At 43.1% G+C, this 144,179-nt stretch overlaps 5 protein-coding genes across 10 annotated transcripts in view; 2 read left to right on the top strand and 3 right to left on the bottom strand.

The window, feature by feature from the left end:
• smarcd3b (SWI/SNF related BAF chromatin remodeling complex subunit D3b) overlaps positions 1-4,488 on the bottom strand; it is a 41,556-nt gene extending 37,068 nt beyond the window's left edge. For all 3 annotated transcript variants that reach the window (XM_085762779.1, XM_085762782.1, XM_085762783.1), the window contains exon 1: positions 4,241-4,488. In XM_085762779.1, the coding sequence (XP_085618905.1) occupies positions 4,241-4,252 (12 nt within the window). In that variant the 5' untranslated portion in view covers positions 4,253-4,488. The remainder of the gene's footprint in view (positions 1-4,240) is intronic.
• A 1,579-nt stretch (positions 4,489-6,067) lies between these two features.
• nfx1 (nuclear transcription factor, X-box binding 1) lies at positions 6,068-23,190 on the bottom strand. The gene is made up of 23 exons (XM_085762775.1): positions 22,944-23,190; positions 19,906-20,844; positions 18,044-18,205; positions 17,687-17,764; positions 17,389-17,494; positions 17,141-17,212; positions 16,886-17,025; positions 15,467-15,566; positions 15,148-15,365; positions 14,494-14,591; positions 13,593-13,623; positions 13,427-13,509; positions 12,729-12,837; positions 12,378-12,497; positions 12,226-12,305; positions 11,083-11,313; positions 10,465-10,538; positions 10,272-10,373; positions 9,831-9,968; positions 9,622-9,688; positions 7,597-7,742; positions 7,390-7,494; positions 6,068-6,542 (listed from the first exon to the last, which is right to left on the bottom strand). The coding sequence occupies exons 1-23, from the start codon at positions 22,960-22,962 to the stop codon at positions 6,467-6,469; spliced, it is 3,294 nt and encodes a 1,097-aa protein (XP_085618901.1). The 5' UTR covers positions 22,963-23,190; the 3' UTR covers positions 6,068-6,466.
• Positions 23,191-28,373: 5,183 nt separating this feature from the next.
• Positions 28,374-90,369, top strand: asap1b (ArfGAP with SH3 domain, ankyrin repeat and PH domain 1b). 4 transcript variants are annotated; one of them, XM_085763340.1, is made up of 29 exons: positions 28,374-29,149; positions 48,872-48,944; positions 51,083-51,228; positions 54,244-54,318; positions 54,779-54,828; positions 55,065-55,194; positions 60,636-60,721; positions 62,530-62,605; positions 63,441-63,527; positions 65,376-65,476; positions 66,166-66,235; positions 68,954-69,041; positions 69,286-69,334; positions 71,947-72,113; positions 76,047-76,180; positions 76,445-76,536; positions 76,628-76,814; positions 78,861-78,946; positions 79,840-79,955; positions 80,051-80,118; positions 80,856-80,963; positions 82,245-82,473; positions 84,607-84,675; positions 85,333-85,494; positions 87,133-87,211; positions 87,337-87,401; positions 87,487-88,037; positions 88,771-88,893; positions 89,025-89,570. In XM_085763340.1, exons 1-29 carry the CDS (start codon positions 29,024-29,026, stop codon positions 89,097-89,099), a joined length of 3,468 nt encoding a protein of 1,155 aa, XP_085619466.1. In that variant the 5' UTR covers positions 28,374-29,023; the 3' UTR covers positions 89,100-89,570. The 4 variants fall into 4 exon arrangements, with proteins under 4 accessions (XP_085619466.1, XP_085619463.1, XP_085619464.1 ...); XM_085763337.1 differs by lacking the exon at positions 84,607-84,675 and having other exon boundaries at positions 89,025-90,369; XM_085763338.1 differs by lacking the exon at positions 85,333-85,494 and having other exon boundaries at positions 89,025-90,369.
• A 545-nt stretch (positions 90,370-90,914) lies between these two features.
• eef1a1l3 (eukaryotic translation elongation factor 1 alpha 1, like 3) lies at positions 90,915-93,104 on the bottom strand. The gene is made up of 7 exons (XM_085763341.1): positions 92,855-93,104; positions 92,590-92,769; positions 92,218-92,514; positions 91,991-92,141; positions 91,635-91,891; positions 91,322-91,556; positions 90,915-91,230 (listed from the first exon to the last, which is right to left on the bottom strand). Exons 1-7 carry the CDS (start codon positions 92,996-92,998, stop codon positions 91,121-91,123), a joined length of 1,374 nt encoding a protein of 457 aa, XP_085619467.1. The 5' UTR covers positions 92,999-93,104; the 3' UTR covers positions 90,915-91,120.
• A 1,282-nt stretch (positions 93,105-94,386) lies between these two features.
• On the top strand, positions 94,387-134,969 carry cyribb (CYFIP related Rac1 interactor Bb). Its single transcript, XM_085762685.1, has 12 exons — positions 94,387-94,475; positions 104,423-104,514; positions 117,653-117,735; positions 118,886-119,007; positions 120,619-120,724; positions 124,238-124,377; positions 126,944-127,021; positions 132,261-132,377; positions 132,474-132,553; positions 132,642-132,768; positions 132,848-132,918; positions 134,177-134,969. Exons 3-12 carry the CDS (start codon positions 117,663-117,665, stop codon positions 134,238-134,240), a joined length of 978 nt encoding a protein of 325 aa, XP_085618811.1. The 5' UTR covers positions 94,387-94,475; positions 104,423-104,514; positions 117,653-117,662; the 3' UTR covers positions 134,241-134,969.
• Positions 134,970-144,179: the final 9,210 nt, after the last annotated feature.

Below are 144,179 nucleotides of genomic sequence, written 5' to 3'. Positions count from 1 at the left end.
TGTTTAATTGGGTGGCCTGCTATTGAAGAAACATGGCCAGTGTGTAGGGCCTCTGTCTGTCCGTCTGTCTGTCTGTCCAGTCAGTCTCACGTATGAAATATAAAGTTTGACATACTTATGAGAAACTCTGCAGCTGAAATTGTACACTCAGTGAAACATTGATTGCCCTTGATAAGTCTTCTAAAGTACATTTCAAACATGACTGAACACAGTGACTAGAGTGTGTGTGTGTGTGTGTGTGTGTGTGTGTGTGTGTGTGTGTGTGTGTGTGTGTGTGTGAAGGGGAGGGGATCCTGTATGGCTTTCCTTAAAAAGCCAGGTCAAGCATTCAGCAGACTGTAAAAGGAGCTGATCCTCTGATCCTCTATCAGACCTCAGGAGCTGTGACGGCACCTTGCATACTAATGGGACTGTGCTCCTTTTGTGCCAGCAGCTGGGTCAGGGAAGACTGGTGTTTGAAATTTTGCTATTTTAGTCCTATTTTTTCCATAGAGAGCGAGCGAGTCCGTATCACTGACAGGAATCAACCACTTACAAAGCAAAACCTAAGGTGAAAAAGCACTTGAATTTAAAGGAAATGAACATAAGTGTTCAGAGCAGCTCACAAGCTTCCTATTCATGCAAAGCAAGACCGAACAGAGAGGAAAATGCAAAAGTGGTTGCGCTTCATTGCGCCATTGTGTGGGAATTTAATGTATATCCTATAGGAAAAGTCTTTGCATGTGGAAAAATGGACGGAAACACTCCGGAGAGACCAAACCCATGGAAAAACAACACACAAGTAGCAATTTTTCTGCAATACGCCAGTTTATGCAATCTTCTTTGTTGACTAATTGAGCCTAAATGCCTATGTATGGGTTTCTTCGTTCCATATAAATCATTAAACTGAAGTTCATCATGGAGTTCTATGAAAATCAGCAAGCAGCTGAGTCACCTGGTCTACCATAACTCAACAGTTTTGTGCATTAAACCAAAACAGGAAAGAGCTAGACGTGATCTGAGAAGCCTGTAAAATGTGCAGTGAATTCAGTGGTGGCACATTTACAGTGAGGCTATTATATGAAGATGAATGCTTTATCCCCCCAAAAAACTATAAGTTTCAAGGCTTTGGTTCAACAGTTCTGCTCTGTCTTCAATACACAGAAGCAAGAATATGAAAATGGGATCAGCAAAAAAATAATAAGATGTACTTTTCTTTATGTACCATAATAAAAACATAAAGATATGAAGAGCAACTTGCAGGACTGCAAGACCTTGAAAGGCAGAATGATATTCAGACTTTACAATGTAAAATAATAAAATAAGTGCAGACACCCTGCATAATTCATGAACACAAGGTCAACAACAAACTCTTAATGGCTATTTTTCAAGGAATAGTTTGATATCATAATAAATCTGCTTTTTGCACACAATATGTTCATACCAACCTCTCTAAAACTGATGTCGTATCATGCTTTTTCCAATTCCAAATTCCAAATTCATCACATTGGTTTTATGAAGTAGTTTATGAACTATAGTCTTTCTTGGTCACCAGTGAGACCAGCTTCTCCCCCTTTAATGCTAAACTATGGTAAACATTAGCAGAGCAGTAAGCATACAGAAATGAGAATGACTTGCCACTCTATTAAAATATTTTTAAAATATATTTATATAGAGCCTTAAAGCACCACTATTACCACTACAACTCTAAATAAAAACAGGTAGACATTTGGGGAAACACACTTCTTGCTCTCTTGCTGCAGGTCAGCAAGAGGGGGGAAGCCCAGCTAGTATAATAACTTAGGTAAGGTTAGTATTTAAAGAAATAGAGTAAAAAACACCCGTCTGCTGGCTGTCGCTACACATTTAGCACATGGAAAGGACATAGTTTTGTTTTTTTTAGCACGCTAGATAAATTGAAAAACTCTAAGTACCATGGCATGAGCTGGTCGGGTGCTACTCCCACAATGGACCAACACATCAACCCTTCATCAATGAGTTGTGTTTTTCACCTAAAATTTTGTCCTGATAAAACAAATGAGATCATTTGAGATTTTAAACTTTATGGTCAGATTAATAATCCCTTCCATCTCTCTTCTAAACTAAATTTACTGGCTGCTGACTATAGTTTAAGAATGTGAACAATTATCTCAACAGTTCATAGCACTGACTCATAGTACAGTCACAAGAATGACCTGCTTTTAAAATATATTTTTCTAGAGCCATAATGCTACTATTGCCAGTACAACACAGAAACAAAACAGTAATAGCTACAATTTGGAAAATACTCTTTTTAGCTCTATTGCTGGCTAGTAGCTAAAATGTTAATATGAAGAAACAGGGTAGAAAGCTGGCCTGTCTGCTGGCTGTAGCTACACATTAAGGACGATAGAGTCATGAAACTGATATCAGAGCTGTAGCCTGTTAGCTTGGTTGAAAAAACTAGGAGCTCAGTGGAAACCGACCTGGTCAGGTGCTATTCACAGGATGGTACAACATGGTCACTTCATCACATAACGAGTTGTTATGTTTTTTTTATGTTATTTTAAAGGGGAACTATGCAGGACTTTTACCTTTTACCTATGCTACATTTTTACCCTAATTAAACATCTTTGGAATAACTCTGATGGTTAAATAAATGACATGAGACTTGTTACAGGGAGAACTGAGGCCTTACCGAGCATCTCTTGGCCAAAAACCAACCTAGCAAGATCAGCGCTGCCGACCCGGTTTCCCAGCTCTCGTCTCTACAGCACCGTATCAAACGCGCCCCGTAAGCCATAATGTTTTGTTTATGACAGATAAAACTACACAAATATACACATTGTTACATCACATATAATGATATAAAAGGTTATCCATTGCTCCACTGTCTCGCCGGGTTCATTAAAAACAAATGCACATCGCTGGGAGGAGGATTAGCAAAACAGCGGTAAAGCGACTAGACTTGGATAGTTCACCTTTAAATTTTGTCCTGATGAAACTAAAAAGTGGGATAACTTTAAGCTTATAACCAGACTATAAATCCCTTCTAGTCTTTATGCTAAGCTAAGCTATCTGGCAGCATGTAGGCTACTGTAACAAAACGTTAACCTGGCAGACTGTAGCCTATATATAACACAGTCTATAGGGGCTTTTATATCCTCTATAAAGGGTCAAATGGCACGTATAGCTCAGACTGAAGTGAATATGTTGCAGGCTACAACTGGAATATACAAATTAGATTTTCCTCTGGATCAGCAAAAGTAGATCTGGCTTCAAGTGTGTGTATACACCCCCCAAAAAATTCCTGTCCTGCTGCTCGGAGCACCCACGGCCTGCCAGCAGATTAACACAGTGAAACTGAAACTTTTCCTGCAAGATCCAAAACACACTATACAAGACACACATGGGGGCAGGAGGGGCCCCTACAAAACATGAAGCACCGGTACATTATTGTGTGTGTGTGTGTGTGTGTGTGTGTGTGTGTGTGTGTGTGTGTGTGTGTGTGTGTGTGTGTGTGTGCCCTGAATCAAAGCCAGGAGGGAGGGAGAGGAGGGGAGGGGAGGAGAGGGGAGGGGGTGAGGAGAAATAAATTAAAGGCATGCGTAAAGAGAAGCAAAGAGGATGGTCCGCACTCTCGACAGGGCTTCACCACCGTGCATCCCCCCCTCCACCACCACCACCACCTCTCCTCCTCCTCTTGTGTCGCTCCTCAAGTGTCTGTTTCCCACACCAGTCAAGGTTAACAAGCCGCGCTGGTGTCTGCGTCGGCTGGAAAACGGGGAGGGGTGGGAGGTGGAGGTGGCGGGGTGAGGTGCTGCAACTATACTGTGTGTGCTGTGTGATGATGCAGACAGACTGAGAGAGAGAGAGAGGGAGAGAGGGAGAGAGAGAGGGAGCTACAGTAGCCTACAGTCCCCTTAAATATTCCCAACCACATCCCCTCTCTCCCTCAATATGCTCCAATACGTTGTGCACCATGCCACTGTGCCTCAGCCTAAATACAACACGAGGTGGAAATGAATCATAGCTGATCCTTTTTTTTTTTTTTACACAGATGCACAATAAATTTCAGCTGGATGAGAAATAATAGAGAGAAAAAAAAAAACTCCGGCGCGCACTAATCCGGCTGGCTACGCGCCTACAGGATGAAGAAAATATATAAAGAATAGTTTTAATGGTGGATGCGGATACTGAGCGGCGCAGACTCAGCGAGGCAAAGTGGTGTGGAATAAAACAAATGTGCTAATGTATCACAAGGTAGCATAAGCATCCATACCTTTCTCTCCATCACTATGCGCTTTTTTTTTGTAGGCTCTACTCAACAACAGCAACTGTAGGATGTGTCTCTCTCTGGAGCTGTCCGGTCCGGCGCGGCGCGGAGCTTCCCTTCACTCCTCAACTTCCTCACGGCTTTTCAGACAAGCAGCGTCTCCCTATCACTTCCCCATTACTGGACAGCTAGGCGACTTATTAGCGCTGGCCTGTGGGACGCCGAGCCGGGGATGGAGCCAGAGCCAGGATTGGTGAAGCCTTGTTCGGAAGGGAGCAGGAGCGCAGGCGCGGTCTCTGCTGGAGAGTCGATATAATGAAAAATTACCAGAGGCAGGGAGTGTCATCAAATTATCCTCATGAGCGGATTTTTTTGGGGGGGAGGAAAGGGGGGTGGGGGGTTGCTGTCCGATGTTAGATTTGAAATGTTAAATACAGGCTTATGTGCCTCCAGCAAAGACTGTTTATTATGAGCAGATATATTTTTTTGGAGGACATTATACCACAATGGTGCAGAGAATAAAGCCTGTTTACTGTGAGCTGCCTCACAAAGAATAGTCTACCATGTTTTCATGGTGCACTCTTCAAAAAGGGATTTAAGTTTGGACTGTAAATCTGTTTATTAATCATTTACTGATGCTTCCGTGGAGAAGTTATAGGCCATTAAATAAGGCTGATGTAAGGTTGCCAGAATGTAAAAATGTATGTTGGTTGTTTGGCCCATATAAAAGGGCTTGCATTAAAATCCAACTTAGCCTACTTTACATTTATAATTATATCATATCGATGTGTAGTTTGTCCTTCACCCAGCTTTATATTCAAATAGGTTGACCTAAGGCTTTCACTACCAGCCATTTTCATTTGTGAGCAGTCTGCCTATTAGTTTCTGGCTAGATCCAGTCTGATAATAGTGTTAAAAGGCCTGTTTAACTTTCAGCAGAACCTACTTTTTTTTTTTTTTTTTTAACAAAAATGTTTAGTTTATATTTTGTATAAATTGTACAAATCTCTATTTGGATTAAAGAATTAGTAAATTTATAAAGACTAAATCAAAAGTTGCTAATTTATTAATATTTTTTTATCACTGCAGCTCTTAATGTGTGTATTTCTGTAAAGATGCCCTCATCTTTCTTCACATAAAGATATTAAAAATCCATCTAGTTCAAAATTCTTATGAATGATGCATAAAGTGAATAAAAGTAAAAAGGAACCGACTCTGCTGCTGCAACATTTTCAGGACTGTTGCTAATGACTTTGTAAAAAGTGAAATAAAAGAGTAAAACTGTGTCATGTGAATAAAATATGCTGTTTCTATGCTGCACAGTTTGGTGACTCAACTCAGTTTGCATCTAAACTCCACCAACCTGTCTTTAAGGCTCCATCAGCTCGAGACAAACTGTCAGACGTGTCAAGCTGCCCAACGTCCTCCGTTCTCCAAGTGTCCTTGAGAAAGACATGAACCTATCTATCTGCTGAGCCTGACCTCAAAACTCCTTGTTTGACTAAAGGAAGAATTTTCAGAAAAATGCAGCACCACATCTGGGTCATCGCTGCGTTTCAAACAAAGCTTTCTTTCCGCAGTGCAGCCCACTCCTACCTACCCACAAACTCTATCAGCAGAGGTTTACTACTGAAGTCTTGGCTCAACACCAACCGAGAAAGAATGAAATAAAAAAATACCCCCATGACTGAAAAATGACTTGGCCGACTGTTGGAGAATCTCAAACAAGGGAGCTGAAATGGCATCGAGCCTCCATTGTTGAGATATGATCTATTTTTATGAGGAGTGATTTGATTCTGAGGCTGACGCATTAAATGGATATCAACAACTGTGTCCTTTAAAGAAGGAACAATTCACTTTTTATTAAATTGGCTTCAGTGAGTGAACGTAGCGGCTGCAGCCAGGGGAGGAAAAGAAAACACAAATGTTCCATCTTCAGAAATGGAGCAACTTTAAACTGACTTTAATATCTCAATTCAGGAAGAAGACTTCACTCAGCACCCATTCAATCACTTCTCCCTCATTTAACCAAGTGCGGGGTTTCCTGGGAGGCAACGACTTCTGAGGGATACTCGCCAACAAAACTTTATTTGATGATGAAGCCAGAGGAATTCTTTGATTGATTGTTGATGAGCACAAAATGAGAAAAGGTTATGGGAGGCTTTTTTTGGCAGATGGACAGTGATGATGCTTTCGGAGCAAATCCTGAGGTTTCCTCTCTTTTATGTCATATCAGTCCTGGACATCAAAATAATCTATCACGGGTTCTTCTTTAACCATCTTGGACCAGGTGCTCCCAGTGGCAGCCCTAGTGGAGAATCAAGAAGAAAACAGGGAAAGAATATTAAACACTAGGCAAGACGTAAAAGAGTGAAGATGTAATGACTGACTGCTGCATGAGTTATTCATTCATCTTAATCCAGAGCAACTTTAAATGATGGAGGAGGCAGTGCGAGTCTTAAAGGGATAGTTCAACATTTTGGCAAATTGGCCCATTGCCATAATCCCTATAGTTTTAGCAGTAGGTTTGTTATCTTTAAATGTCAGTCCAAGCTATTTTTAGAACGGCGGAGCAGAGCCGTGAGCTGCTCAGAGCTACGCTACGGAGGCTCATGGGATTTCTTGGTTTCCCTCATCAAACTCATCAAATACACAATCCAACAACTCCAAAACGCTCTGGTGGACAAGTTGTGACCTGCACATTCACCACGCTATGAGATAATAACAGAACGTTACTAGACAGAGTTGTTTTAGAGGTAAATTCATGCAAAACCGCTGATGCACGTTCCCATCAGGGGAAATTTTTCATCAAGCAGTCTCTGCATTTACCTCGAAAACAACTCAGTCTAATAATGTTCTGTTATTATCTCATGGTCTGGTGGACAAGTTGTGACCTGCACTTTCACCACGCTGTTTTGGAGTTGTTGGATTGTGTATTTGATGAGTTTGATGAGGGAAACCAAGAAATCCCACTAGCCTCCATAGCATAGCTCTGAGCAGCTCTCGGCTCAGCTCTGCCCTTCCAAAAATAGCTTGCATTGACAATTAAAGGTAACGAACCTGCTCCTAAAACTATAGGGATTATGGCAATGGGCCAATGTGCCAATCTGCCAAGGACACTACTCTGCTGTCTCCAACCACAGAGGAAGACTCACTTGCTACTGTGCTGTTTGATATGGGCGATGGGAGGCGGGGCTCTGGCGGCCGTCTCCCTCTCTATCAGTGATGTCAGGGTTGAGTTTGGACAAGCCGACTTCCCCCTGGACGTTATCAAGAGACACACAGACACATCCTCAAATCCACATTCAACACTTTTCTGCCACGGTGCAGATATTGCCCGTATTTGGTTAAACGGCTCTCACTTGTAGGCCGTGATGACCACGTTGCGTTTGGGCTCGCTGTCGTAGCTCACGCTCTCCACGGCGTAGACCTCGGCCAGCTCGTGGATGATCTTCCTGTGTTCTCGGTTCATGGGCGGGAAACAGTGGCTTCTCTTTGGCTGCTTTCCCTGCAGACATCAGGAACACATGTCCGTTAGAGATTGAAACATTTAGCGGAGGAGTTTCGGCATGTGTGCAATTCCAATGGCAAACGTCAGCTTTCATGTTGCCAGAAACTGACCTACTAAACTGTCAGATGTCATAAATTGCTTATAATTTGATATTTTACTATCACTGAACAACAAAAAAGCTTGATTCATTTTAGTAGACTTTCATTGACTCTTGTCTTTTCTTGGGAATTAAATTATTTTCTTTTTTTGTCCTCTAAAAAGCATTCAAACGAATAAATACATGTTTGAAGACATGAAAACAGTAACTAGACATTAGATCCACTGGTCTGCTCTGCTGTTTACTGTGCAGCTTCCCTCGAGGTTACATATCAGCAAACATACAGTTAATGTTTGTCACTCCAGGCTGTTTCATTGATGTTTTGCTTCTTCCCTGTGCACACACCACTGTGCATTAAAGTCTGGTTTAAGCTGAAAGCCTCATCTCCTACTAGGGGAAATCTTAATCCAACAGACTGGGACATTGCAGACTACAGCATGCTTCCATTTTTGTGGCAGCAACAGTTTGGAGAAAGCCCCTTCTACACTATAAAAAAATGTTGGTTTTTGAAGAAGCTTCCTGCCCTGTGACCTCCACCCCATCCTACACCTTCAGGATGAAGCCGAGCAGACGGCCGTGTGCTTGCTGGGTCTCACTCTCATCCCCCAACATCAGTCTCCAACCTCAGTAATGTTCCTGTGGTTGAACGGGAGCCGATTCCTTCATCCAAGTTCCAAAATCTTGCGGACAGCCTTTCCATGAGTGTGGATGCCTGCGGAGTGTTTTTGGGGTATGTAGTGTATGTGTGGCCTAATTTCTGTAGAAAGGGTCACTGAGCATGTTTGACCTGAGTTTTTTTATAGTAGCATGCTAACAAAAGGAAAAAGTTGGAAAACTACAACTGGCATGAAAAACGGTCCGTGGTCTTTGCCAGAAGCTTGTTAGTATTACAGCAACATTTCGATGGAGATTTAATAACCTCATTTTTGGAGAATGTAACAACCCTCAGAAAAAAAAAAAGAAAAGAAAATTAAATCGGTAAAGGCAGCAGAGTTTGCAGCAAATTCAAGTTGTGAGAAAATAAGATAAGACCTTTCAGAGGCAGGAGCCAAGGCGCTAAAGCTTTGCACCCATGATTCAATGCTGCACACAGAGATCCAGGCGGTGATAAACAATCTTTTATATTTGGCAAAGAAGCCAAAGCTACAGTGACCTTGGCAGCCTCGCTCCTGATTGCCTCCATGCATCGAACAAAGCTGAATAAAGAACACGCAGACTATTTTTCTAGCTGCCCCATGAGGTACCTACTAATTTAGCCTGGCTTAGAAACGGTTACTAAACAGGCTTCACTGGACTGTCAGAAATCTGCAGGCGACCACAGCCGCTTCCATGTCGGAGGTCCGCTGGAGAATTGACCGTGCTCAGAAATAGCTAAATATACAACAACTGGGTCAGAAAATAATATGATGCTGAGGTAAGTCGTGGGTTTAAAAACATGTATTAATGTCAGTAGTAAGAAAGGAAGCGATCCATTCAAGTAAAATGAGAGCTCAGACGGGCTTCTTTCAACTGATTGGGCTTACAAATCTTCAAAGCCATTTAGTGCTGGTGAAGTTTACTGCAACATCTCTGTGAAAGCGGCTGTGTTACAACTTCAGTGTTACACTTCTGTTTTATTGTATGTGACCTTGGCCTTAACCGAATATATATGATGTAAACATGTATTGTAAAGAAGTTTTTCCTCAGTTGCCCAATGAGAGTGGAGTCTCAACGCAGCCACCAGAGGGAGCATCACATCACACCGCACCGCACCATACAGGATTCGCACCATCATCTCACCTTATTAACCAGCTCCACAAGATTCTTGATCTCCTCTTCTACCTCTGTGACAAACTTCAGATCTTTTCTGAAAGAGGAAAAGGAAAAAAAGGAGCGGAGTGGAGAGTTTCAATCAAGATGGGCTTCATCTGCATTTGTTGGTTGTGACAAAGAAGATAAGTTGACAACAACAACCCCTTTTTTGAATTCACAAAGTGTCACACACAGACCTGGCGTCGTCTTTGAGGCTGTCGCTGTACACCGAGGTGGAGCGGACGTTGAAGGGGTCGGAGGACGAGTCTATCTGCAGCGCCTCGGCCAGGCGCCTGTTTCTCTCCAAAGTAGCGCACTCTTGGTCACATTCAAGCCTAAGAAATATTCAAACAAACACATACTCAGCGTCTGCGCTGTAACAATAGGACATACGGCTAACACCTGATTTGTTAGAATAAATAACTAGAAGAAAACCAGATCGTCTTGACTGGATGAGTCAAGCCTGGAGCTGATGTAATCCATTTACTGCAAACCTCTGATCAAACGATTTAAATATTAATGTGGAAATAACAGGTCTTTGGTCACGGTGAACAGGAAATCCATTTCTATGGATGGCCTGTAATGACATGTTGCACGGCTCATTTGAGTGTAGCTCTTGAAATTCACACACACATTACCTGGTTTGTTTCAGCTCCTTCTTCGTGAGGAACGGGCCGATGTCCATGGAGTCGCCGAGCTGCATGTCCGACAGTTTGCTGGCCATGGCGATGGCTGCATACCTGCAGCACAGACAGCGACAGGACGTCTCAGCCGCTAACGTATTCAAACATTCAATTCAAAACAGCCCAATACAGAAACGGTGGAGCTGACCTCTGGTACGAGCTGGCTGCCTCTGTGCAGATGACCGTTTCCTTCCTACGACCACAGTCACACTGCAGAGCTACCTGCGAAGAGAATGAACAATTAGACTGGACCGGAAGTATCAACGACACGAGGGGATTCGGCTTCAGTCTGGTGCAAATGGTTTTTCTAAGCAGACGCACATGTTGTTGTTGTTTTTTTAAAGTTTGACATTGCTCATGTGAAGAGCTGCTGCAGCTGTGAAAGGTCTCATTGTTTGTTGAGCTCTTGAATCTGGAGGACTGCCACCGACATGTTTTTATTTCATCCAAGTTAAATGTTTATGGCAGTTACACACTATTACAGCGGCTGTCATCATCTGCTAGTAGCCTCCATGTAGCTCAAAAGGAACAGAGCGAATCCACAGCTGGACTGTTGAACATAACCTTCAAATCATTAAGGAGATGTGACACGTTTATAAAAGTGGATTTATTCACAAAAAAAAGAGGTTATGTTATTATACTGAGGAGAAACGTTTGATGGTGGGAAAATATGCCTCAGCTCCTGGCCTGGACGTAACAAAGACCATCTGCGCAAACTTTGCGGCCCAGTGGAAGTCCAGCTGTTCTCTGTGGCGGCGTTTTGTACCTTGGCAGTGCAGGTGGTGCGTGGGCAGCTGCTGCCTTTATGACAGGGGACCAGGCACGGGTGGCCGCAGTCTGGCCGCGGCAGGGCGCAGGGCTGCTGGCAGCTGCCTTCTGCCAAGCAGTCGGCCCGGTGGCAGATCCGTTTGCAGCGGTGCATCTCGCACGGCAGCAATTTGTTACACGCCAGGCCGCAAGAAATGTCTTGCAGATGACATGGGATGTTGCTGCGTTGCTGTGGGTCGAAGGAGACGAAGAGTGGATAAGAAACACAAAACATGTATGGAAACATGGGATGTAGAATAGTGTTGAGAGGCTAGAAATCGCCTATCCCATGTAGTGTAAGGGAATGGACAGAACTGATGAAAAGGATGGCTTCATTTGAGCGAGTTGCATGAAGGGAAGATGCATTTCAACAAGTACGGGATGCATTTCTGCCCTTAGTAGATGGTAAAACCTGATTAAATTTGTATTGACAAGTGTAATGAATTTCACTATGTGTTGGTAAAATCAGATGTATCTGGTAAGGCACATGTAATTTTTTAATTTAAAGCTATAGTGCGTAACTTCTACGTGTCTGTAAATATCTGTTTCACCCAAGCCACTATAAGAGGAGATGATGCAACGCTGATTAAGCCGTTCGGTATTTTTTCTTTTTGTATTTGGTGTCTTTGGCAACAATCCCGCGCTGGCGCACAGGAAATAATGCGTTCTACTCGGTTTTACCTGACAACGAGAAGGGAGAGCGCTGCTAGAAGCAACATGACGGAGAACCCGAAGAAGCGACCAAGAGGTTCAGAAGTGGATCCTACTAAAAATAAAAAGCCTTCCCGTTCGGCAGAAGGTCTGTTGGCGAAGAAAGAGAGTGACAAGCGGTAGCGGTGGGGAGGGGAGGGGCGGGTTACACTGGGCCATACGCCATATTGAGGTGCCGGTCCGGCCGTATCATTGTAATAACGCAGAAATCCTCTAGGGAGCGATATAAGTTACGCACTATAGCTTTAATTAATTAATTTAATCAAATTATTTTATTCTTTTGGTCTATGTTTGTTCTTGTTTTGTCTTTCTTTGTATATATGTATATATGTAAAAAAAGAAAAAAAAAGAAAAGACAAACAGAAAACAAGGAATATAAATTGTCAGTTACCTCGTGCTTCCCCATGCACCACTTCTGAGTCAGGTAGGTGCAGGGCGGACACTTCTCCTCACTGTGGCAGTTGTGAAACACTAAACCAGAGGCAAATGTTAAGATCTGATCTCAGCGTGCGACAGCGTTGAGCGAGAGTTGTTACATCTTACCTGGGTGGTCGCACTCGTGTCGTCTCGTACACAGGTTTTTGCACTCCGGGGGCTTAGTGCCGCAGGGGATGGGCGGGTACAGCACGGTGAGCCCGCAGTGACACGTCAGCTCATCAAAACCTACAAACAGAGGGGATCATGGGACGCTGGATGTCAGCTGCGGCCGCTACATCATGAAGTATTAATCCCAAACATAAAACCCACAGAGGAGGAAAAGAAAAACCAAACAAAGGATGATGTAAAAACCCCAAACGAGGTTGTTTTCGAATGACAGAATAAACTCTGTGGTACTTCTGAGACTGGGCTCATAAATGGATGTGGTTAGAAAATGGCTGGACTGCATGGACTCACTGGACTGCCAGCAGGGTTCACAGTTTCCACGGTGACAGGGATCCTGGCAGCGGTGGAGGCCACAGTTGAGCTTGTAGCCGCAGATCAGGGAGCACTTGTGCTCCACAACCTGGACGGACACAGACACAAAACAAGTGACAACAGCTCATATGGTTTTGTGCCGTCCTAAAAATAATCAAATGATTTGCACAGACTGTAAAATCCTGAACACGCTGCATGAGAACGTTCAACTCCATCATTAGACGTGTACATCAAGCTGAAATCTAATTTCGCTGTCACCTACAGTTGGAACAAACTTGTGTAAAATGAAACAAAGTGGAGTTAGTTTTTAAACTCCATCTCTTCAGACAGAGAAAACAGGAAAAGACTGCTGTATTCATAAGGAAGAAAATCCTACAACAACCAGAATGTATTCCATAAAACTTTCACATAAAAATTATGGAGCTCTGGATACTCCTACTAAAAATGACAGAACTAGTTTCACTCATGTCAAATTAACGAGGCTATGGTGCTTTTAGCAGAAATACAGCACAGATGTTGCTTCGGGACAGTTTTTCTCTGCTGCATATTCAATCAGCAGTAAAGAAAGCCTGAGTTAATCGTCATTAAACCACTCATGAGTTCTTTACTTTTATCAGTTTCATATCCAGTTTAATCAGCACCCATGAGCTGTGCCTGAGTACAAACTATATCCTCACCACACAGCAGAGCTCGCCACATTTGTGTCGGCCGCAGGAGCGTTTCTTGTTGCAGCGCCTCTCGCAGGTGAAAATGAGCTCCTCTGGAACGGAGAACGTTAAAACCAAATGAAAACATGTTGGGCCAATCTAAATTTGATTTCATTTTAATATGTTTACAGCTCACCCTCTCTCTGGATTGTTACACATGGGACCTCCTAAAAAGAGAAAGACAAAAGAATGGGCATCAGTGAGGTAAACAACTTATCTGCATCTTACTCTTTCCTCAGCTTCCATCTCTTTAGCTGTGTTTATTCAGTGTGTCAGTGTATGAGTGTTCATTTTGGCAGCTATTTTTTATATTAAGTCTTAGTCCTGTGTCAAATAACCTTCTTAGTTTTTATCATATTTAGTCTACCTCATCCTGTTTTTCAAGTCAAGTTTTAGTTGACTAAAAGTCTTATCTTAGTCAAAGAGAACATTAACTATTTTAGTCTAGTTTTAGTCAATGAAAACATCTGATATAACACCCAGACATGGAAAATGTTGATTTGCAAATTTATTTTTTCAACCACTGCACTGACTGATTAAAATACACATCTCAACATGGTGTGCTGTTCACAACAACACAGGATACCGTCGTGTACACACACACCAATTGCAATGTGCTTGCATTTAAAATTTTTCTTAGATTACGAAAATGGGCCCAAATATGGCCTCATTTTTTTAATTTTTGATAACTGTTAGTTACTGTTGATGACGTCTGTGTCATTTCGTCATCATCTTGTCTTAGTAAAAGGTTGTTGACAAATATATTTCATCATAGTTTCACTAACAAAATTAACACTACAGTATTGTGGTCCTCTTCATAAGATTTCCTTATGATTGCCTCCTTGGTCACTGGCTGCTAATAGATATTCATCCTCGTGTTGTATATTCTTGCATTACATCACTTAGATATAGCGCCACACAAGTCCTGTGTAATTTATAGTTGAACATCTCCGTCGGCTGTTTCCATACCACATGAAGAGTCGCATACAAAGCAAAACAAGTGTCGGTTACAACAACACGGTGAACCTCAGTCCCACCTTAGTCTTGGAGCCACATCTGCATCTGATAGTCGAGGTCAGCGAGCAGGGACCACAGCTGCCCTCGTGGCACATTTTCTCACACAGATGGATGGCGTCTGGAAAAACACAAGTTCATTAACTCACAAAAAAACTGTAAGAGCATGACCCGTCAGCTCCAGATAATTCATGACCTGTTTGCACTCGAAGAACACTTACAGGAAACGATGGAGAATAAAAGGGGTTGTTAAATGTGGAAATAAAACCTCGGTGAGGTTTGATGGTTTCTCTTTGAATTCTCTGTCTTTCATCATCATTTCAAATGCTCAAAGGATTTTTTTTTTTTTGGAGACAAACTATCAAACCGTCAACGCCCTATTTACAATTACATAGTGACTTAGAAGTGAGGCAGCTTGGGGTTCAGTGTCTCGGCATGTGGACAGGGGGAGCCAGGGATCGAATCACCAACCATGTAATAAGTGGACAGCCTGCCCACCTGAGCCACAGCCACACAAGGCCGCTCTGAAATGTAGAGTTGAATTCTGAACATGTTGCAGTGAACTTTTCTCTTTTCATATGCAGAGCTTTTATTCTGACTTGACTGTACCAGACAGTAGCCATTTGTTCAACAATAGAAAACTTTGTATTTGGACACATTTTGTCCCTTTGTCTTACCACTGGAGCCACAGGCCAGGGGTTTGTTGCACGTCTTTCCACAGGAAGGGATGGGATCAGAGCAGCTTTGTCTTTCGGAGTAGCCCAGTTCCAGGAGTTTGGCGAGTGGCGTCTGACCACAGGGACAGGTCTTCACCAGGGAGGGGGAGCGTGGGCACGGCTGGCATGGGCCGCGATGGCACACCTCCTGGCACCGGTGGGCTTCACAGCCCAACATCCTGGACAGAGGAAGAGTAACACAAGTCCACTGTGACGAGCTGTGAATGTAACTGACAAATAAAAGAAATGAGAGATTTGGTATCATAAGACGAGAGCTCACTTTCCACATGTTTTCTGACAGGAGAAATGTCCCGAACCGTCAAATCCTTCTTTATCAGTTCCACACAGAACTTGACGAGTTGTTACTCCACAGTAGCAAACTGCAGGAAAAATTAAAATCGGGAAAATGATGTTGATTTCAACCCTGAGTTGTAGCTGTGTATTTTGACAACACTTGTAAGTTGCTAAGACAGAGAGGGCGCCGCGCCGAATAGAAAAGAATTAATTAGAATTAGAATAAAATTAACTTCATTCATCTCCGAAGGGAAATTCAATTGTCAAATAGCTCATATTAACTCATTGAGTGCCGCGCTCCTTTCCAAAGTTTTAGTCAAGTGTACCGGCAAATTAGACCATATTTGACTTTTTATTTTAGAGCCATAGTGTATTCTATATTATTGCCACCAACACATACTGTAGCTCATTTGAAAGGTTTAACTTTATCCTTCAAATGGCCACAAACCGTTTGTTTCTACGTGCCTCCGTTCCTGAGAAAAGTCAAGCTAAACATGGCTGGGTTTCACCAAAATCCCTCCTTTTTTTCTAGAAAAGGAGATAGAGCGTCTTTTATGAAAGGTGCTCTGTTTGTGTCTGTCGCTCTTCAGACACTCGCATTTCTGGATCAAAGGGCTCGTATAAGATAAATATACACAACAATTGTTGTTCTATTCACAAAACCACCATCGGGGGCGGGGGGGGCGCCACTAAACAGCAATAACACAGACGCACCGTGCCGTGTCACAGCCTCTCGCCGCGGAACGTGAGGCTCTGCCGGCCACAGCGGCTCGCGAACACCGGTCCCGCCGGTGGTCGCGGTCCGTCTGTGGTACGGGTCGGTGGTGCCGGTCTGCTTTGGTCCAGAGACTATCAGATTTTACCGCGGGAGGACTTTGGGGAGGACACGGTGTTGCTCCAGATGAAGACCGGGCGGGACAGTGGGCTGAGAGCTTCCTGGTTCAGCTCCCAGCTGCTGCAGCCTCGCGGGTGAGAGCAGAGCAGCTGCGGCGCAGCTGCGCTGCATCTGCATGCAGAACTCCGTTTGCAGAAGCTGAGTTATGATAAAAACTTCCAGATCATGAGCTGTCATGTGACTTTGATCGTCATCTATTTCAGTTCTCCTCGTCGTAGAGTCCCCAAATTTACATATAATGTGTATTAAAGTGTCTATTTTCATAATTTAAAAAAAAAGCAAAAAACGAAAAATTTCGTTTTTGGCACTCAACGCATGGGAACGAAAAACGAGAAATTACGTGGTTGGCACTCAATGAGTTAAAAAGAAAAAAAACAACAACCAAACTTCCATTCATCCACAACGGCACAAATCCAACACAAAATAAAAGTAGAGCTTAAAACGAATATTAAAATCCCCACAGTCTATTTCCATTCTCACACAAGGCGGTTCTGACAAAGTGAGACTCACCCTGCTGAAGCTGCAGCTGGCAGGGCTGACACGACCCACTGTGGCACACCTGTGTGCAGGTGTGTTCAGCACAGTTGAGAACAGCACCGCACACTTTATCACACTGGAGCACTGCAGCCTGGCCGCAGCGCATCGGCTGGCTGGAAAAACATGGATAAATGAATATTAAGGTGTCAACTAAGGATTAAACTCCAGGTGCAACTTTATAAAAACAGAGTATGAAGATATAAAAGGTGGTTTAAAACAGATGAGTACCTCGTCTTCTTACATATGCAGGATTTTGTGACAAAGGCAGGACATTGGGGACAAGGTCCAGGGTGACACAAGCTGAAGAATAATAAAGAAAGAATTGATTAAAAACAAATATTATTCTCCTGTAAACCCATGTTTTGGTTGATGGCACATAAAGTTACAGTGACTTCTACTCCTTTATGGAGCAGCAGATGAACATAAAGCCAAGACATTGTCTGAAAAACTATATTCTTGTGGTTTTTCAGACTCACATGTTACACGGGTGGTTGCAATCCACTCCACTTCTTTTCTTGCCACACATGTCGCCACAGCTGTGAGGAATCTCCGTGCGCTGCCACTCCGGGTTTGTCACTTTACCTGTCAATCAAATGTGGAACAAAATGAAGCGCGACCTCGTTTCACCTGGAGACGGCGACGGGAATCTTACAGGAAAGATTCAGTACAACAGACACTACGTGGTTACATTTTGACTTGAGTGATCGATCTTGACAAAGAGTTTTCTATTTCAAGTAAGATGTAATTAACTGCATGAATGAAACTGTCACTCACCACAGAAGCAGGTGTAGGAAGTGGGCTGTTTCTGTACAACATGCTGGCAGGCCGGACATCGCCAGCCTTCAGATGATTCTGGAAAACAGCAGCACTTTAAGTATAATGTTTATATAAAACTTCAAATTGAGTGTAATGTTATGCAGCACAAATACGCTGTTTAGGCAGCAGGAATGCTGATGCAATGTTTTGATAACAGAGCCGCAACAGCCGCCTTTGTACAATGTTGTCTACAAAGCGTTACAGTGCATGATGCTATGCAGACCCATTGTTTCGCAGCCCTCCAGAGAGGTCAGCACTGACCACGCTCTGGGTAGGTGCTGCGTAAAGCGATGAGTTGCTGTTTGAAGGCCGTACCGTCCGCCTGAGACGCCGGAGATCGAGCCCACTTCTTGATGCAGTTCAGGTGGAAGACGTGGAAGCAGCTGTGGCAGCTCCACACCGGAGCCATGAGCCGGATCACGTCGCAGCACACCATGCACTCGTACTTCTCCTCAGACAGCTGCTCGATCAGACACCCTGCGGACACCCAATTAATTCATTTAACCTTAAGGACCGTTTCTGGCAGCTCCATCAGAGGAAGATCATGTTCTGATTAAGCCTGTTCATGCCCATCGACCTTTATCTGGTGTTTCTAAAAATACCAAATATATTATGTCATGTTACAGGGGGGTGTATGGAGGGATGCACGAGCCGCGTGCAGATTTATTATAATGAAGCTGCACGTTTTACCTGAGGAAACAGAGCTGGAAAAAGTATATACGTAGTGTGTGTCCAAACAAATTTCCGTCAGTACAATAAATAGTAATGTTGTGACAGATTTTATAAATTATATTCAACCTTTATTCCCACACTGTACAGCCTATTCATGAGTCATGACACAATACATAGGTTTAGCTAATTAATTTCTTCCATATGTAATTATTTTCAATGAAATATTATGTATTCTTCTATGTTAAAGCAGATAACAGCGGCACGGCCGTTTCGGCTAATGCTGTGTTCAAGGCAGGCTTTTGAAACCGTAAATTACAGCTTCAAGTCACAACTACGACTTTGTAGCGTTCCAGGTAACCCGTAGCTCGTGTTTTTACCGTCCTGTTGTCTGTGAAAGTTCCCTATAACGGCCACTCGTAACTTCTGACCCGTGAACTCGTACCAGATCGAACTGGTATGACTTCACAGGAAGGAAAAACACAAAGTACAAGTTTCCTTGAACGCACCATGAGTTAGCAGCCCCCGCCCTTGTCAGGCATCAATTGGTCCTCGTGCTACGTCACCACATTCACGCGCATCCCTTGGCTGCACACACAGCCCTTCATGCCGTTTTCTCCCCTCATTGGATAACACTTGTATCCCACAAGGAAAATTTTCTCCTCGGGTTACAGCAGAGCAGAGTGACGGAGAGACTCGTGTTTAGGCTGAAATACTTCATGTAAGTGATTGCTGACGGAAAATAGGACTATTTAGGACTTATATTAACAAAAACATTCCACTGATATCTGCTTTAATACATACCAACAGAAATTTGCTTGGACAGATTTTAAAGGGATAGTTGAACATTTTGGCAAATTGGCTCATTGCCATAATCCCTATAGTCATAGCAGTAGGTTTACCTTTAATTGTCGGTGCAAGCTGTTTTTAGAACGGCGGAGCCGAGACGCGAGCTGCTCAGAGCTACGCTACGGGACACTAATGGGATTTCTTGGTTTCCCTCATCAAACTCATCAAATACAGGAATACGGAGTTGTTTTCGGGGAAAATTGATGCAAAACCGCTGATGCGATTGATGCGTCCCCGTCGGGGGCAGTTTTTCGGCAAGCAGTCTCTGCATTTGCCTCGAAAACAACTCCATTTCGTAACGTTCTGTTATTATCTCATAGCGTGGTGAATGTGCAGGTCACAACTTGTCCACGAGAGTGTTTTGGAGTTGTTGGATTGTGTATTTGATGCTCCGCTCCGCCGTTCTAAAAATAGCTTTCACCGACAATCAAAGGTAATGAGCCTACTGCTATGACTATAGGGATTATGGCAATGGGCCAATTTGCCAAAATGTTGAACTATCCCTTTAACTGAACAGATAATTATGTCAGCACTGATTTATGTTAAACTGAAGCTATTCAATGAGAACATTAAGGCTGGAGGTTCGAGTGATGAGATAGATGGGTACATATAATACATTACCATGACATCCTGTGTTCATACAGAGGGAGGGGTCTGACCTGTCTGTGTCTCCTTGTTCTCTGGCATCTTGTCCCAGTTCCTTGGACCAGGTCTGTGGTTTTGATAGTGTGGTCTTCTCCCCCCTCTGCCTTGACCCTGTGTCCGTCCTGAACCCCCTCCAGCTCTACTGGGTGGATCCTGAGTCGGCCTGCTGTGGTTGGAGTGATCTTGGCCGCTGGCCCCTCTCTCTGAGCCCGGCTCCTCCGCGGATGGAGGTCTGGCTGGTTTTATTGGTCCTTGTCGTCGCTTCACGTCAGCGTGTTGTTTCCTCTGATGGTTATCACGCTGAGGGTCTGGACCTGCCCTGCTCCTCTGGCTTCTCTCTCTGTTTTCTGAAGAGTGGTTTTCTCCTTTGGTTTCATCCGACCTCTGATGCTCCGCTGACGTGTTGTCCTCCTTTACGTGACTTTCCTTCTTGTTGTGTTCTCTTCTCCTGTGCTCCTGACTAAACTTCCTGGGTTTTTTCGCCCGGGCGTCCTGGTCTTCACTGCTTTGTTCAAAATTTCTACTCAAATCATCTCTTCGCCAGTTTGGCCTCTCGGGTCCGTCCATGGGATGTGCACCTGGGTGGTAACCGCCCATACCCCTGTTGCTGCCACTGTGCGGCCCATATTCACTTCCAGGTCTCTGCCACCGGGAGTTGGAGCCTCCAAAACTCCCATTTACACCTCTGTTCCCGTCTCTCCTTCCTCTACCTCGGCCTCCCCTCCTGGCTCCATCCTCTCCTTGATATGAAGGATGTTGATGCTCTACATAATTTGAATTGTTGTGGCTAAACGGTGGGTTAGAGCCCTGATTAAAGTGTCCGTATTGTTGAGAAGGATCATAACTGTTACTACTCAGGTTTCTGTCATTGTTGTGTCTGGACCGACCTCGTCTGGATTTGTGCTGATGTGGTTTTTCATGGGACGTCCCATTAGGATTGAGGTCAGGTGGGTCTGCAAACAGAAATAGTGACAGTGTTAAAAAGCCTGAAGCAGAGAAACAGAGCTGCACTAAATATAGTTAAGTGTAGGATGATAAAGATTTTCATATCACTGTGACCAAGCCTGAAAAATAATTGTTAGAGTTATTTGAAGGGTGATGTCAAAATTGGTGTCTAAATTGATTTCATTTACAAAATATCATCAATTTATTTCCTTGATAGAGCATTAAAGCAGAAGTAAGTGATATATTTGTGTTAATATAAGTCTTAAATAGTTATATCTTCCGACAGCAATCACTTACATAGAGTGTTTGGACTGAAACACGGGTCTGTCAGTCACTCTGCTCTGCTCTGAGCCGAAGAGAAAACATTTATCGTATCCTACAGTTTTTATCCAATGAGGAGAGAGAACGGCATGCAGGGCTGTGTGTGCAGCCAAGGGACGCCGTGAATGTGACTGTTATGGTGCGTTCAAGGAAACTCGTATTTTTCCGACCGTGAAGTGGTACCAGTTCGATCTGGTACGAGTTCACGGGTCGGAAGTTACGAGTGGCCGTTATAGTGTAGCCTGACTCTCGCCAGACCCTTGTAGTTCCGCAAAGCTACTCTGAGCTCCACACAAGGGTCTGGGACTGCTCCATAGGCGATTCATTTCAGAAGGCGGGGCCTTGTAAAAAAAATCTTGTATGTGATTGGATAAACCACTTGTCCGTTATCTTGAATGACGTGCTACTTCAGCCACTCACTGCGAGCCGCCATTGTTGTTTGACTCAAACAGTCGCTTCAGCGCTACGTCACACCTCAGAAAGTCCCGCCCGGCGATCCTGATTGGTTCATTATTTTTTGCTCCGGGGAAGAAGTTTGCATTGGCCTCGAGTCCAGACCCTTGTGTGAAGCTGAGCGTAGCGCCTCTGGTGGAGCTTTGCGGAACTACAAGGGTCTGGCGAGAGCCAGGCTAGTTATAGTGACTTTCACAGGTAAAACAGGTCGGAAAAACACGAGTGGGTTGCCTGAAACGCTACAAAGTCGTAAGTTGTGATTTGAAGCTGTAATTTACGATTTCAAAAGCCTGCCTGGAACGCAGCATTAGCGAAAACGACCGGACCACTTACTTCTGCTTTAATGTAAATAACATTTTTTATTAGGGTTTGGTTTCCCTGAATTTTTTCTCTCTTTCCTGGGCATCACACTACTGAAAAATAAACTTCAAATAATCACTCATCTCTGGCAGACAAACCTAAGTGTAAAGATTACCTATTCATCTGTTGTTTCAGATCATATAGCTTTGTAATTTATCACAAGGGGAAAATGTGTGTGGTAGACAAAAATAAGTATATATACAAAAGAAAACTCAAGCTAAATAGATTAGTTTATAACACAAAAGCACAGATTTGCAAAATTGTCATAATGTATTGGCGGGTATGGGAAAAACAGTATGAATAAACACTGGCTTACTAGAATTATTAAAATTATTAATTTAATGCAAAATAAGTCTACCAGGTAAAAGACAACAACAAACTTAAGTAACCAGAGCTGAGAGGAATATCTGGAATAATCTTTGACCACCATAAAAAAATATAATAGTATCAATGAATAATGATTGACTATAGAAAGGTGTGGCAGACATGAGCAGAAAACCCAACTGTTCACAGTGCTTATAATTTCAACAAAATGTATAATGCAGCAGCTGTTGAGGAATAACCATCAATACACACACATATACACACAAAATATAATGAAACAAATCCTGGTTCTGCTGTGGCTGAACTGCCTGGTTACTGGTTACACAACTCCTGGCTTTCTAAGTTCACTGTCACATGTCATCACATCAGCTCCGGATAGCATGATCACGCTGCGACGCTGCGCTAACGTTAGCCACCGAGAGCTAAACGTGAGTCGCAGTTCATGTTAGCCGGGGTTAGCTCACTAGTTCATTGAAGCTAACCTTAGCTGTGAACTTACCACAGAAACAAAATGTCTAAAATGTTGGTGAACAAGCTGAAGTGGGCTTTCAAACGAATTCACTTCAGTCTTAATATCTTTAAGACACGTCGGTTGTTAAAGTGTTCACTGTCTGTAAACACACACATATTTACAGAGCATGTTGTTTACCTGAGGAGCCCTCAGCCATTCAGTTTGAGCTGCGTTGTTGCTTCTTTCACGCCACAAGTTGGTGGACAACAGGCTGATTTCTGAGAAATGACACGAGTGTCCAGGTACTCAGAAACGATGTCCACCTGTTCACCCGGGTCCTGAGTGTTAGAAATGAGACGGACTCTTATAAAAGCAGCAACAATCCCCAACTATCTCTTCAGCTCACCTCAGCTGTAGCAGCAGCTAGCGAGAGGCTAGCACTAACGGTAAACCTACTAGCGCGAACCAAAACCGGAAATCCCGTTGTGATTTTCAAAATAAACCACGTACTGTCTGTCACATTATATCTCTCCCCTTCGTTAACCCTTATCTGACCATACATTTTAGACGGTTTTGTTGAAGACAGACAAAAAAAATAGAGTAGGGCGTATAGTTAAATCTTTCATTACATTATGGGTTGAAAAAAGATACCTAAATAAAAATAAAAAACCTCTTGATAAAATAAAATAAAATTCCAATGGCCACAAGGTGGCGCTTCATGCTTGAGTTTGTACAACAGAAAATACATAGGGGGAAAAACAATGCTATTTGTAATGTTTTTGTAATACCTTTACATCCCTGTGTTTAGTGTGCACATTAAATTAATGATTTAAAGCGCATTATAACTTAGTTGAACATTTGTAAGTTACTGATATCAGTACAGTATTACTCAGTAATATCATATAGCTAATGTGTGTTATTACAGCTTTGTTTTATTGCCATTATCTTTTGGCACAGTGGACTCACAACTTGCTTACAAGCAACAGCTGTATTTGGTATTTTATCTGATGATTTATGACCTCTGCTTTGAGAATAAAGCTCTTATCTTTAAGAGTTTTGTAAAAGAAAAAAAATCCTGATTTATCTAATTTGATTTTATTCCAATTTGTTCTAAATGGCAGTTCCTATGTAGCTGTATCAGATTTTATGGTTAAGTGTCTGACATTGAGGGAGGGGAGAGCACGGTTCATTCCCCCTACAGATCTTTCTTCCAGGGAGCTTTGTGCTGAAAGGTGAAACATCACCCAGGTCTCATGTTGCATACGCTCCAGAGCAGCTTTTCTTCAAGGACCTGACTGTATTGGCTCACTTTAACCTTCCTTCAGCTCTCCCTGCATGTCCTCCCACTCAGGCACCTCCCTGCTGACTCGGTTTGGTTGGATGTCCAACTCCAGGATGCATCCTGGTGGTTCCAACCTTTTTATATTTCTCAGATATGGAGGCCACTGAGCTCCACGCAAAGCAAAATGGTTGTATACCCTTGTCCTGGTCCAGCCCTCACCACAGCATCACCACAGAGGTCTATTTGAGTTCCTTGGACTTCAGGTCTTGGTTTTGTGATGACATACAGTATGAAATGTAAGACCTTGTATACACAGGTGTGTGCCTTAACTATGTGTCCAATCAGTTTAATTTGACACAGGTGGACCCCATATAGTCTGGCTGTAGCTATAGAAACAACTCATGGAGTAGAAGCACAACGCCAGGTGTGAAAACGTTTGATTAATGATGAGGAGAAAAGAAATGTAACAAAGCTGAGATAAAAAGAACATCAGGTGTACTTTACATCATACACACATATGAAGTAATGCATCACATATTATATTAAACCTGTTTCCCTATAGGAGGGGAATAAACTAAAAAAGACATTTCAGATGTCAAATACAGTAGCTTTAACATATATACTGTAATTATAATATAAAGTAATATATAGGCTAATATATATAATATATAAAAGTAATAAAGCAAAAACAATACAGTGAAACAAAAAACAATATGATAAACTATGGTAAAAGCAAAGAGTCAAAACATTTATATTGTTTTCACATTTTCACATTATTCCATAGTCATATATTTGTGTATTTATTGTCTTATTCTTTTACTGTCTTTTTATGGCTCTCCTATGACTCCATGTTTCAGAGCCCCAAAACCTCAATTATTTTCAGTCTGTTGACAAAGCCAGACTTTGTTTCTTTGGACGACTGTATGACATCAATATGTTACCACACCCTCAACATCAATGACAACACATGTATTCAGAGGGTCAGCGACAATCAATGCTCTTCTGATATGATTATATGGTCTAAATGCAGTTTGTAGCATGGCCAATGTGATTATATGACCATGGAGACCAAATGTGAATAGCAGGTCCAGATCTTGCCACACCAAGAAACTGTATGGGGGAATTATTGGAAATAAAATGAAAGACTGATTAATGAGTGTTTTCCCCTGTGTTCATTCTGCTTCACTGCTCTGTTTGTGATTTGGCTTACAGCGCGATAAAAGGAGCAAAAATATTACAATGATTTGTTCCAAATGTTTGTGGATGCTGCTTATTTTGAAAAATAAAGTGAACATAAGAAAGTCAGCTTCACTTTCCCATCAGAACATGTGGGCCAAAACTTATTTATTTCAATTTTGTAAGGACTCCTTTTTCTAGCCTTCTCCAGTTGATAATATTGCTTGGTGTCATGGTTAGGGCTGAATATATGACTGTAATGAGATCACATTCATCCAAAGATGACCCCACTATGACAACATCAGTGGGGCCGGGGAGGAGGAGAGATCGGCTCAGTTGAAACTCTTCTTACCCAAGACCAAAACTGCCAGCTAAATGTTTGACACTGGTATCCCTTATCCAAAATGAGCCAGTGAGGTGAAGTAACATCCATTCTTCTTTACTGAACCTCCTGAAACAGGAATCTCGATTTGCTCCTGAGCTGGACAACAAGGACACCAGCTATACTTTGAAAGTATAGGTGCCAACAAAGACACATTACAAACCAGAGACGTGTCTGACACTTTCTACCTTTATAACAGGCTATCGTCTTTCATTATTCAAATATTATTTGATATTTAAATATGCAGCTAGACCAGTGATTGTCACATTGCTCATGGAGTGACATGAGTGGGAAATTCAGTCAGAATAAATACACTGTCCACATTTTTCAATGACAGTTGTTGATGTGTCCTCTACAGTCCAGTCAGACCGGTCCTCTGAATGCAGCTCCAGCACATCCAGATACACAGATGATGAATCCAGGGACCATGAAAGATCCAGTGATTACCATGAGCTGCCTGCAGAGGTGCTGCACTTCTGTTACGCTGCCTTCCACTTGAGAGAGAGAGGCTACAGTTTTTAGCAGCTTCTATAGAACTGAATCTACTTATCACATTGAATATAAAAAGTCACAACAGCTGACTGATGACGACACTGAAGTGAATTCCTCGGGAAAAACACTCAGGTCCTTGATGAGCATTAAGATTCAGTCCATGCACATTGCAATAGTTGTGTAGATCTTTACTCAGGTAACAACAACCATGTCACATGAGACCTGCACCTATTGTCTTTTTACCTACAGGTGCACGGCAGCTCAGAGCCCCTGTCCCCCTACACACTAGGAGGAGGACGAGATCAGAGATGAGGACAAAGTCCCCAAGGACCCAGAGGAACCTGAACACCCAGAGTAAGGAAGGTACCCAGAGTACTTCAAGGGCCGAAAGGATTCAGAGGACTGTAGGAACCCAAAGACTCAGAGGACAGTAACCACCCAGAATACCCCAAGACCCAAAGGGCCAAAAAGGACCCAGAGGACTGTACAAGGCCCCAATAGCCTATAAGTGATTTGTAATTGCACCATCATTTAGATGTAGATTTATACACCTAATATTGTGCATGATTACATAATTTAATAGAAAGTAGGCCTACAGTTTGTTATATCTTATTTGTATATTGTAAAATAAAAAGGTACCAAGGTCTTAATGAATGGACAACGGGTCATAGGTGTTGATAACAGGCAGGGAAAAAACACAATAAATGACTTTAATGTGAAACAATAAATCCCCAAACTTTGCTAAAGTATGACAGCCCTTAGCTGCCATCTCCAGTTAACTGTTGTTGGTTAAACAAAGTTTCGTTCTCTTGAGATCAAGAGACAATTAACTCATTAAGTTGGGAAATTGAATTTTTTTTAGTGAGGTGAGCAATTTGGTAGTGACTGGTTGTTCTACTTACAACTATCTGTCATGCCATGAATTGTCATTATATGTAACTCGGGGGACGAAGGAGAGACTTTGGTTCTTTAGTGTGCTTACTTACATCCTAATGCTAAACTAAGAACATGAATGTGGTTAACACAGCCTACCACAAACAGTGCACCATGACTCATAGCTGTTGGTGTTAGGCTAAGTGTTATAACTTAGAAGTGCATGGAATTGAGAAATTCTTGGCTAAATTGTTTGTTAACAGTGATTATCAAAGCTTGACAAGGTCAATGGACAACTTTCAGCTGTAAGTAGTGATGTTCTGTCTAATGCAGTAGCTTTTCAGGACAAATGACTGCTCCAAACACAAAGTGTTTGTGTGGGTGTGCAGTCTCCAAATGATACTCCAAACTTTAAATATCCCACAAAATGTAGCTTAAAGTGAAACAAATGACACACTAGCGTTGTATTTTCCTCTAAATCGTTGTTTCTGTATCAGGCCCACATTTAAGTCCCTCTCTCTGCAGTCACAGATACCACATCACGCGTGCGCAGAGGGGCTCCTCGTTCCCGTCACCCAGGCGAGGTGGGTGGGAGAAGCTGCATCAAGTTACCATCAACAAATATGAAGTAGCGGAAAATGGCTAATTTTATTTTCAAAATAAAATTGTGCAACTCTATTGTGACAAAGAGTTCTGTTGTTTTTGTTGCAAAAAAGATGTCCCTACATATTGATGATAATCTGATACAAAATAACCAAATCCTTTATTCAGCCTTCTTATTTTTAAATCATCCATAAAATCTTATAATAAACAATGAATTTTTGCTATACAATATAATGATAACAATTAATTTATGAATTATAAATGTAATCAGCTATTCCTAGTAATAGAAATGGGCCCTTTCATCTTCCAACATACACAGGTAGCATAAAATGGTGTCTATAATATCTGGTCCCAATGGTAAGGAGACACCTACTACAGTTATTTAGCGTAGCTACCCAACCCATGATTTTATACTACATCCACTTCACAAATGTTACATTATAGTACACTATAATTATAATCTTTGTCACTGTGCAGAATATAACTTAAGCGCATTAAAATAATACAATAAATAAATTATGAATGTGTATCAGCTTTTTTTTTTTACCTAGCCTATATTGTGATTTTAAAATACTTTTGTTAGAATAAGGATCCCGGGTGGGGAACCAAAAATATGTGGGTTTTTTTTGTTTGTTTTTTTTCATTTTCTTGCATTACATTGTGGGGCACCATTTGTACATTAACACACAAACCACCTTTCCACATTTGCAACTTCTTTGGTAGTTTGCGTGCAGTCATGGTTTGGGATTTTATGTTGAAAATCTTTCCCGGAAGTTGCGTCTCCGCCAGCAGTGAGCTTGACGGTGCCTCGGAGGAGCCTGAGCGCGGCCGAGCAGGAGAGAGTGGCAGTGAATGTGTCTGCGGCAGCGTTTAGCGTTAAAAAACATCAACTACGGCTGAAGAAGAGAGGACCAAACCCCGCTGCAGTTCGAGACGACCTCGGCACCCCGCGGACTATGATAAATTTCACCCAGAGGCTGGTAACGGCGGGCTGTTTTGACGACAAGCGGTTTATTGAACATCTGTAGAGCATAATGAGGGCATCCGCTATTCTTTACGGTGGTTTTTCCTCCGAGGTTTAGTTAGACGCAGAGTGACAGTATTTATAAATGCGTCGCTTTTAGACGTCCTCTCACGGAGTAGACACACCGAGGGGACACAGCCTGCAGATATTTAGTTAATTCCCTCCTCCCATGGCCCCTGGGGAACATTGAAGTCATTTGAGAAGTCACCGGAGAAGAAGACACGTCTTAATCATCTCGATAGTTTTTTTTTTTTTTTTTTTTTTTACACAGTTTTTGCGAGGAAAAAAAAAATCGGCTCTGCTCTGTCCTCCACCAGGCTCCCCCCTCTGCTTTCTTTTTTTTCCTCCTATTTTTTTTTTAAAATCTTACATGGTTTTGTCTTTCTGAGCTTTCATCGCCAATCACCCTCCAGTGGGCATTTCCACCCCCCTCCTCCCGTTAAAGGATGCCGGATCAAATATCGGTGTCCGAGTTTCTCTCGGAGACAACAGAGGATTACAATTCCCCGACAACATCCAGCTTCACCACCCGACTGCAGAGCTGCAGGAACACAGTGAATGTGCTGGAGGAGGTAAGGCCACGGTGTCAGCCTGCCTGTGATGGATGGATGGATGGATGGATGGATGGATGGATGACTAATGGATGGATGAATGATTGAAGGCTAAACAACAAAAACCAAATCCACCATGTCACTTGAGCAGTATATTTAAATGATGTTAAAAAACACACAGACCGTGTTTAATGGAGGGGTGACGTTTAAACACATTCAAGGTTACATGCAGCCAGCCCCTTCATTCAGCTGCTGATGTTTGACAGCACACAGGCCCGGATGCATTACAACTATTAGTATTATTATATGCTGCATATCCATCTCCTAACTGCACCTGTTGAGCTGTGTTTTCTATTTCTGTGCATTTCTGATGTTGCACACCTATTCTAGTTCTCCATCAGATGCAATAATGGACATTTCCCCCCACCCCAGGGGAGGGAAGAAGAGGAGGAGGGGGGGGGGCGGCTATATGCAGAGCACACAGTGTGTGGTAGGGGGAGAACTAACTCTCATCTCGTGTGTTTGCTGCTGCTCTTTCTTGTCAGATATGTAGAGTAATATAATAGAAGTGGGGGGGTTGGATGGTTTTCTTTAGTGCAGGGAATAGGGAGATGTGCACTCAGGCCTGCAGCTCTCTGTGTTCACTATTACATAACTCACAGCTTCAGAACATGCTGCCAGGCTGTAGCAGTGTGCGTGCCGTGCATGTGTGCGCGTATGTGTGACACACACAGAGAAAAACCTCTTCTGGTCCCTGGCAGTCAGATCTGGATTGAACTGTTTGCAGATTATAGAGATTCCCTCCTCACACATACACACACACACACACAGGCATAAAAACATATAGGTTTCTCCTCAAAGCAGTGAAATATCGCGAATGAACACACCCAGAGTCGCACTCCGTGATGATGCTGTGTCACCTTTGATTATGTAGGAGGCTACTAATCAGGTCAGGCAGGTGGGCTGTGATGTGTGTGTGTGTGTGATTCCCACTTCCCCTCACCCTCCCTTGGCATCCTTCCTGCCGTGATTGGATAGAGCATCAAACTGGGTGAGCACACACCTTCGCTGTGTGTGTGTGTGTGTGTCAGTGCCGAAGCATGACCTCATTTCCTGCTTTAAAACACATTTAGCTCCAGACTCGTAGTATTAGGAGGAGTAATGTGTCATTTGAAGCAGAAGCATTGTCCAACTTTTCATTAATGCTCCTTCTAAAGAGATTAATGGAGTTTATTTGTAGCCAAATAACAGAGCAGCTTCCATGCAAATATTATCACAAGCAGGACAGTAACTGCTGAGGGTTTGTTTAAAGGGAGAAAAACATATGTTTAATCCGTTTCTTCAATGCACCAACAGCCACCAGTCTCGCTCTATCCATCACTTCTAACTTCGGTTTCTTTTTTTTTGTTGTTGCAAGTTTATTATATTGTAGCGATAGAAAATCTCCCCAAAAACAGAGCCAGGGCCGTGTTTACTGTGAACTCGGGGCACACTTTGCGTCTGCTGACTGTAACAAGGAAAAAGGGCTCACATCGTGAATCACCTCTCTGGCTCCGTGCCTCCGAGCCCAGAGAGAGGGAGAGAGAGAGAGAGAGAGAGAGGGAGACTGCAGCAGCACAAACGAAAAACATCTGTTAGAGAGAAGGGCCGCCATGTGCGCTGAGGGCTTCAGTAGCCGCTCTGGAATTTTTGCACAGAGATCACATGACAAGGAAGACCATTATACTGGCACCGGAGAGCGAGCATCATGCTCTTCGGTGTTTAGACAAAAAGCCAAGATGCCCCCCACCCACACACACACACACACACACACACACACACATAGAAACATCTCATCAGTTAGAGCAGCTCACAGTTGGGATACACCCATCAGACGCCGCCTGAAATCATGAATGCTGTTAGATTAGAGCGTGTTGTATAAAATTCACCTCCCTGTTTGATCCCTGCGTAGAGACCCAGAGAGCCTCTTCCGAGATGCAAAACTGCCTTTGGCATCACTTTGCCTGGAGAGGAGTTTGTTTAAAATGCCCTGGATTTCTGCTGAGCTGCCGAGTTCCTGTCCTCAAACTCGGAGCATTCACCCCCCCTTCACCCTCCTCCCTCCCTTTTTTTTCTCCAAGTCATTTCCTTGGTATGTTGACAAGGTAAATTATGCAAAAGTACGGCAGTGAATATTTAATGCTGTAACCTGAGGGGGAGAGTTGACTCCGCAGGAGAGTTGTCATTCTCTGTGTGCTTCCACTGACTCATCTAGAGTTGCAAAGAAAGGAGGAAAAAAAAAAGAAAGAAGTCCTTGCAGCATCATGTTGTCTTAATTCAGCGCCACACATCAAATACTGATCAACGCATAATGACACAAAACTATTCATGACTCACCACCAGCCTCCATCCTTGGAGCTCTTCTCCCCCCGGAGCAGCAGCAGCAGCAGCAGCAGCAGCAGCAGCAGCAGCAGCAGCAGCAGCAGCAGCAGCAGCAGCAGCAGCAGCAGCAGCAGCAGCAGCAGCAGCAGCGGTGGAGGAGCTCTCAAAGATGTTTACTGTTTATACTTGTATCAGCGCAGAAATATGGAAAACAATGAGCAGCGAGATGAGGAGATAAAGCCCTAAAAATAACCTCTTCTCTTTCTCTGGCCCCGCTGTCTTGATTGCTTGAGACACAGGAGACGGGGGCATTGTGTGTTCTTTGCGTGGGGGTGGCAGACTGGAAGCTGGTTGACGTGTCTGGGTTTTATTTTGGTGACATCTTTGGTGTAAGTCAGTCATTGTTGTGATGTTCTGTCGTTTTTCCACTGCATTTCCCAGAACAACTATGTTGGATTTTCTGTGGAAGTGTTATAGGCGATTGTTTTTTTTGTTTTTTTTGGTTCATCCAGCTGCAGGAAAGTATTGCTGCAACTCACTAAACATCAGAGTTATTAATTAATTTCAAAGATAACAGTAAATGCCCTCCTCCTCCTTGTTCCAGGGAAACAAAGTCTTAGAATTGGTCGTTCACAGTTTTCATTTACGCTGATGTGGAGCAGAGAAAAGCCATAAAATCGACTCAGTAACCCCAGAAATATTTGCTTTTTTTTAATCTGCACCATATTGAACACATTTTAATTTGTTAATTTGTTCTCTTAGTATTGGATTTCTCAGAACCTTTTGGACAGATTGCCATGAAATTTGCCAACCAGATTCATACCACCGAGGGGCTTTTGATTTTTATGCTCCGTGACCTTCAAGTCAGGTTCACATTTTTTTTGCCTCGACTTCAGGTAAAACATCTAAAATAGGACTTTTTCAGAGAATAATGAACATTTTCTATCAGGAAATGGAATTGACAGCTTAAACAGCGTTTAACAGTTAAGTGATTAAATTATAATTGATCATTTTCCAGCACTTACATCTATTACGCTCTGAACATACATCGGTGTTTGTATTACCTTCCGTGAACCTAAGAAGCACCACAGGCTATGTAATGTAGTAATCAACCCTGAGTTGCCAGTTTATTCCTTACAAGCAGCTAAAGCTAAAGCAGTCTAATGCAACAGTCACAATGGTTATAATGCTCAGTCTTAAGAAGCTAATGACTTTTGTGATGTTATTTTCATCAGAGCTGCACTGGTAACCTGATATTTAATCAATTCATTGATTGATTGCAACTATCAAGTTATTATTCAAGGAAAACCACAAACCACTGTCGACTTACATGAGGATTTGCTGGTTATCTTTGTTTTAATCATTGTAAACTGAATATATTTGAGTAATGGAGAAGACATTTGAAGATATCATATTAAGATACAAAAATATCAGTGCATCTTTAATTTCTTCCACACATGCATCACAAAGAAGAGCAAACACTACCTGTAAAAAACAAAAAAAACATAGAACGACCTTGCGGGTTATGTGTGTTGTTCAGCAGCAGGAGTCTGACATTTGCTTATAGGAAAATGTCACAGGTTATTTACTGTAATCCTGCTTTCTCCCATTTTCTCCAATGCGAGTTATAATTAGCAGCAGGCACTTGTTATTCCCCTGTGGGGCATGTATTGTCGCTCGCTCCCTACCCCACAGATGGCACTTTGCGTCACTGGGTTTGCTTTCCTAAACCACACAGAGCCACAGCAGCGATACAAGGGAAACCCTCACTGCATTGGCATTCCTTTGAGCATGCCTCTCACACCACATCACATGGGCCGGACCAGAAAAATGTTGACTTTTCACAGTCATTCTATTCAAGCATGGCTGGGCTTGACCTAATAGGCAGAGGTCTTTTATATGTTTTACTTTTATATAACAAGCCTTTTCAGACCCCGGCTTTTTTAGCTGGAGACGCTGCAGAAGGTTTGATGTTATCCCGCCATTTGAAGAAAGAAAACAGCTGAGTGAGGAGTTTTATTCCAAACCACTGCGTTTTTATATTGGAATGAAAATCATCGCCTTAAGTCGTCATTCTTCGTCTAGTTTGTAGGTTCAAGGAGTGGACTTAACATTCCTGTCATTCTTTTTAAAAGCTCTGCTGTTTATTTACTGTATGTCGCTCTGACTCCTATCAAACGTTGGATCTCTCGCTGTTGAACACACGCTCCTCTGTAATCAGCTCTGTGAAGATTTTAACCACTTGTGATGGTGCAAAGAAAAGGCATTTGTGTTGATTGATGCTGGGTAATGCATATTAAAGCTGCTGGTGTCGATGATGGTGCAATAGGAAGTGAAACAGAAACGTGGCGTTTGAGAGTTCGGCGTTAGCTTTGGTGGTCAAATCAGCAGTCAGTGTCATATTTAATTTTTCTTTGCAATTCTGGTCATTAACTCTTTCATTCACTCTCTATGACTCCTTACATTTAATTCTCATAACCTGACACAATAAAAGGTCAGAGTAGTGAAAACCTCCCATCACCATTTCCCATTAACCACAGAGATGTCTTACAGTAAGTTGCCTCCACTGTGTTCACATAGCCTACTCATAATACTGCCGATTAAGACAATGGAAGGGAACATTCAGATATGAGAAGCTAGGAAGAGGAAATAAATCATTGAAGCTCTTAAAGACCACATTTAGGAGCCATGTATTGAATAAAGGGCATTTGGTTTCCACAATGTAATCCTCAATGGAATCAATCTGCATCAAAGCAGCAAACGCCATTATTCAATCACTGAAAGGTTAGATGATGTCTAAATATGTCTGCCAAAAATAAAACTGTTTTGAACATTAATGAGAACAAATGAGAAACATAAAGTACTAAAGAGAAGAATATCTCTGAAGAGAAGGCTGTATCCAGGCCACAGCTCCTCCACCAGACATTAAAACTAGTAGCTAGATAAGAAAACTGTATGCTAGTGTATTTTTTCCCTATCATAAACAGCCATTCTGGTATTTTTACAAGATATCCGCTCCACATTTGTGTTGATTCACAGAAGCGTCGTTGTTTGACCTTGAGTTGAGATTCAGAGCGGAGAGTAAAACATACACTATTTGTTAATTATCATAGCTGCAAGTTGTTTTTCTGAAAAAGTGCCTGAGGCTTTAACCTTCATGACATGTAGTCATGTGACCCTGTCTCATGTCATGTCCACCAGTAAGGACTGGAGAGAAAACAGATAACCCTTCTTCTATAATCTCAGAGGACAAGGTTGCACTGGAAAATACCTGAATCTCCAATGAAATAAAAAAAACACTTGACTATCCAGTGAGATGAGTAATTCATGTAAAGGAAGTTTCATTTTCACTTTTTTTTTGTCACAGCTGCATGGAGCCTGTATTCTGTCACATACTTAATTAACACTGAATACATTTGTGTGCCATGTGGCAAATGTTGCGTAATGTTGAAAATAATGAATATCATTCATCATTCATTATTTTGTCTGTGAAACAAGCAGCCTTTGCTTGATAAGTTTGATATTTTGGATCACCTTTAGTATCTCCATCACCACAACTGAGGCAAAAACAATGAATAATTCACAAGGATGAGATGGTTTTTCTTTTTAATCATACGTGACTTTACATAACAAAACTGAGTGGTGGCTATTTAAGGCTTCATTCTGCAACATTTGCGACTGAGGAGCGCAGCTGCATGTGTCACGATTAAATTATTAATGAAGTTATGGCCTTTTATTCATCATTTGTCCGTCATGTCACCAAACCCAGTGAATCATACTGTGTGAGTGAATGGGAGCATTTTTTGTCCCCTGGCACCACAGCACATGACGTCTTGCTCCAGTTAAAACAGCACTGTAAAAAGAAAGCAGCTTAAATGGTCATTTCCAAGATTCTTGGTCTCAGTGTTGATATTTTAGGTGCCAAGTAAGCAGGTGTCAACATTGTGTAAGCAATCTGTCATAGACCTGCTTTTCCAATTTAGTACTTAACCAGCTGTAATTACACTGACGCACAGTATTGGTTTTATAATGCTGAGTTGGGCTGAAAATATAAGAGACAGGAAGTTGAAGTGGCAGAAATTATAAAAGTTTTGGGAGACTTTAATTTTGATAATGCCCCCACTGCTCCTACCTACTTTAGCTATTTATCTGTGCTAACAAGTGCAGCTAGTTCAAACCTATATAGAGCTTTATTTAGCTGTGGGAAAACCTGCTAGCTTAGCTGCTACTAGCTTTATGCACTACATAGCTTTATGCTGCTATAGCTTAGCTGCTACATAGCGTCATACTGCTACATAGCTTAGCTGCTACATAGCTTTACTTCTACCAGAGAATTTGATATTGTCGTAGACTGGCTCTGCTTATAGTTTAGCTGCTACATAGCGTCATACTGCTACATAGCTTAGCTGCTAGCCTACATAGCTTACTTCTACCTAGCTTAGCTGCTACATAGCTACTTCTACATCGATAATATAATACATCCATCCTACATAGTTTAGCTACATAGCTTTATACTTCTACATAGCTTTATGCTGCTGTTTTTTGATGTGATGATTGACTCTCTCTGTGTTGGAACAATATTAGCCTTGTTGCAACACCACATACCGACTTTCTGTCTTGTCGTCTATTTAGGCCATTATGGACTTGCACTAATATAGTGCTTTTATTTGCATTTATTACTGGTTGAATTTTGCTAACAGGTGTTTCTGCTATTTAGATATTAAAGGGTGGAAAAATAGTGCTATAATTTAGTAGTTTTAGTAGCTTAAGCAGCTAACTGCTAACTACATCCCCCAAAGTGATTTTAGATTTGAATAGATTTTAGATTTATTTGTAGGACTGTTGTGCTAAGCTGCATCGGTTTTAGCTTGGTGTTACAAAACGGCAAATGGATGTAGTTGAAAAGAATGAAACTCTTGAGTTATTATGGAAAGTATGTGGAGCACAGTTACAACAGATCATCATAGAAATCACTCCAGGAATGCAACGATTTTTACAGAATGATGATACATCAAATAAAAGAGCAGCCAAAGGATGAGAATCTAACTCTTAAATCCACCACCACCACCACTACCCCCCGAAAAAATACTAACAAACCTTGGAGCCATTTTCTAATTTGTCCTCTGCCTTTCACAGCAGGAGGTGAGACTGTGTTGTGTTGCTTGTTTGTCGGCTTGTTTGCCGTCTGTGGCTGAAATCTGATAATCGGTCTGTGGGCCACAGCTGTTGGCCTACCTTCCTGCCACAGCTGCACTGCGTATATCATCAAGGGCTATTAGCCGGCAGCGGATTAGCCCCGGACCCAGACTCTGCTCCGGCACTCTGATCCCCCCTGCTCTTCGCCCAGAATTAGGTGAGGAAGAGTGGGTCAGTGTTCACATCTGTCTGCTGCCGTTCTCACACGGATGGATGGCGTTAAAGTCTCCCCTCCTCATCGACAGCCATTTTAATCTGGGATGGGGCGCAGCATGCTGTCAGTGACATTGGGATGCATTACATGAGGATTTTAGTTGCAAATAATATCAGCTTTCAAGTGATGTTTTCTAACTATTCATTCAGTAGGCCTATTTTTTATTTCCAATATTACTAGGCTACAATATCTATTTTTGTTTCAGGGTTGAGCCTATTTATTGTTGGGCCTAGACTAGAAATATCCCAACAACAATAGAAAAGACTGGATTTGACACAGTGTTAAATGACTGTAGTTCAGCCATAACAAGCAACCACAGATCGTCTTCATCCTCCTTCATTCGCCTTTTGTGTTTGTTTGTCTTTTGTGATTATATCAGCGCAGTGGTAACATTGTTGTTCTCAAGGATGGCCCTGCAGAGCCAGGAGACAGCGTTGTCCTGTGACGGCTGGCTGTCTTGTTGTGTCCTAAGGGGTAAACAGTGCATCTCTGTCTGTGCTTGCTTTCTCTGTGTTAGCCCCTGGACTGTCTCTATGTGTGTGTGTGTGTGTGCGTATACCAAAGCCGAACAACATGGTGCAGCCTTTCAATGTCGAATCTGAATGCTACCTTTCTCAGAACAGCCCAGGGCCTGCTGAGATCATTCAAGCTTGCATGAAAGGCCTTGATGGTCCTTCAAGACGAGTTGTTTACACCTTGTCCCAGTGCCATTTAATGTCATTGAAAAGTGTTAGCTCACCTTTTCTACACCATGACAGTAGCTGTCAGAACAGCTATCACGCTGAAAACGGGTAAATCCAAGTGTAAATGGGCAGTTCCACGAGTGGTAAAAAGCTTTTGTTAGTTGTCGCAGTAAAGGCTGTGTTTGTGTTCCTCTCTATGTCCAGTTGCTCAAATGTCTGAACATCCAAATGGCCTGTGGGAGTGGATACACCTGTGGTTTTGGAATAGCTGCTCTCTCACCCAGCACAGTCCCATAAAGTGTGAAATCTGAGACTCCTCTGCAGAAAAACTTCAAGGAATGCCATAAAGCGCTCTGCAGAGTCCTCGCCTGTGACTTTGGCTGAGGACTCATGGCTGGTTCAGGAACGTTACTCAGCCTAGAAAAAAAGAAAAATAATGTTACTTCTCCTTGTACATGTGTATCAAGGGAGCACATTCCTTGGCGGCGTGCCCTAAAGATTTACAATGCGGGCGGCCTGTTGGTAGGAAGTGTAGCTGGCAGACTTATCAACTGATCAATGATAAGCGAAAGATTAGTGATAAAAGCTTGAAGTAGTTTATTTTAGTTTTGCCTCGATCGACCTACACAACGCTACTCTGTTACAAAAAAGACAAGTCTTGCTCTTTTGCCAAGTCATCTGGTGTAGCAATTCTCCTCTATTATGTAATGACTGATCAAACACCAGCACTCGACATGCTCGGTTTTGATATAATGAGTTTATCATTGTTTGACCTCTACTGTAGTGGTTTCAACTTCAAAAACAATGAGAGAAGATAAGTCACTCATACTGTAGTTCAGGGCCATAAATACCATTATTGCTGTCATTGATGAATGATTACAATTTTTTCTAAGTTGAAATGAATTGTCTGCTGCTATTAGTAAATCGTGCCTTTTATCCCAGCGTAGACAAGTAATCATTGAGTAAGTCAAAAAGAGGAAATTTAAATGCCAACAGTTCCATGATGAAGAAGGAAGGAAGGAAGATCGTGTTACTGTATGTGACCAAAGCTCCTGAACATCTACTTCTGTTTTTTGCTTTTTTAATCCAAGGTGAAGAATCCATCACTATCTCAGTCTCAACACCAGTTTGTCATGTCTTGATTCTGTATCAGATAATGACACAAACTTCCACATGTCGTCATATTTGACGGTTTCCCTCAGGTGGTTTCACATGTTTGAGGTTTGTGGGTTATGAAAACTCACTTAACTTCTTTTTGAACTGGTAGTTCAAAAGATGCCTCTGAGTGATCAAATCAATGTAACTGTGTTTCCAAAGAAACTGCTTGCTTGTCTGAAGTTTTTATTTTTTTTAATTTTTTTTTAGTAAAATGAATGTTTTTGTTTGTTGATTGTTGTTAGTTGATTAATTCTGTTTTTTATGATGGAGGAACATTAGTTTGTAGCTGTTCTTACATTTCTAGCTTCAGTTTACCACATGTGACACATCTGATGTTGTAGTAAACTGAATATTTGGGGAGTTTGGCCTATTCACCTGGCAAAACAATTGAGTTTCAGATGCCACCATTGACATTTTTCACTATTTTCTGTCTTTTTTATAGATCAAACAGATTAGGAAAACGAGAGAAAGAGAAGAGAAAGTGGTTATGGCAGTTTTTGTGGTTCAGATTTCAAACAGACAGTTTTCTTCACCGAGGAGGATGCTTGCTGTCGTTTATTAATCATCAGCGCAGTGAGTTCCTCCCACTACTCTCCTGTTGACGGTTGTTAATAATCAGAATAATCCAGCAGCTGCTGCATGTGAATAATTGCTTCCTGAAGGGTAAACATAATACACATAAAGGTATGCTGCTTGTTTGATGTTCGGGGAGTATATAGTCCGTTGCAGCTCGTGTGTGGGCGTAATGCTGAAAACATGCACGATGCATCACAACAAGTGGTGGGCTGAGCGAGAGCAAAGCGTCGCAGAGGAAAGCTGTCAAGTCATGTGTGAACGCACGGTTTGACTCTTCACCCCGGCGGCTCACGTGCACCTCAGTTGCTGCTGCTGCTGTTGCACAGTCTCTCCGGAGATGAGCTGCAAAGATTGGGGATCCTCGCAGCTCAGAGAGTTGGCTCCATCCACAGTGTGGCCTCTGCAAACCCACCGCAGACGAGCACACAGCTGAGCAGCTCATTTTTCTCTCTGGGAGGCCGGAGCTGGAAGCTAATGGCCTCAATATATAATGGAGTAATCTCTGACTTGTATTGACTTCTCTTTGTGGTCAATGACATTAGCAGGTCAAGATTTGTCTAACAGATACAGGCCTGTATCGGACTCTATGTCAGAGGAGCATACCGGAGATTTTAAATGTTTTACAAACCCATAAACAGCTTATTCTTGCATTTAACAAAACATTGCACAGGATTTTTTAGCAGCCACTCCTACGAGTTCATCTCAGCTGAAATGAAACTCACACTTTTATTTTTGTGAAACTAACATTATCACCAGATGACAGTGCAGTCGAGAGAAGTGAAGGCTGAATGTCTCTGTGGTCTGAACTTCCTTGTGGGGCATTCGAAAGCTAATGGGCGGGTTGCCACAAATGGGAATTGAGAGTCGGCAGCACAAAGGTAACACACTGCGAGGAAATCTTATCTGGGGAGATTAGAGGGGTCTGTGCATCGCAGGTAAAAGAATCATATCATGGTGTTTGTGTTAATTTTCAAGCTAAAATTATGTTTGGACCTGGACGTTTAGTTCAGTTCTCTGTAGGTCAGGGGTAATGATGGTTGATGACACATGTGGGCAACCACTGGTAAAAGCTGTGGAGACTGGTGAGTGTGAAAGAAAGACATTGGCTGCATTGAGGTGGTTTAATATGTGATTATCATAGAAATATTGTTGCATATTATAATTGTCTGTCGTTATTATTTATTATTTTGACATGTTCTTGCAGAGAGTTAGATATGCTGGCTAATTTAGATTAGCATTAGACTTTAGACATTTATTGTCCCTCTAGGGAAATTCTTTTTCACATGACCATTTACATTTCGTTTCACCAGACACATACAAACACGCACAGATTACAACACATTGCCACACATTTTTACACTCTGGCCAGGTTATCTTGGCCTCTGAGCGAAGAATGGTCTGTGCTGTCGCAGCGGAGCATACGCCATAGACCAGTCCATTAGACCATTAAGACGGGGAGTGGGGGAAACAACTAACCTTGCTCCATCCATCAGTTACAAAATCTGCCAACCAACACATTTGAACCTCATTAAAACCCATCATACCTCATTTGTTTAAGCCCTATTATGGCAAAAGTGTTAGGATGATTATACAACAAATTTGTAAAATGTCAAAGTTTTTTTTAAAGGTATTCAGAAAAGAAAATTGATTTTGAGCCGACTATGGGTCTTAATTAGTGTAATAGGCTAACTCTTCTATCAGACGATGTAGCCCAAACTTTGTGCAAAAATCTATTTTCGAGTAAATCCGGGGTGAAAGTGGGGTAGTTTTTTTCGCATTGGATAATGCAGGCGCACAAATTATGCGTCAATCATCCGTCAATCAAACGTCTCGAGAAAAGCGAGGAGACCCGTCTACCACCACCGACACAAACTCCGTCCCTACTCCACTCAGAGTCCATCACTTAGCCTAGCTAGCTAAGTTAGCAAGCTATAATGTAGCAAGCCTACTAGCTAACAGTTAGCTACGTTAGCTAAACTCGCACACACACACATACACACACCGAGCTCAGTCCTGCCCCAAACATTGAATATCCCACTCACTCGATAACGACCAATCAAATTCGTTTTCCTCACTCGGGTAAACTGGTGCGGCAACTCATGGAAACTCGTGGAAGGAGGCGCGACAAACAGGACAAACGGCCATTTCTGAACACCTTTAAGATTTTATGTTGAGCAAAGCTTGGTGCTGAAAGTTAGGGAACACAAATTCTTTATCTCTTCCTCAGCATGCAGTATTATGACTATCAAACTTTTGAGTTATCATCAACATACCTCACATCGCAATGTCGAGGCCCGGCCTAAAACAACAGACAGATGTTAGTGGTGTGAAGAGGAAAATGTCAGCTAAGAAAAACGCTTGAAATCCGACTGCACTACTGATCCACGTTCATTTAGATCACCTACAGTATATCGAGCAAGTTTCAGGTCTCACTTTTCAGACAAACTAGGCTGCAGCCTGGAAAGTGCAGTGTTAACTACACACACAGTAGCATGTATGGTCAGCAGCAGTAATGCACAGTATGGATTATTTAAAAAGAAAAAGGAGGATGTAGTACAGTAGGTGGATGGACACAATGTACAGACTTAAGTGAACTATCAGCATGTTTCTGTGGATCAATAACTCTCTGCAACATTGTGTTTGAGTCTGAGGAGCTAAAAAGCTTGGATGGTTGAGTCCATTCAGAAAAACAGTGCGTCATGTTGATCGATGTTCTGGATCTTATTAACTCCAACACTCCGAAAAAAAGACGTCTCCTCACTTAATCCTTGTTATTTCAGTTGCCATGTTAGATACAGTACAACAGTCATGTGGTCGTACTGATACACCTCCTAACCAAAACCAAAACCACTGGCAGTCGATCACTCTCTTTCAGTACTGTTTGTGAGTGAGAGAAAGAGAGGGAGAGAGACAAATAGGCCATCTGACCTCAGCTGCTTTTGGAAATGTTACATCCTCTCATTTTTCCCATTCCGCAGGCCCAGAGAAAGGGATGTGCATTTGTTTCCTGCCAATGAAAACGGCTCCCCACCCTTCCTGCTTGAATCATGCCACATAGACTTGACAGAAAAAAAAAAACCTCTTGACAGACAGACTTATCTTTTTTTGTCATGTTTTAATCTGACTTTGCTGTATTACACTTTTAGAAACGATTGTGTATAGTAGTTATTGTGTAATTGTGAGTCAGAGAGGAAATGAGATTGTGATATGTGCACGCTGGTCAGTGCTTCCAAAAATGCCACTGCAGATGGTTTTGAGCCCAGTGTTTTGGCTCTAGGGAAGCCCTTTGATAACTGAACCCCTTCCTGTTTTCTTCTTCTAGGAAGTCATTTGCATATTAGCAATTCTGGGAGCTTTAGTGGCCGTCTTTGTTGCGTTAGGGAGTAAAATTTGCCACAGTGGCACAGCTGAGTCCCAGAGAGCCGCTGACAAACAGGGAGCTGGCCGGTTAGTCAGAGCAGCTTCCCGCAATCTCCACGGTGAAGAATGTTGAGCCGACGCGTGAGATGGCCAGATCACATCTCCTTGGTAACCGCAGCAGTCGCCGGGGCCGGTGTGTGTGTGTGTGTGTGTGTGTGTGATGCCAATTTGCCGGGCGGCGGGCGGACGGGAGGAGCAGAGCGGAGCTGGGAAAGATGAGTCGAGGCGGAGGAAATGAGAAAGACGACTCGACTCGACTCGACGTGCCATGGAAGTGACAGAGCAGGAATCTGGAGAGAGTGGATCAAGACAAACACCTCGCAGACAGCCAGAAGAGACAGCATGTTGTTGTTATTCCTCAGCTGTCAGCGGAGAGCAGTTGGTGTCATTAGACGGAGCGCTGCCGACCCAGGACGGAACACTGTCAAGCCTGGCCGCTTCCTGCTTCCTGTCAAAGGACGGCTGCAGGGGAAACGGCAGGGCTGCTGCGGGAGGATAAGGCCTCGGGCAGGAAGCGTGAAGCTGAGACGACCTCCAGTCAGTCATGCCCACTCGCTGCAGCCACCAGCTTCCTCCCCCCGATGGGTCGCGCTTGTTTGAGGAGCCAGAACATCAGCTTCATTATCTTCATGGGTCACATGAGTCCCACATGACTCCTTCATATGTTTTAAATAATCTCTTAGTCAGAATAGTGAGTGAATAATATCTTCATCGTTGTGGCGTCACAAAAATAGATGGAGACATATGAAGGTGTCATCTCGGGTTTGACCTATTTATAACACAAAATACTGAAGAAAACAGTTCATTTATCAAAAATATATTTGGCAGATTAATTGATAATTAAAAGTATCTTTAGTCTGTAGTGTATTTGTTGTTTTTTTATTCTTACATTATAGTAAATTTAATGTTTTTAACTGTTAGGGAAAAACAAGAGGTTATAAGTAAAGACAGCATTCACAAAGAGGAGCGTTCATGTGCCCAGAACATGATCAACATGATCAAATGACACAGATCCATAGTTTTTCATTGATTGATTGTAATATTGATACTCAAAACAAGTATCAGAATCTGTTACATCCGGTATAAATGCACTCTACCGTCAGAAAGTCTCTCAAATATCTCATCTTTGGCCAGGACTGGTGTGTGTGACGTGTTCTCTACCTCCTCATATTTAATACGAGACGTTTCAAGGACAAGTCGCTCGTCTTGACAAAACCTCTTCATAATGAGGCGCCGTGCACGGCTGCCACCCTTCAACTCCCTTAACTTGACCTTTCACCTCTTTTGGCTCCGTCACTGACAGACTTGGACTTAAAAGCATTCTGACACTGCTGTGCGGACTTTCACAGCACAAATGGCTCCTCGGGGTAGATGTCTCTCAGCGGAATAGCACACGGCCATGAAAACCTACTTCATCCTTTTGCTTCATTTTCTCAGCAGCACTAAATAAATTATCCGTATGCATCACTTGCCGTCGGGGCGGAGAGACGAGCGACCGCAGATGTTTTGGCATTGTCACTCTCGCTAATCCCCCTGGGTTGAGTGGGAGCTTGCAATTGGTTGCTGGCAGATAAAAACAATCCTTTGACTATATTCAATAGTTGTCAGCCTTTTGGAAAGCAGAGTTTGGATGCATTCTTGCCTGTTGCCAAGGGCTTGCAAAGACTCCGTGCCAAGACGGCGCGATTTCATTAATTTTTTTTTTTTTCACCCTGAAAAGCTGAGAGAAAACAGCTTTAACAAAACATCTCTCCAAGTTACTTATCCCCGGCCAACAAGAAGTATATTCATCATGTATCTTCTGTAATGGCTTAAGTGAATGAGCTCAGTCTTTGTATCTGGCCCGCAGCAGTCATTAAATCAGATTTAAATGTATGGATGTGTGACATCACGGCTGAATATTTAATTAAGAGCACAGAAAGGGTGAATTATGGGTGACCCTTGGGTGACGGCGTCAGCTGCTCTCAGCATGAGCACAACAGAGGTCAGTCTGCCTGCTCAGCCTGTGTGTCGTGTGCTCTTCATCCCTAATCGGCACCCAAGACCGCAACCTCCAAATAACCACTGATTTATTTCGGAGGCATTTCTCTGCAGACTGCCTGGTGCTGAGTGACGAGGGCGGGCGGTTTTGAGGCGACTTGAAAGAAAACACAGCTTGTCTGGTGAATGTGCTGTTTATTAAGAAGATCTAATGTGTGACTGTTGCGGTGTAACACAACATGTCTGTTCATTAAACTCGGAGGCACTCAGAAGAAAGAATATCTTAATTCTCTCTCTCTCTCAGTTTGTAGGAGACGATCAGAGTTAACAGATATCTCCATTATCAATTAATTTGCCGATTGTTTTCTTGATAAGCTTTTATTTATGTCATTAAAGTGATGAAAAATATCTTCAATATCTTGTGTCGACCTAAACCGAAAGATGTTTAGTTTATAATGTTAAAGAAAAACAGCAAATCGCGACATTTAAAGGGGAACTAGGCAATTTTTTTTAACCTTAATTAAACAGCTTCAGATTAATTGTGATGGTTAAATGACTTGTTACGACGAGAATGGAGACTCTCTGACTTCTACCTAGCGTGTCTTGGCCAAAAATCAACCTGATCCCAGATCTCGTCCTGCGAGTAACTTTACGGCAATATAACGCAAACACGCCGGGTAATCCGTAATCTCTCGTTAACGTTGCTCACCTCGGTAGACATCGCTCCCCAGGTTGCCTTCCCACCAGCTTCGTTGAAAACAAATGCACATGACCATGACATGACCATTTTTAACAACTGTGAAAATATGCACTCCGAAACTGTAGGGGGAGCTCCGTAGAGAAAAAAAGTGACCAAAACAGCAACAGACTTGCATAGTTCCCCTTTAAGTAGCTGAAAACCTAAGATGGCTCTATGAAAATAGAGTAAAACAATCATTATGTATTATCAAATTATCATATTATTGGCAGTTAATTTTCTTTTGATCTTGTTCCTCCGCTACATTTCTGAAAAACCTGATTCTAACCACATTATGCTTACGTCAAAGACAAAGTACTGGAAAATACACAGATACAGACACAGATATGATACTAAGTGACGAACAAGAAAGGAGATGAGATAGTTTTGAAGTTTCATGAGACAGAAATTAGTAAAACTTCTAAATATAGACAGATTGTGGGTGGTTTTCTCAAACTGCCCGAGTCTTAGCACCGACTAAATGTAAAGTTAGAGCCAACACACACTCTCAAATCCTGCCAAGCCTCCAGTAAAACTTGTATATTCAGTAGCAACAGTCTTGAAGCTGCTCCCCTGACACTGCTAAGTAATGCTAATGTGTTGTGAATATGGTTTGTTGTGACACATTGTACATTTACAGCTGCAGAAAGTTGCCTATATTGCACTCGCCCATATTGCAATTTCAATCAATTGTTGGCGTCATCAGTCAGGGGAGAGGCAGAAGGTATTCGAGAGGAGCGGGAAGAGGAAATTGCATTGTGTCAACTGGTGCACTGGAATGATGATATGATAATGATATAGAGACTTGTGAGGATAATAGTGAAGGAGCGTTCCCATAGGGAGACATTAAGTCATGATAACAGAGAAGAGGAGCTGCAAGTAACCTCAGGTTTCAAGTGGAGCTGTTTGATCCTCTATAGAAAGTTTACATACACATTTTCATTATAGTCATTATGAAAATAATGTGTATATATAGACAGAGGTAATATTGGGTCTGATGATAGTGCTATGAAATGTTCATTTTGGGCAATTATTTTTGGTAAATGGACACAGGGTGAAGCGGCGAGGCATGTGTAGGAGGATCAAAGGGCCCGGCCTGGCAGAGAGGGCCCTGCGGGGACAAACTGCTGCTGCCATAATTGGGGAAGAGCCATGTAAAAGTGTCCAGGGGAGGCCAAGGACAGCTTAATTATGTTGTGAAATTTAATTAGCTCACTGTTGTGTGTGTGTACTGTGTGTGTGTGTGTGTGTCTCTGCTCTTAACCGGCTGACCTTGGTGTAATGGTGTTTCTGCTGGTGTTTATCATCTATTATGAGCAAACACGGCAGAGTTATGGTTCCATTCCCTGTGGCTGAACCAGGCCGGATCTGAAATGTCAGAATAAATGTATTGTGAATTCAGCAGCAGCAGCAGCAGCAGCAGAGGCTCGGATTTGAAATCATTTAGCCGACACAGGTAACGCCGGCGCTGCTCGGGTTCATTATTCCTGAACGCATCACGGTCTCAGTCTTCCCCTGCAGTAAATGAAATGATAATAGATGTCGCACAGACGGATGGTTCATAGTGTGACAGCTTAGAAACATGCCCGGTATCACAAACCAGATCAGAGTCCTGCAGCACTGAGCTCAGGTGAACAAATAAACATCCTCCTTTCATTTCATCTCTGTGTCGATGCCGATAACAATCGTGGAAATACAGCTCGAAACATAATTAGTTCATTAATTGCTGTTGTATTAGTCAAGGGTTGTTTCTCTGGATCATGTATATTTTGGATAGATAACAATGATGGTCAAACTAAAAGGGGTTTTATATTGATAGCAGCATGATATGCATGCGAGTAAGAATTCATTGATCAGTATTCGCTGTATTTATTGGCTGTGGGATCAGTGTGGGGCATGGACACTGTTATATTTCTGGTTAGCTCCATGATCATTTCCAGTAAGTGTTGCAGCCAGGACAAAATCTTCTTTTCCCTCTGATTGCTGCTGTAGTGGGAAAAAAAGACACCAGAAACATTAGAAGAAGACATTTTAGCCAATTTAGCTTTTGCATAATTTGGATATTTTCTTTAATCCAAGGAAAAACCAACATCATGTAAACAACCACCGCCTCTTAGAGGCTTTTAAAGCACTGTTTAGAGAAGGTTTATATCTGCAGATAGCAAAGTTCTTCTCTTGTTATTCCCATGTGCTCTTATAAAAGAATCAACATCATTATTTACTGCAAATTGTACTGACTAAGAAAAACTTTAAAAGGATAAAACAACAAAGAATGGAAAAGAAAAGTGGCACAAGCAGTGCTCAGAGGCTGTGACATTGATGTACTCTGTTAAAAGAGCCATCATGAGATATTTAAAAGGAATGATATTTAAAAGTAATGAGGAGAAAACAGTGCTGGGATGAAAGTGAAAACTAACAAAACAAGATGATAACAAGAAAAGTTTTTAAAGAAAAAAAAAAGGCCATAAAATCTGAAGGAATGTAATTTTTTTTTTTGTAATTCAGAGATCATTAAAATAAGACGTTTCACTTAATTTAGTGTATCAGCAAATCTCCCAGATGTATTTAGACTCAGTGAGGCCATAAATCAGCCACAGGCCCCAGTTCCACTCACCACGCTCAGAGGTGAGGGGACTGAAGTGTCGGCCATCGCTGTGATCTGTATCTGATGTGGATGTGAATGATGAGGTGAGCCTGAATGAGCTGTAACTTGAGATGCTGATGTTCTGTGGCAAGGGTGAGCTGAGCTCCTCTTGTATTTTGGATGATGCCTGTGAAGATGACGGTGGAGGGGGTTAGGGTTAGGGTCACACTCTAAATTCTCTAAATATAGAAATGCATTGTCGTTAAATGAGCTGCTACTACGACCGGTGCCATGATCTATAGCGTCTGTGAGGTCTCGTTCTATTTCATGCGGGTCATTATTTAGCCACTTTGGCGTCTAAACTCCGAGTATTAATCTCTGAAAGCGCAAAGGAAGTGAGACAGATAACTCACTCCAACAATAGGTCAGTAGCTGTGTTTATTTTTCTGGCATTTAAATGTTTCATTGTGAATAATTGTCATAATAAATAGCCTAAGCAGGATAAAATTGGATACACTGCCTATTTATTTTGCCTATTAGGGAGCACAAAGGGTTTTCTTCAGCAGCCAGCAGTGTTGAAATAATGATTTATGCCACATTCAGGTCAAGCACTGCATTGTGAGCGCTCCGTCTACATTAGCTTTATGGAATATGCTTTGAATCACTGAGCAAACACGAGCTCTTGTTTTGCGATACCGTTGAAACAAAGGGCTTGAACCTCGAAAAAACTATCTTTGATGTCTTTCGATGTGATTGTTCTGAAAGGAGAAAGCACTTTAAAGGTCTTAAAAGCATCCTCTCCTCTCCCCTCCTCCTCCTCCTCCTCTTTTCTCAGGCGTTGGACCAGGATCGAACCTCCCTGCAGAAGGTGAAGAAATCAGTGAAGGCCATCTACAATTCAGGACAAGGTGAGACACTCTGTTTCTAAATTAATCAAGCCTGGGTGTGCTTTAGCTGACAGTTGGGTGCTTGTTCGCAGCTCTGTCCAAAAGAAATCCCCAGAGGAAAGCCCAGCATTTCTTAAATATCTTCTATAAGAATGAGGCTTGCTTTTTTCTCTTTTTTTTCTTTTTCTTGTCTGGACCGTTGCCTTTTTGTGGGACAGATGGTGTTTTTGTGTGTGTGTATCCAGGCCGTCCCAGAAACCAACACCTGAGTTTGTTTTGCTCGTTGCTGTGACATGGATCCTCAGTAATTTTCCACTGAATACTTTAGAGAGCGGCCTCCTCCCTGTAAATTGACAGTTTCAGATGCTTGTGCCGCAAAAACAAAAAAAAAAGTTTGTTTGTTCTCCACAGAAAAGACGCTTCACTTTGCTTTTATTGTGATCTGTAGGATGAGGAACTGCAACAGCTCAAAACAACTGGAACAACTCTTCCCCGAAATCAAAACAACCCACTGGTGAAAATCGCAAAAAATAACAAAAGAAGACTTAGCTTCCGTTGTATGTTTGTGACAAATGGTCAAGGTCGGTACAAACCCTGGTGACAAATTCTTTAGTTCTTAGTGTGACAGCTTCACAATAAAAGCCACACCATAAGAGGTCAGCATCTTACTTTTCATGTGATAACAGCAGCAGCAGCAGCAGCAGCAGCAGCAGCAGCAGCAGCAGCAGCAGGAAATGTTAAGTTTCCATTACAGTAACTTGATACAGCTCTGATAATCTTGAGGAGAGTGGGCAGTGGATGTCAGTGAGATAATATTAAAAACAGGAGAACTGGATTACATGCACTTTACCTGTGAATCCCTCATGTATTGGTAGATGATTTAAATCCAGTGTGGGAAAGGCCCCACCACTACTGATGAAAACAATATCCAGAGAGGTAACAACTGAACATAAATACATTGAATGCCTATATAAATGCCAATCAAATGATTGAATTAATCAACATTCAAAGGATTATAATAGTTCCAGGTTTCTTCTATTCCTCCCAGAAGATCATAATATGCAATTGAGAAATATTGCAGCCTGTGTTCAGGAAAGTTTTTTGTTGACACATAAAATAAACTTAAAATTCAGAGAAAGACAGAATTCAAAGAGGAAGAAATTAATTAATAAATAAACAGAGGATGTGACCCTGTTTGCACTGTATTTGAGTTTCCAGAGTGGCAGAAATCCAAAATGGCCGCCACAGGAAGATGCTCTATGGTGCTGGTCATCTGACCTCCCTCTCTGGACTCTTCTCCACATTTGGCAGCAGACTTCTAAACTCGTCTCCCTCTCCATCTCTGACTTAACGACCAGGACAGACGGATGCTGCTGTTGGAGTCTCACCCACATGTGTTGTTATGCTGACATTTACTGTGTCTAATCACGACTTACCGCTTCAAGTTTTATTTTATTCAATCTTGGGTTAAAATCATGGGTTAAGGTCATGGGTTAAGGTCACGTGTGTGTGTGTGTGTGTGTGTGGTGTCGTGTTGCCTCTGTTGCTGCACTTTGTTGGAGAACTTCAACCACATCTGTATTGTTGTGTGAACATCCTGAGGATTTAAAGCTGTTGGTTCCAGGTGTTTGACTCTGTGCTGCTGTTGGGAACAAAAGAGTCTCACTGCTGTGTTTCCTTCCCTCATTTCACAGCAGGCTGCTGAGCTCATGTTGTTGTGTCACCAAATGAAAAAGACACACAATAATAATTAAACGACTTTATTCACAGAAATGAAATCACTTGAAAACAATAATCAACCTAATCTTCGAAGAGATCAGATTGTAAAACGTAACTTTGTTGTTAATTTGAGGATTTTTATGAATGGATAAAGTTGTAAAATCATTTTTATGGGGCTAATGTATATATTTTTTCACTTAACATCAGAAACTAAAGCTAAAATAATCTAAAAATGGTCAATTATTATTTGAAACAGAAAATGTGAGATTAATAGTGAGTGGAGCAGATGACCAATCTGATAACTTTTGACATTTGACAGTTCTGTTCAGGGTCAAATGTGTCATATTATCTACGTATGGTATGTATTGATCACTGCAGTGAGAGTTCAGTAGCTCAGATATATTGATCCCTGGTTGACCTCCTCTTTCTTTCCAACTCAGACCACGTTCAGAATGAAGAGAACTACGCCCAGGCTCTGGACAAATTTGGCAGCAACTTCATCAGCCGGGACAACCCCGACCTGGGGACGGCCTTCGTCAAGTTCTCCTCCCTCACCAAGGAGCTGTCCGCCCTGCTGAAGAACCTGGTGAGTCCAACATGTCCACACTCACTTCGTCATTGAGATGAACGTCTTAGAGAGAGCACTGTCCCGCCGAGCGCTCCCGTCTCCGTGGGTGTTCCTGTCCTCACGTGGGATAGAAAGAGGAAAAGTCTCCATATAGAGAGTTTATTTTTCCTGTCTTCCCTCGGATAAGTAGTTTAGGATTCTGTCTTAAGGTTAAGATTAGGATTAGGTTAACACGAGGCGAAGAGTGTAAGGGATCAGCTGAGAGTCGAGACAACTCCACTACTAATAGTAGAGTTGGATCAGTTTGCCTGCAGGTCCAGTGTTGATGAGTCTCTACAACTGTCTGAAAGTCACACACACACGGTCCAAAAGTGTCATCACAGCCGGTCAGTATAGCTGACTGTGGCTAAATCTACCTCCGAGCCTTGTATTTCTTTTTCCAGTGGAGGCTCTTATCTGCCTGCTGTGGATTTCCCCTGACGTTTCCTTTGAATATTGTGTCCTGTTTGAATCCTCTGTGAGTGATTGTTGTTGGAAGAAGAGCCAGTCTCCGTTCTCACCCTCTCTTCCTGTGTGGCTGACAGCGAGATTAGGCTCCATAAATACACTTGGCAGCACCAGGAACAACTGTGTGTGCGTCGTACGTCTGTGTGTGTGTGTGTGTCCATTTGGAAACCTTCTTAAATCACCCAACTGTCGGGGCTACCTGCATAATGCAGGAAAGTGAAACTATCTCCGTGCATTCCTCTCCTCTTTTATCTCTCCCCCTTCCTATTTTGAGTATTTTATCGAGTGAGTTTTGAGACTTCAATAACTTTTTGCCCCGAGGCTGCTGCTGAGTGCATGCACAACAAATGAGTATTGATGAATAGTGCTTGTCCCAGATTGTCCTACATGTGTTATCGGCATAAGTGTAAGGACTTTATTAACAAATCTGGGCAGGTTGTTGCCACATATATATAGTATATTTTTTTCATGCTGCTTTCTCTGTAGCTATTTCCTCTCTGAATACCTGTAGTAAGAGAAAGCAGAAGAGACAGTGAGGGTTTCCAGGACGGGCTGTTAGAGCACACAGGCAGTCGGCCAGTGGAAGATTGATTCTGACATCGGCCATATGCAAGACAGGCACTTAAGAAGCACATTAGCAGCCATTAAGCGTTGTTTACTTCCTTGACCGCTGCTGCTGTGTGTCTGTGTGCACTTGGATAACGGCAACAGGGACTTAAATGCTTAGTACTGTTGTGAATGACCTTGCTGATCCTTATGGTTAGAGCTGCTGAGCATACTGTAGCTGTGGCAACCTGAGCTGCCGGCAACGTCCAGCTTTTGCTAATTTGTCAATAGGCGAACTCGCACTGTCTTGCGCCGTTTCTGGCACGGGGGTTTTCCGCCATTATGTTTGCTGATTGTTTCCGTCAGCAGCGGGAGTGTGTTAATGCATCACTCTGTAGGGTTTGAATGATTGAGGCCACATCCAACACGGCGCTCATCCTTCTTCTTGTTCTTGGCCCCACTCAAGATGTAAATGTTTAAAGCTGCACCAATCAATATTTTTAATAGATCAATAGGTCAAATGGCTACATGCAGGATGGAAGGAGTGGCTCAGTCAGATAAACCCACAAGAGAATCATCACATAGCTTTTGTGTCTTTCAGCCGTTTGTTTTGGTTTTGCTCTGCAACTTTACTTTTACCTTTCCACCACCAGCGTTATTAGCCTTATTCACAGCGTCACCATCTTTGCTTAGTATTTTTTTAACCTATGTCTAGGTTAAATAGTTGTAGCGTATAGGTGAAATACTTATAGCGTATATTCTATTGTTTTCGACATTGTAGGATACATTTTATCACATTTTATCACATACTTCCCCTTTGTATCCTATTTATCTCCATTGCACATTCCCCCTTTGGAGCATCCTGGCAGAAGAATTTCCTTCGGGATGAATAAAGTTCTATCTATCTATCTATCTATCTATCTATCTATCTATCTATCTATCTATCTATCTATCTATCTATCTATCTATCTATCTATCTATCTATCTATCTATCTATCTATCTATCTATCTATCTATCTATCTATCTATCTATCTATCTATCTATCTATCGTCGTTAACGTTAGCAGTTGCAGCTAATGCCGGCTAACTTACTTCAAATCAGTTTAACACAAATGTCGTTTTACTTTGAAATATGGCCCAATGTCCCTTCTGACGTTAACAACCCATGCCTTCCATCCTTATCAACTGGAAAGCGATGACAGAAAAGCAGTTTATCAGACTCCTGACGATTGTACGGCTTGCAGCCAGGGACGCAGCAGTTGTAATGTTACGGTTTGTTGTGAACTGACTCTTGTGAACAGAACGGAGCAAATCACGGAGCTAAGAAGGAGAGTGAATATCACATTTACATTCAGAGTGGTCAGAAATAAGGCTCCCATTATTGCTAATGGCGCTCTCTGCCCACTGGATGTGCAAATACGCCTGTTTACACATCCAGTACTGTTTGCTAACGTGTTTGCCATAACAATTTTACGAGGTGATAATGTCACATTTTGTGTTTACAGCTTGTTCCGCCGGCCCCAAAAGGCTAAAAGTAATTCAGCTAATGCATCTTTAAAAAGGGGTCGTGAATACACATTGTCATCTCATACAGCAGCCCAACATTTGTAGTAGGTTTAAAATACTGTTTATCAAACAGGGACTATTTCCAGCTGTGGATTAACATATTGGTTGCTGTAGGTGGTGCCCTGAGGAAACCTGTCACCCGGTGCAGCTGGAATTTCATTTTCTTTTGTTTCTCTTTGCTGTAGAAGAGTGAGTTATTTCAGTGTTTGGCTACACAGAGCTTTTTGTCTGTCCGTGGCTTTTTTTGTTGTTGACGATAACAATCATATCCCAGAAATGTTTGCCTCACTCACACCCACTCGGTGTTGGTACTGTAATATGTTACCTATGTTTGCTTGTGACAAGAGCCACATTATAACGGCCTGTGTTCACCCTCCTCCTCCTCCTCCTCCTCCTCTCTGTGTCCTCTTTCAGCTCCAGAGCCTCAGCCACAATGTGATCTTCACCCTGGACTCTCTGCTGAAGGGCGACCTGAAGGGCGTGAAAGGGGTAAGATTTACTGTACAACTCTTTCTCTTCCTGTCTCAATGCACTCACTCTTCCACCGCCAACGCCCAGCCGCCCTCCCTCCCTCCCTCCCTCCACGATACAGTATGTCTCGGCAAGCGAAACAGGGGAAACAGACATATCGTCAGCACATCTCTGTATTCATCTCTACATTTCTGTTCTAGTTCTTTTGTTTTAAAGACTACGCTATAAATCTCTCAGAAGTAAACACTGCCTCTGTGTTGTGTTTGAGGGGAAAGGACAGTAACCAGGTCATGAACCTTTCATATTTGGGGTGAAAGAAAGGGCGTGGCCACTCGCTGGGCGTCCGGGACGTAAATCGTGAGCGGAGCGAGGCATTTGCTGCGTCTCTGGTGGCGATCCAACTCCGCAAATAACTCCCCACGTCCCCACGGTGACCTCTTTGTAAGTTTGCTGATGCTTGTCCTCCTTGTTCCTGCAGGACATAAAGAAGCCCTTTGACAAAGCATGGAAAGACTACGAGGCCAAGTTGTAAGTGGATAATTAAAGTGTGCTTGTTGTAATACTGCATGTTTGCATCATCTCGCTCATTATAGTGCACTGAATAATGGATCAAACGCTGCCGGTAACTGTTTGGCTCCTCCAGCAGCGTTTTGTAGAAGTTACCGCGCACAGAGCACGTTGTAAAACACAAAACCAAAGTCAAAAAACAGGTGAAAAAGAGAAGTGCATCCGTGTTGTGACTCTGCCCTCTCCCTCTGTATCAGTACAAAGATAGAGAAGGAGAAGCGAGAGCACGCCAAGCAGCATGGGATGATCCGCACCGAGATCACCGGGGCGGAAATTGCCGAGGAGATGGAGAAGGAGCGGCGGCTCTTTCAGCTCCAGATGTGTGAGGTGGGTCGTAAAACCAGTCTGTTCACTCATTTACAGCTGCCATTAACACAACACTGTTTATCTGGATATCCGATCTGGATATGGACAAATGGCCAGACCACACAGAGGGACAAAGTAATGAACTCCTCCTCTTTACCGATGCCGGTCTCGCAGCAGTTGAAACAAAGTTATCTGGAGGTGGACTGGTCTTGTATTGTGATCAGATCGCAGATGTAAATTCAGTCTGTAAGAAAAAAAACAGCCACCCAGCTTGTTGAAAGCTCTGTTTGTCAGATTTAAAGGTATCAGTAGAGGGCGAGCCTAGTTGAGCCATAACAGGCCGTGCAGTAGTTGACTTGCAATGCTCCACGTATGTTGTCTTATTTGCATACTGATCACAATACAAGCAGAATCGGGATAATGAGGAAGATTATTAATACCAATAACGAAAGGCCCGTGCACCAGATGGCCGGCAGTGTTATCAGTGTTTAATATAAAATGTAAATGAAGCCCAGAGGACGACTTGTACGGCGGTCGGACGGTAATTAGCCAGAGCCTGGGAATGTGACGCAGCTTTTCTGTGCACGGTGCAGGTTTTCCATCCATGAGTCACCGAAGCTGCCGTCTCATTGTGAATCACCGCGATATCAGTAATACTTTCACGTCGTTGTTGTGTTAGGTCATGCTCAGACCAGCGCTGCATCTAAAATTGCAGCCCCCTCATTTATTTAGTAGCTCCGGACAGAAAAAGACTCAGCAGTCTGGATCAACTTTTGCTGCAGCCTAAAACAACATCATCTGCTACTGCGCTACCGCACAGGCAAAATATACATTCCTGGTAGATTAATTGTTATTGCTTGATCCCTGAAGCAGATAATAAAATAATTTTGCCGCAGTAACTTTTTTTCCTGAATTGTAAAATCCGTCCTCTCAATCTTAAAGACTATCTGCTCCCTCATAAAACCATCACACTCTTGGATCTATCATTCAAACCAACCCTCTTGGATCATGTTTCATCTTTTTATTGGTACCTATGGCAACAAGCCCCCGCCAACGCAGTGCTACTTTTGGCCTGAACGCCCACTCATTAAAATCCTATGGTGTATATAAAAGATTTTAAGCTTGAGTTTTTCACTCAGATGATTTGAATAATTTAAAGGTTATCTGTTTCACTCCTGTTGGGATTAAAGCTTCTTCAAAAGATACAGCTGTACTGTACCTAAATTTATCCATGAGGATGGTATGTGCTTTACTAGTCGTTCGCTATCATCCTAAAGACTGGACCAAAGCTGGTTGTTGGATTTAGAAAATCCAACACTAGAAGTCTCATGACACGTGATGAGTGTAAGTCAGATATTTGATCTCCAACTCACTAATAAACACTCAATCTGTTCCTCCTTTAAGTATTTTCAGATGTTCCATTGTTTCTGTGAACTTGTCTGCCTTTGAGCATGTGGCAAAGCAGTTTGAATCACGTTATAGTTTTAATTCTCAACGACTGTGCTTTGAGTAAAGTGACAGCTAGAAATAAGTGCAAAACAAATGTGAGCTCTTTATGTGCCCAAGAGAATCAGAACAAACTGTTAGAGCTCACTCTGCTCTGCCAAAAACCTCTCTGGTGGTGGGTGGTGACGCCTACGCCTCGTTCACTCTTTTATCCTGTTAGGATTTTTTACTCAAATTACATAATGGACCAATGGCTGTTCTACTGCTGTTGGTGGTGTGAATTATTCACTACAGGACTCCTCGCTGCAGTCCTTATGTGCCCTGCCATGCTGCTCCTCTCCCCCTCTCAGGGTGACTCAGAGGTGTTTCCTTATATCCACGTCTCCCACCTGTGTTCAAACGTCCTCCTGTTACAGGTCGGGCACATATTCAAGTCAGGTTTACTTACCAGTCACGTTCTGCAGGACGCACAAACGTGGAAACAAGTGGAACAGATCAGGACACAGCAGATGTAAACAGGACTGCAGCCATACTAGGCTACATCAGTATGCTAACATTACAGTTTTAACTGCGCAGCTATAACAGGGTATCCGTGGGGTCTTGAAAAGCATTAAAAGGTGATAAATCAATTTTGTGAAAATGAAGACCCTTAAAAAGTATTAAAAAGTCTTTTCACAACTTTAAAGTCTTAAATTTTAAATAAAAAAGTTTTTTCTGAATTAGCTGTCCAAGAGTTTGAGTCCTAAAAACATTGTAAAAGTGTGTTAATTTATTCATTTCATTAAAAAACAAAGATGAACCGGTACATTAAAAAAACAAAAGAAGATTTTTTTGCCTTTGATTTATTATCCTAGCCTATTTTGAATTCTGTTGTATCATGGTCCAGTCTTTATCACAAACTAAAACTGTTGCGTTAAAAGTGTCACTGATGTAAATGGGTACAGGCTAACCCCTTGCCTTTACATCACTGGCATGGATAAAAAGCAAATTCTTCAACGTTAACAAGAGTTGTGGGAGTATTAATCTGCCCCAAACTGAAGCAGATGCCCTCATTTGAAGTTTTTCGCCCTCCCAGTGATAGTTCTTAGTGTTCACATATTCAGCAGTAATGGATGTTTCTGTTTCTCACTTACATTTTGCTCTGAGTTTGGTCTCTATCCACCAACTCTTAAGGGACTAATCTGGCCCATTATCTGATCCACTTTGTCCCCCAGCTAGTTGCTAACTTTTTCTGAGCTATGGTCGGTAGCAATGGGAGTAAGATGAAGTAAAGCTGGGCAAACGTTAAGCTGAAATGCATTATGAAGCAGCTGTAAAGCGAGCTGCACAACCAGGTGATAATTCATCACTATAAATGACCACATTGTCACATTGTTTTCACATTTGTAATTTCATACACATTTCTGATAAAATATGGACTGTTGCTGTTTTAGGTTTGAACCTGAATGTGAAACAGAGGCCATACACCAGCTTTCCTCCAATTACCACAGGATGCCAGAAAAGAGTTGTAGCTCCCACATTACATTAGCAATGGCTTCCCTTTGTCGGCTGCCTCAAGCCCAGATTTGATTTAAAATTTCTAATCATCTGCAGAGCTTTGCTTCATGTCCATGCTCTGCTCTGCAGTATGATACTGATTTGTTGTATCCTCGTAGCACTGTGGGAATCCTCTGAGCAGGGCCTGTTGGCTGTTTCTGGGTAAGAACTTGAAACAAAAGGCCTCTGTGGTTTTGGCCACTTGTTACTGAACCAGCCTCACTGTAAATGATAGTTAGACGACCATGTGGTTTGAAGAATTTTCCCAAAAAAGCATGAAAAGGGCTGCATTATGAGAGCATAATTCACTTGTTTCTGTGCATATTTTGTACAGTATGATGTGCTGGCTCCAGGTCAAATGCAGTTCAGTGTACAGGCCAAAAATAATGACTTTTGAAGGCTAGATATCTCACCAGCTACTGGTGTATAGAGAGAGTCATACAGAGATTTACACTGTGAAACGGGACAAATGAGTATTCCAGGGTAGTCGCCCATTTATATCTCTGGCAGTATGAAGCTGCTGTAATCATCAATGAGAAGGTCTGCTTTATGGAAATGCTGTATTTTTAGCTCTCAACATCCATGTTATTGGGCAGATTTCAGCAGGTTTTTACATTCTTGGTTCCCAGAGAATAAATCATTCTGATCTTGGTGATTTCTTGACTTTTCTTCTATTAGACTAAATTATTAGTTTGGTTTTTGACTTAATACTGGCAGAACTAGTGAGTTGTTGGGACATGTGTTCAGTTTTCAGCCTGTTAGCAAATGTGATCTTAGCATTATCATACAAGCTGCTAGCATGGCTCTCAGTAGTTTTGTTGTAATATTTTTGCATTAATGTGACAGTGTGCCCTGATTGGTCAGATATTTGACCATCTGGATTTACACAAGTCAGACATTTCTCAGTTGATTTTATATCAATATCTTTAATAAATTGTATCATTTTTCAGCCTCTCCTTGGCAGGTGAAATTAAGTGCAATACATATTTTCACTATTCTCCCATAGACAGAATTATTACTCAATTATTCAATAAAGTAATGTTAGTGGCAAGCAGCACTGATGCTGTGATATATAATTACATAGACTATAGGAATACTTCTAAATCTCTGTTGTATCTATTGTACCTTCAGTATCAACCTTTTATCTGATACATTTATTTAAACTGACCGTTGTTTTATGTATTAAACATGTTTTTGTGATTCATTTATATTTCTGAAGCATGTTGTGTGTGTGTAGAAGGCGCTCTAGCAATAAATAGAGGAGACGAATAATCACAAACATGAGAGATTTCCTAAATCAACAATCATCCTGGCTGGAAATACCAGTGGGGCTGTTGTTGTGTGTGGGGGACAGTTGCTGCAGTCAGTGATACAATCTGTTCATCCCACTTAACCTCATTTTTCTCCGTTGCGTGCGCTTTCTCGCTCTCACGCTCACTCCCCCTCTCCCTCTCTCTCACTCTCTCGCGCTCCCTCCATGTTACTCAATCACCAGATTACAGGATGCTCTCACTCTCTCACCCCGTTCATCCTACGCTGTCAGCGAAGGAGTGTGGAAAGGCAGGGATCAGCGGGCTGCATTATATTCTGCCCAGACGCGGCAGCAGTTGGAGCGTCGCTGCTCATTCACACAAAAGAGTTCAAACACGCACATGCGGCAGCGCTCTCCAAAACACTGAACCCACACAAGGCTCAGACAAAATGTGGATAATCTCCCATCCAGCGAGCACTGTCGGGCAGACAAAGGGGCGAGGCATGCATGCGTACACACACATAGATGCACACACACATGCCCCCCCCCACCCCCTCCGGTGCATCCACACACATGACATTAGGAGCAAATTGAAACTGTATGTTGCCATCCGAAGCTCCACAAAGCTTCTGTGTAATAGATTAAATGTTACTGTGGAGCTGAAAGTGGTCTTTAGCTGTGACTCTTTGTAAATCTCCGCAGATTGGCACTCCGCGGGATTAGCTCAGATCAAGATTATCTTTTATTCGTTTGTTTGGCGGGAGCGCCGGCCGTCTGAAGACATTTGTTTTGAATCCTCAGACACCCAGACTGAGCACACGGCCTACAAAGCACATTCCCTCTGGAGGCTCTTCTCTCTTTTTTTATGATGCTAATGTAAAGTATTTTTCATCACCCCTTTTGAAACTTTATTTAGATCAAGGGAGAGGGATGAGATTCTCTTGTACTACAAGGCATTTTCTTCTGTGTTTACCAGTCTAGTCCCCCACTCCCACAGTGTCAAGGCAGTCTTGGCTCGTACATCAAAGGCTTCGTAAGGCATATGTGCACTCAGATGCGATTATCATAATGCAGTGTTCATACTCTGAGTGTCTGCCGCAAAGCATGAGTCTTTTCTCTCCGTGTAGCGGTGCGGCCTCATTCTACCTCATTAAACCCCCCGAAAAAACATTCAAACACCCTGAATATCAACTCCTGGCTGAACTCTGCACCTCTCTTTGCTTTGCAGTACCTGATCAAAGTAAATGAGATCAAGACCAAGAAAGGAGTGGACCTCCTCCAGAACCTGATTAAGTATTACCACGCACAGTGCAAGTAAGTACCACATTAATCCCCCTAACCTGAAAGTGTGAGGCTCCCCATGTTGTCTGTATCACACCCTCACACACATGTATGTATGTATGTATGGCTCCTCTATGATTCACAGCTCTTGAGGGTGCAAGATTGTGTATGTATGTGTGTGTGTGTGTGTGTGTGTATATTTGGCTCTCATAAATATGCACAGATCATCATATAGATACGTTCTGACAGCTGCGGGGTTCGGTGGGTAAATAAGTGGACGCTTTCCGTGCCAGAACCGCAGCTCACAACGGCCTGTCACAGAATGACAAATTTTCTCTCCGCGTTGCTAGGTCCTGTCATAACACTGGGACAAAACAATATACTTCGCCGTTTAATCTGTTCAACCTGGGCCCTTGATGGATAGAAAGGCTGCGCTAGTGATTGATCAGACGCATAAAAGCGCTGGAAGGAGAGTGACGGGAAGTGTGTGATTGTTTAAAGCCCAGAAAAGACAGAAACTATGAAAAAGTTTGTCCATTTTTTACCATTTTGGCTCTTGGTTATGATAATATTGTAGTTGCCAAAACACAAAAATCCATGGAACTGTTATAGTGAACTACTCAACAATTATTGAACAATTAGCCCAAATTAGAGTAGTAGATAAAAACTGCACAATTTGGACTTTTATTTAATTTTCTTTGGCAAACAAAATGGAATCATTTATCAAGCAGGTAAATTCATTCATTTTCCCTGAGGCTTAAAATCCATTAATAAAGCAACTAGTGACTGAGTAAACATGGTGGTACAAACTTATAGGATAACCCAACAATACACAAATACACAATTGTGAAGTAAATGTTCTCACATTTTTGTGAACTAAAATCATCTGAATTAAAAAATCTGACTTTCATTTTGGAGGCCATGACCTTCATGTTCCTGGTCATGCAGGATTTATAGTATGTACTTTCTTAACAGTCACAAAGTTTTGAAACTGTTTTCTGTCAGTGGAGCAAAGTTCTTGCTCTTCTCAAACTTTCAGACACGACCTGTCTTTTCGTATTTGTTATTACTTCTCAGACGGAAGCTAAATCAAAGTGAACCACACAGTCTCCCTCTGAGATGAAAGGGCAGCGCTGAGGCAGGTAAATCAGCTGCAGGGACTCTCAGGGGACCACTTCCTGTCTTTGCTTTCAGGCTCCCACTAATGGCGGCTCCAGCTCCTCGCCCTGAAATGACACCGGCTGCTCTAGTCCAAACTGATGAATCTGCATTTCCCAAATCTCTGTAACATAGTCTGGAAGTGCGATCATGACCCAAAGTCAAAATAAAACTCAAGTGCGAAAGCCAACAGTACTCGACATGTCGAGGTGGAGGAGAGATGTGGGACCGTCGATACGCAGTGAAAGGAAACAAGCAGGAAAGGTGTGAAAGTAATGAAAAGAGGAGGGGAGATGTGCTCCAAGAATAAGAGAGTGGTAGAGAGAAAGAGAGAGAGAGAGGTCATTAGTGGTGATTTGCGGCCGTGGCGCTGCATCGAGGTCTGTACCGCTGACAGGTCTGTAATGGATTTCAGGATGTGCTAAGCACCTCTGCAAATCAGCTACGGACTCGGCCAGAGGCAATTTCTGTGCCAAGAGGTGAAAGGCGCCAGAACGAGCCGGGCCATACATTAAACATAAACTGCACCAATTTCTCCCTGCGTGACCTTCAGAGAGGCCAGAAGGAGCGTTTTCATGGCACCACTTGAAAAGCAGTTCCCCATAAATGACTGATCCGTGTCTCATATTTATTCCAGTGGATGTTAATGTCAGTGACACCTTTTTTTTTTTTACCCCCTCCAGTTTCTTTCAAGATGGCTTGAAGACGGCAGATAAGCTGAAGCAGTACATCGAGAAGCTGGCAGCTGATCTCTACAATGTAAATACCCGCATCTTCACCTTTTCACCTCCTTCTTTCTTCGTTGCTCAATTTTTCCTGCTTCCAACAGCAGCGGATGAGGTTTGCTCTGACTAATGTGGTTAAAAAGCTCTGGAAAAAAAAGGACCTTGAATGATGATCCCACTGGTATTTGCATGAACCCCCCACTGAGATGACCAGATAATGTGTCGTGCTTACATGCATCATAATAAGTTATAGGTCCTGTCATAGCTCAGTAAAGCAAACATAGCCGTACAGTGAGTCTCATTTACAGTCCTGCAGTGCTTATTTCTCCTGAAGCAGCACTTTTATCAGAATATGATGCTCGTGTCGTTGTTCTGAGGGAAGTGGCTCTTTTACAGCGACTGTCATGATTCAGGATTTACTGGAAACAAGCGAAGTCTCATTTTTGTGATGACAGTAACGCCTGGGACATTAGAAGTCAGACCAAAGCCCCTCGCGCTGCACTGATTGCCCCCAATGAATCTAATTTAATGGCACAACTTTTTGATTTAACGTTCCCTGAAGCTCTGTTTAGTAAAATTTATTGGGAGCTATCAGTGAAGTTAACGTCTTTTTTTTTTTAGTTTTGTGCTCGTCCACTTTGCCTCTGGAGGTGACACAGCTCAGTATGTGGACAGCGGAGTGAGGGATGGCTCGTAAACAGAGTAATGAGAGGGGGGCATTTGTGAAGTGACTGAAATTAACTTTTGGAGTGCATGTCTTTATTTCAGTGCAGGTATTTATACGGGGCGTTTTTTATTAGTGCAATAAACGGCTCTCTGTAAACACAGCTCTCAGTTGTCGTGGTGCACCTCTCCTTTCTTCTCCGCAGATCAAACAAACTCAGGATGAGGAGAAGAAGCAGCTGACCGCCCTGCGAGATCTGATCAAGTCCTCCCTCCAGCTGGACCAGAAGGAGGTAGGCAGGTCACACACACACGCACACAGACACACACATACACACACACACACACCAGGCCAACCTGCAGACAGGTGAAACGCTTAAAGGGATACGCCAACTTTTTTTTTTGTGTGTGTCTTGCTTCACTCCGAGTCCATGACAAGCAGATAGACACCATCCTTTCGACTGTCCGTGCAATAACAAGGGAGATAGAGCCGTATTGCCCGTAATTAGCTTAGCTCAAACGCTGGAAGTGTATAGGTAGTGTCAGCCGAAATCAGCAGTCAGAAGCTGATTTCATTTTAGCTCTAAACTCTGTAAATATATCACTTTACCGACATTTAAAACATTTTTAGGCGAGAAATAGATCAAGTGTTGTTAATTTGTCTAAATACCAGCTGTTTACAATTTTGTTTGGACAAATTCGGCGCTACTCAAGCTAGCCATTGTGACCAACGCACTTCCGGTTACTTTCACAAAATAAAACACCCGTTGCCCTTTACATACAGAAAACCATGACGATAGAATTAGTGCTTTTACTTTGAAATAGGAAGCTAACCTACCCTCGATGTAGCTAGCATGAACCAAAATAAACCGTCTTTGCTTGAACCCTCCGTTTTGACCGATCTCGTCCCGTTACCGCTCAAGATGCCTTAGAGAGTTTTGTCAGCTCTGAGACGAAGATCGGCCCGCCGGTTTCCTTTTACAGTTGCTGAAGAGTTTCTCTGATGACTTTAGGTGGAGGCAGGCTAACACTACCTATGCACTTCCAGCGTTTGAGCTAAGCTAATTAGCGGTGCGCCAGCTCTGCCCGTATCTCCCTTGTTACTGCACGCACAGTCGAAAGGATGGTGTCTATCTGCTTGTCATGGACTCGGGAGTGAGGCAAGACACGAAAAAAAAAATGTTGGCGTATCCCTAACCCTAACCAGCCTCAAATAGAAACATACAGGGCTGAACAGAGGCCGGGGGTTAACCCTGAGTTAGTCACACTGAAGCCCCGCCCCCTGTCTTTATTTTAACACACACTAACACACACACACACACACACACACACACACACCCTCTCACTCTGGCCACTACCAGGTTTGGAGCTTGTCTCCTGCAGCACAGAGCGAGTGCCCAGTGCTGTACCATGCTGGTAGCCAGTGTGTGGTAGGCTTTGCTGGTGACCAGTGTTGTGCCTCACTGGCTGCTCAGTGGAGAGCCAACCACTGCCTGACTTGACACCACACACACACATTTAAGACATAGCCTGGATTTATTTACATCTACACAGGCTGACGTACCTGTGTGGCGATTTTCACATCATCACGGTTCCCACGTTCACACACTCAGTCCACTTTTCTGCATGAAACACTTACACACAGTCATTCACATTTCTGTAGCATCTCTTGTTATTAGCACCAATGCTAATCACTTACTTTTAGAAAGTGAACACTTGGGCAGAAAAGACACACACACTCTTTCACACCCACCGCTTGCACTTGAGCTGGATCTTTCACACCTCTCCCCTCTATCTCCCCTCCCCCCTTCTGCCTTCTGCTTGTCTGGAATCAAGTCTAGAAGAGTAAGTGCTGGTGCATGTTTAGCATGCTGGCATCCGTCTATTATGCTTGACAGTAGAGGTGTTTGGCCCCTTTAGAGGTGTTTGGAGAGCATGCCCTGTAGATGTGATTCCTCTCAACGTCGGTTTTTGGAAACAGAGCCCCTGCACTATGACGACAGAGATTCAGTTTGTTTGTGTGTCTGTCTGTGTTGTGTGTTGTGTGTTGTGTGTTGTGTCGTGCATGTGTTCTTACAGCGGCACTGTGCGTTCTATGTGTTTAACTTTGTGTGTTTGTGTTATGGTGTGGGCTTGCACAGGACTCCCAGAGTAAGCAGGGTGGATACAGTATGCACCAGCTGCAGGGGAACAAGGAGTTTGGCAGTGAGAAGAAAGGCTACCTGCTGAAGAAGAGTGATGGGTGAGTTGTTGTCATTAGAAAAAAAAAACCCGCTGTGGTGCACCATTCATGTTGCGTCAAGAATTAAAGGGATAGTTCAACATTTTGGCAAATTGGCCCATTGCCTTAATTGCTATAGTCATAGCAGTAGGTTCGTTACCTTTAATTGTCGGTGTAAGCTATTTTTAGAACGGCGGAGCAGAGCCGTGAGCTGCTCAGAGCTACACTACAGAAGCTCATGGGATTTCTCGGTTTCTGTCATCAAACTCATCAAATACACAATCCAACAACTCCAAAACGCTGCTCCGTTTCGTAACGTTCCATTATTATCTCATAGCGTGGTGAATGTGCAGGTCACAACTTGTCCACGACAGCGGAATTGTTGGATTGTGTATTTGATGAGTTTGATGAGAAAACTCCTGGTGGTCCTGGAGGTCCTGGGAAACCAAGAAATCCCATGACCCTCTGTAGCGTAGCTCTGAGCAGCTCACGGCTCTGCTCCGCCGTTCTAAAAATAGCTTGCACCGACAATTAAAGGTGACAAACCTACTGCTATGAATATAGGGATTATGGCAATGGGCCAATTTGCCGAAATGTTGAACTATCCCTTTAAGGAGGAAAGACACGACAACCCCTTCAACTCATGTCTGCACCTCCCCACCACCCAACCTCACCCCAACCCTCTCCTCTCCTCTCCTCTCCTCTCACAGGCTGAGGAAGGTGTGGCAGAGGAGGCAGTGCTCAGTGAAGGGGGGCATGCTCACCATCTCTCATGCCACAGTGAGTACAAGATGCACGCACACGCACACGCATACACACACACACACACACACACACACACACGCACACGCACACACACACGTGAACTCCCTGACCCCTCACAAGTAACTGCGCAAATCAAAGGGAGGCGCATCACGCGGCAGGAGGTTGTGTTGGGCTCTCTCAATCTGGGAAGCTGGGAGAGCAGAGCTGACATAGATGGGTTGTCATGGCAACAGTGCCACCCCAACACCCCCTTCCCCCCTCGCCACAACCGCCGAGCCCCCACCACCACCACCACCACCCCTCCCCCCTCCTCTTGCACTGCTGCTGCTGCTGCGCCTCGGTGAGTCATCTCAGAGCGAGTGCGAGCGTACTGTATACGCTGGCACGTCTGCGCCGTCGTCTCCTCCCTTGTGCGGCAGCGGCGGCTGCAGCTCACAGCTCACAGCGATGTTCTCTTTCCTTTGCAGACTGCAGGAATCCAAAGCCGGATTCAGATCCGAGTTCATTCTGTGACACCTCGTCGCTCGATGGCTTCCCACCGAGCTTCAAACAATTAGAGGCTTAGGCACAATCAGAGCATTTAGCTAATTGTGGCAGAGCCGTGGCAGGTGTCTCATCGCGCTCACACCATCAGAAAAATCCACACTGATGGAAAAACAGGAAACGTCGCATTCAGCTGGAAGAATCAACAAGGGTTTTTCAAAATAAGATACCATGCATTTTAGCTGTGCTCCACTGCTCTAATAATCATCAAATTATATCTATGCTGTTGTTTTGAGAGTGATGTCCTCCCAAGATGCCCCTCTGCTATCTTGTGTACATTTTGGGGGGAAACCCACATTGGAAACAAGCCGTCATAGAATAAATAATTAAGGAGGAAATCCCACATTGTCAGAAGCTTGGAAAATAAAGTCTTTATTTATCAAACAGATTAAGGGAGCTTCCTCAGACCTACATACAACATAACATAGCCGTATCATCACCATCAGACAAAGATGACTTGTCCATATCATATTAGAAATAAGAGAATAAAAAGCAAACAGAGAATTTGTCATATGTACATAATTGCTTTTATTTTACTTATTCATTTATTTATCAGCAGGCCAAGTCGCTTATGTGAATGAACAGGCCACCAAACAATACATTTGGATTAATGCAGAACATTGCAGATTTAAAACAACCCATGTATATATATTTTTAACAATTATGTGACTTCTCTGCAGTTTCATGTCATTTCTTTACATCGAATACAATGAGACACAACCTAAGAAGATTATACATCAAACCCGTCAATCTCCCAGGGATTTATTTGCCTGTACTGGTTATCAATCACATGACCTTCTCTATAAAAGGTATTAACTATTTGATTTTTGCGGCTTTGAGAAAGAAAATGTCATCTGCTTAATACAATAAAATAAAATGCCCTGGTTTGTGGCCTCATGCTGTTTGCAGGAGCTTCTCTGAGATATTTGTACTGTGAGTGAAATGAAAAAAGTGCCTGCAACATAGATTAGAAGAACCCACAGTGCAAACACATGAATAATTCAGCAGGAGTTTGAGTTACAGATGGAAAAAACAGCATTTTGTGTACATCTCAAATGATCGTCATTTAAAATATTTCTATGCTTTGGTATCTCATGTAAACATAACAGATTAGGACACTTAGGCCTAGTATTCAGCCACACCAATAGTATTGTTCTGAGGAAACAAGTGTCAGGCCACAGCTGAGCTAGCATGGCGAGCATGGTAAACAATAGACTGCAGCTTTTTGCATAAATATTTTATCTCATATCCACAGATATATGTATTTGAATTTGAGCTTGGTACTAACTTTCACTGCTGGTCCTCAGCAGTGACTCAGCTTGTTGGTTTAGCCACCGAGCTCGTCCTTCTGGAGGCTTGTTTACCAACACACACAGTTGTTCCAGCTGAAAAGCAGCAGGGAGGATCAGCTCTGGCGGTGCGTAATGATCATGACCGATGAGATCGCGGGGCGTGTGCATTTTTATTGTCCTCATTTGCTGTTTTTATAGCGTTGGGATGTGAGCGCGATACGAGCCTCCACACTGCGGCCGGCTCAAACACGATACGGTCACTGTGCGCTAGAGAAGGGGAAGTGGTTGCCTCAGATATGATATGAAAGGTTTCCCCCCTCCAGTCTGCTCTATTGAAGGACTTAATCTTTCCCCTTTCTGTGTGATCTGGCCTGCGTGGTAGACCTTATAATCACATCTCTCTGTCTGGGGGCAGTTTACCACCCTGCAAGTGTGTTTTTTTTCCCCCAGCCCTTGTAGCAGCTGAACTCTAGGTGACTCTCGTTGACATGGCGGGACGCCAGTGGGCCGGCCAAGCTCTGAGGCTCATCATCGCCTGTTAGCATTTCATTAGCACGTGCACCGGCCCCGCCTCTGCCCGGCCCCACTGGCAGGAGACAATGCTCAGTGTGCATGTGCCAACTGGGTCCATTATTACAGTACACAGCCCAGCCAGCACTGTCTCGTTCCTCAGTGGGAACTAGAGAAGCCTTGTTCGGCTTTGTTGTCGGACTGGGTGACTTTTCACAGGAGAAGTGTCGAATAACAAATACATATCTTGTTTAAAAAACGATACATGATACTTTGCATCGTACATAATAGACTTTGAGACTTTGGTGTGTTATATTGTGCGTGTAACCTGAAGAGCTGACTCATTTTTTGTTTTTTTTAATGAAGCTGTATGTGTTTCTGTTTCCAGTCCAACAGGCAGCCGGTCAAACTCAACCTGCTCACCTGCCAGGTCAAACCCAGCTCAGAGGACAGGAAGTGCTTTGATCTCATTTCTCGTAAGTCCAGCACACACATGCTGTACGTTTCACTACTATAACTGTCAGAGCGGGTCAGTTTTATAGATGTAAGCCTGCTTAAAAGAGGGAGAATTCCTGCTTAATCAAGAAAACATGAAGGGAAAAGAACTTGTACAACAGCTATAACATGACTATGATATATTTGAATAGTTTACTGTATGCCGGCTGCTTCTTGTTAAAATGCAAGATCATTTGCTTATTCAACATCCTGGTTTTCCCACAGATAACCGGACATATCATTTCCAAGCTGAGGATGAACAAGAGTTTGTTATGTGAGTACTTCAGAGTCACTGTGCCCAGAAAAACGCATACTAATGTTCTGCTCGTCAAAGTTTTATCCTTATTTCCTAACATTTGTAAGTTTTGCTACATAAAGAGACGTTTTCTTCATCTCTTTCACTTTCTGTCCGACATTTCACCTAATTTAATTATTTCACCGTCATTCTTACAAACAGGATGTGTTTTGGTTTGTGGCAGTTGAGTGTGGGTGGCAGTGGGGAGTGTGTTCTGCACTCATTCAGGTCATTGCACCCTCAAACGGTTGGTTCCCATGCAGTCCCACACATGGACCTTTTAATGAGCAGAAACACACACAGTCACGCTGGGATAGTAGTAATTAATCTAATGCTTTATAATGTTATCACACAGTCAGTTAGTTTTGTGGATTTCTTCAGTAGTTGTGCTAGTGCTAATTGTTAAGGGACATTTTTTCCACATTTGTCACACGTAACAAAGTTTATTCAGTTTTTCAGTAAAGTATAAGTAGTAATGTGTGTTTGTGACTACTGCAGATTAATAAATTAATGCAGATTAATAAGTAGTTAGTCAGTCAGCTAGCTTAGTTAGCTCCAATTAGGAGGTCCTTGGTTTTTGCAGTCAGCTAAAAGAGCTAATTGATGGAGCTAATATCTGTGTTTACTGTTGCAGGAAACAAGTGAAACATGTGTTTGAGATGGTTTATGCAAATGAAATCCCCTAAAGGACAAGATAATGACTTCAGTGTGATTATTTTGTCAAATTAAACCAAAAAAAAATATTCACAGAAAAGAACAAAATCCTCAGAATCCTTTTTAACAATTGTAATGAATCATTATCATCATAATAGTTTGTGATAAATCTTCGCTCAATTGATTTCAGCTCCATGCTAATTACACTCTCAGGCTTCATGAATGTAGATGGATGATCTTTCTCATGAGGGATTTATTTGCCTCAAAATTTGGGGAATATCCTGACAGGTCAACTTTGTGTTGCTTGTAGAAGGGGAAACACCTGATTCATTAAAAAAGGGAAATGAATTCAGTCTTACCGAGTCGTCGCGAGTCGTCTAGACTAAAAAACTCTCTTGAAACACTCTTTGATTTCTGACACTTTTGTTCTGGGCTGCCGTGTTCTTCCTCTGATGCCGGGAGCTTTCTTCTCTTCCACGCTGCGGTTTTTGCGCGGCTCGTTTCAGTGCTGCTTGAACACTCTGTGCCTCCATGCACACGCAGTCCTCTGGGATGCAGCTCGGTGCTCCTCTCTGCCGGTTCTGTCACGCACCTCCAACTGCTGCGGCAGCGTCTTCACGGGATTTTCCATGAAATATTTAGTATTCCATAGGGCTCCTGCGCCGCTCCGTGCAATCACGCTCACCCCCCTCAATTAAGCTGGGAGCATATTATAATGCATATTATAAGTAAACACAGAAGTGCTTTGGCTCGGCAGCTGCACACCTACGCATCTCTGGATTAAAATATCTTGTTTTTTTCACACAAGCGGATAAACAGACAATCTAACGCGTCGCGGTTTGCGTGCCCACTCCCTGTCTTGTCTGGCCTGCGTCTCAACAGGCAGCTTTGATTGACACTGACATAGGAAGTGCTGACGTCAGCCTCATAAAGCCCACTTTGTGTGTCTGTGTAGGTGTGAGTGTGAGTGTGGGCCAGTTGAGTGGGCAGAGCGTGGGAGCGGATTGTGTTTGATAGTCAGCTGCAGTATTTCCTGTGTGCACAACTCACACACAACCACCACAGACTTGGTTAAAGATCTATTGATAAATGTGTATAATGAAAAATGTCACATTCATGAGAACGGATTTACAAGTACAACAAACTTTTCTGAGATTTCTTTTTTATTTTATTTTGCAAATATTTATAAATCAAAAAGATGCTGAAAAACGAATACGTGCCTTCATCTCAAGCAGACTCAACTACTGCAATGTTGCCTTTTACTGGCCGCCCTAAAAGCACCACAGAAAGACTTCAGCTCATTCAAAACTCTGCCACTCGGTTGGTAACCAGAACCAGGAAGAGAGAGTAACTGCATTGGCTTCCTGTAGCATCTAGAATTGACTTCATGATCCTGCTCCTTGTATACAAGGCACTTCATGGGCTAAATTACATCGCCAGCTCCCTTATTAACTACAGTATCAGCCTCCAACAACACTTGGATCATCTACTGGTGGTGATAGCTTTTGTTACCTACGCCCCTAAACTCTGGAACACACTCCCTTTAGATATCAGGGAAGCCAACTCAATGAATATCTTTAAAAGTAAGCTAAAACGTATCTGTTCACCCTAGCCTTTGATTAGCCTCTAACTAGCCAGGGACAAAAAATCCTAGCCGAAATCTCAGAGTACACTGGAAGGCAAGATAATATTTTCTTTCTTTTATTGTTGTTTTTATCTCTTTTCTTTTCTTGTCATGTTTTTTTTAAATGTTCTTATGTTCTTTAATGTTCCTTCTTTTATTGTGAAGTACTTTGTGCTACAATAATTGTATGAAATGTGCTATACAAATAAGTGATTATTATTATAACACCATTTGAAATATTACTATGATAACACTATTATATTTTATATTATCATCATATTATAACACCATTTGAATTGTGTTCCCTCCACAGCTGGATCTCGGTGCTGACCAACAGTAAGGAGGAGGCGTTGAACATGGCGTTCCGCGGCGAGCAGAGCAGCGGAGGCGAGGACGGTTTAGAGGACCTCACCAAAGCCATCATAGAAGACGTGCTGCGCATGCCGGGCAACGAAATCTGCTGCGACTGCGGAGCCACAGGTGTGTACCTCTGCTCTGCTCTTTGTGTGTGTGTGTGTCCGGAGAGGCCTCCTTGTGCAGTACACACATCCTCTTCCTGTTTTATGCTTAGTCAACCCTCACCTTGTTCCAGGAAAAGACGAAACAGCTCCACTTCAGCATTTTTCAGATTCAGCCGTTAGCAAATGTTTTATTTACATCCAAGCAGCAGTCTTGATTTCATTGCGGTGTCACGGCTACCTTGAACTCCCCGTCCTTGAGTTAGACGGCATCTGAACAAACTGACAAACTGCACTGCAAAATCCCCCAGCAGTCTTCAGCGAACAAGTGTGTGTGTGTGTGTGTGTGTGTGTGTGTGTGTGCTTGACACAACCCGATCCCGGTCCTCCCCCACAGTAGGAAGCAAAGACTCAGCACTCAGGAGTGGTGGTGTAGACATTCAGGCCCTCTGACACTTACCACACACACACACACACACACACACACACACACTCATGCACACACACACGCGCGCGCGCACGTTCTCCTCTGTCAACACAAACACACGCAGCAGCTCGGACCGACGGGAGGACTTTATGCTCCGAGGGGGAAAAAAAACATTTCTTCGCTTTGAGAAACAACATCATTACATCACGTTGTTACATAAGTCACACACGCTCCGACGACCCCTGAAATCTGCAGAGGAGGGGAGGTCGTTTGTCACGTCCAGACTCTGGCTGCTGCAGCGCACACGCTCGCCGTAGTAACACCACCAACATGTGAGCTCCTCTTTTCACTCGGGCGAAATCACAATCGATTTTTCAGCGGCCGACACCCGGCCCGGCGCTGATGTGCGTCTCTTTACCTCCGCGCCTAAAATTAACTTCACGGTTTGAAAGGTCGTTACGGTGACTTTGAAAAGGTCGTCTCCTAGAAAGAGGACGACTCCATCTTCTTTGACTTCCTCCCACGGTCCCTCTCTCTCTCTCCCTCTCTGTAACGTACAGCTCTGCAGCATTAGTGTTCAACAGCTATAGAGGTCACCGCGCATCCACTCATCATGCTTAACATGCACATGGTGACCTATCACCAGCTCGCATCGGTTCATTGTGCTGCGTAAATATGTGCAAGTGCCTGCTTGTGATCTGTGTTCTGTGTGTGACTCACTCGTTTTTTGGGGACTGCCTCCGACTGTTGGAGCTTCAAAAAAAAATCACTACCGTGTATCATTCAGACCGATTAAAATATGTAAACACTGAATGTTTTTTTTTTTTTTTTTTTTAAATATTTTTTAATATTTTTTAATATTTTTTTTTATTTGATAGCCATGGTAGAGATAGACAGGAAAGGGGGAGGCAGAGAGAGGGGGAATGACATGCAGGAAAGGTCTGCCCGACGTGGGACTCGAACCGGGGACGCCTGCGTTGAGGACTGTAGCCTCTACATGGGGCGCCCGCCTTAACCACTGTGCCACGCACCGCCCCCTTTTTGGCCTTTTTACCTTTATTGGATAGTACACAGTGAGATAGACAGGAAAGAGGGAGGCAGATAGAGGGGGAATGACATGCAGGAAAGGTCTGCCCGACGCGGGATTCGAACCTCTCCATGGGGCGGCCGCTTTAACCACTGCGCCACGCACCGCCCCAACACTGAATGGTTATAAGGAAGATTAACAAAGCCGACATAAAAAGACGAGGAGGAAAGGCAAAGATCCATTACGGAGCAACCAGAAGATTCTTTGTACATACTTAAAGCAGAAGTAAGTGGTCCGGTCGTTTTCGCTAATGCTGCGTTCCAGGCAGGCTTTTGAAATCGTAAATTACAGCTTCAAGTCACAACTTACGACTTTGTAGCGTTTCAGGCAACCCACTCGTGTTTTTCCGACCTGTTTTACCGGTGAAAGTCACTATAACGGCCACTCGTAACTTCTGACCGGTGAACTAGTACCAGATCGAACTGGTACCACTTCACGGTCGGAAAAATACGAGTTTCCTTGAACGCACCATAACAGTCCTCGTCCCTACGTCGCCACATTCACGGCGTCCCTTGGCTGCACACACAGCCCTGCATGCCGTCCTCTCTCCTCATTGGATAAAAACTGTAGGATACGATAAATGTTTTCTCCTGGGCTCAGAGCAGAGCAGAGTGACTGACAGACCCGTGTTTCAGACCAAACACTCTATGTAAGTGATCGCTGTCAGAAGATATAACTATTTAAGACTTATATTAACACAAATATATCACTTACTTCTGCTTTAACGTCTAAACGCTACAACAAATCTCTAATTCAAAATAAAAGCACAATATTTTATTGTGTAACTTACTAACTTACTTACTTAGCATCAAAGAAATATTTACAACACCGACCCAACAGTGGGAACATGTCAGCAGGGTTCCTACGCAAGTATGGAAAAGTATGGAAAATGGAAACTATTGTATGGCAATATATTTATTTTAATACTTATCTGTGTTTGGTCTTATCTGAAGTTATTTGGGTTAATTATTCTGCATGCACTATTGTATCTACAATCTCCTGGAAATTACTTGGGGACATAATGGCATGCAAATTCAGAATAATGAAAATCAATAAATAAAATAAATTGCATAGTTTATTTACATGATACACATCTAATTACTCAAATCACACAAATTCACGTTCAAGTCACAAATTATTTGAATTTTTTTTACCGAGAAGTCTGGAAAATAGGGTCTGGAAAAATGTATGAAAAACCGTGTGTCGGGCTGAGACAGATCGACATCCCTCCCTCTCCTCACCACGCCGTCACCGAGCTCACAGCCGACATGGCCGAGCTTTACGTTTAAGCTTAAATCTCCCAGATTGCATCACAGCATCAGGCGGCGGCGGCGGTCATCCACAGCGCTGCAGAGGGCGCCGCGTGAAGTCCCCGCTGGTACATCTCAAGCACAGCGCTTGTGCCTTTTTAGATTGATCTGTCGGTTATGCAACGGACTTTATCTGCCTCCCGCTGTGTGACGAGACCGCAGTCACCGCCGTGCCGCCCACAGCTCTCTGCTTGAAATGTGTGTTGCTGATTTGCATATAAAAATAAATGTTATCAAGTCAATAAATTAGCTTTGTTTGAAGCATCACATGTAAGCACAAATACAGATTTATCAAATATTTGATGTGATGCAATGTCACAGGATTAATAAATGGAGCTGCATTAAAGAAACCACTTAGATCTTTCTTGTTAAAATTAAATTCTCGTGGGATTTATGAAGTTCTCTGTCTGCAGGAAGTGGCAAATATAATGTTTTAATTTTTAAAAAAGCACAAAATGACCTGTCAAATAAAAACGGCTACCGATGATAACGCTTTTTTTCATTTCTGTTCGTGTGCTAAATGTGTTTCTCTTGTTCACACAGAAAAGCACCAGAATGTACACAATGTTAAGTCGCATAAGAGACTCCCTGTGCAGTTATAAAGGAGTTTTGAAGCAAAAAAAAAGAGCTTCATCTGCTGTTAAACATTGATGTCTGTGGTTTTGATGTAGGTCCCTCACACTTCAAACGTAATAGCTTCTATCAAGGCTAACTATTTTTCTCCCAGGTTCAACAATCACACAGGAATGAATCAATTGTAGAGACAGAGAGAAACCATTTTCTCTACCAGGCGGCCTTAAAGAGCCAGAATACAATGTAGCCACACAAAATCTATTTTCACTGAGGGTCATGACACGTCGGTTTTATTGCTGAACAATCTCTTTTATTCTGTTAATATGATTTTTATTACATTTGTTGCCGTAAAGATTTTAATTCACACAGTTTCTGGTGGCACTAGAGGAGCAGCATCTTGATTTACCAGCTTTCAGTGCTCATTGAGTCATGTGGTTTTTAGGCTTAAATCTGAGACGTTTCTAAATAGTTTTACAGGGCCTGCATTAGGCAGTAACTGTAGAAACTGTATACGATTAAATGACTAACATGTGTTTTTTATGTTGTCTGTGTTTGTAGACCCTAAGTGGCTTTCCACCAACCTGGGGATTCTCACCTGCATCGAGTGCTCTGGCATCCACCGAGAGATGGGGGTCCACATCTCCCGCATCCAGTCCATGGAGCTCGACAAGCTGGGAACCTCAGAACTCTTGGTGAGTCAGAGAAATGGTCTGCAGAGAGAATAAATAGTCGTTTTTTTTTGGGGGAGAAGCAGCAGTCCACACCCTCTACTATTTTCATCTCTAGTGAAATATTAGAAATAATGAAAGAGTAGTGGAAACAGAGAATAGTGCAGACTCTGATCCCTAAAGCAGCAGGGTTTCGTACTCACTGTGTCTCTGAACACAAGCAAACGCTGCTCTGGCTTTTCACATTGCTGTGATTCGATGACTGACTTTTCCCTCTTTCTCCCCCAGCTGGCCAAGAATGTAGGGAACAGTAGTTTCAATGAGATCATGGAGGGAAACCTCCCTTCCCCTTCACCAAAGCCCACTCCCTCCAGTGACATGTAAGTCCTCTTTGAGTTTTATAACCAGCTGAATTCCTTTTCATTCAAAACCTCTCTTCTTTTTTTTTAATGTGTGATGTTTTGCCCACAGGACGGTGAGGAAGGAGTTCATCAACGCTAAGTATGTGGACCACAAGTATGCTAGGAAGACGTGCTCGTCTGCGGCAGCTAAAATGATCGAGCTGTTTGAGGCGGTCCAGTCCAGGGACCTGCTGTCCCTCATCCAGGTCTATGCAGAGGGGGTGGAGCTTATGGAGCCACTCCCAGAGGCGGGGCCGGTGAGTCTGACCTCTAAAGGCGCCGGACGAGACCTATTGACCCTCTGCATATTTTTTTCATCACTTCACCACATCCTGTTTAGGCTCCTATGCAGTTTCTGAGCACTTCAGATTTACGTTGTAATATCTAAATGTTTCACTTTAAAGGGATAGTTCAACATTTTGGCAAATTGGCCCATTGCCATAATCCCTATAGTCATAGCAGTAGGTTCGTTACCTTTAATTGTCGGTGCAAGCTATTTTTTAGAACGGCGGAGCAGAGCCGCAAGCTGCTCAGAGCTACGCTACGGAGGCTAATGGGATTTCTTGGTTTCCCTCATCAAACTCATCAAATACACAATCCAACAACTCCAAAACGCTCTGGTGGACAAGTTGTGACCTGCACATTCACCACGCTATGAGATAATAACACAACGTTACGAGACAGAGTTGTTTTCGAGGCAGAGACTGCTTGCCAGGAACGCATATCAGCGGTTTTGCATGAATTTACCTCGAAAACAACTTCATGATCCCCTGCAGTGAGGTATAAGATTTTGGGATTCAACTTAATAGTTTCTCAAATCAAAACTGTTGCAGTTTTCATTGGAATTACTTTCTACCAAAGAAATGAATGAAATTGACAGGAAGATCTGTGGATTTACAGGTTATTCACATTTCTTTTTGTAAATACACATTAGCAATAGCACTTCAGCAAAAATAACCCAAAGTATCTGTGTGCTGTGGAGGTACAGTATGTGTTTTTTCGGTTTTGTTATCTGGGTGAACCGGCCCTTGAAGATTTCTCAGAAGACCATGACCAAGATACAACATTACATATCATGTAACATTGACGATCTTGGTCACTATGTCGCCAGGAACCTCGGCTTCATGTCAGCCTCTTTCCATAACCTCCACCGTATATTTCTGTGACACTCAGTGACCCCATACTAAACTACAAAGCCAGGAAACCACCACCTCCTCCTCCTCCTCCTCCTCCTCCTCCTCTCACACATGCTGCTGCAGTGGTTCATCCTCATGTGAGGTTTGTTCCCATCCACCAACGCTGACACATCTCTGCCAGTCGGTGAATTATTTGGTGGGCAGAAATGGGGCGTAACCGCTGGAAAATTTTGAGTCATCCGGATAGCTTCACCAGCAGGTGGTGACATGCAGTAACCTCCACCACGTTTGTAGGACACCATCTCTGCTGAGTCCATATTTACTTAAATGACGGCATCTGGGGTGGCTCAATTCATGTGTCTGTTTTTTATTTTTTTACTCTGCGGTTCAGCCTGTTTTCTCTTTGTTTCCTCGTAGCTGTTGCACCGCTGCTTCAGGCATAAATGGAAGTTAAATAACAGGCAGTAGATGGTGAAGATACCGAAGCGTAAACAACCTGGGTGGTCAGAGTTAATCTGACATAAATGGGTCGATGGTTTTATAACGCAGACATGGTTCTTCTCTAATGAAAAATTAAGAGTACAATGCTGCAGCAGAATAAAAGAGGATGTCGTTTGGTGACAGAGGGAGCTGCTGCTGCTGCTGCTGCTGCTGCTGCTGCTGCTGCTGCTGCTGCTCCTGTCTGCGCTATGAAGTCTGACTCACCGATATCTAATCTGCTGCTGTCAGTACATCTGAATGGCTGCAGACAGCACAGTGACATCCCACATCCCCCCCCCCCTTCTAAACCTAGACACAGATAGCCTGACAGGAATGCACGACTAAATGCAGCTCATGCTTTTACTCTACAGTCGCCACCAGATCCACAACGCATGCACGCAACCGCTGCTTCCTCCATAAATGTAATCTTTCATCTCCATCTCAAATGTCGCATCCAAAAGGAATAAAAATCCACATCCGGTTTTAAAACATCAAAATCACATGAAAATAACACCAAAATGGGCAAATCTGAGTTTTGTGCATGTAGAAATGTTATTTTTAGGAGCCATTTTGTTTACTGCAGCTTGTTTAAATGCTGAAAGAGACACAGAGAGGGAGAGAATACAGAATGGATGCTGCCCAAGATTGTCTCACCGTGTCTTTGCTGTGTTTGATGGCCCCCTGCAGGAAGTCGGAGAGACAGCACTGCACTACTCTGTACGGACTGCTGACCAGACCTCACTGCACTTGGTGGACTTCCTTGTGCAGAACAGGTACTTTTTTTTTTTTTTTAAAGAGCCTTTTGCATGAGTAAGTCAGGATAGTATTGTATAATTACATAAGCACGTGGACCGGCTTCGGCTTTTCCTGCGAGTTAAACAGCTGTCAGAATGTCTTTAAACGCATCAGTGGTTTACGGCTGAATTATGTAGTAAACAACACTTTAACGGGGGAAAAAAAACGTCGCTCTGAATACGTTCTGTCTGTCTGCAGTGAGTTCCTTCTTGTTCTGCACCCCGGTCTGTGATAAAGCAGTGGAAGTGCAGGGGAAAGCTTAGTGCTGCACAGCTCAGCTCAGATTCCCACAAGGCAAACAGAAATGGGTCAAGCACTTGTTCTCTGCCTTAATTTATTCCTCTCTTTTCAATTGTTTACCCACCACTGCTCCTGCTGCACCCACCCTCCACACGGAGGAAGAAGAAGAAGAAGAAGAAGCGGGACCCTCTCATTAATTAATAGCTGTGCTTATATGATGTCATGCTTTGCCCTCATTATTTAAAGCATTTCTCTGGGAGATGCAGGAGACCTAAAAGGGAATATTTACCCGCTGTAACCGAGTAGCATGAAGTTGAGTTTTGCACAGCTAATGCAGGGTCGGCTTGTCTGTCTGTCGTTATTTTTTAATATAGTTATTTGTTTTGTTTTTTTAAATCTCATTACCTACAGTAGATCCTGATTTACTGTTTTAAAGACTTTTTTGGGTTTTCTTTCTGGAGATTTTTAAAGGAAAAGAAAGATCTGTGTTGTTTCCAGCCATTTTACCTCATGCTAAAACACAGAATCCTGGGTAATAACACATTAACCTGAAGCCTGGAAAACACCCTCAGGCTTGTGACCTGTGTCCTGACCGTGTGTGTGTGTGTGTGTTTGTGTGTGTCTCTCTCAGCGGTAACCTGGATAAGCAGACGGAATGGGGGAACACCGCCCTGCATTACTGCTGCATGTACGAGAAGCCCGAGTGCCTCAAGTTACTCCTGAGGGGCAAACCGGCCACTGACATCAGTGAGTCACATGTCGGCGTTCATCCTCTCTTTAATGTCCTCTCTGTGCGCACGCATCAGACCCCTAACTGTTGATTATCCCTCTGCTCCCTCCAGCCAATCAGAATGGAGAGACGGCGCTGGATGTTGCCAGGCGACTGAGGAACAGTCAGTGTGAGGAGGCAGTAAGTACAGGACCGCTTCAGGACATCACAGCACAGAATTGAATGGTCTTTTTTTTATACATATACATATATATATGAATATGTAGAAAACAGTGAAGATTAAATTCACATTAAACACAGGGCTTTACATTTGTTGATTGCGGTTATTGTGCAGATTATTCACAACACTAGATGGCAGTCAAAGGTCTGTGTCCTGCCTCAGGCAACAGTGACAGCAGAGTGGAAATAATTGTTGATGTATGTTGGTTATTAACGCTATTATGAACGTGCAGACAAAAAAAGCAGCTTTAAATGCAGCGTCGGATCTCTTATGAATAATGTACCAACAAATTTATTTTGCAATATACCTCTGTATATTGTGCAATTGCTCATTTCTACTGAAGAATACCTAGAGGTGAAGGTCCATGTCAGGTTTTATGTTGTAATTCTAAGCGTTATTTCATTTTCATTTCTAGTTTTTGCTGTATCGCCTATCACTCGTTTATAGTGTTTTGTGGTAAAGAATTATTTTTAAATATCCAGCATCTACAGATGTTAGTAAACTGAATATCTTTTAAACATGGCTTTTAAAGACATGACCTTGGACACTGTCTCATTTGCATGAGTTTAACCGATGAATGTTTTGTGTCCCTCTGTGTGTGTGTGTGTGTGTGTGTGTGTGTGTGTGTGTGTGTGTGTGTGTGTGTGTGTGTGTGTGTGTGTGTGTGTGTGTGTGTGTGTGTGTGTGTGTGTATCAGCTTGTGCAGGCTGCAGAAGGGAAGTTCAACCCTCACATCCATGTAGAGTACGAGTGGAGCCTCAGACTGGAGGAGATGGACGAGAGTGATGACGACCTTGATGACAAGGTTCGAGAACAGATCCTCACTTGACTGTGCACTGACACTACAGTACTGTGGATGTGAATGAGTTGGAGACTCTGTATGTTTTTCAGGTCCCTTTTTGTGTTTTTGTGGCACATTTTCCTTTATTTTTATGGATAATCCTCCAAATTCATTTGATAGAGTAAGATGTCTGCAGCAAATATAAAACAGCACAGGAATACAGATACATTTCCAATAATTTACAGCATCAACAAGTCAGGGTTTGATGTAATATCCTGCATTAGAACAAAGGCTTCTTTCTAGATTGATCAGTTTGCACTTGATTGACTTAATGTATGTGGAGGCAGAGATCAATAATGAAGGCAGTCCGATATTTCTCTTTCTCAGAGTAGCTTCAATTAAGCATAGCGTAACACAGCCAGGACACATAGTGCTTAAAGAATCAGATGGAGCAGGTAGGGGGGAAATAATGGAAAAAAGTCAAAAGACATCTGCATTATACAAAACGCTTGAACAGCACACTGACACACAGGGAAAGAGCATCCTAGGATGTATTTCCCAAGGTTGCGGAGGTTGGATTTCAATTGATTCAGCTGCAAATGGATTTTCATCACTTTAAAGCATCATCATGTCACCTTCCTCTGTCAGTTCTGCAGAGTCAAAGATCAAGGGCCTCTCTCTCGATTCCCAGCTTTGCACTGCCAGAACTTCATTTATGTAGAAGCAGAAGTCCATGGTTAAAGTGAATATGCCAATTTCATATACAGTAGTAGTTGAGAACATCTTAGTGCAGTGCAGCCAGTGATGTGGTACAAAGTGAGCCAAATTTATTTGATTTCAGTGGTTATATCTCAGAAGACCCTGATTCTAACTGCATATTGAATAACCCATTGAAATTATGGTGAAACCATGGTTACATGTGACCCAGATGTCTAACAACTGTCCAATTTCAGGCAAATTCAACCAAATTTGAATCTAAATGCATTTCAACCTGAAATCCATCAAATCCACAGGTGATTGGTTTGTGACACACAAAGTGCAGGAACATTGGAGGGTAGATTTTCCTTTAGCACTAGCAATGCGATAAGAAGCAGGTCCCATCTGCAGATTCACAATCACTGAAATGCTGTAGGAAACTGTGGGTGTACTACGTGGAGGTTAGATAAGCGCTATTGATTTAATTGCTGATAGATTTTCCACATTTTAAATCATCAACATGTCAGCTCTGTAGAATTACAGCAAGTGAATTTTCACAAACTGATTTCGGCTCAGTCTCATCATCTGTCGCGTTGTCTCCCTCTCCAGCCCAGTCCCATCAAGAAGGACCGCTCCCCGAGGCCTCAGAGCTTCTGCCACTCCTCCAGCCTCTCCCCCCACGACAAGCTCTCCCTGCCGGGCTTCATCAGCCAAAGGGACAAGCAGCAGCGTTTGTCCTACAGCGCCTTCACCAACCAGATGTACAGCGCATCCACAGACCTCACCTCCTCCCCCGTGGCCGACGGGCCGCCGCTGCCGCCGCGGAACCAGGGCAAAGGTCAGAACTGCCTGCTCCGAGCGCCTCCAAACCCGCACCCACGTTCAGACGGCACCCGGTTTTATCAGCCTATAAACTTGACAGTCAGTTAATCCAGGAGATCGTGTTCTACTATCTCTTTTGCAAATGTCAGCCTGTAATGCAAATGGTCTAAAGGTTGTGTGTATACTGCACTGTGTCTGATGACTGTAGAGAGAAGACAGCCTGTGAAATTGACTTCATTATGTCTGTTAATGTTTGATTATATCCAGGGCAGGATTAGCTACAGAGGAATGCTTCGTAATCACTTTTCTGGAAAGTTTCTTTGTGCTGTCAGTCAGTCAACACACACACACACACACACACACACACACACACACACACACACACCCACCCAACAGTGGTATGCAATTTGTCAACACACAGATCAGAGGGCGGGAAGCAGGTGTCATTAAGATTGCTTACACAGTAAACCTTCAGGAAAACATGGCTGCAGGAGAGGGCAGGGTGGCAATGGGTAGTCAGGCGTGTGAAAAGGAAGCTGGATACGCACCTCATGATTAGCCTCAACACAATATATACACACACACACATGATTGTATATACTGTGGGCGTGCTGTCTCTGCAGTATTAGAATTAAAAATAACACTCCTCCCCTGTTGGGAGGGAATTAAAACACTGACAGTCACCGCTTTAGTCAGTGGTTTTAAACATCGCAAGAGCTTAAACTGCCCAACCTTCATCCTAACAAGTCATTTAATCCGGTATTCTGCATTCAAATCTTATTTTTCTTAAAACAAAAGGAGTGAACTCTCACTTGTTTCCAATGCAAATGAACGTGTTTCATTTGATCCTTCATGAAGGAGTTTCTGCCAATGTCAGGATTTCCCTTCTTAGCATGCAGTACACTGTTTCAAGTGACAGTGGCAGATTTACCACTGGAAACTTAATGGTGGTTTTAAAGGCAATTGTTTTTCAATTTCACACATAAGTAAACACAAGTAGCCTTTGAAGAGAACTCGTCAGCAATTTTTGGTAGCTGTTGCTAACCAGTTCATTATCGCAGACTCATTCTCCGAATTACTTTTAATGTTTCTAGCTTATTTGCTTTAAAGGGCCTGTAACAAGTAAAGCTCTGACATAACCCCTCCCTGGAGTCTCATTATTGAAAAACTGAACAAACTGCAGTTACTATACAGTAAATGTCCCTAAGCCAAATGACGACCTGAGCACAGCTGCTAACCTAACTCTAATAGCATGTTGCTATGCATAATTGTTTGTTTTTTTTAATTTAATGTAACACGCCTTGGTCAAATAACAGCAGGCTAACACTGCAGGTAGAAAGCTAGTTAGCTAACATGCTAACTATAGCAGCTTTAAGTGCAGACAGACACACCTCTATTTATTTACAGTTTTGTTGTGTTTTTAGCTCTGGTAAAGCTAAAAAAGACACCGCCCCTACACAATCTACTGATAGAGCTGATACCAAGGCTACAGTACGTCCACACCGCTGTGGTTTGTGGAGAAATGCAAAGTTTCATTGACCTGACACTTGGTTTTTCCACTGCAGCAACCCTTGTAGGAGCTCTAAATTGAGTCACTGTTTTTATTTCCACGAGCATCTTTGATCCTTGGGCTTGAAAAGAAGCTACTAATGATTATGGAAAGCCCCGGGAAGGTTCAAAGTTTTATGTTGCTTTGCTTCAAAGTTTTATGTCGTTTTGCTTCAGGTGTAGGTGAAGATTGAAATAGCATTGGAAACAAGTGAAGTTTTTCAGTTTGATTTCTGCAAAAATAAGATGAAAAGCCTGAATAAGAGGCTAAATGGCAAACATATACATGTAGATGAACATGCTAACTCCTCTGATGCCCATGGTTAGCAGCCCAGCTCTCTCTCTCTCTCTCTCTCTCTCTCTCTCTCTCTCTCTCTCTCTCTCTCTCTCTCTCTCAGTAGGTGCTGAAGAGCTCGCCCCCGGGGCCAGCTTCGCGCCGTTTCTCCTCTTTTTTGCTTTGCTTGCCACTGATAAGATTTCATCTTGTTATTTTATAGTGTGTGGGAGCAGTTCTTTTTAAGACTGACATACTGTAGATTCTCTCCCACACTCCTCATCTCGCTCTCTTTTCTTTCTCTTTTTTGTTTCTCTATTCTTTCAGCTCCACACTTGGCATTCCTTGGCTCTCATTCGCACTACGCCACTCTGGCTGGCACTCGACCATACATCAGTGAATATCCTGTTTTTACGTTCTCCCCCTTACTCGGCTGTGTGCCCCATATACAGTTATCACTAAGATGTCTCTTCCTTTACAGCTCATATTTTAAGGGTGGTGGCGGTTTTGTTAAGCAAACAAAGGGACCATGTAGGCAAGCTGTTAAGTGTTTGACGCCTACATGATTTTGTTTATCTCTCTACAATCACGTCCCTCCATCCTTGAGCTGTAAACTCTTTACCACAGCTGATTCCTCTCTGGCTGAGCTCTCTATTAGCTGCTCTCACTTTCTCACTCTCACCCTCTCTATATATAGTGACCAGTGAGCGCTTTGGTGTCCCAATAGAGACAGAAATACATCTTCATAGACACACCAAAGAACACGCCCACACCCTAAATCAAACCATCCCTTTTTATTATTTTGCATTCCCATCCAGACATTTATGTTGTTTTTTCCGACAGTACTTGGTTTGTTTGTTTTGCGTTATTATCGTACATCCTCATTTTGTCCCGACAGCGAACACAACCTCTTCCAGTTTACAGCTCCTCCTCTCCTGTCCACGTTTCGTCATCCTCTTCCTCTCCTTTACCTTCTCTGGGTTTTGGGGGTTAAACAGGCTGATTTTTTGGGGGGCCTCATCACCTCATGTGTTTTGTGTATCGCTCCTCCAGCTCCTCCCCCATCTGGCCCTCCCTCTACACTCACACCAGGAGGCAGCTCCACCCTGTCCAAGAAGAGGCCTCCGCCCCCACCTCCTGGACACAAACGCACCCTGTCTGACCCACCCAGCCCGCTCTCTCACAGTCCACACAGTAAAGGGGGCTTGACTGGGGGTGAGACGCCACCACTCGTAACAGTAGGGCTGGCTCCAGCCTGAGGCCAGAGTATCGTCATTCTTCAGAGCTGCAGCAGGATTTTAATAGTCCTGCTCTGAAAAATAAACATGCTCAGAGAGTTTGATAAAATAATCTTCACTCAAGGTCCACATGCTGGGTTTTTTCCAGAGCTTTCACCTGTTTATCACCTGGTGTACAACCAGTCGTCATGTGATCACAATTAACCAACTCCATTACAGCTGAACCAAGTGAAGGAAACTTGAGATACTCTTGAAAGCTCCAGAAAAAGCCAAATGTTGGGTGGACTTTGAGTCATATACTAAAGCTGGTGTTATTCTATATTTTCACACTGCCAACAAAACCCACAAAAAGACCAAACCAAGCAATATTGGCATTTTTTTATGCCTCACAAATAGAGTTCCTAAGAAAAACCCAGTGTCCTTAATAAACATGTTTTTAACTTTGCACAAATAGGGATAAATAGTGCACTTGTAAGCGGCTATTAGCAGGCACATATTAATGCACCATGGGCACGTTAATGAGTATTAATGAGGACTGTTTATGTAAACTCCAGTACCAGTGTTCATGGTAATGAAGGAACATGTCATCGAGTGCAGCGATCTGGCTCGACTGTGTATTTTTAATGGATGAGACAGCATGGCAACATGAGAAATATAACATCAAGCCTTTAATGCCTACACATATAATTCACATACAATTAATTTTTATTTCTGGTTTTAGTCTTTGATCTCTGGGTTTGTTGACAGTAGCTAATTGCAGAATTTCACCAACCTTGTTCTTAAAGATTATTTTGTCAAAGATTAAACTCTCAATGAATTTTAATGCTCTATAGTGTTTACAGATGTTTAGATTCTTATTGGTTAAGTGGGGGTTTACCCTGACCTGCACAGATCATGAGTGTTTTTATACAGTTTGAAGGGTTGTTCAATGGTGATGTGAGCCTTGCTTAAAAGTAAAAAAAAAAACAAAAAAAAAACAGCCCCTCCCAAATAACAACATATTTTATTCTGTATATAAAGTTTCACAGCCACAGCTGTTGGGTGGCAAGTTTAGAAATATCTCAGTTAGATATAACAGGGAGGGGTTAGTATTTCCTTTGTATCGTGTTATGGTTTTTTTATTGCAATTACTTGTATGCATAAATGAAACAAATCCTGCCATTTAACAGACCTTTAACTGTTTGTAGAGACATTCATGAGTTGTCTTACTCAGGGTTCATTAGGAAAACATTGAGATCCCCCCAAAAAGTGAAGCATCAGGGAACAAAATCAAATGCACCTCAGTCAGTAAACCTTTATCTCATATGTGTACAATGGGGAGATTTTAACTGTTGTTCCACTTGTAATTGTTTGTCCTCTGTGGTGTTTGTGTCACACATACTGTAACACCAAACCCACTAGTTAAGCAATGACACTTTGGCATTGCACAACCTCAGTTTCCAAACACCACGGGCTCATGGAAAGCTCAGCCAGATGACGCCTCCCTCATTGATTTTTTTTTAACCATCACAGCATGTTAATTTATTCCCACATTTATATCAATTTAATCCCTTCTGTTAATGCTCCATTACGGTGTTGAGTAATCTGTTTGTCGTCATTAATATTGATATTTCAGGAAGCGACTCCACTCCGCCTCCAGTCAGCAAGATGTCTCCTGTGTCTAACAAGTTTGAAGGCATTCCTCAACAGCAAAGGTACCAAAAACACAGAGCACATTGAAATCCAAAGCCACTATAATAAAATGTATTCCAGCCGATGAGGTTCGAGCTACTTGTTAGTTTTTTTTCCCCTTTAACATCATCTGAAAATATCTTCCCAGCACTACGTCAAGCAACACAAAGTCTACACTTGGTCCAAGGGTTCTTCCCAAACTACCTCAAAAAGGTACCGTCCTCGTCCAGTTTACGTCTTCTCATACGCTGTTCAAATGAAGTGTGTGGTTGAGTGATGGTTCTGCTGTTCTCTTCAGTGGCATTGCGGAAGATTGACACCATACACCACCCGTCTATGGATAAGCCCAGCCTTCCTCCAGAGGTCTTCCAGAAGTCCCCGCCGGCCAGCGACACCCCGCAGAAGGCTCCTCTGGCGGAAAGACCTCAACTGTCGGACCTGCCCCCGAAACCACAGCCGTCTGAACTCCCCCCGAAACCCGGAGAACTTCCTCCGAAGCCGCAGCTCTCCGACCTCCCTCCTAAACCTCAGCTGGGAGACCTACCGCCCAAACCCCAGCTCAAAGACCTCCCTCCCAAGCCTCATCTCGCAGACATCCCCCCCAAGCCTGGAACGGTGGAGTCTGCTCCCAGGCCGCCTCCCGGAGAGACGACGAGGCCTCAAACGCAACCTCCGCCTCCACCTCAAACTCAACCTCAGCCTCAGCCTCAGCCGCAGCCTCAAGATTCACCATCACCTAATCAGCAGGCGAACATAGCGACCCCCTCCCACCAACCTGCTGAAGACACCAATGGGACTCCAGCAGGAACTGCAGAGACACCTGTGCCGCTGCCGAGGAAGATCAACACGGTACGACGACCGCCATCTCTAAAACCTGAGTGTTATTTACTGCAGAGCTTGAGTCTTACTTCTGTCTGTCAGTTCTGACACGACTAATGAGATCAGAGTGTGTGGCCACGTTATGTAAACACATCCTTCAGCAGATCACACACATCAGACTGTCAGCCCAAGGGACAACCTAATAAAACTATAAATGTAACACATCCAATCGCATTCGCTATCAGCTGTTTAACATTGTGCTACTGGCGCCAAGGTTTGTTTAGACGTCTCTTGTGGATGACTCAAGTCCTCAACTGCTCTATATTTCATCTCTCTGCTATGCATGTGCCAAAATGTACTATCCCCTCAGGCCGTGTAGTCGTATATACAAGATACTACTGTACTGTACACCAGAAGCAGTTACCTGGTTAGAGATTCTTGGAAATCACCTAAGAGGAACTCTATGAACATGAGATCTGCCCCTTAATTTAGATTTTACAGGTATTTCCTGAGCTTTCAAGGGGATTTCTTGTCCTGACTTTTGTTCATTTCTGCCGCTTCAGCTGCTGCTCACACAGGGAGCAGAAAACTTCCACCTTGGTTTAAGAGGATTATGTTGCTTGTTTTGTTGCCCACAGTGTTATCGCATTTGAAAAAGAAATATTTCTGGTCACAGTGAGTTAACACATCAAATCAAAGTGAAGCCAAAACAGAAGAAGTCTTTGTTTGCAACTCTTAACAGTGTTCTTATCTCCATATCCAGGGGAAGAGCAAGGCGCGCCGTGTGAAGACGATTTATGACTGCCAGGCTGACAACGATGACGAACTGACTTTTGTGGAAGGAGAGGTGATCATAGTTACAGGAGAGGAGGACCAGGAGTGGTGGGTGAGTACAGCCTCTCTGTTTACACTCTCTATTTCCACTTTTTTTTACCTGCAGCACTCTTCAGCACTCCCACATGCCACATTTTATACACATTTCCTTACATGCTCTCTTTACCGTTTTCCCCCCTCCAGATTGGGCACATTGAAGGAGATCCGGAAAGAAAAGGGGTGTTCCCCATGTCTTTTGTGCACATCCTGAGTGACTGACAGCCAGAAAGACTTGCACTACGCCTCTCCTGAAACTGGGAGCTCCTGTAAATAGCTATTGTAACACCTCTTGTCACACGACAAGTGTCCTAAAGAAAAAAAAAAAGAAGAAACCCAAGAAGGATCATCTAGCCATGGATGCCTCATCCATGCTGTACAAAGAATGTGTGTATTCTTCCTCTACCAGTATTATCTTAACCCTATAGCACGGCTGTGACGAAGCCACTCTCAGAACCCTAGCACTTACCTAAAAGTCTATGTTTATGCTGTTACTGTGTATATATGTATGTAAATATATATATTTGTGTGTGAGTGTATATACATGTTTTATTGTACAAAACATGTACCATTACTCTCTACCTGTCAGATTAAGCATCAGGGCGGTAGAGTTTGAATTTTATCTGTATTAATTTTACTGGCCCTCAAGTAATTATCAGCTTATATTTCTGGAAAAAGGACAAATAAGAAAAAGGAATGTGAAATAGGTCATGTCACTATTTGTGTCTTGCATCCCTGTTTACCACCATATTTGACTGAAGAGGCAGGAGTCTCCCACTGATCTTCCCGAGATGAAAACAGTTTCATTAAATGTACTCCTTGTTCTTGCTTGCTTTGTGTGTACACGTATTATGGTTGTTTTACAGTATAGAAAACCTGCTGCTACTGTGTGGTGGAATATCAAAGCCTGTGGTTCACTGTAGGTCACTAATTTACTCCTTGTTACACTGTTCACTGTGTGTATGCTCTGTGTGTGAACTCGACGCCATCTCCACAGTCCTTTGACCTTCTCTGTGCATGGTGTAACAATGACTGGAATTGAGTGGAGTGCTGCGTTCAACGACGCTCACCTCAGGGTTTGAAGAGCCACTATTAATTAAGCAGGACTACACAAATGGTATCCTGTTGTTGAAGCCACTATAAATGACAAGTACGGGAAACTCAAGAGGACATCTTAGCAATAACTTGATTTTCTGACAGGCTATAAGTTTCACAACAACCTGTGTTCACAATTCAGTGTCTTGTAAAACCTCATGAGCTTGAATTTTTTTTTTTTTTTTTAGTTTGAGTCATGTAATATCATTCCATGTTACTGGATTCAGTACATTTCCAGGTTTGCCTGTGAAGTAGAGATGTCTTTTAGATGAAGGGTGGACTTTGTAAAAGGCTGGAGAGCCGATGTATTTTCACCCACCTCACTGACTTGCAGTTCTTCCCATGTTAAGGAACAAACCCATCAACCCATTGTATCATTAAAAGTGCTGTACTTCAACCCCCCAGCCTGCTCTTTTTCTTAGTTGCCATTGTACCATGTGATTTCAAGATCTGTTTGTGCCTCCCATTGGAATTTCAAAAACTCTTGGCATTAGCAGGAAAAGATTTTTCCTTCTAAGCAGCTTAAAGTAGTTGGACTCAAGATAAACAACCAGGGAAACTGATTTACACTGAAGTTGTATCTCAAGTAAAAGCAAAACCAGGCAGTGGTGGATTGTAACTTGTCAAGTACTATACCGTTTTTGATAACCAGGATTTTAAACAAAGTGCAAAGCTTAGAGTTGTCCAATTGTGGCATTTTGATCTTCAAATGATCCAATAAAGACCTTAATCACTCCTGCCAAGTTAGATTATGTAAAATAAAAATAGGGTTTTACTACCACCACCACTGATATTTAACCCAAACTGTTGTATAGGCAACCATTAAACAAGTTTCACACCAAGTTCAACATATCTTGCAGCAGTTTAACCAACACAGTTAAAGTATTTCTAACCATGTGTTGCATTAACCCAAGTCAACATGAAAGACAAAAGTCTGAAAAGTTCCTCTTCAAATAATTCTTTATTTTGTTAAATCAAACCAAAACACATCATCCAACTCTCCTTTTGGATTTGATATTAACACAGGAGTGCTATACACTTCAAATACAAAATAAATACTTTGTGTCAAAACACAAAAATACCATCTTACAAAATAAAAAGGTTCACATAAAGCAGTACTACCAGAATGCTGGTAAACAAAAACAGACTTATTTACACACTTGGGCTTTGTGTGAAGGTTTTGGCCCCTGGTCCTTCACCACCGCCTTGATGACGCCCACGGCCACCGTCTGTTTCAGGTCTCTGGCTGCAAAACGACCTGTGGAGCACAACAAAGATCACTTAACTTAAACTCAAATCAACTTGGAGATTTCCCTTTACATTCAAGTTCAAATGGTATGTGACTGTACCTAGTGGAGGGTATGTGAAGAAGCTCTCCACACACATTGGCTTGATGGGAACCAGTTTGACTGTGGCAGCATCTCCAGAAACCAGCACCTGCGGCTTGTCCTCGATTTTCTTGCCGCTGCGACGGTCGAGCTTCTCCTTCAGCTCAGCAAAACGACAGGTCACGTGGGTGGTGTGGCAGTCCAGCACAGGGGAGTAGCCGGCTTTGACCTTCCCTGGATGGTTCAGGATGATCACCTAAGAGACAGGGAATGACGGTTCAGTGGACAAGCAGAAATTTGAGCTAAAAAAAAAAAAAATCTGCATTGAACTAACCTGAGCTTCAAAGCTGCTGACATCTGACGGAGGATCCTGCTGGGCATTGCCAGCTACGTCCCCACGCCGCAGGTTCTTGACGGCCACGTTTTTGATGTTGAAGCCGACGTTGTGACCAGGCAGGGCGGTCTGCAGCCCCTTGTGGTGCATCTCAATCGATTTGACCTCTGCAGTGAGCTTGGCAGGGGAGAACATCAGGGTCATACCTGGTTTGAGGACACCAGTTTCAATCTTGCCCACTGGTACAGTGCCAACTCCTGAAAGCATCAACAATGAACAAATCAATTGAAAGGCTGGAAATCAAGGAATAGAACTTGAATTAAGACACAGATTACATCAAGTTGACTTTCCCTGACCTCCAATTTTGTAGACGTCCTGCAAAGGTAATCGTAGTGGCTTGTTGATGGTGCGCACAGGAGGGTGGATGGAGTCCAGAACTTCAAGCAGAGTTCTTCCACTTGAGCTCCCCTCCCGTCGTCTGACTTTCCAGCCTTGGAACCAGGGCATCTGCAACAGAGATGTTACCATTAACACATTTCCTCTCAGTTCTGGGAGATTTTAAGCCTTTAAAAAGTCTCCTTACCTTCTGAGTTGCAGTGATCATGTTCTCCCCGGTCCAGCCAGAGATGGGAACAAAAGGCACAGTCACAGGGTCAAAGCCAATCTTCTTGAGGAAGCCGCTCACACCTCGCACCACCTCGTCAAAACGTTTCTGGCTGTACGGGGGCTCAGTCAGATCCATTTTGTTCACACAGACGATGATTTGCTTGACACCCAGAGTGTAGGCCAGCAAGGCGTGCTCTCTGGTCTGACCACTTCTTGATACACCGGACTCGTACTCTCCTTTGGCTGCAGAGACCACCAGGAGGGCGACATCAGCCTGAAATCACATTTGGTACAGTTAAACAAAAGGTAAGGCAAACAGAAAATGAGTTTGTGCTTCTTCTTTTTTTACCTGTGATGTCCCTGTTATCATGTTTTTGATGAAGTCACGGTGACCTGGGGCATCAATAATAGTCATGGTGTACTTCTGTGTGCTAAACTTAAGCAGTGAAATATCAATGGTGATTCCACGCTCCCTCTCGGCTTTCAGCCTGTCCAACACCCAGGCAAATTTGAAAGAACTCTTCCCCATCTGTAAAAAGAAAAAAAAAGACAAAAAGTTAGTTAATACTACATTTTGATTTTCAGCTTTGTAACCTAAGAGTTTTCATCCTCACCTGTGCAGCAGCTTTCTCAAACTTCTCCAGTCTTCTCTGTTCAACGCCACCACATTTGTAGACGAGGTGTCCAGTAGTGGTGGACTTGCCACTGTCAACGTGGCCAATAATCACTACGTTAACATGAGTCTTCTCTTTTACCATGTTTGAAAGCAGAGTTTCTTTCTTTCCTAAGCAAACAAATTAACTGCTGGCTTTCTCAGCGATGAAGCAACTCTCTTGACGGTTCCTAATTCTTCTATCAAATGGATCTGAAATGCTGCTTTGCACCAACTTTATAGGCTCCCAGGGGCCTCGCTGCTCAGTTGATTGAAGACAGGTGTGCTGCTTATTGAAGTTTAATTAGCCCCACTCTGATGAAAGTGCTCTGCTCTACAGCAGAGGAGTTTGGGAAGGAGGATAAAATGCAGAAAAGCTTCAGGAATTCTTCATTTTTGCAACCTCTGATTGAAAACAACAATGAGCGGAAAGACATGTTTCAGCTTTTTGCTTTCATCAGTGCACTTACAGAAAGATTGTCCTTTAAAGTCTACCACCATGCATCACCTCATCATCTCAAATTACAGCCAGGTGTGTCCTCTCGGGTTGCACTCTTTGAAGAGGCCTCAACAAGTAGCCTCTGTCAATATATCAAGCACAACAAAGACTTACAAGAAAAACAGCTGACATGCAACAAACATGTGTTTATATAAATATAAAAAAATACAGCTTGAAATGTATTTGAGAAAAGCCGTTAAAAACAGTTCTGTTGGTTTTAAGAATAAGACAAACCAAGTGTTACAATATTATGACATTTACAAGGTTGGTTAACTTTTCCACTCTGTATCTGTGCACTGAAATTCTCACAACTGTGATGATCATAAGTGAAATGTTCATTTTCCTATCACCACTTTGCACACTCATATCACCTGCTACTGAAATGCTAACCTGCTTACAGGCTGCACATAACATGTGATTACATTTTCTGACATCACAAGCCTAAATCTATTAGTGTTTCTACCCTAAACCCTCTGGTAAATGTCTCTTTTAGTCTCTTCTGACAACCAAAAATTATAAACATTTGGTCAGCAGGCGTGCACAAGTGTTTATTGATGACAATGCATATTTAGCATATTTTACTGATGACATAAGGATGCTGAGGTCACTGAGGAGGGTCGGCAACACAGCAGCGCCCCCTGCAGCTGTAACCGGATTAGCTTCTTGCTCAAGGACACTTCGGTAGAGAGACTGAACTGTGAGGGGGCATTTGGCTCGAGAACGGTGTTTTTTAACCGGTTTCTAACGGTCACGAGACCTAATTAAAGCAGCGGTGAGACATATTAATAGGCCGGGTCAGTAGTAATCCGGTTCAAGTTGCCGTTGGAGCACCTCACCGGGGCTTCGCTGGGCGGGCGGGGCTAGAACGAGCTGCTAACGGAAGGTGTGACGTCTCCCCACCCTCGCGCACAACCGTTACACAAATCGAACTCCCCTCCCGTTTTGACGGCCACAATGACGCTGGATAACTAACCCGGAAACAGCGACCGCAAATCGCTTTTCTTCTCCTCTCTCAGCCCGTACCGCTGGCTCCTAGCGTGGTTTCCAGCTCCGTCGACTCCCCTGTTTCTCCACGAGCATCAAGGTAAAAAAAAAGAGAGAAAAATAACCACTTTATTTATCCTCTTTCTTCCTCCTCAACATGCCGCCTTTACTGTCCACCGGTTGCCATTCACCGAAGCTTGTTTTATTGAGTTTTTTCTTTTTTACATTTTGGTCCTCGGGAGGCAGTGAAAAAAAATGAATGATGAATCATAAACGTGTCTGCCGAAATCAAACCCAGTAACTTGTCGTGAAGTTACAGTAAAAATTCAAACAATGAGAAGTATCTGAATTGTTTTGGTCTCATCATCGATGCACCGTTAACTTCCTCTTTTCAGATCAGCGGTAGGTTTCTCAGGGCAGATTTTTTTTCTTCTTCCTTTATTTGGCCACGGGCATTGAATGTTACATGTTTGACCCATATATGACCAAAAGCCACGTTATCAGCTGTGTTTTGCCTCGTGCCATACCGTGCTATGAAGTGTGCGAGATTATCTCCCCAGTTTTAAACTAAACCTTATGGCTCGGATCATGACTGCTCGCTTACAGGCAGTATGTGATGCATCATTAAAGATGCATTAAAGGAAATGCACACGCTGACAGCTGCTGGGACGTGGTTAGAGCCTGTTGTTGCCTCTCATGATTTTTCATTCTCATCAATGCATGATAAAAGATTTGTCTTGAGGTTTCCACACTGTGATCCTGGGACTAATTGAGATCATCTATGCACTTTATGCTAAAGTAAAAGTGAAGTTTTCACAGTTGAGTAGCTGCAAACAACAGGACAATCTCAAAAAGTCTTATTCATTCATCAAAATAGATGCCAGCTAATATTCTGCTGAATTATAACTAGACTAAAGTGCAATATATCCTCCTACAATAGTTTAAAGTAGCATAATATTGAAATAAACATGGGCATTTACCTTAAAATTGCACTATAGTGCAGTACCAGAGTAAATGCACCTACAGTAGTTATATTTAACCACTGGGCCCTGCACATAGAGTCCACTAATATACCTGTCTTTAGCTCAGACAGCAGATGGCTAGTATTGACTGGAGTTGATTGTTGCATGTTTTGTGTTTTGCATGTAACACTATATCCTGTCTGTCTACCAAGTCCCTGCACAGGCTCTTGAAGTGGAAGTGAAAACGCCTAGAAAGCAGGATTTGATGCTATGTTGGCCGAGTGCGACTCGGTTGCGGCTGTGATGTAATATCTCCATGTAATTTGTCTCAAACTTGTCACGGATTCTGCCTATGCAAATTAGGCCAGTTCTGCTACACACACACGCACTGTGGCTGATCGGACATGTTATGAAGAGCGGCGAGGCTGTGGAATAATCCCCCTGACAGAGGAATGTTCAGGTGTAAGTGAGGCTTAAACCTTGACACATTGCGACTCCAGTACTCCCTTAAAGGTAGCAGTAACTTCAGTGCTGTTGGGACAGAGTCTGTAGTATGCATGTAGTGTTTAAAAGTCATGTTTGAGTTATTTGAGTTTACTCCTACTGTACATTTGGAAAGGTGGAGATATCCCCTTTCTCTCCACGTTGAGCCATTTTCTTTAACATATGACACAGATATCTGCTCCTGAAGCACCATTCAGTGCAACCTGAAACAACATGACAAGTGCCTGACTTTTCCCACAGTTGTTGCAGAAAGAGACATGGCACGACTTGTTGTGCCATGTCTCATACCCTTTCTGCAGCGGTGTGAACAGATGGGACAATAGATGGAGCTACTTCTGAAATGAGTTCAAGCTCAGTCAGCCTCCAGGTAACTCTTCCTTGTTCCGTTCAGTGAAGTAGTTACGAAGGCTACAAAAGCGAGAAGAAAGACTATTGGTGACTAGAAAGTGAAATTGGTGTTGGGAGCATTTTTGTGGCTACAGGAAGTCGCCTGCAGGAGCTTCTCTTCCCAGCATTGGTTTGTGAAACAAGCATGAAATGAGAGTGTGGCTCATTTGGCGCAATGTATTCCCTCATAAATCACAGGCCACTGCAGGTAGAGGCACGGTTTGTTAGGCACGACCTTTCTAAGAAATTAAACATTGATCGGATATTGTGTGGCGACCTTGCCAAACCAAACCAAATGTCAGGAACCTCCACATCAGGGAAGGGAATGGTTATTTTTAATCATTCTTAGTTATGATCTGCCTGTGCTTTCTCATAGACTCTAACTAGCTTCTGACCCCAGTCTTTTTTCTTGCCACTGGATAAGACTCTCATTTGTGATTTTACATCAGTGTTTACATTATGGGTGCTTAAATGACAACAGGAACTGAGAGTTGTTAAATCCGTCAGACTAGTCTGTCACTGTCTGTCACAGCCTGTTGCAGATAAAACACGACAAAACGCTCTGCTTTGGACCCACAGCGAGGACCAAACCAGTAAACTCCAGATGAATCCCATGAGGGCAGATTTTCCACATACTTTCTCCAGCAAATGTGTTTTCTAGTCACACAACTGTAGATACTGTAGCCGGGGCGATAACATGAGAGTTGAGTAGAGTGTAATGGTAGTTCATTTTAATTATTAATCACTTTTCCAGGAGTCTTTCTCAAGGAACTTTAAGTCGGAGCCGCTCCGGCGTTTTCACGGTCACAGACTTTGCAAAGACGCCTGTATTCATCATTTTTAGAAGGGGGAAGGAAGTGTACGTAGACTGATTAGGAAACAGCTGTCAGAATAAAACATGCGATTACAGCAACACATTTTGGATTTGGATATTAGCTCATTTACAAGAGAATAAATCATCAACTTGACAGGAATGTCCCAGACCGCTGAGGGCGCGGACCCCTCTGTGCAGCCCCACTCCCTTGAACACACCCCGCGCCACTGAGCGGCTTGAGTTACTCTTGGTATGAGGCTCATCGAGGTGTCCTGCTGCTGACAGTCAGTCAGACTGCTTTATTATATTTCCGGTGGCAAAGTGGATCCACACATGCACACGTCGCCCACACACCCACCTCATGCCTCGGCGGGTTGAGTCATTCCTGTAAGACAGTCGGTTGAGGCACCGTTGTGTGGGTTTTTTTTTTTTTTTTTACTGCAGTGTTGTGACAGTTCATGCAGCCGACATGTGTTCCACCACTGTAACACTTCTCCCTCCTCCTGAGAGCTGTGTTTTATAGCTTTTTCAGTATGTATCTGAGGTTTTCATCCCACTGAGGATGACAACATGATCTGTGGTGTAATATAAAGCAGTTCTCTGACACAGAGCTGTATTTCAAATTTCACACACACCTCTGGGTCTGTTTGCGTCGGACAGGCAACATGCTGGGGTCAGGTGCTGCTGTCTTAGCTTTATGCAGAACAGAGCTGTATTGATCCCTCTGTATAGCATAATGCTTGTTTGTGCAGTTATTTGGATTAACTTCCTCTAACTGATTTGGCCTGTTCAGCATTTTTGCTCTAACACCGCGATCAGGACACGACTTAATCCAGAGAGAGTTAGGGACTTCAGCATCATGGAGCTCCTGCAGGGCTTTCTTTTCTTTTACATGTTGTTATAAAGCGTATATGCTTTATTCACCATAGCCAAGTGATGCACTGTGATTGGTGTTGTAGAAATGGTGTCGTCTGACAATTAGAAAACTGATCCCAGACTTCTCTCCTGTAATCTCATTTGCCCCTCGAGTACACATACTGTAATTCTCCCTCTTCCATCACCCGCTGCATGCCTGCTCTTGTCCGCGAGCAGATCGTAGTTGAAATGATGACATACTTGAGTTAGTCAGTAGGAAAGGCTGACTGTGCCCCCCCCTCTCCCGCTCCCTCTGCCCTCCCACTCTCCAGAGCAGGCCCGCACAGAACCGAATTATTAGAGAGCAGAATTTCGATCCGTCGCATAATCTGGCTCTGCATTCCTTTAACATTCCCCCTCCTGATCATATCTATAGGACATTGTAGTGTGCTGTATGTTTGTGCAACCTCCATGTGCTGCCGTTGTCTCGGCCAGGTCAGAGAGATGTAATCTGAGCCCGGCTCTTCCCCACTGAAGTCCAATATTACAAATGATTTCTTGATTGCATTTGCTATTTAGATTCTCCAAAGCTGCAATGTGATTGAAAACGGATGAGTACGTATATGATGACGCATCAACCGCTCCTATACAACACCCTTCCTGCTAATCAATTCATTTAATGTGGCTGATTGCTGTTAAATGAGCAGAGAGTGATGATGTGGGGCTGAGGAAGTGTTAGCCGTGGCCGTGGCCGTGGCGGAGGTGGTGGTGGTGGAGGTGGTGCGTGTGTAGCCTTCAGCGTCGGCGAGTAATATACTTTTGATGTGGGTCTCTGATGTGTGTGTGTGAGTCAGTGTGCCTGTGCCAGTTTGTGATCCGCGGCGGCGCTGCTGGTAGACTCGAAGCATTCCTCTCAACTTTCTCACTTCCGTCCTGTGATGCCGGCTTTATCTGAAGCCCGGAGCAGAGCGCAATAATGAGAGGAGAGGTCCTGCAGGCGGTCAACAGGACGGGATGCTTTCATTGGCTGCTCCCTGTGTGCAGCAGCAGCAGCAGCAGCAGCAGCAGCATCCTTACAGTAAATGTGGGGAAAGAAAAGCCAAATGTACTTTGCATTGACTCCCTCAACATAAGGCTATAAATAACATGGCCCACTCACAGGAGAAAAAAAAGATGTGACTTTGTGTGCCCCCACCCCCCCACCACACCTTTCACACATGCAAAGAAAAGTGCTCCAGGCTCAGATCAGAGAAAAGAGACATCAGGGAACCACATCTCCTCTTGATCGGCCTCCTGCGTGACATCAACATTAAGTTAAACGCGTAAAAGGAAAAAACTGATTTATTGTTGCAACCAGGAGTTAAAAAATCTGTGATGCTTTTATTGTAGCATGTTGCAGCAGGCGGGCATGAGATCCTCACGTGGGCCGCCTACATGTCAGTGGACACATAGCGGAGGGGTGTTGCCACAGATGGCAGACCAGCAGGAAATTCAGTTTTTTTTTCTTTTTTTTTGCATCAAACTGTTGCCGTGCAGCCCCCGCACCAAACCTTGTGTTAAACAGTCACATAAACCTGAGGTGGAATTGTGTCCGTTTATTAAAAAAAAAAAAAAAATGTATGTTTTGTTTTTAAACTGCGACCGTCCGTACATTCATATTGAACTATGTCTAGACTCAGTGAGAATTTCACATCCTGATACATGTGAGTCAGATAGGTGTGTATCATGGTGGTATTTATTGTGATAAATGATTAAATTCCTCAGTTGTACAAAGCTGTAGTAGAGTACTTGTTAGAGGGCTTGTTATTTATGGTTTCAAATAAGTCAGTTGCTGCAGTGGTTAGTTTATAGACTGTTTATAATCAATCAGCAACATTTTGTACGGTTGATTTTTAAGCATGTAATTGATTTTTTTCTGTGAATATCACTTTTTTTCTTTTGTATGATTGTAAACGAACGATTTAAGCAGTTTATAGCAAAACAAGTGAGCTGAAAAAGTCACCTTGGACTCCAGGAAACTCATTTTCTTATTCTGATGTTTTATTGACAAGCAATTAATCAATTGAAAACATAATCATCTAAACAATCGATACTAATTACAGCCGTATTTGATATCCAAATGCATAATGAGCTGCTCATTTGCGTTTTTTCCTCCATGTGAAAATAATTTCAGTCCCTTCAACTGCACTTTGTAATATTGCTGTTGGAGGACTGTACGTTACTTCAACTGCTCCTACAAACGCGCAGTGACTATACTGTAATAATAAAAATGGCACTAACAATAATAACGGATCTCTATGCCACTGTCTGTTTGGCTGTAATTGTGTGACATGATGTGCAGTACGTCTGAATCCAGCTGAGAGGAACGAGCCCCTCCACAAGTCATTTGTCGTTACATTTGGTTTGGAGCGTCTCCAGTTCCATGTAACTGAGCTGTGGGAGTTTTCTTAATGAAATGATTTTCCACAGAGGCTCCACTGTGCTCTGTCGGCTCTCAGCACCTTCAGTCGATATCCCTCCTCAGCTCTCGCTCACCAATAGAGAGAGAAGGGGGAGAAGGAAATACAAGTCGTCATGGCAACTTGAGTTTTAATGGAAGTTTTTATTCAGTGACGTTGAAAACCGACACCACAAAGCACTGATTTGCATCCGAGTGTCACATGTTTCAATTGTGCACCGACCCGCGATCCTCCATCACAGTTACACAGTTACATACAGCTACAGTAACGGCATGTAGAGTCACATCGGATTCATTGTTTGAAATGGACTCATCACCAGTGTCACCACACGGTTTGATCAGCAGCAGCTCCCAGGCTTCAGATTGTATCACAGTCTGCTTAGTCACTCAACTAAAGATGTAAAAATGACCATGTCACTTCAAGGACCTCTCATCCAGATGTCCTAAAATGTTAAAGGGATAGTTAAACATTTTTGCAAATTGGCCCATTGACATAAAACCTTTGGTCATAGCAGTAGGTTCGTTAACTTTAATTGACGGTGCAAGCTATTTTTAGAACGGCGGAGCAAAGGCTAATGGGATTTCTTGGTTTCCCTCATCAAACTCATCAATTACACAATCCAACAACTCCAAAACACTCTCGTGGACAAGTTGTGACCTGCACATTCACTACGCTATGAGATAATAATAGAACGTTCATGCAATTCATGCAAAACCGCTGATGCACGTTCCCGTCCGGGGCAGTATTGCATTGCATTTGCATCGAAAACAACTCCGTCCCGTAACGTTCTGTTATTATCTCATACAGCGGTGAATGTACACGTCACAACTTCTCCACCAGAACGTTTTGGAGTTGTTGGATTGTGAATTTTATGAGTTTGATGAAGGAAACCAAGATATTAGCCTCTGTAGCGTAGCTCTGAGCAGCTCGCAGCTCTGCTCTGCCGTTCTAAAAATAGCTTGCACCGACAATTAAAGGTAACAAACCTACTCCTAAAACTATAGGGATTATGGCAATGGGCCAATTTGCAAAAATGTTTAACTATCCCAAGCACTCGATCTACAGAACCCCCCCAGATGCTCCAACATCATCTGCTGAAGAAGACAGTGTGACATGATAGAAAGCTCCTACTTAATGGACTGCCGTGTGCATTATGAAGACCTGTCTGTTTGACGTGTATGTTGCTCTGTCAGACTTAGTACAGTATATCAGGCCTTGTGTTGTCCGTGTGCGTGACCAATACACAGGCTCCACTTATAGATCCTATTGATCAGCTCAGTGCTCTGATCTATAGACAGATCCAGCTCTCGTGTTGCTGTCTGAACCACACAGTCTGCAGCAGGCCCACACACACACACACACACACACACACACACATCGGCCCGCAGTTATTGACCCCTTTTTGTGGTGGAAGGGAAGAAACCCCAACAAACATATGTCGACTTTATATCGTTGTTATTGCTGCTTCTCATGAACTGGAGCTGTCGTGATGGTTCAGCCTCATAACACAGTCCCTTGACCGCAAACATTTTCAGATCCAGTTTTTGGTATGTGGCCACTGTCCCCTTCTGGAAGTGTCGAATCAAAACAAGGAAATAAGTATTTGAATCTGCAGGAAGTGAGCATTTAGTTCAGAGCAGATACAGTTTTATTGCCTCTGGTCCTCTGGGAATGAAGCAATACCAGACCAGAGCTGTGGAGTTTACTGAAGCTTTGGTTTGTGATTTAAAGCCCATTTAAATCCAACATCCTGCTACCATTCAACTTCTGCTCCTTGGTCTTTTTTTTAAGACTGCTTTTAAAGTTTTTCTGACAAAGAACTTGTCATGTGACGGGTAGATGCCTCAGAGGAAACTCCAACCAGTGAGCACTTACACTGGTTTTTACTGTGCTGCAGTTTTTTCCCCCCGGTAGCCTGGATTTAATTGTTCCTCAGAGCGATGAGCAAAGTTGAATCACTACACATACACACACATACACACACATACACACACATGTGCACACACTTGGATGAGCTCATCATGTGGGTCCTTTCCCACATCACCGCTGCAGTGAATGACAGTGGTCCCATATTATTTATACAGCATGAGCCATAAACCTCAAAAGCACGATAACAGTATGAGTTGTGATCCAGTTGCCACCGTCTGGTTAACAGTTTGATTAAACACTTGGGAGTGGGAGAAAAGGCGTCACAGACAAGATGGAGGTTCAGGTAAACTCTGATTCATCATGCTAACTGTCATAAGCAGAGGAGGAAACTCTGTAGGGAAAAAAACAACCACGTTTATTGTTGGGGCCTTTTTGAAATGCTGATGGTTTGGCTAGAAGGACGATGGTCGAATACAAACAACTATTAAGTGAAAAAAAAGCCAGCCTCACATTCATTGTCCCCTGAGGATGAATGTTGATAATTGTGGTGATCCCATGACTTCTCCTCCAGCCCCGTCATGAGGCCAGCGTTTGTGGTTTTTCTCTTTAACAGCTTTGTGTTGACTGTCATGATGCTCATCTCTCTGTCTGTCAGGATGATTAATAATAACATTGATGATCACTCAGCTTTTTTTTTTATCTTGTGTCTGCATCATCTCAGTTTTATTTTTGCATCGAATTACAGAAGTGAAACCAGTTTCCATTTTTCTAATCATCCTGTGCCCTTTTTTAAAAATAAAAATGAATGAATCATTACTGTGATGAAACAGGAGAATAGATTAGAGATGCTAATGCCCTGCTCTAAATACTGTAGGTCTAACATTAACCTCTATAAACTCATGTGGTTATTTGGAGGAGGGGGTGGTAGTGGGTTGGGGGGGCATTTGGCCGTATGTCGTGCCCTCCAGCCATAGGCGTGATGCAGAGCTGACTCCCATGATGCCTTGCCACAGATGTCACCCAGAATGTCCCCTGTGACACCGCTGGCCCTGGCTGGATTAAGAAGAGCAGGTCGCGGTCAGTTTGCGGTGAAGGAAAGAAACCACTGACACACTGAGGGAGAGGAGAAGAGTAACTGTAACTTTTCAGGGTCAGAGGCTTTTTTTTTTTTTTTTTTAGTATCAAGTCCAGTCCTTTCTATCTTTTTACTTTTGTGGTTTGCCCTTTTCACCGTGTCGTATTCGATCATGTCTGCTTCCCCTCGGCCGTCTCTCTCCCCTCGGCTCTCGCCGTTCTCATGGGTTTGAAGTTTCAGGGTTTGAAGTCTGATCACATTCATGCATGACCAACAGCGCCGCTACTGCCGTGCATTTGTATGCAGGCTGGTGAGCAGAGGAGTGCCGTGGCCCTAATGGTCTCACAGTCTACTGAGCTTGTATTCTCAATTAGGGCTGCACAACTTGTGAAGTGAGCTTGTATCTTACAGAGGTTGAGCCCCGAGGTGACTGTTTTGGACAGACTCATGGTCCTGGCATTTGAAAGGTGTGTTAGGTATAATATTTAGATCACAAATGGAAAAACTTTACATTGTCTATTCAGCTGGCACTTTGAATCGGTTGTCTTTTTATTGAAAGGACATGTACGTGAGCTGAATAGAGTGAAATAAGTCGCTGGGCTCATACAGGAGGAAGCAGGGAGGCTTGTAGAAAACTTGAAGTGAATCAGAGGAAGTGTTGCACAATAGGAAGTGGTGTTGTGTTTTTTTTTCTTTTTTTTGTGCGTCTATTTGTTCCATGTTTTTTTAAAAGCTCTTGTTGGCTGTTAGCCCACACCAAGGACAGTACAGTAAGGTATAGGAGCAACCCTGTTATTGCATCCTCAACACAGCGACTGTTTTATCTCTGGTAATGTTATATTTCCCTTTTTGTTTGACTTGAGTGAGTTATTACAGAGAATAAAAGGGAACCAAATTGACATGTAGCCTTTTGCAATGGGTGTAACCACAGTAAGTGAATTGTGCACCAGTAGATTGTCCAACAAAGAGTTGTTTGCTCGACAGAAACTGCTGTAAAGATGCTCAGGTAGGAAGGAAAACCACAGAACTTGTGATTTTTAAGATTTTTGTCTTCAGTTGGATTTCTGAAATCTTGTTGAGAGTTTGATTCTGATGTTGTGTGACTGTTGACTTGTGTTTCAGAGGCTGACCTCTGCTGGAGGACTGTGACCCGGGGCCACCTACCAGGACGGGCCTCGCTGCTCCTGACTGACAGTCACACTGCTTCACTGCTGGTAAGCCTGAGTCAACTTTAAAGGACCTATATGTAAAAAAAAATGTATGGCAAGTCACATGACCCCCCTCCAGTTTCGGGGGTGTGGTCATGTGACTTGAGTCTAGGGGGTGTGGTCATGTGACTTTGGTTCCACTAGAAACCACTCTGGGTTTAAAATACCTGGGTTTCTGGCATTAGTCTCAGAACTGAAGAAGCCTCTTGGATGAGGGGTGAAACGTCTTCAAGCAAGAAAAGAAGTCCAGTTGCTTTTTACTACAACTCCACAAGAGTATGGCAAGTAATCATAAAATCACCCAATATGTCACCAGAGACAAAGGAATCATCTTAATTTGAAACACTGATTGAACTGACAACAATAGTACAGCTGTAACATCAGTATTTCCCACACATTCATTTATTTGTGGCGGTCCGCCATTAATAGATTTTTCGGCTTTTTTTTTCCGGCGACGCAATATCATTCCGACCACCCGCCACAGTCTCCTTGCAAACCTGTGGGAAACACTGAACATTATTCACATTTGAAAATTGAATTATGATTTTGTGTTTTGGTCTGTTGCGCCACCCACCGCTATCTATCAATCACAAAGTCAGTGGCATTTGGGCAACCAGGTTGCCAGTTACCACTGAGCTGCAGCTACAAGCATTGTGGATTATGACGTTACTAACATTAAAAAAACCTTGCTATAACTCTCAAAAACGTATTGACAAAAGCAGAAACAAAACCAGGATCTGCATATGAGATGCGTTTGAAAGATAGAGACAGCTGAACGTGGAGAGGCCAGATGCCGGAGTGGCTAATTTTCACTCACCTCGCTTTTTGTACAATAATTCGTTTTCCCAGTGCATGTTTACAGATTTATCCGGTTCATTTTGTTCTATTACCACATCGTCGCGGCTCCGATGGCGTAGAGACTGTGTGAGTGAGTCTCGGGGTACCATAACCACAAAGCTGGAGCAGGACAGAGGTTAGCATGTGGCTATCTGACAACCTGAGTGGAAACAATGTGCTGCAGGATTTTGAATTTGACTGCAGCAACAGTTTTGGCCACAGTCTTACCTACAGCTCCTTTAAGTTGATTAGTATAACTGACTTATGTGCACATTATTGCTTCCATTTATCTGTTTGTGTTTGTATTTAGTGTCCAAAACCTGAATATTGAAAAGACTGACACTGGACAAAGTAATGCAGTAAACAGAACAACAGAGAAGCTACACCTCGGTTATACTGAAACAAAATTTCCAATTAATTTCCTGTTGACGAGCTAATTGATTAGATGGCTAATCGTTTTAACTCAAGATCGGTTCATGATTGTCTTAAAGCCACGCTGAGCTCTTTGTATACTTTATATACTGACCTGCACTCTGGCAGTGAAGTCTGGCCTGCTTAATGCAGATCCAGTGTAAGTGATGGGGGACAGCCTCCAGCTCTTGCTCTGTGCAACGGTGCATTTCACTGTTCGGCAAAAGCCAATTTGAGGCTCCAGCAGCTGCAGTTTTCAGAGCAAATGTGTTGATTTTTATGCAATAAGGATAAAAAGACTCCGTCTTTGGACGATACACATATAATCTGCTGAAGCATCATATCAGATTTACCAGAACTTGGATTTTTATTCACATCCATGCATTAGAGATGTGGGTTTTGTCACTTGTGTCAGGAATACATCTAAACAGGCAGTCTGGTAGCCCAATGTGATCTTATAATTTAATTCCTCTTTCCAAGTCCACAACTGACACGTCTGCATTATACTCACCAATGCAAATACCCGACCCTTCTCCTGTTTTCTTTTTTAAATACTGTAATCTTTTATCCTGCTTTCCAGATTACCATCTGCAGTTATTTGTTTAGACGTCTATTTATATCTATTCAAAGACATAACTCATATCTGATTCTAATTTGAATCGACTGCCATGCTTGAAAAGCAGGTTATTTAGATTAACAGGCAACATACTGTACGTCACTCATGTTTGTGCGCCTGCATTTCTCCCATTGTTTCTACAGTAATTGAGGTCATGGTGCACACTGACGGACTTTGAATGAATGGAGGCAGTTTCTCAAAATGGCTGTTGAGTTGGTTACTTTGTTTTCTTTCCACTGGTGGTGTTTTCCATACTGATGTGGGCTCAGTATGGGCGAGAGGGAAACGTGTTTAATCTTTGTCTCACTTACTTTGCTGTTAACACAGATGAAAGAATAATATCCAAACACAGGTTGAATAGTGTATGTGGTCCAACTTTTCACCTCATGTACAGTACATTTAGTCCTGAGCTCAGGAAACAGAGACACTCTGTTTTCACACTGACAAGAAAAAATGGATCCACGTCATATTAGGGGAAAATGTAACTATGGACATTGACTCGCTTAATCTTACATTGCTCTCTGTGGTTGCTATTTACCAGCCTGTACAGAATCTAATCCTGCCCCTCTTCCATTTTTCACCCCTCTATAGTCTTATTTTAACAAAAAGACTAAAAAAAGGGAACAGATCATAGAAATTCAGTTTGAGAACAGACATTTTCTTTAGATTAAAATTATAATGTTAAATTTATCCTCTATCTTGCGGTGTCTTCTCATCTAATGGCCTGGATTAATAAAATTACAAATACCTCCTCTCTTGACAATCCCTGCCTTTTTTTTGTCGGCAACGTTTAAACATTTTCAGCCACAGCCTCATTTTTAGCTCTGGCACCGTGCACCAATATAGACATGTCATTATGTAAGACCATGTGTGGTGCACCTATGCCTATTATTATAGTCTTAATGTGCCGTGCTGTGGGAGCATGTGTAATGCTGGCTCAGGAAATGAAGTGCATTGTGGGCCATAAAAAGGAGCAGAGTAATGTAGGTGCTTCCAACTTCCTGTTCCCACCCCCCCACCCCCACCCTCCTCCTCCTCCTCTTCCAAGGCCGGTGTGCTTTTGTAACAACAGGTCGCAGGGTCACCGCTCACATGACAACCTGGCAGCTCTGACATGAGAGTCACTATGTCACGCAGGATCACGTTACGTGTTTTTAATCTTGTTTAATGCCTCTGTTGTTGACATATAGAGTGTAATGTTTCAGATGTGTCTAGATAGAAGCGTGTTTTTTTTTTTGTTTGTTTGTTTTTCCAAAGCAAGTGATTCATTCATGCTTCCCGTTCATGTTTCCCTTCACAGCAAAAGGAACTGTTTGTCTTGATCTCACCTCACCCTCTCACACCTCCATCATCCCCTCCCCCGATCTGCCCATCCCTGTTGTATTGGAGATTGTTGCTATGGCACAGCAGCTATCACTCAGTCGGCATGCTGCATCCTTTTGGCAGCTTAGCCTCAGGTGCTTCACATATAGGATCACTAAGTCAGTGTATCTGCACGAGAGCTCCTGTGCGTGAGCGTGCGTGTGTGTGTGTTGAGTGTGTGGCGCCCTAATAGGACTCGAATCCATTCACTGAAATAGCCCTGAATGGGAAGCTATTTAAGTTAGCATGCAGTACACAACCCTGTGGCGGTACAGGGGGGGGAGCGGTGTGGACGTGTTGCATTATGAATGGAGAATGGAGACGGGTTAATGCAGCAGGCTGAGTTTTGTGTGAATATATACAGGATGGATTAGCTGCTAAGCCAGGGGGAGGTGTGGTGGAACAGCCTGAGGTGATGCTTTTCTTAGCTCCTCTGTTGCTAGGATCATTATTGGGTCAATACTGCCCTCCGCTGGTGGAGTCTGGTAATGTTACACCTACGTACAGAAAATATACAGTGCATTCAGAAAGTATCTGCACCCGTTCTTTTTTTGGTTTATATGTTATATTGCAGCCTTGTGCTAAAATCATATAAAAACTGTTTCCCTTTATTGATCTACACTCAGCTGCTGTAATGACAGAGAAAAACAGCATTGTAGGAGTTTGAAATGATACTTTATTGACAAAATGAATCAAACCTTGTGTGGTGACAGTGGAAGTTTAGCTCAGCTGTGGTTCTGTTGATCATATTTAGATTTTCTTCACACCTGTGGTAAATGCAGCTGACTGGATATGACTCAGGAACTCACGTACATGTCTATATAAAGACTCACAGCTGACGATGCATATCGGAGGAAGGAAACCGAACTGCCTGCAGAGCTCAGAGACAGGATTGTGTCTCCGAGACTTCTTCTGCACAGTGGCCTCCATGTTTCGTAAATGCAAGATGTTTTGGACAACCAGGACTTTGTAGAAATGGCTTGAACAAAATTTGGGATATATTTTTTCTTTAATTATTTTTCAAAATTATTTATTCAGCTTTTGCAAACAGTACAGAATCAGCTTCACATTACTTCAGAGCATCTGCATTACTTGAGAACTGTAGCAGGAATGAAGCACTTTGAGAGGTTTTGTTCATTCACTAGAACTTGTAGAAAACAGACCCGGCTTCTAATTGAGACCGGCTTTTATTTGCTCAAACCTGGAGACAGACCCGACCCAGTGCAACCGGCATCTCGAGACTCGCCTTTTTCTCTCTCTCTCTCTTTTTTTTTTTTTTTTTGAGAATTTACAGTAGGCTACATATGACGGTCTGGGAGACGCTGTGCGCTACTGTAGGGGGGATGAGAAGGCTGGCGTTTCAAATGATGTAGACTTGATCTAAAGTAGGCTATTATTGTCTGACCAGAGGGGGGGACAACACGTATCCCCACCAGGGATGATAATAAAAGGTAAAGGTAAAGGTACTTTATTAGTCACATATACAGCTAGTACAGTGAAATTCTTTCTCTGCATTTAACCCATCCCTGAGGAGCAGTGGGCAGCCGCGGTGCAGCGCCCGGGGACCAACTCCAGATTATGAGCCAGTGCCTTTGTGACCAGAGGGGGGCATCGAAAACATTTATTATTATTATTATTATTATTATTATTATTATTATTATTATTATTATTATTATTATTATTATTATTATATTATGGCCCCCCCTTGTCCAGATGCGTTCCGCGGTCCATGGGCCACAGTAAACAACTAAATTGTTACATGGCAACATATGATAAAAAAAAATGGGCTATTGTTCAACAAAACCTGGTCCTGAGCACTCAGGATCCCAGACTGTGCCGGGGGGAGGGGTGGGGGTTGGAGGGGGTTCACCTTCCAACAAGACACCAACCCCATAAGCACATAGACGACTCTGGAGTGGCTCGGGGGAAGGAGCTGATGTCCTTGCGTGGCCCTGCTGGAGTCCTGACTTGAACCCAACTGAGCATCTCTGGGGCGACCTGAAAATGTCTGTTCACCAACGGTCTCCATCCGACCTGACAGAGCCTGAGAGGAGAGGTGGAGGAGGAAATCGGCAGAAAATCCCCAAATCCACATGTGCAAAAAGCTCGTCACATTAAACCCAAGAAGACTTGAGGCTGTATCTGCTGCCACGAGAGCTTCAAATAAGCACAGAGGAAACGGGTCAATGTCATATTTCAGTTTCTCCTTTTCAATAGATCTGCACAGAATTTCACTGTGGCTACACTGTAAAATGAAAGTATAGTCTTTATGGTCTGTTTGAGCAGTTATCCACCTATGAGGAGGACAAGTCTGTTATTAAATGGAAACATCCTTTTGCTCCACCCTTGAGTCAGCATATGGAAGACGCTCCCGTCCCGTCCCATCCCCCCCCTCCAGCCTCGCCCCACCATGTATGTAATTTGAGATGATACGTCTGAGTGGGCGTAATATATGGAGTGGCTTGTTATGTCAGCTAAAAGCTCCCAGCTTCTCCTCAGCTATCTATTATTTATGCCACTTGAGGGCTGACACTGTAACTTCCTGTCAAGAGCGTCGGCCCGGCTGCTGTCATTCCTCCGCAGACATACATGTCGGAGGGACTTGATGCGCGGCTGATGACATGTGACATGGAATTTACATTTAGGTTCGAGAAATGTTATTCAAACTCCTCTATGAAATGAAATTCCTCTTTTTCCGTCTCCTGAAGTGTCTTGAAGTGAACACTAGATGTCAGCCACGTTGCTTCTCCTCATGCCAGTGGATTGACATTTTTATTGGGTCAGAAATATATCATCTTTGCAATCATCTGCTACAAATCTTTTACATAGCATTACCAAACTCACTCTAAGTTGTGTCATCTGTGTTTTTTTTTTCATGTTTAAGCACAAACATCTCCAAAGCTGCTAAGTGATGCTGTGAGTTTGGGAGTGGTCTTCCTCTCCGTCCGTGCACGACTGTTTTCATCCTCCAGGTGGCACTCATCTCTTACTGAATGAACCCTCCTGCTTCTCCTCAGTCTTGACAGCCACCATCCCTCCAAAATCTCCACCGTGCCCCACCCAAAATCCTGTTGGGGGTAACATCATGCAGGAAGAAAGAACTAGTTCAACTGATGCTCAAATGCATTTGTTTTAAATTAAAAATGTTTAATCTTGTCTTAATGCAGAATTGTTAAGTAAGTCTGGCCTCTGCATGTTGAGCCAGACTTTAGGACGCAGCGATGTTTGGTGAGTCACAGTCAGAAGGTCAGTCCAGTAATGATGGTTTCGGGGCTGTTTTCAGCAGAAGAATGGGGAGATCTGTGTGTGTGAATGGCTTTTGGAGGCAGTTTGCCCCCAAGGTGGGTGAGGTGCCGCTTGAACCGATGACTTTGAGTCAATATGCCTGCCCCCCTCCCTCCTTCCCTCCTTCCCCTCCGCTCCCTCGCCCCTTAATGATTCCCTAACACACTCTATGAAGAAGTCAGAGGACTCTCAAGGGCAGGGTGGGGAGAGCCTCCCTCTGAAGCAGATGTTCAGCGGATGCAGAGGCGCAGAATCAAAGTGCAGAATTTTGTTCACGTAAACATGATGCGTTTTCATGTGTGATCTTTCTGTCACAGAATATGAAGCCATCCTTTAAGATGTTGCCGCCCGCTTTTTTTTATCAGTCAAACCCATTGATCTGAAATCATCACCACCCAGGCTGCCGGTGGTGTCGCTCCGTATGTTTTGATGGTGCAAAGTGTTTTATTGGTGTGACTGAAGAGTGGCACTAAGAGCCTCTTCATAGAGCTCCGTTTCAATGGAGCCGGCGTTTTAGCTGACTCTTGTGTATGTGCCTGTTGCCATGGTTTCCAACTTTCATCAGGTGCTGTCCAAAGAGAGAGGGGGGCTTAGCCGAGGATGAGGCGCTCCCACTTTCATCCTGCTTTTCTGATCTGCTTCTGTGGACGGACTGACACTTTCATTCGCTCATTTCCATTGATGCTGATTGGGTTTATTCTGACTGTGGTGCTGATGCAGGAGGCTTTTGTAGGAGTTTTTTATATATTTTTTTAAAATGGGGGGGTTGGGGGTAGTTTTAGACGCCCATGTGGTTGCAGGAGTAAGATGAAAGCTCTGATAGTGGATGTCAGTCGAAGTATCGCAGTCGTAATGATTCAGTCGTCCTGTCGGTTTGTTTTGATCTGACAGAATCTGGGTGAGGGGGGCATTAGCTGATGTTTACCCCGGGTGTAACAATACAGAGGCGTGGCCACGAGGTAATCGAGTTCACCCCCATAAACAAACAAATGGCAGACACCCCCGCCCCTACCCTCTGCAAAATCTATCTCCGCCCACTTCTCCTCATCGCCGTGTGCCCCCGAAGCCATTTTTAGTCAGCTGGGTTGAATTGGCATGAGATGGTTGAGGGGGAGGGAGGGGCAGAGGGGGCTGGTGAAGATGAGGAGAAGCTGAGAGAGGGGGAGAGATGATGGGGAGAGGGGTGAAAGTGGGAATGGATGGGGGGGGCACGCATGCCAGTCCCCATTTGGGAAGTGCTCCCCCATTTTCTGCCTGTCGAAACAGGCCAGTGTCAGCGAGCTCCAGCGGGTCCAGGTCTGGCCGAGTGGGCTAATGCGATGTGGCATGTCACCCGGGGAATCTAGGTCAAGTTTAAAGCTGCCGAGCTCTGCCCGCCTCTGCCGCAGTGTGACGCTCCAGACCCCTCCCCTTCCACGCACACACGCAATAACAGTCAGCACACATCCTCACCTCAGATTACCTCTATTTATTTCATTTATTTGTTTTTTTTTTATCTAAATATCACAATTTTTTTTTTTAAATGAGCCGTGCATTTCACTCTCCAGACCCACACATTTATCTCAGACATAAACACACACTTTCTGCTGCTTCTCCCCATCCCCCCCCTCCCCTTCCTCCTCATCCTCCTCCTCCTCCTCCTCCTCCACACCCCGGGCAAGCTCGCAGCCTCTCCACGACGGAGCCCACGTGACGCTCTGTGCTGTGTCTGCGCGCGGCCGGGCAGGGGAGGGGAGGGCGTTGTTTTTCTTCCATAGTAAAGCAGCGGGGGCACGTGGATCCTCATGCTGCAGCCCGAGTAGTGGAATGTCAGCACTATCCCTCCCTCGCGTTAGCCGGCCATCACCCCCACGAGCCGTATTTGTAGGACGCTGCCGCAGTGCCGGGTTTCAGCTGTGTTGCCCCCTGCTTCTCGGTGTCTCTGTGTGTGTGTGTGTATGTGTGTGCCTATTAAAGGGGAGAGGCACCGGGGCAGGGAGACGTTAAAAGGCAGTGCCATCCAGAGGTCAGGCTGCTGCATGGGCGTGGCACTGTTTTGGTGTCTTTACCAAAAATATGCTTCAACCTTTTTCTGCACCATCTGCAATCTGCAAATAGTTGTGGTGTGGGGTTTGCACTGTTATTTTTGCAGCATTTCAACATTTAATTCATGTTTTCCTGTTACAGTGAAGTGACGGCATATATCACTATATTCAGCATTTATTCATATTCCTCACTGTACTGATGTTGCTTTATTTTTTCATTTAAAAAGTGGCTATAATAATGTGAATTTGCTGAGCTGCACATAAATCAAATCACATTAAATCACAAAGTGCTCAGTAGTGGAATTAAATATTGCTCCTCACTACTAATCCGCTGTTTTTGGCGCATTACCTCATCTGTATTAATATATTCATGTGCTTTCAAGTCCTACTACTACTGTACTCGCTCCTCTGCCGGTGCTCGCCTCCCATTGGCTGCTGCAATGTTTTCAATGGCACCAAATTTTTTTTGACTCCATGGATACAGTGAGCTGTTGGGTAGATCGGCTCAGCCAATAGGAGCGCGGTGCGGGCTCCTGCTTGTCAGATTCTGCCCCTGGCCTTAGAAGCAGCCCTCCCTCCCTCGCTGCGAGCACGCGATGGCTCAGTGGGGGGGTTCAAAACAACAACAAGGCTGTCGTCGCGCTCTCCGTGGTGCCCAGGTCATGCCAGCACTATTGGGTATTACTACAGCCACTGAGGAAGGGGAGGTGGGAGGCTGGGTGGGGGCTTCAATTCCTCAATCACTCCCTGATACTGCATGTGTGTGTTTTTTTTTTTTCTTCTTTCAGCCAGCGCTTCTCCTCTCCTCCACCATCATTAAGCCACCAGTTTGCACACACAAACTCATACCGGCTAAAATGTGTCTCTAATGGGAAAGCAGAGTCATAAATGTCATAAATAAGAATAAGCTGCAAAGTCAGTGTTGGTCCGTGTTTATGTAATAAATGATTCTCACGCTGCAGTTTGAGGTGAGCAGTGAGATATAAAAAGCTGCCGTTACTTCAGACTTTTAAAAAAGCAGCCGCGCAAATCCCTGTCCTTAAAATGACCTCATTTCAAAAACCGCACGGGGGGCCCGCCAGGCTGCCAGCGCCTGCTGAAGCCCCCTGTGAGCCCTGGCAGCTCCGCCAGCCGGCCGGTCGGTCAGTCGGCTCAGCCCTCCAGTCTGAGCTCCGGCTGAAAGGTGGCAGTAGAGGACCGGCTCAGCGCAGTGCAGGCCCTGGGCCCGGGGTTTGGGCAGTGGCCGGCGTCATCCAGCAGGGCGAGGACAGTGACAGCTCTCATCCCTCCTGACGCCGGAGCGGGTGCTGCTTTCCGACAGCCAGTGAGGTGCCAGCGCTGGCACCGTCAGACATTCAGGTCACATTAGTGGAGGGTTAGAAGACGGAGGAGGTGGGGGGGGGAGACAGGACAAGGCAGGTGGGTTTTTGCAGGTGGTCACCGGGGTCGAATCGTGACGGATGAATGTTGAGGCAGATTTTGAGGGAAGAAATAACAGTATTTGTGCACAGGTAAACAAAAACTGTGGTGCAGAAGAAAAACCACTGGTGTGTCGGGTGTAGACAGAAAAACAAAGTTTACACCATTCATCAGTAAACCTCAGTAAAGTGAAAAATAACTGCAACTAATGTTTATTTTTTAGTATCAATAAATGAAATTATTTACATTTATTTTATTTTTTTAAACTTATTTTTTATTAAGATTTTCTTTGAACAATTACAGTGTCAAGCTGCAACATGAATACATCCTGAGACAATTATCATGTTCTCTAAGTCCTTATTGTCCAGTGGTAATGGTGGTGTCCTCTTCCTGGCTTCTCACTAATTCACACTTCAATGAAGCAATTAGTCATTTAATCAGTCAAAACTCCCAGATCACCTAATTATTTCACCTCCAGTCAAAATATATTTTTCTTCTTTCAGCTTCTCTCCCTGTTTTTTTTAATCTTCCTTTTTTAAGTATATTTTTGGGGCTTTTTTGCCTTTTAATGGAAAGCATAGTCGAGAGAGAGAGAAAAAGAGAGAGAGGAAATGGGGAGGGGGGGGTGACATGCAGGAAAGGGCCACTCGATGTGGGATTCGAACCGGGCCCGTCTGCAGTGAGTGACTGTAGCCTCAACACATGGGGCGGCGGCTCCGCCAACTGAGCCAAACACCGCCCCTCTCTCCCCGTTGTGATCCAGAGTGAACTCATCTGCTGCATCCGACCTTGACTTGGTTTAACTGTCAGTCGATAAAACAGTTTGTCCTCAGATTTGTGTAAAACTTGATGCATTGCTGATGTTTTCTCAGTGTAAAGAATAAAACGAGGCGTGTCCCTGATCTGCTGCACGGTTTTCAGGATGCACAAACCAAGTCCCCCCCTCCCTCCTCCCTCATGCACCTGCACCTCATGCATTTTAAAACCCCCCTCCTCCATTTAACCCTCCCCTCCTGACTGCTGAGTGCGTACTATGCTGTGCGTCGCAGCACCTCCCTGTCTCCCAGCATTACCTGCACCACCAGGCCTTCACTCAGTCACTTTGGCTCTTCACCTGTCACTCATCTCCGCTGACATCTGCCTGTCCAAGTTTAACTTTGTCACTGTCCCGCGTCGACCCCGCTTCCGCCCTCCCGGAGCGCATCCCGTCCGTCTCCGCTCCGTCACCGAGGGTTAAATCTGTCTCCGCTGACGGGAGCCCGCCACTCTTACAAACTGCCACACGTCTTTGACTTGTCATACGTCTGTTGACCTCTGGTGAGATCGGCTCCGTGCTTTCCAAGGAGTCAGAGACCTGCCAGAGGCTGTCACTCCTGATTGCACAACGCTCAGCTGATGTAGTACGTTGTGTATAGCTATATGGTATACATATACGTGTGTGTATGGCTCAGCAGGGAAGGTATGAAGTCAGCGTGAATGCCGAAGCTCAGATACACCCGGCTCCCTCTCCTCCTCAGGTGTCCTCCTGCTTTTAAAGAAAAATATCTCAGGAAATACAAACGGGAAAGACAAAACTAGTATTGAATCAGCAAACGGGTGAGATTGAGCCATCCAAACCAATTTAAACTCCAGCCTTACCTTGCCAGAAGTGCTGTTAATATCCCTCGACTGTGCTCTTTTTGTTACAACACAAATGGCACTCAGTGTTAGCGCAGCACCGACAGGGAGTTCAGCAGTAGTTATTAGCTTCCATCAGAAGAGAGAGGGGCCAAAATCACTGAAACGAAATGAAACTAAAATGGTTTTCTTCTTCCTGCACGTCCTTTGAAGACAGTTTGATTTAGAGGAACAGTGTTACGTGATGAGTGCAGAGTGTGGAGTGATGTGGCCAGTTGCACAGGAGCAGTGTGAATCAGTGTGAAACTTGTTGAGCAGAAATGAAAATCTAGAAAAGTCTGAAGTGTGAACGTTGAAGAAGAAGAAGGAGAGGATGCTGTTAATAGAGATGTGGTGCAACGGTCATTTGTGGTTGAATTCGTCCCCTTGCTCAAACACAACTCTGATGTAACTAACTCCTGCTTTATACTTCACTTCACATACATATTTTTTTTTTGCAACTCAAAGTTTTGTATTATATTTTCATTATTGCATTAAAAGAAGAGATTTGAGGGGAAAAAATGATTCTGAAACAGATGAAACTAAAATAAATGACAACGTACATCAGTATATGAAGGGCAGCCATTATTCAAGGCCTTGCTGCAATACACTACAAGTCATATCAAGACTATCTTTACATAGTCTGGCTGTTTTACAAACATAATATTTCTTTTCTCATGTATTGTTACTTAAAAAATGACTTAATTAATCATTAAAACAATTTGCCTGTTCAGCCTCATGATTAGTAATTGGTCGCAGTCAAATTTCCTAGGCTGACATATGCAGGGCTCATGTTTTGTTAGGGTGTATGATATAGGATGATGTGTGTTGTCAGCACGCCGTGTGCTCCTGTGGCACAGATAAGGCTTTGTGTCCATATCACATGTGCCGCTTTGCTCAGGTATTTTAAAATATTGATGTAATGTTTCAGCTCCCATGACCACACTTCCTGAAGACACTTGTGCCTCGGCTGAGAAGATGGAGTGAATTTCAGAGCGCAGCAGATGTATACGACCAACAAAACTTCACAACCAGCCCAGGCCGCTCTTTTGTTTCTACATGACGACACCCTTTATAAAAGTTTAATGGGCTGCGTCCCATTATGTGCAGGAAACATCTTCATGTGTAGAACATACATTATATTTGATTTCCCCAGCGGAGCCTTGTAAAGCCGATTACTAGTTTGCATACGAGCGCCTGTAGATGCTGCTGGTTTCAGGAGGGGGGAGAAACTTAACAAAGCAGAAAATAAAAGTCAGTATTTTTGGGACTTGTTGGTTTTGACATCTGGCTGGTGAGAGCTCGGGCACAGGAAACACACAGCGGGGAGGGGTCCGAGGGGAACGCTGGTGTCTGCGAGCGGCGGGCACATCTGGGGCACCGCCGAATTCATACAGGCGCCAGAGCGGTGAAGCAGAGCAGGAGCCGAGTGGATACAGTAGTGTATCAGCACCTGCTCACTTTCCTGCTGAACTTGTCCTTTTTTTTATTGATTTTTTTTTCTCCTTCTGTCTCTGCTCTTTTCTCTCAACAGGTATCGTAACATGGGGAACCTACTGAAAGTTTTGACATGCACAGATCTGGAACAGGAGCCCAATTTTTTCCTCGATTTTGAAAGTGAGTTCTTCTGAAGTAATTGCTCCCTCTCCTCTGATATTGATCACATGAATATCTTACCATAACATTATCAACTCTGAAACTCTTAAGTCTTTTCACCCTCACTTATCTTTTACACTGTGTTCCTCCCAGCGGCAAAAAGGAATCAAATCCACCAGCAGAGCTTCTGCTCTTCTCCATCAACCTGCCTCTTCCACACTGGGGTGTGTGTGCAGAATATCAATCAGGGCAGAGTTGCAGCAGAGCCCCCTTCTCAAATATAAAGCGCTTAAGTTCAGCTGCCGTGTTGCCTTAGGCCCCTCAACACAGCTTGATCCTGTACTGTAGTATTCTCCTCACACTTGGCAAACCCAGAGACTCAGTCATACCTTTAGAGAAAACAATACCACATGCTGCTTCCACTGTTTCTAGGTAAAATCTTGATATTATCACAATTATATATCTGAATAGTTTAGACAGAATAATCTAAAAAAATTCCCCAAATGAGCCTTTTTCAGGATTGTTTTTGTTATTTTTTTAGAAAGCTGCTTTTTGCTGAAACCTTAAAAAATCAAATAAAAATCAAAACAAAAATAAATTCAAATGCAAAATTTAAAAGAATATAGCACACAGTTAAAAAAGACTGGCTCTGTAGCTGCCAATACGAGCTGAGGTTTGGGTATTTCTTGAGCACAGGAGCAGGAGTCTACAGTCATCACACTTGGCAAGGTGTTCTTGCTTCAGGTGGTGGAAGAGGGTTCACAGAGTCTCGGCTCTTCATCGCCGTTTCTCTCCAGGCTAAAATAAAAACTCGGAGACAAAACAGCCTCTCTACACCCAGAGCTGTTCCAAAGCTAGCAGAGTATACGCATAACCCTTCTCATTTATCTTCTCTTATCTCTCTCCATTTTGCTCCCTATCAACCAGGAAAGTGGGTGGTGTTCAAACCAAATAGGAAGCTTTGGGAAGATGAGATTATTTCAGTGAAGTTTCATTTACATAATTGAAAGTTGCATGTTAAACTTTGTATGATATCAGAGGATTTGATGGATTTTCCTAGAGCTGGTGTTTACCGTACGTTCAGCCGGCGTGAATATGGATTACAGACCAATCAGCTTTTGCCCCATTGACCTTGTCGCTGTTGTCGTTGTTGTGGTTTCTGTCGTGGCAGACGCCCAGCCCACAGACGCAGAGCGGGAGGTGTGGGACCAGGTGGACGTGGTGCTGAAGGATGCAAAGGGGATCCTGGATGAGCTGCAGGCGTACAAGGGAGCGGGGAAGGAGATCAGAGAGGTACACCTTAAAACAAACATCCCCCTCTGACTGACAGCACACAGCTGCTGCAGAGAGAGGAGAGCCTGCTGCGTCCCACAGCCGGGAAATACTGCAGTAGTTGATACAGGGATCTTATTATTAGGAGCTCATGGCTCATCAGTAGTCTACGTGTTTCCTGCATTGTTGTTGTATTTACTAATTGACTGCACCCTCTTGGCCAAGCGCTTCTATCCAAGGTAGTGTAGCCATGGATCTTTCCTTGATTAAGAAAAGTCAGAAGAATAACCTTCCTGAGGGACGGCTGCTGGGAATCCTTCCACAGGATTGTAATAAATTATTAAGTCAGTTCTGGTTCCTCACCTCAGTCTGTTTACAAGCCCTGACCCACAAATGAAGCTGACACTGGAGATGGTTCAAATGAAGCCAACAATAGGCTGCTAATACTTCTGTTGGAAATGCAATAAAAACAAGACTGAATAACAGTGGTTTTGTGAACAGAAGAGTCCAGACAAATACCTCCTGTAGCCTCAGAAGACACACACATTACGCACATTTTTGAATGTTTTACGGCAACCTGAGGAGTTCAGAGTGAAAACATGTTTTTGTGTGGAAGGAAATCAATTTTGCCTTGTTAAAAATAAAATAACTCTATAACATTGTTAGAGCCACGAAGGTCGGTTAGATCGAAGAATAAAAAATAAAAAAAGAAGGATGAATTCCTTATCAAAAATTGCTGCCTACATTACCCACAACGCAACTCAACCACTGAAACCACTGGTTGGAAATCCAGGTGTGGCGAACAACACAGCCTAGAGCCACTACTCCCAAGCAGACGTGAGGCGTTATATGCTCACGTCTTTCTGAGGACTTCAAGTTCTTCTCTCCAACTCTGTTGTCTTCAGCTCAGACTGATGCTGTCTCATGCAGCGACCAAAAAATATGTTTTCAGATATGCAGCAGTACTCCCCAACAACTTTTCCAATAAAGCAATAGAGTTATTTAAAGGGATAGTTCACCCAAAATTCAAGTTTCACTCATTATCTACTCACCCTCATGTCGACTAAGGGCTGGGAGAAGTTTCAGAGTCCTCCGTGCCTTCTCTGAGTTACAGCGGGGCTCCGTGCAGCACTGCATGTCCATATGACGGTTGAGAATGGAGCTCACTTTTCTTCATTCAAAAAGACACACCAAAAAACATCCGAATACCTCCACACAGCTCGTCTGTAATGTCCCTCTTGTATTGTATATTAATTTTTTTCGGAACAATTTCTCATGTTGGGGCTTCAATACAAGAGGGACATTACAGACGAGCAGTATGGAGGTATTTGGATGGTTCTTGGTGTGTCTTCTTGGATGAAGAAAAGTGAGCCCCGTTCACAACTGTATATGGACATGCAGTGCTGCATGGAGTCCCGCTGTAACTCAGAGAAGGCACGAAGGACGGAAACTTCTCCCAGCCCTTAGTCGACATGAGGGTGAGTAGATAATGAGGAAATTTTGGGTGAACTATCCCTTTAAAATTTGATTTGACTGAACTTCTATCCCTACAAAATAATTTTTGTGACTTTTTAAAACATTTCATCAACCATCACATTTTGACTAATTGTCTTTTTTCTTTTGGGTTTCCAGGCAATCCAGAATCCGAGTGATGAGGCGTTACAGGAGCAGGCGTGGGCGGCCGTGGTTCCCTTAGTGGGGAGACTGAAGAAGTTCTACGAGTTCTCCCAGAGATTGGGTACGTGTGTGTGTGTGTGTGTGTGTTATGTGGACAAAATCCCACATTGTGTTGGTTTGAGATTCTGAGCATCGCCAAAGTGTCCAACCTGAGGACACGAAGGATGAAGAGTGGATGTCCTTGATGTTAAAAAAAGAAAAAAAGTGTGTCTTCTATAGACACAACCTTCATATGTGACCTTAATTGTTTGCATGTGCATCTGCAGTATTGACTGCTGAACTGCAAACGTCAACAGACATGCGACACATACACATAACATGCATCCAACCTTATATAAACACTCTTTGAACCCCCCCCTCAACCCCAACCCCAACCCCCCCCTCCCCCTCAGCTGTGCATTTCTCAACATGCTGCTTGCGTAGCACTGTGCAGCGACCTCTGTGGAGCTATAGGTTGTTTAATTAGCATAGATACAAGGAGGGGGAGGGGGGAGTAGGCTTACTGCTCCCTGATCTTCTTATGACCCCGGGGGTGTGGGGGTGTGTTATGGGGGGGTTGAGCCCGCCATGCCTCAACGCCCTTAACCCCGTAATCCCAGTGGCGGTGCAGAAGGTAGTCAATGGAGGCGGTGGGCGGCAACAGCCCGGCGATGGCTGTTATGTAACGAAGTAGGTCACCTCCCAGCCTCGGCTGCTGCTCTATTTCACTGCCTTGACTTCTAGGCTTCAGGGGCCAATGACGGCCTCCGCAGCCCCCCGCCCCGCCACCGCCGCCGCCGTCTCCAGCCTGATACGCATGGAGCTGAGAGCGAGTCCCTTTTACTACAGGCAGGTGGATTGATCCGCAGAGCACCGCTGCCAAGGATGGAAGACGTTACGGTCGGGGGGAGGAAATATTGCGATTCGCTCTGCATCTGAAATGTAGAGACATATTGTACCGCTCCCTCCCGCTCCGACTACTACTTCTCTCACCGACGCCCACGTTTGACTCGTACACAACACTGGTGACAAAAAAAATCTACATTTTCTGAATACAAACAGAAAACAAAGGTCTCATCATGTTGCTTGTTTGGTTTCACCAACAGTGGAAATCTTCACTTCACAGCCTCATGAGACACAGAGGCTCAGATCAGTTATGTAACTGATGTAAGTGACATTTCCCTTGACCTACTGCGTGATCGCTCAAGTATCTATTAAATTCATTATAACTGAATAAGCGGCATACGTCTTCTAGTTACAGTCCAAACCCAGAATCCTCTTTTTTTAATAATGACAATTTTTTACTGTTATTAAGAGAAACCTGTCTTGATTTTGAGTCTGATTCATCGGAGGCTGCAGCGTCTAGACCGTCAGACCCTCCCCTCTCTGCGAGTAAAGCGCCTACATGCCCGCATTCTACTTGCCTGCTCTGCCGTGACCTGATGAGATCAGACGTGTCCCCGCGCCCCGCCCCGCCCTTCCCCGACTTCCCGACATACTAGAGTGGCTCATTTCTGAGGGGGCCTGAAAGCAGCTCCATCTTAACTTCTGTTTTGACTGGGACGAAGACGAGAGAGAGAGAAAAAAAAAAGAAGCACCACTACGGCTCGCTTCGCTGCAAACGCTGGCCCAAGCAGATGGGAGTCATTACCGAATGGCAAACGTGCTCAATTTACTGCACTGCACTGCACTGCCAGCGCCCTGTCTGTCTTTTAAAGTCCCCTTCACGATTATCTTAAGTAGACGGCTCTCTGAATCCCACCCCTCCTCCCTCTGCGTTATGTTGACATGCTCATCGTCATATGTAATCAACAAGAATTGTAAAATACGCTCAGACCTAATCAATCCAAAGTGCTCATTCGGTACCACACAGACTTATTGCATGAGATGCTGTGCCTGTCTGCGTTATGTCATTATTGAAACGTCTCTACAGCGTCTAGACCGAGTTCTGAGCTGCGTCTGCATCTAAAAATAACAATTCCCTCTGGGCTTGAAAGGTTTGCTATTTATTTATTTTTTTAAACTAGGTGTGTGTGTTTTAATAACGTTGCTTGCTTGCAAGTTGTTCGCTACATTTCACTTAATCTTTTCCTCATTTCCCTGCCGGGGCTCCTCATGCATCCTTGATTATTGGTCTATGGGTATGCTATGTCAAGGCATGGCACAGGCTTTGTATTTACTTACTGTCAAAACAATGAGTGTAATTCTGCTTGAATGAAATCCTGTTCCCCTGCCCCCCCCATTTCATGCCAATGAGATAATTAGTCCCATGTCTCATCTGCATCTGAGCAGGAAAGCCTCTTGCCCCCCCCCCTCTGACTCAACCCCCTCGAACTCCCCCCTCCACCCCCACCCCTCCCTCCCTCCCTCCCAGCCCCAGACTGGCACTGGGCCCTGGGCAGTTTGGGCACCACCGCTTCCCCATTATCTGTCTGTGTCCTAATCAGGATGCTTCAGCTGCCTGACACACTAACTGTGGTTATGATCCACTTTAAGGACTAATCTTTACAATACACACATAGACACACACACAAACACACTGCCATGTTTAATGTACCTGGATGTTCTGCTAATGACTCTATTTGTTATTGATTATTCTGTGATTATTTTACCAAATAACCAATTATTATTTAACACATACGGGGCCAAAAAGACAAAACAAGAAGAAAAGGCTGCTTTAGTTTCCCAGAGGCCCGCGAGGCGTCTTCAGCTCAACTTGTTTTGTTCCACCAGCAGTCTGATACTTCAACATATTCATCTCCCAATAATATTTACAAGAGAGAAGCAGCAATATCTCAATTATAGACTGGTTTGGTTTTTATAAAACTGTGGAAAACACAATTTCACACAGCCAAAAACAACATCTGCAGTCAAAAACCTAAAAATATTACATTTGCGGCTATATAAAACAGACGAGATATTAAGTGGAACTCTAATGGTTTGTTGATGGACAGAAAATTAACTATTTTGATAAGCGAATAATTGTTTCAGTCAATTTCCCACCAGACATCTGGCAACAGCTTCCCGACAGTGAGGATTTGCTTTTTGTCTTTGTTATATATGATGATAAACAGAACAGATTTTGGACCAATGAGCTCTTGTTCAATTTTTTTTTTTTTTTTTACTTTTCCAAAACTAAAGAAAAAATAATTGAGAAAATAATGGGCACAGTTTAATAAATAATGGAGATAATTGTTAGTTGCAGCCCTATAATTTTCTCACTTGGTTTGTTAACTAATTGTTGCTGCAGTGTTCTACATTTTACACTTGACTATCCGTCACTCTGCTGTGGTGCACACTGTATTTCTTCTTCCTCTCGACCTTTGCGTCTCTCGTTCCTGGAACATAGTGCTGACACCTCAGCTGTTAACTGGGTGCTCGAGTGACAAAAACCTGAGTGTGAAAGATTATTTAGCAACACTGACTGATGACCTTGGAGACTACACGCACATATCATCCAGCGTGTCCCGGTGCGAGGCCTTCCATCAGAGCCCCGTACAGACTTGAATAAAAGTACAGAAACATGTTTTTCACGAAACAGCTGACGTCTCTGCGCCCCGTCCTCTGACAGAAATCGTATTTTTCTCTCCCACAGAGGCGGCGCTGCACAGCCTCCTGGGAGCTCTGACCAGCGAGACTTACGACGACCCCACTCAGCACCTGGAGCGGGAGCAGGCGCTGGCCAAGCAGTTCGCCGAGATCCTGCACTTCACACTGCGCTTTGATGAGCTCAAAGTAAGACGCCGGTTCCTCCGACAATATCCCAAAGTGTTCCTTTCTGCTTTTAAACCCTTAAACTCTTCTTTTAAAGCTGTTGATAGACACTCTGCACTTTTCCTCTGTGATACAGACCAGACCTTAGTCGCTGTACAAGCTGCTGATGCCCTTGAATTGATTTTTTACTCTGTGCAATTTTAAACTGCAGCCAGTGAGCGCATAATTAGCATTTAATTAGAATCCTGATACTGCTCTGCTGTTTATAATAAAGTGGATGTCAGTGGAATGGCTAATAAGGGTTATTGCGGGTAAAGAGGTCTGCAAATTGTTGTCGTCCAGAGTCGAGTTCTGTATAATGTGGCAGGTTTTTTCTATTAATGACGGAGCGAGGGAAGTTGAGAGAATGATTGCGCCTGCGTTTGGACTGAAATTGTTCATGTGCAACCCAGAAAACAACAGGAATCAAACGTGGGTGTCGGTTGAATGCCCACTGTCAAAAACATAATTGTGCGAGCACTCAATGATCAGACAGTGGGTGAACTGGTTCCCCGTACACCCCTCGCTCCTTGGATACAAAAACTTTAAAAAAAAAAAGCAAAAAAAAAAAACAACCCCCCTGACACCCAGAGGCGATTTTGCTGCGATGTCCCAATTAGTGCCCACTCTCCAGGCTGGCAAGATAAAAACACGAAGGTAGGGGGGGGTGTAAGGTGGCATGCCAAGCCTAGTCATCAATCTTTCACACCCATGCATGGGCTTCTGACCTAGTTAAAGTGTCTGAGCGGCGGGCAGCCCCTCCCTGGTGGAGCAGCCTGTCTCTCCTGGTGGACACAGTGGACACAGACTGAGTACCAGTCTATTGTAGAAGGATTAGCGCGCTGCTGCCAGTACAGCTTTGAATGTGACGGGCTCGTACAGGAATGACGATAATTAGCCGCACGACGAGCTCTCACTAAGCGGTGACATTTGAAAGCAGCTCTCTGGTTGGCTGCTTCCTATTTTAAGGGGTTCACTTCGGCTTCATGTCGAAACCACATGATCCGACGGACAGCGGCGATCACGCAGCAACGACACAGATACTTCCTCCCCCGGTTGCTCTGGTGCCGAACCGGCCGACCAACCAACCAACTAACCAACCAACCTCAGACACCTCGTCCTCAACAAATGAGCAAAGTCACTGTTACGTGGTTTAGTTCTTAGATCGTGTTGGAGATAAGGCGACGTTTACATTTGAAATAGCACTCGTCCATCACTGAGTTTGTAGCTGGTGATTCTCTGTGATCTGCTGCTCAAGTCCACAACATCAGACTCTGGTATTCACTGGATGATTTTACCCAACCCAGTTTTTTTTAACCCCCTCAGGTCACTGTAATGAGTTAAACTGTTGGAGGCCAGAGAGGAGCAGCCAGCCATGCACAGAAACACAACAGAGGGACTTGAATCTGTTTATGGATGGGTATATGCGGTATAACATACTGTATGTATCCCTCATCAGTTTTAAGGTCGGACAGAAGCAACGCCTAACATTTTGGGACAAAGGGCGCTACATCTAACAGTGCAACGGTCATGGATGTCATGCACTTGTTTATTTTCCCGTGTTAATTTATTGACCTGTTTCACTGTTTTCTCGCCTGTTTTGAGTGCAGCGAATGAAACTGATGGAGGGATTTGCATTTCTCATGTATTTTCTTGTATTTAGTATAATGGAAGCTGTTTTCATGGTGTATCTTTTCTGACTGTCTGCTTTTGTTTTTAATTTTCTGGTTTTCCAAATAGAGCTTGGCCCCTCATCCTATATTTGGATGTAGTTAGAGGCAGTATAAAGCAACAGATTGTGCAATTAACACTCGGTGCACCTCTCCAACCTTAAAAATGATAAAAGGGTCTCTTCTCATTCTCATTCTTTCCTTTTTCCAGCATTTACAACGAATAACATTATGATCTGGCACAGCCGTATGTGTGTTACTGAATGAACTGAAAGCTAGTTTTAAAAAAAGGAAAATAAAATGGTTTCACTGTAAAAACCTGTACTACATGACCCCCCATCCCCACCCCCTAAACTAAAAACCAAAAAAAACCCACATGATTTATATTTAGAGGAGCCGGTGTTAAAGAGGTTAACTGACTTCTGTGGCTTGTATCTGAGGTTTTCTCTTGAACCCCGGCTCTCCCTAATGAGACCCTTTTTATACCTTTCTGACAGCTACATAATTGTTGACCCTCTTGTCACATACTATACAGATGCACAGCCAGAGTTTAATGGGAAAATAGCCAAACATTTCCTGACAGCATGAGCAGGGATGTGGATGTAAGAGGGGGGGATGAGTGTCAGAGGATTCAAATCCAGTTCAGCAAATAAAATTATAATTGTATCAGTGTTCTTTTTATGTCATTTCCCCCCCAAAGCTACATTTCTGCCTTGTTGGCTAAAACATCCTGTCATGACGATGGCGTGTTTGATCCCGAGCTGAATGTCCTGCTGCAGGCTGTGCCACCTACAGACATGCAGAGAAACGCTCTCTGTCTCGAGCTCTGTATTAAAATGCATTTCTTTTCTTTTCTTTTCCTTTTTCTTTTTTTGAAGATGACGAATCCTGCCATCCAGAACGACTTCAGCTACTACAGGAGAACACTGAGCCGCATGCGGATCAACAATGTACCGGTGAGCACAGTACATCCGTCTCTGTTGTGTTGGTGGTCAGGATGCTGCAATATAAAAAGAAAAAAAAAACCTTGGTGACCAAAAACAGAACCAAGATGGAGTAAAGATTTGTCCTGTGTGTGTGAAAACACTGAAGTTTCACATGTGTTCACAAGTAGACATGATGTTACTGAGCTTCCCTTTTAGCCACATAGGTGCAGTGCAGAAACAAGTCACTCACATGTCGTCACCTTTAACGTGTTGGTGAAAGTGTTACTGAGTTACACACCCAGCAGTAACTGAGCAGCATCAACATTCATTTGGTGTCACACACTCCTTTTTTTTTTTAAACAGCTGCAGCCAAAAGTGAAACTAAAAACTAGGTGAGAGGTGAACGGAGAGCTGCTTGACAATGAGCTGAAACTCACAGCAGGTTCTGGTCATCATTTGAACCCACCTCAAATTGTTACACTCTGCTCACTTTGTCAATTTTTGTGTTCTTATTGTAAAAAATATATAGATTTCAACAGTTTTTAAATGGTTTTAAAGGGATAGTTCAACATTTTGGCAAATTGGCCCATGTATTCCCGTCGGGGGCAGTTTTTCGACAAGCAGTCTCTCTGCATTTGCCTCGAAAACAACTTTGTCTCGTAACATTCCGTTATTATCTCATAGCGTGCAGGTCACAACTTGTCCACGAGAGTGTTTTGGAGTTGTTGGATTGTGTATTTGATGAGTTTGATGAGGGAAACCAAGCAATCCCAATGGCCTCCGTAGCGTATTTCTGAGCAGCTCACGGCTCTGCTCCACTGATCAAAAAACTGCTTGCACCGACAAATAAAGGTAACGAATCTACTGCTATGACTATAGGGATTATGGCAATGGGCCAATTTGCCAAAATGTTGAACTATCCCTTTAAGATGAAAAGTGTGGGCAAAAAATTGTATCGCCACTGACAGCCATAAGATTTTATAGGACACAATACACACATGCTGCATATTTATGTCCATATTGTGTGGCTGCTGAAGAGTTTGTGCATTTGCATATATTGGCCAATTACTTCGTCTTCAGATCGTCATTAGATAAAGTGGAGTAATTGGAGTAAACTATATTTCTGATGCCAGACAATGTTGTCACGATGGAGAAGTCACATAAAGTTTAACCAGTGTTGTTGTTGTTGGCTGTGGCCTTAGCACAGTTTCAGGTAATCACCACAAACCAATAAATCATTTCAGTGTCTTACTGTAGTTAATTAATGTGCAGTTCATTCAATAGTCGTGTGCACATTTAGCTTTGCACCTATTGCAGACATGGTAGCATTTACACCAGCCAGCACCAGGTTCAGCAGAGATGAATAATGAATGTATTTTAGGATAAAAATGTTCACGTTGTGTTCAGACAGTCTATAATTTTGTGTTCCTTTAATGTCTCCATGGTGCTGGCCCTGAATGTGCGTCATCATGATTCAGACCTGAGCCCTCAGTTCTCATTATTACAATCTCAGCACAGTTCAGACTGCATCGAGAGAAAGGCAGGATGTAATGGATTTAAGTTTTCTGATTGTTCAGAGGCTCCTGGGAGTCCAGAGGAGTGCGGAAGGACACGTATTGCAAAGTGAGACCCACAGGTGGTGTCAGAGCGTTGAATCACAAAGTGGAAGGAAAATCAGATCCTAAACTCTCGAGAGAAAAACACTGAATCCCGTTCATTTAGATCGGATTTTGTATGATGATTCTTTTTTTATAGAACCATTTTGAAAAGTTTAACCACTTGGTATCTACTCGCTGTAATTTAAACATTACCATAATAAAGCTGCTATAATAAATGTTTTATATCGACTAGGGCTGTCAGAGTTAACGCGTTAATCGTGATGAGATTAATTAAAAAAATTAACGCGATTAAATTTTTTAATCGCGGTTAATCGCGGCCCATTTTGTCCTCTGTCTGCTGGACTGGAGGACTGGAGTGTGGGACCTCCAGTCCAGTAGGTGGCGGTAAGGCACCTTCAAGTTGGTTGCTACACAAATATACACAGTCTAACATATATCCACAGCTCCATCCATTGATTTTTTGACGGCTTCTGTTGTCAACAAATGCACATGGCCAGGCAGAGGTGTAGCAAAGTAACAGGCAATTTCCACTGGATGCAATTCGTTTCAATTCTGTGTGAGTTTCATGCATCATGTGTTATGATTAGGTACTAGGCCTGCTAGGTCTGGTCTAAAAGTTGTTTGTCTAGAGATTATAACACTTTGGAGTGTTGAAAGTCCAAAGCGCCATATATAATATTTTTAATAGAGATTAATCGTGAGTTAACTATGGAAAAAATGCGATTAATCGCGATTAGAAAAATTAATCGTTTGACAGCCCTAATATCGACACATGATGACAAGACAAACAGCATCACTCATAGCAACGATGTCTTTGTTGCTCCTCTCAGGTCTGCAGAGCTTTTCAGCCTCTTCCAGCTCATTGTTTTGGTTCAGTCTGTGTCTCTGCTCGCACTGTTTTCACTGTCAGCTCTAAAAGCCCACTACTACAATCCATGCTCAACACCAAACAATAGACAGAGACTGTTGGCGACTTCCGGGGGAGACGGTGGAGAAAAAGAGTTCATGTCGGAGACTCAACAAAAGTCCTAATTTTTTTCCACGCCATCTGCATGTGACCAGGAGGGTTCTTCCTGCCGGCTCCAAGTGGCCAACAAGAACAGCTGTTGTAGATTTAAAAAGTGAGTGAAAGGAATGGATGCCTCAATTGATCGGCCGCTGATCATGATCATCTGATATTGATCTGCATAAATGCACTTTAAACTGATCACCTGTGGTCAATACTCTGCTGTCTGTGGCTGAGAGTGTGACAGGCCACCAAAACTGATGTAACTGATGACTGATGTAACATGGACCACCTGCAATGCTCGACAGTGATCAGTATCAGTGACAGAATCAGCTGTGGGTTGATTGATCACACTCGTGGGTGATCGGTATCGGTGGCACAAGCATGATTACAGTATCCCTAGTGAAAACCTTTACTGGCTGCTCTACGTCCTGCTCACCACTATTAAATAAAGCTCATCATCTGCCAGTTGAACTTAGAGTAGTTTTCTTACCGGACAAACCAAACCACAAGTCAAAGATGGTGCCAGTGTAGCTTAAAACAAATCAACAGTTTTCCTCAGGGGTCATAGAAGGGAGCAGCTCAATCGATACTGGCTAAGTGTTGTAGGATGTTTCCTGTATTGATTGTAAACAGTAGTTCTTGAGATATAAAATGTACGGACTCACTCTCTCTCCGGTATCATAGATGCTTTTCCTCCACACACGTGCATCTTTATTCAGGGGCTTCAAGGACATCGAAGAGAGAGGCTTTGCTGGGAATAGTGAGCTTTCAGTGCTTCTGTGTGTGCGTGCGCAGAACGTAACTGTGTGACAGGAGGTTCTTTCTATACTCCAAACCAGATTGTGCCATTAGGCAAATGGGCCCAGACAAGTTGTCGTTAGGACCTGTCAGGCTGCCGTCCTTCCTCGCAGCTCAGCCTCTCACAGCAGCAGCGGCGGCGTTTTAGTCACCGCTCAACTGAGTCATTCAGACATCTGAAGATGAAATGCATCCGTCCCCATGGTAAACACTCTTTGAGCTCATATGTCATCGTTTTGTTAAAAAAACGCGAATTGGTTTGAAATTTTGGGGGAGATTATTCATATTCTGTCAGTGTTCCCATAAAAAACAATAAAGGCACGAAATGTTCTTATCATTTAAATATGCAGACAAATTTAGAACAGGCTGTTCAAAAGACGCCTCGCTCTTTGTTATCCACCAGGTGTTTTCAGTGTTCAGTCGGAAATTGTAAAGCAGCAGGATGTTAGTCAGCGAGGAAACCAGGAGGAGCATTCGGGGTCGGGGATATGATTCTTATCAATGTTTTTATTCTGTCAGGATTTTTTATTTTGTTTTAATTTAACGGCTTTCATATGCACAATCACGACCTGGTGGAGCTGCATGGTGATGAGCCCGACTCCAAACAACAAAAATCTGTTTCCAGAAAACATTTCACGCCTTGTGCCCCTTTTTTTTGTCAAGAGAGTTTGAACAAAATTGGCCTATTATACATTTTAATAACAGAATTATCACAGTAAAGTGCAAACCACAGCAGCAGCTTTCAGAAGTGTTTCTACAATTGTATTTCTGCAATTTTATCCATGCACTCTGACTCTGAGAGACACGCATTGTGTGTTTTTACTGCCCAGCACCTGATGAAGTGGCTTCTATCAATGAAAGTGAATTTGTTGTACAACATCAGCAATATATCATATATATGACTGCATGTATATGAGAGGGAACACACAGAGCTGTAGCACCAGACTTTTTTTTTTCCTTTCAGAAGCTTTTAGCATCTGTCAGCTCCTTGTTTTGGTTTTTCTGACCCACAATTTCCCAGTGTTGGTTCACGCTCGCTGCTCCCATCAGTGTTTTTAGTGAAAAAGCTCTAAAACCTCCCTTCACGCGAGCAGCCCCGCAGCAAAATAGCAGGTTGGTGACTAATATAAACAGAGGTTTCACGCAAACCATGAGAACAACATGTGGGGAAAGTGTTTCTACATCACTGAGTGGTGGACACGGCTCATCGTCCTGTCCCGTGATTGGACAAGCCACTCACACGCTGACTACATACACACACACAGGCTGCAACCAGTGTAACCTGAAGAGAAAGTATCCCACAGAAAGAAAGAGATGGGAACAAAAATAGGACAGATTTCTTCCTGTTGTGTCCGTTTTGAGTGGATGAGGATGTTTATTGGTGGACATGGAGTTGTTATTTTTAATAGGTTAATCCATGCATGTCCTGATGCTTATTTGTGGCCAAGTCACGTTAATTTGGTTAATATTATAAGCAATTATGTTTTTATGAAGCTGGAAAGTAAGACAAAAAGTTGAGTTACTGTGAGTGTCAGTTAATTAAGTTAATTAATTCCGTGTCTCATGTTCCCCACTGGTTTCTCTGTCGGCCTGTGACTGGTGTGATAGTGGAAAAGTGTAGAGACAAGTTTAGAGAAGTCTTCAGAATTATGACAGTGACTTTGGTAATGAAGGTCAGAATCTGTTTAAATTGAGTAAACAGACATGAATTTGGGATAGTCTTCAGCTGAAAAATAGACTTTCTTAGAAACTCCATGGTCTAAGACTGTGGACCTGAGGACACAAGAAACAACAGATGGGATGTATGAAGTAAAATTTGTTTATTTTTCAAATGATTTTTCAGGCGGAGGGTGAAAACGAAGTCAACAACGAACTGGCCAATCGGATATCTCTATTCTACGCCGATGCCACGCCCATGCTGAAGACATTAAGTGATGGCACAACGAAGTTTGTATCGGAGGTAAGACAGACAGGATTTACAGGTAACTTTAAAAAAAATCTTCTCTACTCTGTCAGACCACACCCTCATTGCTTTTATCCGACTTTCTTTATCCAGAACAAGAACCTGCCCATCGAGAACACGACAGTCTGCCTAAGCACAATGGCCACAGTGTGTAAAGTCATGTTGGAAACACCGTGAGTGACTTTTTGTGCAGTCGTAGCTGTTTGACTCTCACTCCGCTGCCTTCATGTGTGTATAATCCCCCCGCTCATGTGCCACCAGGGAGTACCGTAGCCGATTCACAAGCGAGGAGACGGTGTCTTTCTGTCTGCGGGTCATGGTCGGAGTCATCATCCTGTACGACTACGTCCACCCTGTGGGAGCTTTCGCCAAGTCGTCCAAAATCGATGTGAGTAGAGCCGCGCTCGGCTCCACGGCCACGCTTCACGGCTCGCTCTGACACTAACGCTCTGTTTCCGGTCCCTCAGATGAAAGGCTGCATCAAAGTCCTCAGAGATCAGCCTCCGAACAGCGTAGAAGGCCTTCTCAACGCTCTCAGGTGAGCGCACGTCCGAATCGTATTGCGTTTCCCTGACAGCTCAGCATGTAATGTGATTGTCACACGCCAGTTGTGGTTTTCCTTGAAAAGGAGGAGGCTGCTCACGCTGCGAGTTGGATGATATTTTGGTTCACGAGAGGCAGACAGACTTCTGAGGTTATTTCAGCCCCCCCTCCTCCCTCCCTCCTCCCTCCCTCCCTCCCTCCCTCCCTCCAGCGCAGCGACTCACTCTCTGTCCACAGTCCAAAGCAGATCTGGTCAGCTGCAAGCCCTCCGTGCTGGATTTGGGTTGGGTGTCGAAGCGTCTCCGGAGAGGCCGATTACTTCTGACACCTCGTCCCCTTGTCGTCTCCCAAATTTTACCCGCCTCGTCTCACGCTCCCAGCTGCTCGAGCTGACAGGGCCGTTTCTGTTTCAATCCCACATCTGTATGTGTGTGTGTGCAGCGCGGGGGCCCGAGGCGGGGCGGAGCTACCCGGTCGCATTAGGTCATTTTCCTGCTAAAGCTGCCAGATCTTCTTGTAGTGATTACATCTCTGATCTGGCAGAGGATGACAAAATATTTGAGTTGGTCACAGTGGTGGAACGAAACAAAGTACATTAACTCAAACAGCAACAGACTTGTGCTTGACTATTTACTTCTATTCTAGTTTATACTTCAACTTCACCATGGAAATATTTTACTTTTTACTGAACTACATTTACCAGACAGATGCAGTTAACCTGTTAGTTACCTGTGTTTTGAAAGGTGCTATACAAATAAAGTTTATTATAGTTTTTAGGTCAAGATTCAACATTTCACATAAAAAAAACCCTGATACATAAACAAAACATAGTCTTCTATAAAAAAAGTGTCTAGTTGATGTCTTGACTCGTTAACAGCTATTGATTATTTCCCTTATTGATTGATATATGAATTATTATTTGTCCTACCCATATAAAAGAAAACAGGCAATATAACAATCTAAGTAGAGTTTTGTTACAAAACAACTCAAATTTAAATTAAAAAGTAGTTTTTGCTGAAGCTTTGATGTTTGATTGTTGCAGCTCGATACGTACATCAAAGAAAGAAATCCAGAAATGAATACAGATGAGTTAACAAGTCAATAATGTCATATCTAATTGGTACTTTAAGTAGATCGGGTCATTTTTGTTTGCTTTTAGCTGAGGATAGGAACGCTTCCTCCGCCTCTGTGCAGACAGGTGAGAGATCCAGTCACTGACGCTGTGTCTGTTGTCCTTTTGTCCTTTGCTGCAGGTACACAACCAAGCATCTGAATGATGAAACAACCAACAAGACTATCAAGAGCATGCTGCAGTAGGACTGAGCTGCTACAACTGCTTTGCCTCACACCCTGCTGGGGGGGCGGGGGCGACTCTCCTGACTGATGTCGGAGCTCAGAATGTTTTTTTTCCTGGCTTTTTTTTTTTTTTTTTTTTAACGGAAAAAGAGCTACAGCTCCGCCCTCTTTTATATTGCAAAATGCTACTGCCATTATGAACGTCTTTTTCTGTGCCAAAAAGATGTTGCTATAATGTTTTCGATAAAAGGCCATGCATCAATGGCAGCTAATGAAAGCATTGTGGATCCTCTGGTGTTTTTAAAAAATATCTTGTTTTTCCCTATATAAGGGACGGGAGTGCTTTGACTTGAAAATTTAAAAGAGAGAGATATATAGAGAAGTATATATTATTTTTGTTTGATTCGTTATTTAATATTACATCTTCTGCATGATGAAAATGATGTCTTTTCCTTCTATTTAAAAAAAAAACTAATGGTTCAGTTTCATTTGTCTGCTCGGTTGTGCATTATTACTTGTTTTGTTATTGAAATGGTACTTGTCAAAATGAGATTTAAGAGTACTGTTTTTATATTTTTTATAGGTTTTAATTTGTGCATATGTCTTTTTTTCATAGTTGTGTTGTATATTTCATTTGAAAACTTTAAACTGTGATTTGTGCAAAATCAAATTAAAATTGGGATTCTGTACTGTAAATGGACAGTATGTTGTGGCTGGAGAGATTAAAAGGAGAAGTCTTGTTTTCTACAACCGCCTCGTCAGGTTTGATGTTATCTCATTGTCGTTGCTGGATGACTGAGAAGAAGTTTCATTGTTTCTCGTGTGAAAAGTAGAGAGACGCACATTCTCACGCTCAATCACAAAACGGGCAGTGAGGAAGAATGTCTCAGATCTGCAGGCTTGATTAAATCACCACAAAGACGCACAGAGCCACCTCACTGAGGGAGCTGTGAACACTGACACTGCTAATATATAGACATCTCCTCTCCTAGAAATAAAAGGAAAGATTGGATATACCAGGATTTTAAGTGGCTGAATGTAGCAGCCAAGTGAATTATTTTAAATGGAGCTGACACAATTATGTTGATTTAGTTAATCTGTCTAAATGTTCCACACACAGTTAAAGTTTGAGGAACTGACACACAACTTCACACCAAAACCAAACTAGCGTTGTCTTAAATGAACAAAGAACTGACAGCTGTTGTAGTTTATTTGCTTTTTAATTTCACTTTTATTTAACATCTGCTTAGCGCTGTTAGCAGCTTAGCTAACGATCAGCTAACGACTTTGCCAACTGGCCATGAGATCTGAAGTGGAGAGGTATTTAATTATTTTCCAACAGGGAAACTCGGTGACCACTTGGGAGCAAATGTCTGGCTGAGGGTAAGAAACTTTCGATTTATGGTGTGAAGTTCTGCTGGGATCAACCCTACAGTATGTTCCCTGGGTCCTATGTTCCCTAATTTGTATGGGACAGGGGGACATAGGACCCTTTTTCTAAAAACATAGGACCCTTTTTCTAAAAAAAGGTCCTATGTGCCCTCCTTTTCCCCAAAAGGGTCCTATGTTCCCTGCTGTGTATGTGACCGGGAAACATACAGTAGGACCCTTTTTTAGAAAAAGGATCCTATGTTCAGCAACAGCGGAGTACTGTATGTATTGTAACCGGGGAACATAGGACCTTTTTTGGGGAAAAACGGGGAACATAGGACCCTTTTTCAAAAAGAGAACATATAGGTAGGCTACACTCCCGTTCTGCCTATACTTTTTGTTAGATTCAAAATTATATTAGATTGTAACCTCTATCTCCTGTTGTAGTTATTACTTAAAGCAGAAGTAAGCGATCTGGTCATTTTGGCTAACTTCTTGTCAGCCGATGGAGTTAGCAGTCCCCGCCCTCGTCCCTACGTCACCACATTCACGCGCATCCCTTGGCTGCACAAACAGAGAGGATCGCCCCTTTATGCCGTTCTCTCTCCTCATTGGATAAAGGTTGTAGGATACAAGGAAAGTTTTCTCCTCGGCTTACAGCAGAGCAGAGTGACTGACAGACCCGTGTTTTGGACCAAACACTCTATATAAGTGATTGCTGTCGGAAGATATAACTATTTAAGACTTATATTACTTCAATTCAATTCAATTTATTTGAAGTGGGACAGTGCAAGTTCATGAACGAAACATAAAATCGTAAACAAGCCGGATAGCCACAGGCTAATTTCCATCCGCTGTCCCATACATAGATGTTCCCTGGTACAAAATAGCAGCACTTCTGCTTTAATAGTAACAATGCTCGTTTTAATGCTATGAGCAATAAGAAGCATCTGTAGTTTCCATGTTGATCCACATTCTGCGTTAAACATATGTAAACACAACAGTTGAAAGAAGAAGCTTTCCAACTTGGGAGAATGGGATCTTCCAAGGAACGTGTGAATGCAGCATCACTCAAGGTAAGAATGTGAATTTCCCCAGATATCAGACTTTTCCTTTAAGCAGTAATAAATCTTTATTCATAACATGGGACAGATAAGTTTGATCCAGATGCAATTGTATAAGAAAATATAGAAATAAAATGGGTAATGTAACAAGTTTACATGTTAGGCTACTTTCACTAATGGATGTGCTTTTTCATTTGGACCTTGTTCCTTTGGTCTTTTATCACTCCATGTTCAGTATATGCTTCTTAAAGGCTCATTTAAAAACATAATTGCCTGATTACATGATGTCAATGACAAGTGGTCATCTCTCTTTCATAATAACAAGCTTTTCTGAACCCATTATTCTTTCCCTGCACATTCAAGGCTCTTTTTCTTTTCAACACATCTTTCAGTATAAGAGAGAGCAATTGAAATATGCTTTCAATTCATTTTCTCTCCTCTTAACCCTTCAGTTTTTCCTCCCTCATTACAGCAATGCTTCAGAGTGGGAAGGGGCTACTCATGGGTGGGCACTGCAGCACTATCGGCAGTGCGTTGGAGAACTTCTCAGGGTCAAGGAGAGAGAGACGGGAGAGGCAGCAAAGTGTGGATGGGTGTGTCCGCTGCAGCATCACTGCACTAACAGACAAGGGGAAAGGAAGGAAATGGGAGGGAGTGAAGGAGTGAGACGGAGGAGGGAGGGGAAAGTGGTTCAATCTTGGGTGTGGGCAAAGTCCTTGAGGGAGTGAGGGGTAAAAAAGAAAAAAAGGCATGTGCTTCTTGTAGCTTTTGTTGCAGTTTTTTTTTTTTTTAAGTGGAAGAATGCAGCTGAAACGTTGATGCAGAGCACGCAGCACTGAGAGAAAAGCCGCCTGTTTGTCTCGGTGACATCTTCTCAGTGGGCAGAGGCAACCTTGTTCTGCACCGGCTGATCTCCCACTGTGACCCTCGATGCAGAAGCTCTCACTCATCCCGCATCATCAGCCACTGCAGGCGCTGCAGGGTCTGCATGTTTTGATCAAGGCGTTATTGAACCTCCAAACTGCACTTCTTTGTGTCAAGGTGGTGTTAAAGAATTATCCTTAGTGATTATCCTCCAGCATGCTTCACACTTAACACCGTTTGAAAAAGGTCAAGTTTCGTCTCTGAGTCATGGAGAAAGAAGTTAAGACAGATCAAAGCCTCACATGGATCGCAGTCCATTCATACTGAGTGTGAACTAGTGCATAGATGTTGGTTTTTCTTATGGATGGATTGTGTTTGTGTACAGTCTATGTGAGGCTGTGAGTTTGTATTTAATTAATTTCTATTGTTGACATCATATGGGAAATATACATCACATCCACCTCCATCTGAGGTGTGGATGGAGGACAGAGATGAGCGTCCGGCAGCGATTTCAAGCTTTCAAAAATTTTAATGAGGCGACATTTTGACCTTCAGGTTTTTCATACAGGCAAATATTACATCAGGTCTGTTATATGGGTCTGACAGAGACCTTGACCTTGAATGTGTCGACTCAGTCTTTTGTCCTTTGAATGTGTGTTCACGAGCCAGCTTTGAATGCTGTGTGTTGACATGCTGGTTGTATCACATTTTGGATCTGCTCTAAATTTTATTTTTGTTAGGACAATAAGTGTATTTTCTGTATGAGCCAGACCATAAAAACAGAAATTTGTATTTTCTACGGACAACTTATGACAAGGAGATAATCCAAGCCTGACACTTTATTCTACTTAAGTTAAATAAACTGATTTTGTTCAAACATATTTATTTAATTGGGAATATTCTCCAGATGTCCTTTAATTTAGTTATTCTCATACTGATAAATGAAAAATTAATAACAAGTGTCTTTGTCTTTGTCAACAAGGTGTGCCTCTCCTCCTACTTTTCCCTGAACCTCTTTTTAGAGTTGAACAAAAATATAGAAATGTATCATGATTATTATTATTATTTGATAATAGGTATACAGTTGCAACTTCCTGTGAGTTGATGTGCCCTTCAGAGAGAAAAGTCGCTGTTCTTACACATCAAGTTCTGTCTTTCTCCTTGACTCCTTGACTTCACATGACGTCTTGGTGATGTGTTGGGTCACCACAGGTCACGTGTCCGTATCTCTGCAGTGAAGATCAATATCACCATTGCTTGGTTATTTTCACCCATTCTCATGAAGGTGGTGAGAGGCGCTGTTGGTCCAGGTGTTTCAGCTTGAGAGACTAAACTTTCTTTATGTTGTTGTCAGCATTTGCTCAATTCAGTTTTATACATATTGGGCCAAATGCATCCCCCACTAATTTAGTTTTTTTCACCTGCCTGAACACTATACGCAGATGGTCCCCATGAAGGGTTTTGTGTTGCAAGTTTGTGTTACATTGCCACTTTGTCACTAAGTTTTGCTTCTAGACGAAACAATTGAGACATTTTAATGAATTCTTATGGGAAAAATGATAAAGCAACACTTAAGGCCAGATCTCATGTCTTCTGAGGGGAACTGGACACCGGAGGATAAATAACAAAAACACATCTGATCAAACCCTTCAAATGTCAAATGTCTCTGAACTTTGTGTTCCTCATGCAAACGGTACACTGTGACCTCCACACTGTGAGTTTATCGCGTGGTGCAGAGACGTCCAGAGGAAGTGGATAGTGCGATGTCGGTCACACCTTGCAGAAAACGTCTCTTTCTCAGAGCGCCTCAGGACAGTTGTCAACACGTGATTTATGATATCATAGCTTGGGCAGAAAGGAACTGATGTGGCTGTTGTGGAATAAATTGTCTGATTGTCTTGAAATTAAGAAAGAGTGAAAGTGTGTGAAGAGAACAAAGGGAACTCTGGATACAGAAACATTCTCCTTTTTGAGTTTCTGGAGGACAAATCAACCTCTTTCTGATCATAATGAGGTCTTTTCTGAGGACACACTCTGTCTGAGAGATGTGCCTCTCCCGTTGCTTGACAGTTTGACATTTGGACTATTATGTGCCACAGTGAACTGGCACAACTGTCAGTTATTTCTGAGTAAAGAGTTTCTTCTTTTATTCCGGTAAAAACTCAAGCAGCCTGAGAACTGAGTTCTGTCCATAAACCACAAGGCCCTAACACATTGCTCATCTGTCTCTTGGGTGAGACAAGTTCACTTTTCTGAGAAAGACAACGGCTATCCTCTGAGACCACCCCGCCACCCTCTCAACCACCCCCTTCACACACAAACACACACTGTCACAGATGCAGACCCCCGCCCCCCCCAGAAAAAAATCCCACTTCCTTCTGTACGTTGCTTTAATCGGGGGAGTCTTAGTTAATCAGTCGTGTCAAAACATTAACGGCTCATTGAGGATCACATTTCATGCCAGCAAAACTGAACCAAGGGTGCTGTAATCTCGGTCCGTTGGGCAGATAGGACTATTTGCTTGGGCAAAGCATCAGTGCTTTATCAGGAACTAAGAGTCAGTGAAAGTATTGCTACACATCAGTGAGAGGGCAACAGGCCCGTGCCAAGTTCCTCTAAAACACTGTCAAAGAAAATGGACGTTTTACACCAAGACATAGGTCCTTGTTTTGTTTTTAGTGAACTTCTGCACACAAATAACCCTAAATACATTGGAAACATTTGAGGATTCAATAATTACAGAGAGAAAGTTTAGAATTTCAGCTACTAAATATTTCAATTGTTCATGTTTTTATTAGGACAAATTGTTGATAAAAGCAAAAACTGATTAATGTACTTTGAAAAAACTATTATTGCATATTTTTTTCTGCTATGTTTTATAATGGAGAACACAGTAGTCTTGCATAAATGTCCACTGGTAGGGATTCTTGAGATGAATTGTATCACGCAGTCTTCCTCACAAGATGCAGTCGCCCACTTGTCTTCAAAAAGTAGATTTAGTGCCATTTGCTCATTTGAGGAACTACTTTTTATAGATAACATTTGTTAAAGTAAGGTAAAAATAATTTCACTCTGAGGCCCATTCATAGGCTCATCATGTTTTATCTTCACAGTCACTATGAGACTTTGACGTTCATGGTGCCCAGAGGATAAATTCTAATGACTTTGGTTTTCTCACCAATTTCCCTCCAGCGCCACCGGCAGGTCAAACATGGGCCGCCCATCAGTCTCAGCTGTGCTTTGTAAACTGTGGCAGCAAACATGGTAAACATTACACCTCACCAGCTCAACATCAACTTGTTAGCATTGCCATTGTGAGTTATGCTGTTGTTACACAATGTTAACATGACTGTAGACTTAGTCCTGGTAATGATGAGAGAAGGTTGTCGTACTCGATTTCTAACCAGTTTTATTGAGCTAACAATTGATCTGACGGTATCACAGAGGAACACACAGGATGACACCTTGCGAGTTATTTTATCTTTCATACATGTTTGCACTTCACACCTTTGTGAGGAGAGTGTGAAATACACCTACCACCAGTAGTTGTCATTTCCTTGTTGACAGTAGAAATCATGTTGTGCATGTTGAACTCCTGCTGCAGTTCACCACACCAGCCATTCACACATGGCAAAGCTGCAAACAACAACTAGTCAGGATGTCAGGACCTGCTGTGTAGATGAAAGACCAGTGGATTTTTTCCATTGAAATCAGAGGTGAATTCTACTTTACTTATATAAGAACAGCATGAGTGCATTTTACTGACTTTGACAGTCACTATAGAGGAAAAGCTTACTTCACTTTCATGATATGGCCTTTGTCAGGTTAGATCACGATAATCTGAGGTTAGATCGAGATAATCTGTACTTCATTGACGGATGTAGTTTGCTTAGTTTGCTCAATATCAAATGAACTAATATTATCATTCTATTTAAGCCTTTAATCAGAGGTGGACACACACCATACATTTTCCTCACAATGGCAGCACAAAAGTTAATTACCAGTCCATAAAGAATAACTGAATGCCATATTGTAATTAAACCTGATATAGCCACTAATTCTAATTGCTTTAAAGTGTTGAGCATTATAAAACACCACACAAATAGCATAAAACGCATTAATACATGTGTATTACCCTTTAATAAAGACATGATTTGCAATTTTCAACCCATTTATAGTAAAATGGGTAAAAATTCATTTTATAAGTTGATTTATTAGAACCTAAACTAGAATATTAATGTTGATATTTTCCAGTCCTATTTCCGATGTAGTTAATGATTTAATAAGCATTAATAAAGCCATTAGTTACAATATTGCAAAGTATTGCTTCTTAGAAAGTTGTACTGAAATAACATCTGGCCTTTCATGAACTTTTGACAGATGTTCATTCTGACAGGCCACTCATACAAATATGCTCTGATTCTAAACTAAGAATAACCTCAAAGCTTGGTTGAGATTAATGCCGGGCTTGGGCATCCAGATGTTTTTGTACGTGTATACAAAACTGTCATGCTCACATTCACCTCCACTTGCATTTTTGATACACCCTGTCTATTGCAATTTCCTCAGACGGAGGTCCTGACGATGGGAGTCGACCGTTTTCTGTCTTTCTGTAGGACCATAAATCATTGCTCTGACTCCTGATGACTGTGCAACTGTGGTTACAGTCTCCACAATCGAGGTTTGTCTCCAGCCATCCTGTCACTGAGTAATATCCGACTGAACGGCACAACAATCAAATGAGAGGCCCGACCGTGTGTGTGTATGTGTGTGTGTGTGTGTGTGTGTGTGTGTGCTGGTGTGGTCTCTCTGAGTTGTTGTGTTTCAGTGGTTGTCCTGTTCAGGAGAAAATGGTGAAACAGTTTCAGTTTTTTATTCTTGGTAACAGGAAGTCTTGGGTATGACAGTTTGGAAATATCGGAGACCCTTGTGACACCTTAAGCTGGAGACAGCAGCCACTTAGCTTAGCTTAGCATCAGGACAGGAAAAGGGGGGGAAACATGGACCCTACACATCAGCACCAATAAACTTCACTAATTTGTTGATGATCTTCAGTTTTTCTCTCTCTGCAGAGTTTTTTCCAAACTGATGGTTCAGGGATGAAGTGGCCAATTAGCATTTTGTGATATTGGGCCATATAGATCAAATTGACCAGGATCACTTTCCGTGCTTATGTTGACCTCATTAAGAGGATCAGATATCAACCAGATGGGACTAATCCACATTAAATACAGTTTTAACATTCGGCGCTTATCAGTCACGTTCATTAAATCGCTGCAGGTCGCTGACTTCATTTTTACTGTCACTGCTATGAAATATAATAAAGTTAAATATGGAAAAACACAAGAGACGGCTGGTGCTGGTGTAAATGTAGCTACTGTACACCACACTGAGAAAAACTCAGTCATCACTATAGTGGTGCTTATTAATCTGAGCATCACATCTCAACAAAGCCACATTAAAGGCATTTAGTGTCCAAAGGCTGGTGAAGTGTATTTATATTGAATTATAAACCAGGCATTGTGTGTTTGTGTGTGTGCATGTGTGTGAGTGTGTTGAGGAAAGGGAGGGGCGTGTCAGCCGGTGCAGTGCACTGCTGACTTTAGCCTGAGCCGAGAAGCTCCAGCTGCTACTGAGCGTTCACATTACTGTAATCAAGCCGTGTTGGCACCAGTTTCACTGTTCCTCTCCACCTCCTTCGTGCTCCAGAGTCATGTTACATTACTAGAAAGGGCGCTGCTAAAGATGCCCAGCTTAAATAAGAACTCTGGGTGAGCACATTCTGTCACGTGAGGTTTGATAGATGCACTTGTCCAGTTTATTTCAAGAGATATACGTCAGCAAGACCCAGTTTTTGGAATAGAAATAAAATTAGAGGAAAGACCAGCTGAAGTAAAATGATCCGGCTTATGAATCAGTTAGACAAGTATTTTATTATCAGTTCACATTTTCCAGATAAAATAGTCGAAATAGCATCATCGGATTCCAATCCATCCAGATTTGCTGCTTCTCTTTGTCATCTAAAACCTTTGGATTTTGCTTTTACTCAGACAAAGCGAGATATTTGAAGATGTCACCTTGGGCTTTGCAAAGTCTTTAACGGCATTTCACAACATTTTCTTTTGCTGTAAACAAAATGATTCATCAGTAAGAAGACAAATCCTCAGTTGCAGCTCTACGTGCTTTGTGAAGTCTGAGTATGACTTACTAAGATGCTTTTTTTTTCCAGTGCAGAGCCTTCAGCAGCAGCAGCACTCTCATCACTGACCTATTACTCCGCAGGGCGTGTCACATGAGGAATGAATGGACACCAGCAACTATAGCTGCAGTCTTGCCTGCAATATTTTTTTTTATCCAACAACCAGCACGCATCTCCTCCTTCTTCTTGGTATTCTTCTTCTAAATTAAGAGTTAACATCATAGCCTCATAATTTACATCTCCTGCAACAGATAATCAAGGTCACACAACAAGACTCTGACAGTGATGCGTCCGTTCATTTCTCTTTGTCATAACAGTTTCAGTAAAGATGCACATGAGCAGGGAAGTTCCCGATTTCATGATAACTTTGACTTATTCACACCCACTGCGTAACACACACACACACACACACACACACAGAGACATAGACACAGACGCAGACAGAGACACAGACAAGCACAT

The sequence above is a fragment of the Trachurus japonicus genome, chromosome 20 (assembly GCF_045865225.1).
Source record: "Trachurus japonicus isolate A0001 chromosome 20, Traja_1.0".
Classification (NCBI taxonomy): Eukaryota; Metazoa; Chordata; class Actinopteri; order Carangiformes; family Carangidae; genus Trachurus; species Trachurus japonicus.
This window is presented reverse-complemented; position numbering and strand designations above follow the sequence as displayed.

Excerpts from the sequence above, each read along its gene's own strand:
- nfx1 (XM_085762775.1), bottom strand. Across the intron at positions 17,765-18,043 it reads TCCGGCGTCTCAGGCGGACG|AATCATCTGAAGGCTGGCGA; the intron begins GTACGGCCTTCA and ends GCTGTTTTCCAG. Across the intron at positions 7,495-7,596 it reads GTGGTCATCACGGCCTACAA|GGGGAAGTCGGCTTGTCCAA; the intron begins GTGAGAGCCGTT and ends GATAACGTCCAG.
- asap1b (XM_085763340.1), top strand. The coding sequence starts at position 29,024 with ATGCCGGATCAAATATCGGTGTCCGAGTTTCTCTCGGAGACAACAGAG. Across the intron at positions 69,335-71,946 it reads GATGAACAAGAGTTTGTTAT|CTGGATCTCGGTGCTGACCA; the intron begins GTGAGTACTTCA and ends TTCCCTCCACAG. Across the intron at positions 87,212-87,336 it reads GGCATTCCTCAACAGCAAAG|CACTACGTCAAGCAACACAA; the intron begins GTACCAAAAACA and ends ATATCTTCCCAG.
- eef1a1l3 (XM_085763341.1), bottom strand. The coding sequence starts at position 92,998 with ATGGTAAAAGAGAAGACTCATGTTAACGTAGTGATTATTGGCCACGTT. Across the intron at positions 91,892-91,990 it reads GGACGTCTACAAAATTGGAG|GAGTTGGCACTGTACCAGTG; the intron begins GTCAGGGAAAGT and ends TGATGCTTTCAG. Across the intron at positions 91,557-91,634 it reads TCAGCAGCTTTGAAGCTCAG|GTGATCATCCTGAACCATCC; the intron begins GTTAGTTCAATG and ends CCTGTCTCTTAG.
- cyribb (XM_085762685.1), top strand. The coding sequence starts at position 117,663 with ATGGGGAACCTACTGAAAGTTTTGACATGCACAGATCTGGAACAGGAG. Across the intron at positions 124,378-126,943 it reads TGCGCTTTGATGAGCTCAAA|ATGACGAATCCTGCCATCCA; the intron begins GTAAGACGCCGG and ends CTTTTTTTGAAG. Across the intron at positions 132,378-132,473 it reads CAACGAAGTTTGTATCGGAG|AACAAGAACCTGCCCATCGA; the intron begins GTAAGACAGACA and ends TTCTTTATCCAG.